Below are 144,179 nucleotides of genomic sequence, written 5' to 3'. Positions count from 1 at the left end.
CGCTCTTGACTTCCCACTTTTGCATTCCCGTCCCCTATAATGAAGAGGACATATATTTGGGTGTTAGTTCTAGAAGGTCTTGTAGGTCTTCATGGAACCAACCATTCAACTTCAGCTTCTTCAGCATTACTGGTCAGGGCATAGACTTAGATTACAGTGATATTGAATGATTTGCCTTGGCAAAAAACAGAGATCATTCTGTCATTTTTGAGATTTCATCCAAGTACTGAATTTTGGACTCTTTTGTTGACTATGATGGGAACTCCATTTCTTCTAAGTTATTCTTGCCCACAGTAGTAGATATAATGGTCATCTGAGTTAAATCCACCCATTTCAGTCCATTTTAGTTTGCTTATTCCTAAAATGTCAATGTTCACTCTTGCCATCTCCTGTCTGACCACTTCCAATTTGCCTTGATTCATGTTCCTATGCAATATTGCTCTTTACAGCATTGGACTTTACTTCCATCTCCAGTCAAATCCACAATTAGGTGTTGTTTTGCTTTGGCTCCATCTCTTCATTCTTTCTGGGATTATTTCTCCACTGATCTCCAGTAGCATATTGGGCACCTACTGACCAGGGGAGTTCATCTTTCAGTGTCATACCTTTTTGCCTTTTCATACTGTTCATGGGATTCTCAAGGCAAGAATACTGAAGTGGTTTTGTCAGAACTCTCTGTCATGACCTGTCTGTCTTGGGTGACCTGATGTGGCATGGCTCATAGTTTCATTGAGCTAGACAAGGCTGTGGTCCATATGATCAGTTTGGTTAGTTTTCTGTGATTGTGACTTTCATTCTGTCTGCCCTCTGATGGATAAGGATAAGAGGCTTATGGAAGCTTCCTGCTGGTAGAGACTGACTGAGGGGGAAACTGGGTCTTGTTCTGATGGGCGGGGCTAGGTTCAGTAAATCTTTAATCCAGTTTTCTGTTGATGGGTGGGGCTGTGTTCCCTCCTTGTTGCTTGACCTGAGGCCAAACTATCATGGAGGTAATGAAGATAATGGCGACCTCCTTCAAAAGGCCCCATGCAGGCCCTGCTGCACTCAGTGCCACCAACCCTGAAGCCAACTACCACAGACCCATGCCTCCACCAGAGACTCATGGACACTCATGGGCATGTATGGGTCAGTTTCTTGTGGGGTCACTGCTCCTTTCTCCTGGGTCATGGTGTGTACGACCTGAATAGTTTCTTTCCCCAGTTCTGTGTAAGTTCTGGTGGTTCTGTGGTGAGGTTAATGGCAACCTCCTCCAAGAGGGCTTATGCCATACTCAGGTCTGCTACACCCTGAGCCCCTGCAGCAGGCCACTGCTGACCCGTACCTCCACAGGAGACACTCAGACACAGTCCTGGTTCAGTCTCTGTGGGTTGGGCATGCGTTTTTCGCCCTTCCCTGGTGACCAGGTGTTTGGCAAGAGCACCATCTCAGGTGTGCCTTGTGTCTCCTCTGGAGAGCTGATCTCAGGCTGCAACCCTCCTGGTGTATGTCTACCATCCAGGATCTCAGGAAGATGTGGTTAGCAGCTGGGAACCTGCTCACAGTTTGGTGGAAGATGCCATCTCTGGGACTGAGATTATAGCCTGCCTCTCTGCCTCTGGGCAGGGAGGGGCCGGTATGCAGCTGGCTCTCCATTGGTATTCCCTCAATCCTTTATGTTATGGTCAGGCCAGGCTGTTGGTTGTTAGGCTAGAACCTTTCGCTGGAAAGTTCTCTTTTCTGCACTTGTGGTTAGGCACGTATTCTGTGTGTTGTTTTTTTCTCCCGGTTATGTTGCCTTCTGAGATTCCAAAACTCCCCACAGACCCACCTGTGAGAGGGTTTCCTACTGTGTGGAAACTTCTCCTCCTTCACGATTCCCTCCCTAGGACAAGTCTCCGTCCCTAACTCTTTTGCCTCTCTTTTTGTCTTTTATATTTTGCCCTACCTTCTTTCGAAGAGAATGGGCTGCCTTTGTGGTTGCCTGGTGTCCTCCGCCAGTGTTCAGAAGTTGTTTTGTGGAAGTTGCTTGGGGGGGTTAAAAATTGAAGTCTATTGTGGCATTTTCAACATTAACTATTTTTATTGGAGCTCTTTGGATATTTTGGTAGAAATAGGAGTGATACAATTAAAGCAATTAAGAAAAACTAGGTGCTCTCTCATTGCTTACGCTGGCATAGATTGAGACTCAGAGGGCAAGTACCGGGTGTGAGGAAATGGGGCAGGTGATGATCATTCATTGAGAAATATTTTCATTTTAAAAAATTACATTAATAGTAGCATCAAAAGGAGCAGCTGGGTAGTGTGACCGGCAGCACTGCATGTTTGATGGTTTGACTTAAACTCTGCCCGACAGGAAGAGGTGTGCAGAGAAAATGGCTGAAGATATTGGAAGAGGATGCATCCAGTGGAGAAGGTGAAGGGACTGAAGGCAGGAGCAGAAGTTTTGACCCTGGAGATAAGAGATACGCTTCTTTCTCTGTGTTCAGGAGCAAGGAGCAGCCCAGGAAGAGAGCTTGGGCTAGGGGCTGGGGACTCACTACAGGATGGGGATCTGTGCCCAACTGGTCACAGACCACCCACAGCTCACCTGAATTCCACCCCCTACACGTCTTCCCTTCTGAAGTCATGGGCCCTTTACATCCACTCACGCCACAGAGAGCTGATTGTAGGCTTTTCTCTTTAAGTATTGTTTTCAGTGTGCGTTCGTGAGTGCTAAGTCGCTTCAGTAGTGTCTGACTGTTTGCGATCCTTGGACTTTAGCACACCAGGCTTCTCTGTCAGTGGGATTCTCCAGGCAAGAATACTGGAGTGGGTTGCCAGTTCCTTCTCCAAGGGTTGTTCTCAACCCAGGGCTCGAACTTGGATCTCTTATATCTACCTGCATTAGCAGGCAGGGTCTTTACCACTCGTACCACCTGGGAAGCCCATTGTTATCATTGTTCTTTATGAAATCTGAATTCCTGAGCTAGCCTGTGAAGCCCAGGTCTCTTTTCCATGATTTCCTGCTCCCAACACGCCCATTCTGTTCTGCCCCCTTGCCCCAGTGCTCTCAGAGTGTGGTCCTGGATCAGCAACATGAGTACCACTTGGGAACTTTTAGACATGCAAGAGCTCAGGCTCTACCCTACTCTGAGAGAGGGTACCAGCAATCTGCAGTTTATCCGGGCTTCCAGGAGATCCTGATACAACCTCAAGTGTGAGAACCATTGTTCTAGTTTTACCAGCAGTTCCCCAGTGTGTGTGTTGGGCATCTCCCTGCCTTTACACACGCTGTTCTCTCTAGCCTTCAGAAGCCTCCTCTCCCCCCACTCCTCTTTTAAGAGTCATTTAAAGAATCACTCCCACCTCTGTATCTTGTTCCCTAACCAGCCCTCCCCACCTCTGCCCACGATGACTGCCTCTCTCCCCTGTGCCTCCCTGGAAACTGGTGACAACTTCTATCATTCAAGTGCTATGCTTTGTTGCAGCTCATGGTGGATGTGTCTGCATCACTAAAAGCCAGCAAGCTCCCCAAGGCTGTGACTGCTTGTGCTGGCACTCGGAAAATGCTCGTTGAGTCAGTGTTATTGATGAGCAAAGTATGAGAGAGGAGAAAAACAGGGAAAGTGAAGAGTGTGCACCCACACCCACAAAATGATACTAGCTGGCATCTGAGCTCCATCTGTGTGCTGGGTATGGTGCCACGTGCTTTGCAGGGGCTGTCATTTAATCCTCCCAACACCCTGCAGGTGTTATTGGGACTCACGTCACAGAGAAGGAGACTAAGGCACAGAGACCTTACATAATATGCCTCCAGCTGGGACCTGGTAGATTCGCACACAGGTGGTTCTACTCTTAACCCTATGATCTGTGAGAGGAGCTGGCTTGGCTGGGAGCCACTGTCAATGTTCACCAGTTCAACAAACATTTCCTCAGTGCCTGTGCCAGACTGAGACAGAAGTAGGAGGCGGACGAGGGCGCAGATGTGACAGCTGTTTCTATTTTGGCCCTGGAGAAGCTCACCTTTTGGCGGAGAAGGAGGGGTGAGCCAGGAATATATTTCACTTTCGGACGATGACCGTGGATTATTCCAAGTCCTGCACAGCTCCTGCGGCAGGCAGGATGGATTTGCTCTGCCAGGGGCTAAGAGCTAGGCATAAACTCACAGGCAGAAGAGTGAGCGAGGGGGAAAAGACAAGATTCAAGGCAGAAGGAAACGCAAAAATGACGTGAAGAAGGCAGGCAGGTCTTGGCAAGCCTGCTGCAGAAGAGCTGTCCCGTGGGGGCTGGGTGGAGGAGCATGTGCAGAAGAAATGGTCTGGACTCTCATTCCACATCCCTTCCCAGTGCACCTCCTGCTCCAGCGAACTGGAAATAAAGCCGTATTTCCAGAATGCCTTGAAGCTGTGGTTCTGGATGTGACTCTGCTTACCAGATGCACCTGTAAAACTCACCGCCTGCAGTCTGCAGTAGCAGAACACAGATACTTTTGTTTTCCTCCAGATTTATCTCTGTGGTCACTTAGAGAAAAGAAAGTATCTATGGAAACCCAAATATTGGAAGGCTAAGTGGCTACAGCAATAAACCTTTATGGCAAGAGAGAAGAATTTAGACACTGGGGAGTTGGCTGGCTTTTTGAGTCCCTCTGGAGCAAAAGAAAGAAAAAGACACTCATGGAGTTACCTACAGCATCCCCTATCGGGTTCTAGGTCAGTTAGGATTAGGTTCAGCAGAAAGAGACAATAACAATGGCTTAACCATGTTATAAGCTTATTTCTGGCAGAAAATTCCAGAGGCCAGTAGTCAGGGCTCTGGCAGTTCTGCTCCATGGCACCATCCAACTTGCTGTTCTTCCTCCCCTGAGGTATGCCCCTAGTCTTCATGGTCCAGGATGGAATCCATCACACCTGTGTTCCAGGCTGTAGGGTGGAGAGGGGTACAAAAGAAATGGGGCAAAGAATGCTCATCAGCGTCCTCCTGAAAAAGTTTTTGAAAATTCTCTCATGATACTTTGCTTTCATTCCACTTGTCACTGGGCCACATTTAACACAAAAGACTTGATAACGTAATCAACAATTGTTACTTTAATCAAGATGAAGGAGAGGACATAAATCAGAGGATTGTCTATCACCTTTCCAATGGGATGCATGGTGGAGGATGTCCCAGGAGGACATCAGGATGGATGGGTGTGAGATAGGAAAGGCCTGATGTGACACAGCTAGTACCTTGGGCTTTATCCTCTGACAACCAGGGTACCAGCTAGGTTTAAGCAGGAGAGAGATGGAAATGGAGCTGTCTTTTACAGAGATCTCAATGTGCGGATGGGTTCTTGCAAGGTGATACTGTGACCCAGAAGCCAGTTAGAAAGAAGCTGACCCGGTCCAGGTGAGGGGCAGGACAGGGAAATGGAGGAAAGAGGATGGAAGAGCCAGGGTAGGGTAGATGAGGACAGACCTTGGTGACCACTGGGAGATGGCAGTGAAGGAAAAGATGGGGCTTAGGATGACACCAGGGTTTATGGCTCCAGCAACTTGGTAAATGACAATGCAGCTAACCAAAGTAAAGAAAGGAGTACTGGGACTTCCTTAGTGGTCCAGTGGCTAAGACTTGCACTCCCAATGCAGGTGGCTGGGGTTCGATCCCTGGTCAGGAAAGTAGATCCTGCATGCTGCAACCAAGACCTGGTGCAGCCAAATAAATAAATACATCTTAAAAAAAAAAAAAGTACAGCAAATGAGGGAGGTGCTGCTTGTGGTGGGGAGAATGTGATCCAGTTGATGTTTTCATTAGGAATATGCTGAGTCTAAGGCACCTTTTGGATGAGAGGTGTTCAGCAAGCAGACAAAAATACATGTTTAGAGCTCTGGGGAGAAGACAGGACTGGAGTGTGTGTGTCTCAGTGACAGCTGCAAACACAAGTTTTGGATGGCTTGACCAGAAAAGAACAGGGGAACCAAGTCAAGGATGAAGCCTGAGGAAGTGCCAGTGTGGTATGAATTCTCTGCAGAGTCCATTCTGATGGAAGGTTCTTTGGGAATTGCAGCTCAAGAAATTGAAGGATGCAAATAAATTCTTTTTCCAGGCATTCAGAACCTAGAGCAAATCTCTGGATTTCAAAACAAGCTAAAATTGCTAAAGGCTTTTCATTTCCCTGGGTGACATACTTAAGTTAAAAAAAAAAAAAAGTCATTTTGAAAGTTAAGGTTTCCAATACTACTCTGCCTGTGCCCAGAAAACCTCCTACCCCATCATTATCCAGGGAGCCTCACTGTAATTATTCCGCCAGGCCCTGGGGTTAGACAATATCAGCAGGTTGAGTTCTGTGTTGTCAGCACTGACATCAGAGAACCCTCTCTGACAAACTGCTTTTCAGCTTCTGGATGATTAAATGCCTTTCTGATTGCTTTCAAGAGATAGGAGTTTGACTGTTGGTCCCAGTAACTGCTGCAGTTCTAGAATGGTTAAAAATCTGTACAGCACTCCTTTCATTTCAATTAATTTTTTTTTTGAGGGGGTGCATGTGGGGTCTTAGTTCTCTGACCAGGGATGGAACTTATGCAGTGGAAAGCACAGAGGCTTAACCACTGGGCCACCAGGGAAGCCTCTTAATTGATCCCTTGTTGTTCTTCCCCTTCTCCTCTGCCTCCATCCCTTTTTTCTTTCCTCGCCTCTTTTTCCTTCCTCCTTTCCTTTTTACTTTCATCTCCCTCCCTCCCACTGTCTTCTCCTCCATTTCATTTTAAGGGGTTGGCTAGTATAACTCACCTTTGAAGCACTGTTTTCTTGAAATTTAACAATTATACTTTGGAAAATACTTTAGGTCAAAGAATATGATATTAGAGTGCTCACTTCTTTGGGCAGTCACTAGCAGAGAATTCAACTTACAAGAATCCAAGTAAAAGGGCGTTCAATGTTGTTCAAAACAACAAACTTCATTGAAACAACTTTTGTTCTTTTAAGAGAAACAAGAGCAAACTAAAATTTCTTTAAATGGTATATCTGTCTAAACTGGAAAGCTTGGGAGTGGGATTAGTATAGAATCCTATGATTGGTATAAATTAGGGATTAGTCTAAATTCAGCCAAATAAATATCTAGGATTTCTCACCTCAGTGTACGTTGTTCACTAATAGTCATCACTATGGCCATAAAACAGTGGAAGAATAACCACCATCAAACAAATATTAAATTATAGTTCTCGTGTTCTTGGAACTAGACAGGAAAATGGGCCAAAAAAAAAAAAAATTAAAAGTTAAGGAAAATAAGGTAAAATATTTTATTATGCAAAATCAATTTTTAAAAGACATTCCTCTATTCTGAGATCATGTCCTTTTTGTTGCTGTCAATGTGTCCTTTCTTTTGTTAAAAAGAAAAAAAAAATGTAGTGCCCATAAATGACAGGTTCTTTTTGAATGACCATACTTGGCAAAATTAAATTTTGTCAGTGCAATGTAAAAGTCTAGGGATCCCTGGAGTAATGCATTTCCCAGAAGCGTGGAAACTGATGGATTTCTGTCAGTTCCCTGAGGGTTGAGTGGGTCTGGTTTCCTATCCTGTCTTTCCCTGCCCTGATCATATTGGCTAGAGGTGAGGCAGGTGCTTATTCAATAATAATTTATTGGAATTGATTGATATACAGGGACTCAAAGGCTTAAACAAGGCTTTTGCTTTCTCCATGTATTACCAAAACGTTTAACATTTTAATTTACTTTTGGAATTGTAATTTTTTTTAATACATGTATTTTTTATAACTCTGTTACACATACAAAGCCACCTGTGTGTGGCAACCCTGCAGGGGACACTCTCAGGCTTTGTCTCTGCCCTTCATGAATATCCCGGAAATGCATGTTAGGTGTGTGTTCAGGTCAGATCACCAAACCCTTCTCTGCTTTTCAAACCCTGGAAAGGAAAGGAGGAGACTTGTAATGGCTAAGCTACATAACTCCCAAAGACAATAAAGATCCAGGGTTGGTTAAAACAAACTTTTAAATAGGAACTTGAATTCTCTGGCCACCAAAAATCAAAGAAAATTTTCAAAACCACTTTTAAAGAATTATTAAAAAAAAAAAAAATACTTCTTTGTATAAGTTCCTAATCCACAGATAACAGTATCATTGGGATTCTGTTGTTACTTCCCAGAAGCCAGCAGAGAACATTTTCCGATTAATCTGCTCTTGAAACTGGTAAAAATGTAGACAGTAGCCAAGTCCATCAGAGTCATGAATCACTCAGACATAAGCCTCCAGTTGTGTTACCAGGAGACTCAAGCACTGCCTGGTGCAGCTGGGAGGTGTTGATGAGCCTCATCTCCGGAAACTCAGAGAAGCCACTGGGAGTTAGTCTATGTATTGTAGAGGCGAGGCAGCCTTAAGAGAGAAAATGGATTTTAAAATGGTAACGACTCACCTGCACCCTTATTTTCAAGGTAAAACATTCAGGAAATAAGAATCATTTTAATTCTACCACCTAAAAATTACCACCGTTAATATTTTGATGAATATTCTTCTAGGGATGGAGGGATGCATGCATGAAAGTGTGGATGGATGAACTGATGGTCTGATGGACAAATACACTAATATCCACAATAATATGCTTATATGTATACGAATGCATTTAAGAACTTATAACTTGTTTATGGAGAGGGGAGTTGGTAAGATGATGGTGAAGGGTGCCTGATTTTTTTAAAATATACACATAGGTTATTTGGATTTTTCACAACTACATATTACTATGTGTGTATTACTTCCCTATTTTTTTTTTTTAATTGTGAAAAATAATGCAGTCACATTTAGGGGAAGTGGGATCTTGTCATGTGCTCCCCTGGGTGTGCCCTGGTGCACAGAGGTGACCCAGGGTGGCCTCTGGGCAAGGCTGGAACGCCTGCGACGGGGATGGGTGGAAAGCAGCCCTGGCCAGAACCTACACGCAGGGCCATCCGCAGCTGCGAAGATCGCACCTAGGCCGGGAGAGGCTGCCCCCTGCACCCTCTGCGGGGAGGCGGCGGGACCGCGAGCCTCACCCAGCAGAAAAGAGCACCCGAAAGAGCGACAGGCGAGGACGCGGCGGCCCGACCCCAGGGCGCCCTCTGGCGGGGCGCAACGGAGGAGGAGCCTCAGACTCCCCAAGCCGGGATACCATGAGGAGCGAGCCTGAGTGGGCCTGCCCTGGTTTTCTGAGATTAGTATTTAGTTTGGGTCTTGGTTTTCATTTTCCACCTTCTTGCCTCTCCATACATATTTCCTTCCGCTCGTGTTGTTTGGGTTTTTGTTTTTTTTTTTTTGCAATCCCGATCAGTGTTTTCTCCTCTCCAAAGTCATGCCTAGTCATTGTAAAAAATTTTAGAAAACACCAAATATCGTAAAGATGAAAATAAATAAAACACCTTTAAACCCATAATTTAAGAGATAAGCATACGTTTAAAGTACTTCTCTTCTTCTAGTGTTTTTTTCTATACATGATATTAAGTATAAGATGGGCTTCCCAGGTGGCTCAATGGTAAAGAGTCTGCCTACCAATGCAGGAGATGCAGGTTCCATCCCTGGTTCAGGAAGATCCCCTGGAGAAGGGAATGGCAACCCACTCTAGTATTCTTGCCTGGAAAATTTCATGGACAGAGGAGCCTGGCGAGCTACAGTCCATGGGGTCTCCCAGAGTGGGAAGCGACTTAGTGACTAAACAACAAATGCATAAGATAAGCCAAGAGGCAGCCAAGCTGTGTTTCTAAGGGCTGGAGGCCTCTACCCTGCCGTTTGGCGTTTCTGTTTTCTCTTTCACCAGGCCATTTCAGCACCAGGGCTGACTCCAAATAGCCTTACCCAGTTTGTTTAAACTACCTGACCTCAGTTTGTTCATCTCCAGTAGGGAAGAGTATTATCTGCCATGGTTGCTATGGAACTCAAAGGAGTCTTGGAGCTGAATTTGCAAGTGTTCTAACCTTGGAAATGCTATACGTCATTGTGTTTGATCCTCCTACATCAGTACTGGTCTCCCAACTAGCAGAATGGCAGCTTGATGGGGGGACATGACTCAGCGTTGAACTTGTGTATGGCTGAACCACACTGACTCCATTTTGTCAGCTCTGTGTCAGGACCCCAGTCCTACCCACTTTGTGCCCTTTCTGAGCACTAAACTGTAGTCTGGTCACAAGGATTGTGCCTAAGTCAGATGAGTTCACTATCAACTTTTACGCTTGCCTTCATCTGATGTGAAAACTGGAAGAATGCCCTTTGCTAACACAGATGGTTAATGATCATAAGACTCCTGGGGGGGCAGGGGGACAGAGAAACGTCAGATGCGGTCAGTGCCAGCTGTGCTTCTCACTGGATAGTCAGACTCTATTTTTACCTTTGACCCCTCTAAGTTCCTCTGTACTCCTTTGGTGGTTCCCAGTGCAGCTGCTAATAAGCCAGCATCATCTGTCTACCCCATCCTTCCTGCCTGTTGTAAGTTACCCATAATAAGCTTCATATTGTGCTTAATGGAGTTGCGTGCTTGGTTTTTTCCATCTCAAAATTCTTTCTCAGTTCGGAGGTTATTGTTCAGTATCTTTATGGGCTACTCTGATGGCTCAGTGGGTAAAGAATCTGCTTACAATGCAGGAGACACAGGAGACATGGGTTCTATCTCTGGGTCAAGAAGATCCCCTGGGGAAGGAAATGGCAACCCACTCCAGTATTCCTGCCTAAGAATATCTTCACCTCCCAAAAATTAGACAATCTCTTCACCATGTAGTGGCAGAGGCTTGGAGGACCAAACAACGGGCTCAAAGGCACACAGCTTGGCTGTGACAGGACTGGACTATAGCCCATAAGGCTTCTGACCCCTCATCCATGCATCATTTCCAATAGAAGATGGGGAAGGAGCATTTCTTTGGAATTGTTCTAGGGCATGACTGTCCCTATGCAGAAAACACAGAGAAAGGAATAGAGGCCCTCAGATTCTGCTCAAAAAGTTCAGGAGTGGAAGAACAAGCCCATTATTCTTTATGCATTTAAAACCTTTTTCTTTTTAATAATGCTCTTCACATGCCATAACAGAGCTGAACATGAATTTAGAAGCTGTTTGAAAATTTTATACACTGGAATTTCAAAATAGACAACTTAATAGTCTGCTTGGATGTTAAATGAGTCACTTGAAATTAAGATTCTCTATTTTTCAGAACTGGTGGGATAATTGTCAGGCACTATTTGTGGGAATGCTCTGACCTGAGCCTTCATAAATATTGAATGGCCAGTTTAACGCTAAATACTTTCCAGTATACAGACTGCAGCTTTCTTGATCAATTTCAGAGACTAAGCCCTGAGCTGGGTTAGGACGTGGAACCAATCTGTAAGACCTGAATGTTTATACTCAATCCCACAGAAGAGATCATCCAATTTTGACCTGGCTGAGCAACCAGTAAGAACTTTTTTCATTAAATCACTGAATTTATGTCTTGCCCTATTCTTATTTATGTACATGGTAACTATTCTGGTATTATACACTCAAAGTTAAGAGAACCCCCTCCTTTCTGTTAGCATGACTGATCGTATTATCTTAGAAGGGCAGTCTGCCTGGTCCACCGGGGCACCTGGCCTCTGCTGCCTTCCCCCACACCCATGTTTCTCTTGGGATGCACATGAGCAGTGGGGAGATAGGTCCTCCAAACTTGAAAACAAGAACCTGAAACATTTCCAGATGACTGTTGGGGGACCCAACTGGTGAAAATGTAGTAAGTACCTAAGAGCAAAAAGAGACCCTGGACATGAGAGTTCTTTTGTAATCCTGTTGGGGATTTTATTTTTGCCTGTTTATTTCAATAAGTCAACTCAAGTGAGAGTTTTCACCTTAGGAGCTGTGTCTGTGAGACAGAACATGTCAGTTTGTTCCCAGGTGAAGGGGAGGATAAACAGCTTTCTTTCTCCCATCAAGGGGTGCATCATGCAGGCTATGGCTCCAGGACCAGGTGGGACACCCAGCCACCAGGAATGGAGATTAAGCCACCCTGCAGGGTCCTTGGGGACAGCCCTTTGGCTGCAGGCTTCTGGGAACACCCCTCTCCTGAGGACCCTCTCTAGGTATGGTCAGTGACAGTCGCGAGGGAGGACTCTGACAGCACAAAGACATCATGAAGTGATTACAACCTGCTCTTGGGGAAAGAGGTTTTCCCAGGTGGCTCAAATGGCAAAGAATCCACCTGCCAATGCAGGAGACTCAGGCGACTTGGTTTCGATCCCTGAGTCAGTAAGATCCACTGGAAGAGGTCATGGCAACCCACTCCCAATATTCTTGCCTGGAAAATTCCATGAACAGATGAGCCTGGCAGGCTACAATTCATGAGGTCACAAAGAGTCGGACATGACTGAGCACACACACACTTGGGGAAAGAAGAAAATGAGGTTTCTAGAATCAGCCCTACCAAACTGCGCCAATACTATTGATAGTTCCCTCTCTTTTCCAGGTGTTAAATGGAGCCAATTACATAATTCATCTTCTGAAAATTCACTTAGCTTTGGGGAGCTGGAGGGATGATTTTGCATATGAGATTGTTTGATGAGACAGCCCTCCTCTCCCTTCTGCCTCTGCATGTAGGCAGAGCAAAAGGTAGGGATTGAGGGCAGAGGTGCCAGGCTGTTTCTGTCACCCCTGCCATGGGTACCACCGCCCCCATTCTTGTCACTTTCCTCCACTGCAGTGCACTAGGAAGGTTCTCCCAGCAGGGCAACAAGCACAGGCAGCTTCCAGAAAGTGAATTCCAATCTCCTGGCTTCAGGGTCCTCATTTCTGACCACTTTCCAGGGTCAGGCAGCAACGAATCAGGCAGAACATTTTCTGAGGATTTGGACAACACCTTCCAAATCCCAAAGAAAAGGATACTTTGTAACCCAGAGGCAAAAGGGGTAAACTTCAACCAGTTGGTGGAGAGCCATCGAGTTCTGGAGCAAACCTGACCAATGTCAGCAACCCATTGGCAGCATGAGATCCAGGGCTTTGTGGGGGCCAGGGTTTCTTGCATCTTCGTCACCACAGCCTCTGCAAGGGTAGGCTCTGGTCTCCCATGGGATGGATTACCACAGCAGGTCTCCTCTTGGAAGCCATCTTGCTGCCCAGCAGGAATGGTGGTACCCTCGTGCCAGCAGTGAGCCTACACCCTTCAATTGCTTCCAAGAAACCTAATGAAATGCAAGTGTGTGGGAGTGACAGTAGGGATAAGCTTAAATTTGCTGTAAATAACATTTTTAAAAGGAATTCATTTGCAAGCATTTATACTTTACTGTAACTAATTTCTTGCTATATAGTTATGGATGAGAATCACCAGCCTATCCATAGGATTGGGGGGTTTCTACTCAAATGCCTTGGGGACTGGAGTCTGCCAATGGGTGTGGGATCCTGACCACCCACACAGGTCTTGCCAACTCCTTCTCCTAGTAGGGTTGACCTCTTGCTCTGTATTTCCAACTATAGGTTGACGTCCTATTCTGTTGGGGCACATTGGTAACACTTTTTCAGTGCTTACATGAGTTGCCAGATAGTTTTGCCTAGTCGCTTGCAGTTGGGTTTCCATCATTTATACACAGGATCAACATGACTTTGCCATGATGCTGCTGGTTACATCCCTTGAGGATAAGCCTAGGAGCTGGGATGGTGACCCCAAACCTGGTCAAGCCCCCACTGTGGTCTCCCTCAAAAGAATATTTTGAGGAATGTAAAAATTGACATGAAATTCAATATCAGTGACTGCAACCTAAGTTTTGCACTGACACCACCATTTTCACTCATTTATCCACCATCTGTGACTGCTTCCATGGCAACATGGCAGAATGGAGGAGTCGAAATGGGCAGTATATGATGCCTTTGTTGCTTTGCACAGCTGCTCAGTTATAACTGGGTGCTGCAAACTGCAGTCACACCTTGACAACATTTCAAGGGCCATGTAGTGACATTTCAAAATTCTTTTTATTACTTGCTTATACTCATCATAACAAATCAAGACAAGTGAACTCTGTTGTATTCTTAAGGTACAATAGAATTTTGCTATTAAATTAGATATCAAAGCATGGTTTTAGACTCACAGACATGGAGAACAGACCTGTGGTTGCCAAGGGGGAGGGGCTGGAGGAGGGATGGACTGGGAGTTTGGAGTTAGCAATGCAAACTATTATATGTAGAATGCATGAACAACAAGGTCCTACTGTATAGCACAGGGAATGATAGTCAATATCCTGGGATAAACCATCATCTAAAAGAATATTAAAAAGCATATATAACTGAAGCACTGCTGTACAGCAGAGATTAATACAACATTGTAAATCAACTATACTTCAATAAAGATATATTTTTTAAAAAGCATGGTTGTATTATGCAAGGACACGGGCTGTGCTGAAAGAATACAATGCATGTTGATATAATTAGATAAGCATTCATCACAGAAAAGCTGTGGTCAGAAAATTTTTTAATTTTAAAATGGAATATCCCCTCTAGCAGAATTTCTTTCCAAAAACAAAAAATGAAAATAAGTCTTCAAACTAAGTTTCCAAGGAGTTCATTTGTTATCCAAGCAAGGAAAACTGTTTACCAGTGGTGAATTAATCAAATAATATTTGATTATGCACTGAAGACATGTGTCCAGACAAAATGAATTTGATTATTCATTTTTAGAGGAAGTTACTCAAAGAATTAGGACTTCTCTGGTGGCTCAGTGGTAAAGAATCCACCTGCCAATGTAGGAGACATGAGTTTGATCCCTGGGGTGGGAAGATCCCCTGAGAAAGGAAATAGCAACCCACTCCAGTATTCTTGTCTGGAAAATTCCATGGAAGGAAGAGCCTGGCAGACTACAGTCTATGGGGTCACAAAGAGTGACATGATTGATCAACTGAACAACAACAGCTTAAAGAATTGAGGGCGTAGGGGCAACATCAATAGAACATTTTTAAAAACCAAAGCAAATGATTTTGAGTCATTTTCTTTGGCTCTCGATGAGTCAACAGATATTACTGATAATACCATTATTTGAGGCATCAACAGCAACTTTTTTAAAAAACTTTTATTTTGTATTGGAGTACAGTTGATTACCAATGCTGTGTTAATTTCAGGTGTACAGAAAAGTAACTCAGTTGTACATATACATGTAGCTGTTCTTTTTCAAATTCTTTTCCCATGTAGACTATTACAGAGTATTGAACAGAGTTCCCTGTGCCATACAGTAGGTTCTTGTTACTTATCTATTTTAAATATAGCAGTGTGTACATGTCAGTCCCAAATGCTCAAGCAAGTTTGCAGTGATGGAAGAATTAGCCTCTGAATAGTTGGCATGGAACAATTACAGGTGAGAATATTTTCAGAGACATTGAGAAAACACTAATTCAGGACAGTGTGAAATAGAATCTAAAAACACAAGTGATGGTAATGTGTGGAGCAGCAGCTATTTTGCAGAAGGATGTGAATCTATTTGAATTTATTATGCAATGACACTACAGCTGTGTATTATTGAACCAGTGGTCCCAGTGGTGAATTTCCTTCATTCACATGGTTGCCAATTCTGTGAATTTTTGTCAGCAATAGCAGTTGAATAGTTCAACTTTCCTGGCCACATAGCAGTCTGGTGGCTTAGCAAGGGTAAGTTTCATTGTGATTATTTGAGCACAGGATCAATATTGGAATTTTTCAAAGCACCTTCATCCACTGTTATTGAATACTGAACGGCTTTGTAAATTCCCTTTTGCTGCAGACGTTGATGTTTCTTAATGAATTCAACCTCCTTACCTGAACTTCCTTGAAACTCTCTCTTCCTAGGGACGGTTGATAACTTCTTGCTTTTACTCTCAAAATGCTAGCTCTAGTGCTTCCACACTTGCCTTTTAGATGCCAGTGATACCCCAGTCTTTACCTTCTGCCTGTCATTCTTTCTCCTCTTTGACTCCATCTACACCTACAGCTGGGCTTGCCCAGTGGCTCAGTGGTAAAGAACCCACCTGCAACGCAGGAGACACAGGAGACAAGAGTTAGGTTCCTGAGTCGGGAAGATTCCCTGGAGAAGGGAATGGCAACCCACTCCAGTATTCTTGCCTGGAGAATCCCATGGAATGAGGAACCTGGCGGGCCACAGTCCATAGGGTCACAAAGAATCAGACGTGACTAAAGCGACTGAGCACGCACGCACGCCTGTAGCTGCAGCAGTCCCATATGTGCCTGTTCTCAGAATTCAGTATCTAGCCCAGACCTCTGTTGATTTCCAAACCCATATTTCCAGTTGCCTCCTGGACACATTAACTTGAATATTTCAGACACCTTAAATTTAACATGTCCAGAGCAATTCAGGGATCCCCAAGACCATTCAGGGTTGATGATTCACTAGGACTTATAACCTAAGAAAAGCTGTTACCTTCATGGCTATGATTTATTACAGCTAAAGGATACAGACTGAAAGCAACAGAGTGGAAAACTATAAGAAACCAATGCAGGCAGGAGTACTAATGGTCAGACCAAATAAAGATAAGGGTCATCAAACCAGATGAAAAGCCAGGACCAGCCGAGGTTCTTGCTGAGGGTGAAGGGAATACAAATGGGAAATGAAGAGAAGGTAGCTAAAAATACCAGCGAGTAAAGGTGGCTGGCTTCAAAACATATATTTGGTTGTTAGGAGTATTTTTTTATTCTGTTTTGAATAAGTCAGTGCACATTTACTACATACATGTATGTGACTAGTGATATAGACAGAGCATAATCCAAATGTGGGGCCCTTTTGGTTGACTATCATTGCATTTAAACAATTAAAAGCCCAAAAAGGCAAAAAAAAAAACCAAAAACAACAAATGAGGATATTTTGTTCAGCATAGGGAAAGACAGCCCTTATTTTGTAATAACTTTAAATGGAGTATAATCTATAAAAATATTGAATCAAAAAATAAAGAAAATTTTTTAAAAAGTTAAATGTACATTATGTAAGGAATGTGAAACTCAAAGACCACGATTATAAATGTTCTGTAAAGTACTTCAATGCCATACTGTCAGTGCTCAAAAATAAATTTTAAATAGCAAAAAGTGAAGTTACCAAAAAAAAAATCAACAGAGCAATAAGACACATGGGCAAAACCCATGGCCCAGGAGAAACCAAGCTCAGGCTCCAGGCATCCTCTCCCAGGAGAGTCACAACAGTGTGTGACCACACCTGTGAAGTGTTGCCAACCAAGGAAGCTCACCCAGGCCTTGGCATCCTGGGCTTTTATTGAGAGTCAGTCGCGTAGGCCTGTGGCACCCATGTGAATGATCTCATCTATTCAGATGCCAGCAAAAGCAGGCATTCACCATGAGTCACATTGTGCCTGCTGTTGCTTCAGTCGGGCCTGACTCTGTGCAACCCTATGGACTGTAGCCTGCCAGGCTCCTCTATCCATGGGATTCTCCAGGCAAGAATACTGGAGTGGGTTGCCATGCCCTCCTCTAGTGAATCTTCCTGATCCAGGGATCGAACCCATGTCTCTCACATCTCCTGCAATGGCAGTCAGGTTCTTTACCACTAGCACCACCTGGGAAGCCCACAATAAACTTATGTGATAAACTTATGTGGTCACACTGGTACAGCATAGCCCAAGGCTTCATGCATATGTTGTTATTCAGTCACTCAGTTGTGTCCAACTCTTTGCAACCCCATGGACTGCAGCACACCAGGCTTCCCTGTTCTTCACTATCTCCCAGAGTTGGATCAAACTCATGTCCATTGAATTGATGATGCCATCCAACCATCTCATCCTCTGTCATCCCCTTCTCCTCATGCCCTCAATCTTTCCCAGCATCTGGGTCTTTTCCAATGAGTTGGCTCTTCAAATCAGGTGGTCAAAGCATTGGAGCTTCAGCTTCAGCATTAGTTCTTCCAATGAATATTCAAGGTTGATTTCTTTTAGGATTGACTGGTTTGATGTCCTTGCTGTCCAAGGGACTCTCAAGAATCTTCTCCAGTATATAAAAATATTCTTATCGGGCAGAATATTCCAAGAGCTCAGAGGTTATTTCTTAGGAGTCAGCTGAGGGCCAGTTCTGAAGGCAGAACTTTCTAGGAAGTAATGTGCAGGTAACCCAGGGCTACAGAGTTAACTCTTTTCTGCACAACTTCCCAGAGCTGTTCTTCCTTACACTGTATCATCTGCCGTTACCTGAGGAATCAGCCTAGAGTGCTTTGCTTGACCCCAGCATCCAATCAGATCTGCCTGTAAGTCCATTCCCTTTCTCAAATCACTTCTTGCACGGATTATGGCAAACTGGACTCATCTGCACTTTGCTTTCCTTCCAGCAGTTCTCCCCATTGCTTCTACCTGGAAACCAGGATCATGACAACTGCTGTGACAGAAGCATGCCCCATCTAGGCATTGGTAATCAGTGCTGTAGTAGAGGAGTGCTCGTGATGCTGTGACCAGGAAACAGAGGGAACGGTCTGCTTGTGTCATGCTCCTGCTCGACAGACAGCATCGCCAAGAGGATAAATTCAAAATCCCTTGTACCCAAGACCTCTTACCCTGGCCCCTGCCTATCTTCCCACTGGTTCCCTAGGCCCTTTACTCTACGCACAGAACCACTTAGAGTTTCAATAAAGTTCATGTGGTTTTGAAACCGTTCACCTCAGATTGGGACTTGAACCGGCCAAAACACAGTCTTCCAACTGAGGTCACACACACAGTTTCAGCACCTAATGAAACTCAGTTTCTTGATATCTCATCACAGAAAGAATTCCATGAGAGATAAAGTGACAGGTAAGAGGTGGATTTATTTAGAGGGAAACATTCCACAGAATGTGGGTCATCCCAGAAGGCAAAAGCAGCCTTGAAATGTGGTGTGGTTAACTTTTATGGGCTGGGCAATTTCATAGGTTAATGAGTAGAAGGATTATTCCAACTGTTTTGGGGAATGGGAGATTTTCAGGAATTGGGCCTCTGCCTACTTTCTGGTCTTTGAAGGTCAACTTTGGAACTGTCATAGCACCTGTGAGTGCATCATTGAACTTGCTGGTGTGGTACAATAAGCATATACTGAGGCCTAAGGTCTAGTGGAAGTTGACTTGTTCACCATCTTGGACCCATTTGGTTCTATCAGCTTGTCTTTCAAAAGCTGTGCTCTGCCCCTTTCCCTCCTGTTTCAATTTGATCTCGATTGTTCTGTTTCCTTTACCTGCAATGTCTACTCTTCAATATTTAGCTCAAACATCCTCTCTGATTTCCTACCTCCTAGTCGAAGATGCTGCCCTTCCTCCACCCTGCTTCTCTGATCCTCAGAGCATTCTGATACCTCTACTGTATTAATTTTACAACTGCCTTCAATGGTTCATTCATTTGTTTCCCCTTGGAAGATTGTTAGTTTCTGACAACAATCAAGTTATCTTCAAGGCCACAGCCCTTGCACCTCGCACTACAATCCTAATAGCTCAATAAACATTTGCTGAGAAAATAAAAGAAAGTTAAATTCCGAAAGAAGAGAGGTGACTGCCTGCTTATAGGAGGGGAAGTTGTGTAGACACAAGAACTTTTGAGTTACTATTAAAGGAAAATAGATGTTATCAGATTGAGAGAAAATGTCATAAAATAATTTTAATTCAACTCCTATGCTCTTATATATTAGCTGTGTGGCACTGGGCAAAATTCTCTCTCCTTAGTTCAGTTTCCTCATCTGTCAAGTGAGGATAACTATTGCTCCTACCTATAAAGTTGTTAGGAGAAGTAAGAGAAATTGCTTATTATGGCTTAGTGTCCTGTCTGGAACACAGCAAGGGCTATTTGAAATTAGGTAAGTTTCTATCCACAAAGATCAGTTTGTGTTACAGATGTGCAGATCAAGGGAAGCTGGCATGGAATTTTGAGAGGCTCCCCAGCAGCCTCAACTATAAATGGTTCACTAGAAGGTTGCTCTTTTCTATCAGATCTGCTCTCACACACCACACACACTCCTAAGGCCAACATCTGCAAAACTGCACAGTAATAAGCACAGGGTGTTTGGGGAAAAGAGGATTATGGGCACAACACTCAAAAAACTTCGTCAGTGACTCAAAAAGCAAAAGTCCTAATAAAATCAACAGCAGCGTTTTATACCGTTTAAGTGGTTAAGAAACACGTGAACACTACAATAAATATGGAAATGTCGTTATAGCTTGTGAGTTACTGTAAAGTGGTGGCAGAAGGTCGTCTGAAATGGAAGGGGAAATTATAATGCTAAATAGGAGCAGGCATTGCTGTAACACACATGATAAACTGAGGTTGCGGGTGGATATTTAAGGTGTCTGTGTTTTTTGCCTCCCTACCCAGATCAGTTTGGCTGGGTAGTTTTTTGCATTCATCTACAGTGTTTCTCGTACATAAGCAAATGCAGATTTTGCTCTGTGATTAAATCATTCCCAAATATATCAATCACACTGAGACAAATTTGGTTGTGTGTTGTTTGTAAACCAAGTATTTTAGGAGAACTGCTCAGTAAGATAGACTATAACTCAATTCTATCTTTTGGAAACCATATCTGAGGAATGAATTAAAGGGAGCAGTTTTGAAGGGATTAGGATTCAACAATCAAAACTCAAGTCAGAGTTCTGGTTACTTAAGAGGCGCCTGCAGCCACACGCAGAATGACCGTTCATCCCGGTTCACACCTCTGGTGTGGACCTCATGACAACCAGCTCCCTGTTCATTTCTGAAAATTCTCAGTTTGGACAGTAATTTATAGATTTTAAATTAAAAGCATGAATTGATTTCCTCAGATCTTTGCCTTTGATAAAAATGAGCAATCATGTGTCACAAAAGAATCAAAGCTGAACTAATTCCAATTAAAATTTTCCATGGTTTCTTTGAAATCAAAATAGTTTCTTAGAACTAACATATGCCACAGTTTTCTGTGACTAGTTGTTGATCTCTTTTTCTTTAGGGCATTAAGTCTAGAATAACTGGAAAAGTTTGATTTCATTAAATATAGAGATTTTCACTTTGTAATATTTTTCACTTAAAATTTAAGGAATGAAACTATCAAAAATAATCCATCAACTAGTTACTTTTCCAGGTAAAAGGAAAAAGGCTAAAAGAGTTTAAGCTGATACTTCACAAAGCATTACACTGCTGGGCAGCTCTGAAAGGGCTGTTTTATTGAACATTTTCGCTAATATAAAATTAGGAGGGGGAGGGGAAGGTTATTTTGAAAGTCAGAGTTACAGGTATTTGGGGTAAATTAATTATGACATTATAATCTGATAATAATCTCAGGGGCTGACAGGACGAGCAGCAGACACTTCTGAGTGTCTGCTGAGAACCAGCGGTGTCTTATCCCGCCCCTGGCTGGACAGTTTCCACCTCAGCTTAGACACCAGGTACATTAGAGAATTGGGTCCAGAGAACTGGAATGGAGGCAGGTTCTAGAAAGTCTGTGGACTTAGGGAACATGCAAAATCTGCTTTTTTTTTCTAATCAGTGCACTGGGTTGGGGCAAGGTTTGCTTTAATCGAGCACTGTAACCAGAAAACTGTCTTGACAGACAGAAACCAGAAAACTAAATATCTAAGCGCAGACACAGCAGGGGAACTCGAAAAGCTCCAGCTGCCCTGCAAGCAGCTGTTCTTTTTCAACTAAGTCAAATACTCATACACGTTACTTCATTCTACTACTGTAACACTCATTTTTCATGGCGACATCTGAGCACGGTTACTGGGCCGCTGGACAAAACAACCTTTTGGCCACTGTGCCTATAGTCACAGAGGGACATGGTGCACAAACTAAGAACAAAAAACCAGGCAGAAAGAGCAGGCTGGCTAGGTATGTCTTAGCATCACTCAGTGGCCTTTCGTTATACTATTTGCTATTAATTTAGCTACTTCAATTCGATCCTTAATGTCCTAAACTTAAAATGGTAGAGATTCAGCTCATGATCACCATTCACAGCAACAGGGGTGAGTCTCGTCTGCAGACCAAGTGATCAGTACCTTTGGTGTTGAAGATGATAGCATGGTGGATGATATGGGTTAAGAACTGTACAGTTTCATTTAAAAAGTCATATAGAAGGTACTATAGCAGTCTGGAATAAGCTGAAATTTAGGGATTGGAAGATCTGGGGCTTTAAGTTCTGATTTTGTCACTTGTTATGTGACCTTGCATTTGTCCCTTGACATCTGGGTCTGTTACCAAGTCTCTAAAAATAGGAAGGTTAATATTCTTTTTCACAGGGTTGTTGAATCAACAGAAAATACGTGTTATGTACACTATGTTTTAGTAAATGTGTAAAACTACCATTTAAACTTTTAAAAACGTCATATTATGGAAAGCTTAGAGACTTAAAATACATTCCTTCCATAAATTAAGACTATTTGAATCTTTAATAATTAATCAGCAATAAATGCTGTGCACAGAGAATTGTGTTTTACCGATTTTTTAAAAAATAATTTATGTGCTGGGTCTTGGTTGCCAAGTGGGCTTTTCTCTAGCTGTGGAGAGCAGGGGCTCCTTTTTGTCGTGGCCTCTTGTTGTGGAGCATGGTCTCTAAGGCACATGGCCTCAGTAGTTGCAGCTTCTTGACTCTACAGCACAGCCTCCACAGTTGTGGTGCACGGGCTTAGTTCCTCCATGGCGTGTGAGATCTTCCTGGATGAGGGATCAAACCCATGGCTGCTGCACTGGCAGGCAGATTCTTTGCCACTGAACCACCAGGGAAGTCCCTGGCTGTTTATTTTTTAAATAAGTTAACTCATCAAACATATTATGTAGCCAAGTAAGCTCTCAGTGCTCACCAAATAGCTACATTTCCTGTGTCTTCCAGTCTTGTTTGTTGTTAGGCTGGGGCTGTAGGCCTAGGTTCTGGATGAAGTAATGTGTAGAAAGCATGTCTCTTTCAGATCTGGTTCTTAATAGCCAACATCACCAACCGGTCTGCTTTTTCCCGGATTTGACAACACTGTGGGCCATGTGATCCAGACGGCATAAAGATGGGGGCAGACTGCCCGGTCCACATTGGGCATTTCACAAGCAAGAATTCAATCTTTGTACTTAGCCACACCAGTTTGGTATTTTTCATTGTAAAATGGCTTACTCTATTCCCTGTGTGAGGAATCAAACTACATCAGGTTGGAAATCAACCCAAAAGGTGCCTACCACTATCGAGAAAGAAGTTTTAGGATTCTGACCTGAAATTTAGTCCATTCATGCCAGTGAAGCAGTGTGTTTCATTATACACTACTACTTGTTTCATTAGTATTTCACATGTCTCATTAACAAATATCCCATGCTCACTGTGCATTAAGCATCTTACAAGGTACAATATTTCTGGATGTAAAACATGAGTATGGAAAAGGATCTCTACCAGGATCTTTATATATCACTGGCATTACAGCACCTTCTGAGACGTCTCAAATGAGGTATTTATAAATGTTAAAAAAAAAAAACCAAAACACTCAAGTAAAATATTTTTATATAAATCAAATAATTTAATTAGTTCCATTCCACCTTCATCTACATCCAACCTGAAAAAAATGCATATTTAGAGAAATGACCAGGATAATCTATCTCATTATCCTTATCTACATGGCCCAAATCTTTGCATATTCTTTCTCTATTAGATAATAATACATGTTCTGTGGGCAGTAATTCTTAATGCTGCTTTGCAGGTATTTTGATTGTGGAAAACAAAACCCAACACCCAACAAAAACAAAATAATATATTAGTTACATAGTTCTTCCCATAGGAAATAACCTAAAGACTCTAACTAGAAGCTTGCCACGGCATTGTTATGAGATGGATATACAGTCCTGGAATAGAACAATCAGTCCAGGGTTATCACCAGACTAAACATCTGAACAGCATTTCCCATAGTTTACGACAATTTAGGTTTTTATAGCTGGTCTTTCACTCAACCCAGAGAGTCTCAGTGGCAGAAAGCATTAGTTGTCTTTCTCTCCCTAGTGACTGACTGGAAGGTATTAATAAGGCCTGACACAGCAGGTACTTTATTTGTTTATAAAAAGACTTTTTAAAATTAAGGATAAACACAGGGAAAAAATATATTTACTAGACTTCCATGACTCACACATATATTTTAAATACAATCTAGAAATAAGAACATGATTTACATCAGGCAACAAGGCATTCAAGACTTTTAGAACAGGGAATCACACAGGGGCTTGCTAGCTCAGTCTGCAAAACCTCTCCCTGCATCCCAGGTGTTTTCAAATGCTCCATTAGGGTGAGTCAAGACTGGATTCCAGGGTGCTTTCCTTCTCACCATGCACCATGAAATATGTTTTCCCAGAAAACCTGTTACATCACAAGCCCAAGAACAAGCCTGGTCAGCAAAGGTAGAAAAATGGAACTTTTAAGTAACGATAGTATTTTAATTATACTATGAAGGGAACAATTTGCTGTGGACTGGTCTGTGAATCTAAACATTTAATGCATTGCTTCTATAAGAAAATACCTATTTATTATGTTTAATTTTTATCTTAATTTTCTGGTAGGATTATTCTTCTAGTAAGTTTCTCATCATATACTGAAGATATAAAATTTTAAGAGTAGGAAATAAAACTTTTCTCTATTTCCTTTGCCACTTTTATGCTTTGAAAATTCAAAACGGGTATGCCAGGTCAAAACAAATAAGGCACAAAATATTTCAGATGTGCATCCTGATAAACAAGACGACCTTTAAGATGGTCAGGAGGCCTTGCAAGCAAAAGTGAACATGGCGCTCTCACGCACCATCACGGCTAAACGCAAGACGGCCACGTGGCTCAGCTACCAGTACTCTGCAAATACCTGCAGAAGGGAGGGAGCAAGACCCAGGAGGGGCTGTGTGTGGAGTCAGGAGTTATCCAGCATGGAATCTTTTCAACCTTCTGGGAAGCTCTGTGTAACCAGGAACCACTGTTGGAGCTGGAACGTAAGGCAAACTGACACTGTTAGTAAAACACACAACTTCCAGCAGATCTAGGCACACTTTTATCAAAAGCACGAGGGCCCTGCCTTTCACTTTATTGTTTCTTTCACACCTGAGAGTTCAAAGTAAGTCTCTAGGGAATTTTTCTTTTCAATAAGAGAATTCAACCAACTCCAAAATGGAAAGAAAAAACATGCTGCTTTGTAGAAATTCATCACCATGGAATGCAACATTCCCTAAAATAAGATCTACTTTAAAAATTAGAACAAGTTTCTAGCCAAGTACATCATGGAAACCCCTGAAAAAAGCACCCAATTCTTGACAAATATATCACTATTTAGAAAATTTGACTGCTTTTCTTTGATATCATTATTGCTCAGTTCAGTTCAATTCAGTTGCTCAGTCATGTCTGACTCTTTGCGAGTAGCCAAAGAATTATACCACCAGCTGTGTCTTCCCTTGGAATATGGTACTATTTCTGAAATTCTGCATAATTTCTAATATTTTAAATGGTAAAGAAAGGGCATGCACCAAGCTGAATGTAGCGAGGGACTAATTTGCTTTTGCTCAAGAGCCAGCTTTTTGAGACTGTAACTGTGGTACTTCACTAATGCCTTATAAGATACTCAGTGGTATGCTATTAGCCCTGGAAAAGCTTTCTATACAATGAGTGGGTGATAAAGTACTATTTAACACGACAAATTTTAATGGGACAGCCACAACCAGGTGAGTGAATATAAATGGTTAAAACTGCTAGAAAATGGGAAGGCAGATGGGCCTCAACTACAACCTGCAGCAAGGACTGGAGATGTGTAGGTTTCTACATGCAGAGGTAAGCAAGGGTTAGGTACCTAAAGCTTTCGGATGAAAAGCCGGGAAAGGGCTTGGGCCCACACTTATGTTATTCTTACTATAAATAATAACAACAATAACAACCATGAAGAAACATGCAATTCGTCCGGAAAATAAAACAAGTCTGTCCAGAGTATTATAGTATCTGGACTATAAAGTCTGATGATTTATGTTGTCAGATTCCCTTATTACTAAATATCTCATTGAAAAATTATTAAAGAATTACTGGCAACTATACAAAGCCTTTGCTGGTACAGGCGTTACAGTATGGGTACCCATCTGGTAAAGAAAATATCACTATCCAAACATCTTAAATATCAGTATCTTCTAACATCGAAGTATCCTAAGCCAATACTCTTAAACTGTTTTATCCAAAGGTACTCTCATCATCAAAATCAACAGTCCTTTGAAAAATTGTAATATCCTTCATATTAAAAAAATCCAATGCTGTAGAAATCTCAAAAATGGAATGTTAGTAATGTTAATTATCTAAAGAACTTGGCTTCATGGAATAGCTTTTGAGTATTTATTGCTCAGATGGGTTCAAAAAATTCTTAAACATAATGTGGCAATGGCTTTCATACATCTGTAACAGAATATCACTAATAAAAATTTATTGGCATGAAATACTATAATTATGGATGTGTAAAATCTTTAAATCTTAAAGCCTCTTAACATAATCATGTATATCTATGTACAAAACATACATAAACTTCACTTTATTTAAAACATATGAAAGAGGGAATTTCAAATCACATTAAACATAATAAATATAGAACTTGCTTTGTTAAAAATCTACAGTATACATTCAAGGAAAGGCTAAACTTCCAATGCCAACTATGTATGAGACAAAATTAAACATTTACAATAATCAGTTTCCTAAAAGTGCTATTTTTAATACCTATAATAGGAAACTCATTCTAGTGCTTTGTTTCCATCCAAACATGTATACATTCCTTTATTCACAGAACCAGATGCTTCTGTTACTAAAAATACATATCCAAAGTTTTTATAGCCTTTCAAATAGATTTAACATTTTAGCTCTTTGGGGGAGGAACAGGGAAGTCCAAACAAACAACACAGACCATCTTAAATTATTAAGAGATCACTGACTTTATAACATGCCCTGTTTCAACTCAGATGTGAAATCTGATGACCATGTTAATGAAAAAAAACTCCCTGTTCATATATCTAAGGTAAGTCATCCTTCTCTACATGAGAATTTGTGTAGGCCAAGGAGCATCCACTGTAGCAACCTTCCTGTGACCCAGGCCTTGACGACATGCTCCACTTCTGATTTGTACATTCTCTTCCAACCTGATTTGGCTTAGTTTCTTCAGTGGTGATATTCAGAATGTTGATTGAACTGCTGGGGAAAGAAAGGCAGATCTTAAGCATTATCTCCTCCTCCCTTCATACCTTAGATGTGCCTGAATGTCTAAAATCTGATTTCTCCCTTGCCCCATGCTAAACAAAAGTTTTGAGGACACACTGGTCAAGAACATACCAGTGCTTTAACATGGTCTAGTCTAATTTATCACTTTGATCTATCCACCTATTTATTTATCTGTTCAGTCTACTCTGAAGGATGCTACCCAACCAGAGCCTAAGGTAGATAGATAACATGTGAGTTTTGAAAGCTAATGTCTCCCATACCACAATGCCCTAGTCTTTTTATGCTTTCTTTCTTCACTCATCGATTTGTTCATGCACGCTTTCATCCTCCATCCATTCAGCCATGCAGATATTTAATGAGCGCCTGCAAAGTAGTTAAGAGTCCAGACCCGAACAGATGGTTTAGGTTCACAGCCCAGCTGGACCACCTAGTACATCATTTCTGGCAGTTAAGCCCTGCTGTTCTTCAGCTTCCTCAGCTGTAAAGTGGAAGTAATAACAGAACCCGTAACTCATAGGCTTGAGGTGGAAACTAAATGAGTTAACACACACTAAGCACGTGTGATGATGCTCAACTAACTTTAAGTGTCAGACAACAACAATTTAAGTGTCTGAACCCTGAAACAGCCCCTAGCTTCAGAGATACTGTCTGAGGTATGCTCTGCAACCAGCCTCAAAGCAAGGAAATTTAGTTAAATGACTGCTTACAAATCATGGGGCTGAGCCAACGAACAATACATTATCATCAACTGAATAGCTTAATTTTTTCCATAAAACTTATTTTTCCTAAATATTCATTTTTTGGTGTGACTTTGGTTAATAACTCAACCTTATAATGTGGCAATCCTTAAAAAAATTAAGTTGCTTCAATTCTAAAACTGTAAACCAAAAACACTGTCAATTTTATACTTATTTGCTTTAAAAAAAAAAAAAAGGCACGTGCTTATAAATCAGATTCAGAATCCCTGCCATCTCAGATGAGATCAGATCAATGGTGAACTCAGTTTCCTACGTAACTTAGTACGTGAGTTACTTTGCCGTTACTTTGCTGTAACGTGAGTTACAGCTGACATGTAAAATTCCACTCTACAGTGGAGGAGGAATGAGGATGTGCTATAGAAATTAGGCATAAGTACTCCTAATTATTTTGCCAAAATCTGATTACAAACCCAGATCCAAAGTGCTTTAAGAGCAGGAATCAAATACACGAAATCATTAAAAATTTCAAGGCCAATGTCAAGGTGCACAGCTTCTTGCCTGATAACTAGTCACATGACTCATATTTTATTCTCAGAGGCCAGCAACTGGAAATAGCTTAACGAAATTTTCTTAAGCTCCAAAATTCTGTTTCTATGCCACTGATACTGTTCAGTGTAGCTCTTGGGATACAAGAAACAGAAAAGCTTTTTTATAATCCATTTATGCTTACATATATTTTTATTAGCTGTTACTGAAGGTTTACAAAGGACCAAGTACTGTTTTAAGTGCTTTACATATTTTACATTTACATACATGACTGACACTGAATCTCACATGGTACCCTTACTGTAGGTACTAAATGTTGGCCTTTTTATTAAACACAGAGTCTTCAAGGAGTTATAACTAAAAATAATTATGTAAAAAAGTACAAATTTTAAATATGTAAATATAATTGAGGCAACTAGGCTACATTCTCTTTTAGGTACAGAATGTATTATAAGCATACTTCATTTTATTGCATTTCAACTTACTGTACACTTTGTTGATATTGTGTTTTTTACAAACTGAGGGTTTATGGCAATCTCGGGTTGTTTTTTAGTGATGAGGTACTTTTAAATTATGGTAGGTACACTGTTCTTTAAACACACTGCTACTGCACACTCAGTAGATAACAATACAGTGTAAACATAACTTTCATATGCACCGGGAAGCCAACAAGTTTTGAGTAACACGCTTTGTTGTGATATTCACTTTTATCGCAATGGTCTGGAGCTGAGTCTGCAACATCTCTGAGGGATGCCTGCATTTGTAAATTGTGACTAGAATGTGTATCTAAATCTATACACAGAGTTCTGACTGGTCAATTTGGGGGTTTCAATAACATTCTACACATATACTCTGAGCTTACATTATCTTTTGATTGTAAATTAAACAAACTTTAACTTCCCACATTTAACCCATCAGTCAACCCACTGGCTCTAACTGCAGAACACAGCCTAAATCTAAGCATAGTCCTATCTTCAGGTTATGACCCTAGAGTCCAGATGACCACGTCTCTCATGTCCTCTCCACTGACGTCTTCTAACTGGGTCTCCTGGCTTATGCTACTGGCTCCTACGATCTGTTTATCACATAATAAAAGGAAGTAATCTTTTTAGAACTTAGATTGTTTAAAAATCATTCTCTCACTCATAAGGTCTCTAATTGTGTTCCAATGCCTTAGAACAATCCTACTTACAAGTACAGACTAACATAGTTTACAAATGAAATCTTAAGTGCATCATAGCGGGGGAGGTGTCAAGCACAGCAGGGTTGTATACAAACATATTAGTCATCAGTTGATAACTAATGAACCTGGGTGATGGGTACACAGGGGCCCTGACCGTATTCTCTTTATATCTGTATATATTTGAACTTTTACATAAAATATTCCCTCTCACCTTCACACCACTTGGTTTTGCTCGCACAAACACACCTGTGTCCTACCTCAGGGTCCCTACACTTGCCTGGAGGGCTCATCCCCCAGTCTTTTTTTGCCCCTCCATATTTTATACTTAGAGCCCTAATCCTTTTAACAGTCAATTATAAAACAGAGTGCCTTGTCCTTTTCTAAAACTTCACATTTTTGTTTAAAAATTCTTAAATTTTGTTTCAAAACTGGGCAATTATTGGTTCAAGGGCTCTCTGGCCTCTTTGGCGCTCAGCTGCACGCGTCTGTCACTGGACGGGCCGAGTGCGCCACAGCCCCAGCTCCTGCGCTCTAGATGCCTGGCCAAGTCCGAGCGCCACCATCTCCTCCTTTAACGAAGAGGAACGAGATCATGCCACACTTTGCAACATAGCCCTTTGCTCTTTTCTGTTCTTCTCTAACTCCCTAGGAATGTTCCATCTGCTTAGTTCAAAATTAATCTTGAAATAGGCTCTAAGGTAGTGCTGATATTATACCTTAGAAAATGATTTAACAACCTAAGACCAAGGAAAATACTGAAATGCAGCAGTTAAAAGCAGTTATCTGGCTTTCCTGGGGGTGTGGAGCAACTCTGCCTGTCCTGTCACCCTTGGACACACATCCTCGTCACCAGTCAAGGGAAGGCAGCTTTTCTCAGGTCTTTGTCCTTCCACATCCATAACATGGGCATACCCCATGAGACGCTTAAAGAGGTACTCTACAGAAACTATCAGTGCAATATCCTTCTATTCAATACAATTAAAATATTAAGTAACTCCTGAAATAAGATCGTACGTTAAGTTGTATTTTACCCATGAAATAAAAAGAATCACATATATATATGACTCCGCTCCCAGAAGACAGGGACCAGAGCTACCTTGCTCACTACTGTATTCCCCACACTAACAGGCATCTCTATGTAATGGATACCCAATAAGTACGTGTACAATGAATGAGTCAGTCTACTCGGTTCCTCTTCGGAGCCTTTACTATTGCTCATCCTAGACAGGCCAACTCTTCCTTCACAACGCCTCTCTAGCACTGTAACAAGTGTGCGAGGAGATCACCTACAGGCCCGTACCTATGTTCAGATGCACAAGAACGTGTCTGGCAAAAGTCTGAAGTAGAAGGAGAAGCAGGAAGAGACTTAGTCAGTTTAGACGTGCAAACTGGAGACCCGCTAGGCACACCGTGAGGCTTCTTTTGCCGTGACCTCGAGTGTAATGTAGGGGTGTCCCGATCAGAACCTGTTAAAAAAAAAAGACGAAAAAGAAGGAAGTAAAAAAGGCAGTACATATGAGGAAGCATTAGTAATAAATACAGTGAAGGTAATCAACTAGGATCCTAGACTAGGTTCATTTGCAGCTCGAAGGGAGGCGTGAGAACAAGTTAATCTGAGCATCTTCTGTACGTATGAGTGTAGTCTACCTAATCTGGTGATCTTTGCTATGTTCAATCCACAAACATTTAGGAGGATCTAGTTTAAAAAATATTTCTAGATTGTGGATTTTCAAAACTTGACATTACACTCACAAAAGTTGTTTTGGGTATGCAAAGTCCTCCTGTCATTTCTATTTTGGTTACAGTAAATTAAAATATCAAAGTTGACTTTTATTCCAATTAGAGAGTTCTTACTGGTGACTGCTGAAGTTATATATTAGTAACCTACAGTACTTTATTTACATGTATTTTCAGATTAAAAAGCTTACGAAGTACTCACTTCCTGAGAAGGCACTGAAAAGTTTCACATTTTCTGAGTTCTGGTGGTCAAACGTAGTCATATTTAAAAACTGTTGCTTTAACCAACTGGCTCTTTCTTCTTCAAATGCCTTTCTCTACCGTAACAAGCAAACCAAAGAAACACTGATCAATATTTCAACATTCACACAGTTGCCATTTCACACGGTTTCTTAGGTATTTGTGCTTGCTCTCTGACCATCTCTATATATTAAGTCAAAGGAATTAACCCGAGAAAACTAAATTTCATTTAAGAAAGCTGTTAAAAATAAAAATTCACCTGTTTCTCCTGACAAGTCAACTACTATTTTCACATCAATTCTGAATAAATTCAAGAGTATATAGCACAGAAAAATAAGCACATTAGCATAACTTTAAACATACAGAATATCAGCATAACTTGTGAACATACAAAATATGGTAAATATAAGATTACAAGCAACAGAAAAAAACCCCATTGTAAACGAATCACTTGGAAAAAAAAAAGGCTTCATTGAGCACCGCTCTCTTCAAGCCACGTCCCAGTGCCTAGCAGCCATCATCACTTGACCACAAGAGGGCGTATGTCAAACCTCCCCTTTCTGAATAGGGGATGGATCCTAAATTCTCCCTCACCTCTCAGGTCTCTGTTTCAGGTAGATGCTCAAGCAGAGAATGGGGAGTGGTATGCAAAGTAACAAGAGTATCTCTTGGACTGGCACGGACAGAGGTGAGGGATATGAGCTCAGAAACAGAGGTGATCCCATAAGACGGGAGAAAATGCTGGCACAAACTATTTCCTGAGGAAGATAACAGCTATAGATAACATAGAATTTCATAATAAGGAGGAAGGCCATGTCAGCTACTTAAGATAACATACAGTATTTCATTCATAAACATTAATACAAAATCATGGATCACCAAATATTTGAAGAAAAATAATAGCATAAAAGAAAAATGCCAGGAGAAATAAAGAGAACTGGCCATGGGTAAAGAAAGTTCAAGGCAAGTTTCTTTAAGATAACACAAATTATCAGACAGGTTTACAAACATCTGTAAAATATAATGCTAGACACAAAACAAAAAATACACTATAAAACTTAAAAGATAAATTGTGAAGCAAAAACTCAGTGGATGAAGTGAAAAATCAAACTGACCTTGCTGAATACCAGGTTGGTGATGCACAAGATAAAAAAAGAAAATATTCCCGAATTCGGAACATAAAGTCAATCTATAGATGTAGTCAGAAGGCCAAATGTTTGTCTAGCAGAAGTTCCAGAATGCAAGAGAAGTCAGAGAAGGAAAAAATACAGAATTGAAGAAAATATCCCTAAACTGAAGAAATATAGCATCTTCAAGTTAAAAGGAGCTACCCAGACCTACCCTGGTAAAATTTCAGAACTCTTAGTTTAAGAACATAAAATTCCAAAAGCTTCCAGAGGGGGAAAAACACAGCACAGCTGTCTAAAATTAACGCAGGGTATATTATAACCAGGCTGCTCATGAGCAAAATCAGACAATGGAAGAATCAGGATAACTCACAGTTTTGAAAGGAAAAGTTGGAAAACAATTCTATATCCAGGCAAACCAATCAAGTATGAATATATTTTTGGATAGTCCAGAATTCAGAGTATTTTTCACTCACACACACTTATGAAAAAATTACTCAAGAAGGTAACACAACAGATTGAAAAAGGAACCCAAGAAAGAGAATATGAGACAGAAGTTGAATCTCATTCAGAAATCATAAAGAAAGCGCACACAAAAAAGTCAAAGAATTTACTACAGATTCTCTTCTGTGTGACAGTCTTAACAACAAAGAATACTACACAGAAGTGTCCAAACATATTACCTGGCTATAGAATGAGTATTTATATAATCACAATGTTATAAATGTTCTTTCTGGTTTTCAATTCTTAAATCTCAATCTTGGACAAAGTACTTACACTTGAATTCGTATCAAAAATCAGAACATAAATGTGGGAACACCTGACAGTGAAAAATAGCATTACGGACAAAAACGGGAGTGGAGGGTAAGAGCAGTAAAACAAGGGTAACTACAAGGACGCCCTTATCTTCCATTTCAGGGATAAAGCTATCCTGTCTAACGGTGAGCAAACATGAAATGGAAGCATTAAACAAATTAAAGTAAAAAAATCAACCAGGACAACCAGTTCTTTAAAAATTAGCTTAAACAAGTAACAATATTATGAAGAAATCATATGTATATGAGAAATAGTTGTAGATGGGAGGTATGGTAAGGGTACTAAACTCCTTGTGTTTCATAGTGGGGAATCAATAGGCTGACTGTAAGAAAAAAGGCTGAATTTTATTCAAGGTAAAATAGTTTTTCCCAGAAGAATCATAAACCTTCAATAGTGGTACCTCTGAGGAATGAAATTGTGAGAAGAATGAAGGATACTTTCACACCTTGTAGCTTTTTGGAATGAGTTTCTTTTTTTAAATCATGTCCAGACATTACTTCTCTAATTTTTGATAGGGAAATAATGCATGTAATACACTACTAAATAAAAAAGCAAGCTGTTGAAGTGCACACACACACACACACACATAGTTCATCCCTGGGTAAGACAATGGCGAGAGAGACTTTCATGCATACTGTACTCTCCTTTCCCTTAAAAAAAAAAAACCCAAGACACTCTCTCGGTTGAACTCTCTTGACTTTACATGTACTAACAGCGGAGAGATGACAGATGCCCGAAAGAAATCTCTTGTGTGAAGCTAAACTTTTAACAGTAGAAAGCTACCCAAAAGGCATGACAAATGCCTAGTTTTTCCAATATAAAAATTTTTTTCGATTCCCAAATCTGAAGGCAAAATGATATACCTCTATGATAGCTTCCATTTCAAGCTATTTTGTGAAATCACTGGTAAAATACTTAAGGAAATGTACAGCAAAGAAACAAAAATCAGAAGTTCAATGCATTCTAGTGAGGCTTCTCCAGGACCTTCAAACATTCTACAAGGAAGGCCAATTGCTTAAAATACCTCCAATCCTAGGCGAATAGCTGCTTCTGTAAAGCTTCGTCTTTCCTTCTCGAAATTCTTTTTCTGCTCTTTAAACAGGGACCATTCTTCTTTGAGGCGCTCCTTTTCTTCCAACAAGTAACAGTCTCGTAGCAGCGAAGTGGTGTCGTCATCACATGCAGTAGCGAGCTGCTGCTATTAAAGTTTAAATCATAGTAAGTTCCAGAAGGTCCCTGCAACACTCCAACAAGTTGAAATGAAAGCAAGGGAAAAAAGCAGGCCAAACTTCAGGAGAAGGAGAGAGATGATAAAGAATCAGAAAGTCAATGGAAATGAGGAGCCTCATTTCCCAAATGCTTCTACTCTAAAAGGCAAAGCATCGACTTAACGATGCTTTGTGGTCTACCTGCTAGCAAGCAGAGAACTTAGGCTGTAAAACATATCTTACGAAATAAAGGAGTAAAAATCTAGTAAGATTCAATAAAATTCTGACCCTTCACAGGGGAGAACAACTTTAAAAGGTGTCTTGCATTTACCTGTAAAAGTTGCTGCTGAGTTTTAATCATCTCTTTACACTGCTGAATTTCTAATTCGAGTTTTTCAGTTTCTTGTTCATGGTCTTGTCGTGAGATTACATCTTCATCGTTAAAACCTTCTAAGTGTACCTTTGAAACTAACACAAAACCAATAATTTGACATAAACCTTACAGTCTCCATTTTAGTTTATGGCATTTGGGGACATATATTTAAAAATCAAGAAATAAATTTAAAAATCAGAAAGGTTTTCCCTTTCTGGAATCTCAAAGGTTTTCCAAAAGGTAGTTATTTCCTTTGTCCTTTAAAAATTCCACTAGCTATAATAAAATAGAATAAAAGGTATATTATTTTAACACTAAAAAATTTTTAAAAGTAAGCAGCTGTAATGAGTTCGTGGTAACTACAAATTCATGCTATTTCTGGACTAAATGATATCCTTACTTACAAAGTTCTATTTCCAACATTTAACTTGTAATTTGTATTTATTCAAGATCATGTCCTAATTAGAAATGTAAACCTATGTTCCCAGAAAAATTAACATTCATAAACTATACTCTTTTGACACTTCCTCAAAGATCAGTGCAAGATTACAAATCTTGCTGTTATTAAATTTGACAAATATCAGGTCCAAAAATACTTGCTATTTACTAATAGACAGTGATAACTGAAATCAACAAAATCTCATGTAAATTAATTTTGATATTCTAATTGTTCAGACTTCACTTTTTAAGACAATTAGCACTGAGATTGTCATTTCTGACCATTTAGAATAAATTTTCTTTAAGTAGATTGCATTTACTTAACAGAAGTCTTAATTTTCTTGATTTAAAAACATGCAAACTTGAACAAATATAAAATATTAAGGATATACTCATCAACATCAATCTACTATGTATCTATAATGACAGGAAGTGGTTATCTAAAAATAATACACTGTTGAGTGAAAAAAGAACAGTGTAGAAAAAAACAAGTAATATTCAATTTATGGTTTGTAGATATTTAAAATAAGTATTTTGCTAATGCAGAAAGGTCTAGAAAGGTATGCACAAAGCTGTTACGTGTTACACATAGGGAACAGAGACCTGACTATTCTCTTGGGTTAGCCAAAAAGTTTATTCGGATTTTTCCATAAGATCTTCAAAGCTGAATGAACTTTTTGGCCAACCCAATACCTTATATACTTCCTGATATTTTGCATCAAATGTCTATTATTTTGAAAACAATTTAAAAATGAATTATTCACAACCTAAGAATATGCAAGTATCTAGGAATAATAAGAAAAAGGTTTATATTTATACTATAAATTATGATTAATATTTCCTGATTACCAAGATACAGTAAGAGACTCAGTTTACTTTATTCAACTGTCTTCTGCACTCGGAATGGATGGACATAAGATGTCCTTTTTTGAGAGATTCTGAGAGCAAAGCATATTTTCTCAAACTGCACATCTGGAAGTAGCAGAATTTTGCTTTTCAAATTGCCAGGCTAAGCTAAGGACTTTAGTCTGAGCCCATAACATGACTTTCCAAGTCAGCTTCCTGAGCGTCACAGCTTACTCTATGTGCATTCAGGTGGTACTTACCTTGGTTATCAAGTTTTTCTACGTGACTTTTCAAAATTCTCCACTGTTTTCTGATGCTATTGGTAAGCTGCTCTCTGACAGTCTCACAGGAAAGGTCCCATATACTCTCTCTACTCAGTTCCCCAGCATCCTCTTCAACATCAGAAATAACCTACAAGTGGCCAGAGATGAGAGGAAAGACCAATATCTTAAAAATGATCTGAGACACTCAGACAAAAATCATCAGACTGACGGTCAGAGACGCGTATCAACACCATTTCTATGTTGTATGTGCAACATAAATGACGTAGTTCTTAACATAAATGTCTTGAGAAAAAATAATTAATACTGGAGATAGAAATTCCCCAATTCAGGTCTCTTTAAACCTGAATTTGAAGCCAAATATAGTTAGTGACAAAGGCATGCGGCTGTTTGAGGAAGAGCCTCAGAACCTATCTCATGTTGTGTGAGGTGTTTTCACATGTCAATTGGTCCTCAACTCATGTTAACATGTGAGGAAACTGAGGCTTAGAGAAGTAGACTGGCTATCCCGATGTCACACAGCTCTAATCCAACCTGCTTCCAATTTTGGCTGTTCAGACAACTAAAACTGTGAAAAAAATCTCCAAAGTAAAAGCAACTATTAATCCTATTTTTCTCAAATACTTTTAAAAATGAAATTGGAAATATTTTTCTCTGTATTCTACCAGGACATGATATCACTGTAAAATGCAGCAACCTTTACTGATATGATCAAATAGAATCAAAGCAGGAGAAAGAACACTGGGAAGCAATACTAAATGTATACATGTCATAATAACCTGCATCTACATAAAATGGTCCTAATTTGTTATTAACATTCAGGAAAGTAGATATATATACTTAACTAATTTGAACAATAAATATCTTGTTGGAGGAAAAAAGAAGAAAAGAGAAGATAAAAACAAAGAAGAGCTGATTAGACTGTTCCCACATGCAGACAGCAGAAGTGAGGTAATGACGGAGTCTAAAGAACCGTATCAATATCTGAAGTCAGCAATGGACTGACAGAGGTCAGGGTCTCCCAGGGGGCACAAATGAGGGGAAAGCCCAGGGTATGGCTCACTATGACTCTGGTTCTTGCCGATCAACACTCTGGAGCAAGCTGACAATAATTTTTCCAAGGAGCTACACCATCTCCGCTATACATTTCAAGGAATACCAGAACACTACAAATTCATTATTAAAATTAATAATTGCCAGATTGAGTGTAAAACCATTAAATGAAGATTAAAAACACGCTTAGCAAAAAAAAAAAAAAAAAAAAAAAAATCACCACACTTAACTTGAATTTTGGGTATATATTTTGGCTACAATTAAGTCAGCAAAATAAAAAAATGAAAACTTGGATGCTAACTAGGCATTTCAAAGTTAGATTTTACTAATGAACCAAAATCTTTCCTTACAAGTAAGAAATAGCTGAATTACTTTTAGGAGAAAGTGGATCTAGAGAAAGATCTTCTAAAAATAAGAAATACACTTCAGAGATTATTGTTTCTCCAAACTTCAGCATTTGAATTATGAAAAACTATACAGGATACTATCATTTGTATTAAAGTTTTAAATAAATTTAATTTAAAAGATACTTGCTCCTTGGAAGAAAAGCAATGACAAACCTAGACAGCGTATGAAAAAGCAGAGAGACATTACTTTGCTGACAAAGGTCCATCCAGTCAAAGCTATGGTCTGGTAGTCATGTATGGATGTGAGAGTTGGACCATAAAGGAGGCTGAACGACAAAGAATTGATGCAAAGAACTGCTGTGTGTTCGAGAAGACTCCTGAGAGTCCCTTGGACTACAAAGAGATCAAACCGGTCAATCCTAAAGAAAATCAATCCTGAATATTCATTGGAAGGACTGATGTTGAAACTGAAGCTTCAATACTTTGGCCACCTGATGGCAAGAACTGACTCATTAGAAAATACCCTGATGCTAGGAAAGATAGAAGGCCGGAGGAGACAGGAATGACAGAGGATGAGATGGTTGGATGGCATCACTGACTTGAGAGACCTGAGTTTGAGCAGGCTCTGAGAGATGGTGAAGGACAGGGAAGCCTTATATGCTGCAGTCCATGGGGTCACAAAGAGTCGGACACAACTGAGTGACTGAACAATAACAACAACTATAATTTCAGAAAGACCTCCTTCACTTACCACCTACTTTTGCTGACTAAAAGTTGGTAGAGAGGTGAGGAAAGGCTGGGCCCAAAACTGAAAAACTAGAGGAGTTATAGAAACGATGCCAACCCTGGCAAAGTGTTAGTGAGTTATGAACTGACCCAAAGTGATGGAAAACCTTTCATAGAAAAGGTTAATTAAGGGAATATAAGATGTCAACATCAAGCAGATCTCAAATTGCAGAGTCTAAAAGAACATTCGGGTTCTTCTTTAAAGAAGAAAAAAAAAAGGTAGAAATGAGCTTATCAGTTGGACTGATTTTTGATACTAAAAAATAACCCTCAGATACAGGATAAAAAGGGGCTTCTTAGGTGGTGCTAGTGGTAAAGAACCCGCCTGCCAATGCAGCAAATGTTAAGAGACATGGGTTTGATCCCTGGGTCAGGAAGATCCCCTGGAGGGAAAGCACAGCAACCCACTCCAGTATTCTTGCCTGGAAAACTCCATGGACAGGGGAGACTGGGGGGCTACAGTCCATGGGATCACAAAGAGTTGGACACAACTGAAGCAACTTAGCATGGCTCAGCACATGTTAAAAACAAGTTTGGTGACTTACTGGTAATTAGCACTTTCCATCAAAATCGTCATTTTCACATTTTAGTTACTAATGTGAACTTGCCTGAATTTAAATGTCTATGCAAAGAACTAAGTTTAAAAAACTTTTCACCAACATGTGACTTGTTTTTTTCAGACCTCTACACATTAGGCCCTTATCAAATGATTTCCCTAGGCATTCTATCTCAAAAATAGTGACTTTCAAACGTGACTTTCTGTGATGCCTTCCATAGTTGTTTGGTTTATACACTGTACCACCCTGCTGCTGCTGCTGCTGCTAAGTCGCTTCAGTCGTGTCTGACTCTGTGCGACCCCATAGACGGCAGCCCACCAGGCTCCCCCATCCCTGGGATTCTCCAGGCAAGAACACTGGAGTGGGTTGCCATTTCCTTCTCCAATGCATGAAAGTGAAAAGTGAAAGTGAAGTCGCTCAGTCGTGTCTGACTCTTAGCAACCCCATGGACCGCAGCCTACCAGGCTCCTCCGTCCATGGGATTCTCCAGGCAAGAGTACTGGAGTGGGTTGCCACTATGTACCTGTTAATGTGTATAATAATCACTTCTCTATACACCCATCTCTCTCAAAAAGAGCTTCTTGCAGGATGCAATGGTCTGAATACTTGTGTTCTCTCAAAACTCGTATGTTGAAATCCTAACCCCACAGCATTAACAAGTGGGTGATCTTAAGTGATTAGATCATGAAGGTATAGCCTTCATAAATGGGCCCCCCATGAGTTCTCTCACCTCTTCCCACCAGATGAAGACAAAAGTCAGCAATCCAACCAGGAAAAGGGCCCTCACGGACACCCACTCTGTGGGCATCCAGAAATTACATTTCCAGCCTCCAGAATTGTGAGAAAACTTTCTGTTGTTTATAGGCCAACCAGTCTATGGTACTTTGCTTTAGCAGCCTGAACTAAGACAAAGGAAACAGTCAAAATCTTCTAAGCTTTTTTCTTTCCAGGGATTAGAACACATAACGGACATTCAATAAATTCATGGACTAAGTGATCATTTGGTTCCCAAAGTTAATAAGAGTTTCACTCTCTGAAAAGTAAAGCCTGCTGAGGTTACTGAAAACCAAAGCTACTTAAAAGACACTTGGCACAATGCTTAGAAGCAGGAGCTGTGGAATGAGTGAGAAAGGCTTGGATTCAAATTCTAGTTTTATCATATGTTGACACTGAACTGGCTTTTGTGCCTCAGTTTCCTCACCTATAAAAACAGGGACAATTACAATACCAAAGCCATCAAATGACTGTAAGACACAAGTGAGACAATGCTTATGAAGTGCTTTTCAGGGTGCGTGGCACAGATTGAGTCCCCAGAAAATCATTTCCATCATTTCCCAGGGTGTGTCAGGAAACAGAGGGGACATTTTTGGGGGTTGTCAGAGTGACTGGGGGTAGCACAGCAGTCCAAAATATCAACAGTGACCTATGTACTGTTTTACTTGTTCTAATGAGCAATCTGAAGACTGTATTAAGAGAGGAAAGAGCCACTTACAGTTCCTGTACTATCATCTGCTCTTTCTCTAGGTTTCTGCTTTTGGGGAGAAAGAAGAGAAATCATTTCCTTTTTCATTTGCTGAAGAACCTTCTTAAGTTCAGCATTTTCCATTAGGATTTGTTTCTGACGATATTCATAATCATTCAAGAGAATTTTATACATTTCATCTTCATTCCTGAGAAAGAAACTGACAGTATGAAAACGCAGTAGAGAAAGGGAAGTCTGGTGAAACGTGTCAGTTTCGATCGTGCTTTACCTGGCTTCGGTTTTACCCGTCCTCCAGGAGCCTCTTTTCCCATCAGCTCTCCCCACGTAATTTAAAACTTCCATAGCTACAAACATGAACACAAAGAACAAAACCAATGCTTACATTACATGTTCAAGTGTTTAAAACCCTAACACTCTATATGCATGAGGGACATAAGTTAACCTGGTACACAGATTAGGATTTGGGCTCAAACAGCCCAGAGTTTAAGTTTCAATTCCATCACTCATAAACATCTTGGCAAGTTATTTAACTGCTAAGCCTGTTTCTTCATCAATGGGGTAGTAATAATGAAAGTACCTAAGAGCTGTTGTGAAGATTGAAAGATATGTTAAAATACTTAACACAGTAAGTACTTACTAAGCGTTATCATTATTAAATTTTATCATCAGGGTTGACAAACTATGGCCTGTAGGCAACTGCCTGATTTTTTTTAATTAAATTTTTATTAGAACATAGCCTCACCATTTGTTTATATATCTTCTATAGCTACTTTTGCACTACAATGGCAGAGTGACAAAAGACCACAGAACCCACAAACGTCAAAGTATTTACTATGTGGACCTCTACAGAAAAAGCCTGCCATGCCCTGTATCTTGACCACCACTGACATCATCATCAAAGGAGTCAAGGCTCCTAACAGTATTAATATGTCTTCTGTCCCAGGTGGAGATGAAAGCAGTTGATATAAAAAGGAGTAAGATGAGAGTAAGTATTGTAATTTTAGAGCTGATTAAGAAATCATTACAGAATGGTCACTTCCAGTTGGGCTTGGAACAAGAAAAGAACTAGATACCCATAATAAAATGGCTATCCTACAGAGTTAAATATTTAATAAACTTCTCTGTTACATTTTATACTTCTAGTATTTCATCCTGCTCTTTATTTCTTTCATGAATAAGAGGTTAACCGATCTTAAAAAGCATTAAGTGTCCAAACTGATGAGCTTAAGATTTATAATCTCAGAATACATAGGTTTCTAACCTTGTCTTAATTGCTAATTATTACACTTTCATTTTCAATTAATTTTAAACTAAAATGTTCAAATAACTGTAACACTGCTCCTGTACTGAATGACAGTCACACAGTCACCACTGAGCCGCTTGCTGGTAACAGGCTTAGCCACCATGTGACAGCTTGAAACATCTGCTCATCAGCTGTTGTATGCAAGTCCAAGTTCAGAATAATGTATAATGTGGGTTAGATGACAGTGTATAGTCCACTGGAAACCACTCTTCAATAAATCAATGCACAGATTTCCTGTTCCCTGAATCTTGGCAGGCCTGCATAACTTTATCTGTGTGGCTCTACTTTTGTGTGTCTGCAGTTCTATTTTTTTGAAGTATAGTTTATTTACAACGTCGTGCTAATTTCTGCTGTATAGCTAAGTGACTCAGTTATACACACATATACATTCTTTTCTGTATTCTTTTCCACTATGGTTTACCCCAGGAGATTGCATATAAACTGTGCTCTACAGTAGGATCTTCTTGTTTACCCATTCTAAATGTAATAGTTTGCATCTACTAACCCCACATTTCCAGTCCATCCCTCTCCTTCCCACCCTTCCCCTTGGCAACCAGAAGTCTGTTTTCTATGTCTGTGAGCCTGTTTCTGTTTTATAGATAGGTTCATTTGTCCCATATTTTAGATTCCACATATAAGTGATATCATATGGTATTTGTCTTCCTCTTTCTGACTTACTTCACTTAGAATGATAATCTTTAGTTGTATCCATGTTGCTGCAAATGGCATTCTTTTCTATGGCTGAGTAGTGCAGTTCTATTTTTTAATCTACACTATTTACCTTTTGAAAGCATGCATAAACAGATGAAGTGGTAAATTAGAGTTTCAAAAGAATAATAGAAAAAAGTATATTTTAACAAACTTTAATTTTCACTGTCAAACTGTACTTCAAAGATGCACAGGTAAAGTAACTGAAAAGAACTCCAAGTGACATGAATGATTTGGCCTGATGAACAATTTTATGAAATTAACCAAAAAAAATCACACTTTTGAGACTCAGGAACTGATCCTAATTTTAATATTATCACAGTTCTTTGCTACGAAAGATTAGTGTGTCCTCTGGCTTAGCTTTCTTCTGTGGATTAATCCTACATCTGTCATGTTAAAAAAAAATACATGCAATTCTTATATGCAACTAAAGTAGCAAAGCAAAATCACTATTTTTCAAGTAACCAGTTGTCTCAATTTCTAGTTCATATGGATATATACCATCTACAATGAATTATGTAAAGAATGAAAATGACACTTCAGGAATTACTGAGCTTAATCCCTCTACATTTCTTAGCATAATACTAATTTATTTCCCTTTGTTTTATCTTAGCCAGCTGCTTTTTACCAATTTTTTTATCCTTCTTGTTCATAACAAGTTGATGTAAACGTTCCTTTAGTTTATTATATTCACGCTCTTTTCTCTTCATATCATGATTATATTGAGTAGCTCGACTTGCAATGATATTTTGTAATTTCTGCACCTAAAAAAAAAAGCATTTCCTATTAAATGAATCCCTTTTGGATTGGTAAACTCGGTTAAAATTTACAAATTCAAGAGAGAGAAATCATCCTAGAATTCAGCTCCTCATAGAATAGTTTAAAAATTATAGGATTATTCTTCCTTCTCTATAACCACTGGAAACCACTCTTTAAAACATCATTAAATAAAGCATATAAAGTGTTTATTTTTTAATTCTGAAATTTCCAAAGCTTCTAACTCTCTAAATTATCTTCTACTCCTTTCACCCTAGATATATAGATTCTGATCATTTAGAAACCACAAACTTTTATGGAAGTATTAATGTGATTAAAGCTTCATTTGAAACAAGTAGATCATTTGTAAGGACTTCCTTTTACCACTGACTTGAATCATTTTATTCTTTCTCAATCTGTGACAAGCCCAATTAGTCATAGCATGTGGCAACAGATAAACAGGTTTGTTTTTCTCTGATCAAAAACAGTTCTGAAATTAGAGTGAGACAAACAGCAGACAGAATCTGGTTCAGACATTTGCTAAGTACATATTACATGCCAAGCACTACTGGTCAATGTTTGTATCTGCTATGACTGTTTAGGCAGCCCTGGATGGGAAGTAAGTTCTACAAAGACATTCGTTATCTCTGCTAGAGATGATCATGTTTAACTTAGTCTTTACTAAAGAAGAACAACAGTCAAACCATTTCAAGTATAATCAACAGATTAAGTCAAAATTTTCCATGAAATAACTCAAGGAAAAGTATACATAACCTTGTGGTTTAGGTAAGATACTTCATTACTCACTTACTAAATATACTACTACATAATCAAACACGGCAAAACAAACCTGTCTAAATCACTATAAGGTTCTTCAAGAAATATGCTCCCTTAAAAGTCTAATTATCATCAAAGCAACATATACAACACTGAAAATGGTCTGCTTTTACAGTGATCACGTGGTCAGAAATCAAACCACAGAGCAGTAAAAACCTAGTGATTTATTCTTATATAAATTCAGATAATTTCAAATGCATTATTAGTTCTATAGGTCCAAATACCAAGTAATCAATAAAGCAAAAATGAGATTAGAATTATAATGTCTTCAGCCTAGAAATCAGATTTTTAATGTGAATTGCTTTTTTCAAACAGTAACTCGTGTGTTCATTTAGACAAATAATTGTCTCATTAGATGGACAATGTCAATATTTCAGATAGTTCAGGAAGAAGCATTCAAGTAAAGGTATGACAGAGAATAAAAGATCTGCATTTAAAGCACGCTTGTGTCTGACAAAAAGTGGCTGTGCGTGTTGAGTCCAGGATGGACGGTATAGAACACTGGACGTCACGAGCTGTGCACTGACATACTAAGCCAGATAAACCCCTAAGGGAGAGGGAGCTGGAGAAGGTTCCTGACCTCTGAGTATGATACAACACTATATACACAGAGGTCTGCCATACCAATTTGACACAGGATGAATCAACGGTTCTTTCTTGTTATAAAGTTAAGTGACCGTTACGGTCACCTCAAATTACAAACAACAACAAAAAATTCACTTAAACTTTATCTGCAACAACTGACAACTCACCTCATCTTTCTCATTTTTCAGTAGCTGATGCAAATTCCTATTCTTGCATTGTAATTGTCTGTCTCTTTCCTGAAGACCAATCATTTCTCTCCTGGAGGTTTCCAGCTGTTCCTAAAACATTCGTATGCAATTTTGACTAAAATTAACATTGGATTCAGAGCAACTGAATCCTTAAAAGATTAGTAAAAACAAGTTACATGTACTAGGATTTGTTACCTAAAATTGAAGTTTAGCAGCACACAAAATATTTAAAACAATTATTATAAAGCTTGATACTATAGTTACAAATTTTAAATTTGGATAGCAAATTTTAATTTAAATACCAATTTTAATATACATGCAAAAGACCTTCAAAGTGGATCCTTCAAAAGGCCCTTCACCTATTCCAGTGATATTGCCACTGAACATTTTCATAATTTCCTTTTAATACTTTTTAACACTTCTATGGCACACTCTTAAGAAAGATCCAGAAATGATCTGGAGCTAAGTCTGACGACAGGTGACTAAGCAAATAAAACACTCTAGGTCAGAAAAGGTGGGACTGCAGCATACCAGTCCTGCCTTGCAAACAATAAACTCTCTCAAACTCTTTCCCCAAGGGATTGATTTCCCCAAGCATTGCCAGAATCAATATGGGATTAAAATGTGTGTGTGTTAGTCACAGAGTCATGTCTGACTCTTTGTGACCCCGTGGACTGTAGCCTGCCACGTTCCTCCATCCATTGGATTTTCCAGGCAAGAGTACTGAAGTGAGTTGCCATCTCCTTCTTCAGGGGATCTTCTCGACCCAGGGATTGAACCTGGGCCTCCCACATTGCAGGGGGATTCTTTACCATCTGAGCCACCAGTGAAGCCCTGGGATTAAGATGTTCACTTTCAATTCATTTCACACATTTCCAGAGGAACTGTGCCAAAGTATGCATGAAGCTGCTAGAGTATTTTTTAAATCCTCTAATCTTTATAAAATATAAAAGGCACTCAAGTGATATCACAACTAACCACAAACAACTTGCATGATCTCTGTAACAGTGGACTGCAAGAAAAATTTAGGAATATAACTTAGATAGCTACAAGGTTGCCAAAATTTCCTGTCATGCTTAAAACTTCCTATTATGCCAGACCATCTGGCACTGGGCCAGCTGACATGTCCCACACACATCAAATCAGATTCTCTCAGAGTCATCCACTTTACATGAACTCACCATCTTCTCTGCAAATCTATTTCTTATCCCAGTGAATCATACCATCATCATCAGTAAATTCAAATCAGAGACCTGACTCTCTTTTCCCCAAATTCAATTTTTCATAAAATTCTACTCATGCTACTTCTTGAGTTTTCCTCAGGTCTCACTCTTACTCTCTTCACTGGCACTTTCTCAGTTCAAGCCCCAAACACCCCTGGACTGAGCAATTGCTAAGGACTGCTAAGAGATGACCTTTTCACCAGGCTTTCTGAGCCCTTTTCCTCCATTTCTCTCTTCTATACCTCCTCCTCTAATCTCTTCAACCAACTCCAGATAGATAGTCACATGCTTCCTTGTGTTTACATTCCTTGGTGCCTCCAGGTTTCTGCACAATGCCTTTCATACCTGGAGACAGCGTCCCAGCCCCATGTCTTACTATTCTTCATCATATATCACATAGATCAGCCCCTACTGAGCTCTTTGATGTTCCCTGAAAGGAAAATACTCTTATCCCCATGCTTTTATATGGGTCATACGCTCTGCCTAGAATGGCTTTCCCAACATGAGTGAATTTTTATTAATTTATTTCTTTTAATTGGAGGCTAGTTACAATATTGTAGTGGTTTTTGCCATACATTGACATGAATCAGCTATGGGTGTACATGTGTTCCCCATCCTGAACCCCCCTCCCACCTCCCTCCCCATCCTATCCCTCAGGGTCATCCCAGTGCACCAGCCCTGAGCACCCTGTCTCACGCGTCAAACCTGGACTGGTGATCTATTTCATATATGGAAATATACATGTTTCAATGCTAGTATCTCAAATCATTCAACCCTCGCCTTCTCCCACAGAGTCCAAAAGTCTGTCCTTTACATCTGTGTCTCTTTTGCTGTCTTGCATATACGGTCATCATTACCATCTTTCTAAATTTCATATATATGCATTAATATATTGTATTGGTGCTTTTCTTTCTGACTTACTTCACTCTATATAATAGGCTCCAGTTTCATCCACCTCATTAGAACTGATTCAAATGCATTCTTTTTAATGGCTGAGTAATAGTCCATTGTGTATATGTACCACAGCTTTCTTATCCATTTGTCTGCTGATGGACATCTAGGTTGCTTCCATGTCCTGGCTATTGTAAACAATGCTGCAATGAGCATTGGGGTACACGTGTCTCTTTCAATTCTGGTTTCCTCAGTGTGTATGCGTAGCAGTGGGATTGCTGGGTCATATGGCAGTTCTGTTCCCAGTTTTCAAAGGAATCTCCACACTGTTCTCCATAGTGGCTGTACTAGTTTGAATTCCCACCAACAGTGTAAGAGGGTTCCCTTTTGTCCGCGCCCTCTCCAGCATTTATTGTTTGTAGAGTTTTTGATATTAGCCATTCTGACCAGAGTGAGATGGTACCTCATTGTGGTTTTGATTTGCATTTCTCTGATAATGAGTGATGTTGAGCATCTTTTCAAGTGTTTGTTAGCCGTCTGTATGTCTTCTTTGGAGAAATGTCTGTTTAGTTCTTTAGCTCATTTTTTGATTGGGTCATTTATTTTTCTGGAATTGAGCTGCAGGAGTTGCTTGTATATTTTTGAGATTAATTCTTTGTCAGTTGCTTCGTTTACTATTATTTTCTCCCATTTTGAAGGCTGTCTTTTCACCTTGCTTATTTATAGTTTCCCTCATTGTGCAAAAGCTTTTAGGTTTAATTAGGTCCATTTATTTTTGCTTTTATTTCCATTACTCTGGGAGGTAGATCATAGAGGATCCTGCTATGATTTATGTCAGAGTGTTTTGCCTATGTTCTCCTCTAGGAGTTTTATAGTTTCTGGTCTTAACGTTTAGATCTTTTATCCATTTTGAGTTATTTTTGTGTATAGTGTTATAAAGTATTCTGGTTTCATTCTTTTACAAGTGGTTGACCAGTTTTCCCAGCACCATTTATTAAAGAGATTGTCTTTTCTCTATTATATATTCATGCCTCCTTTGTCAAAGATAAGGTGTCTATAGATGCATAGACTTATCTCTAGGCTATTTTGTTCCACTGATCTATAATTTCTGTCTTTGTGCCAGTACCACACTGTCTTAATGATTATAGCTTCGTAGCACAGTCTGAAGTCAGGCAGGTTGATTCCTCCAGGTCCATTCTTTTTTCTCAAGAATGCTTTGGCTATTCAAGGTTTTTCGTATTTTCATACAAATTGTGAAATTATGTGTTCTCTGAAAAATACTGTTGGTAGCTTGATAGGGATTGCACTGAATCTATAGATTGCTTTGGGTAGTATACTCATTTTCACTATATTGACTGTTCCAATCCATGAACATGGTATATTTCTCCATCTATTTGTGTCATCTTTGATTTCTTTCATCAGTGTTTTATAGTTTTATATATATAGGTCTTTTGTTTCTTTAGGTAGATTTATTCCTAAGTATTTTATTCTTTTCACTGCAGTGGTGAATGGAATTGTTTCCTTAATTTCTCTGTTTTCTCACTGTTAGTCTATAGGAATGCAAGAGATTTTTGTGTGTTAATTTTATATCCTGCAACTTTACTATATTCATTGATTAGCGCTAGTAATGTTCTGGTGGAGTCTTTAGGGTTTTCTTTGTAGAGGATCATGTCATCTGCCAACAGTGAGTGTTTTCCTTCTTTTCCAATCTGGATTCCTTTTATTTATTTTCCTTTTCTGATTGCTGTGGCTAAAACTTCCAAAACTATGTTGAATAGTAGTGGTGAGAATGGGCACCCTTGTCTTATTCCTGACTTTAGGGGAAATGTTTTCAATTTTTCACCATTGAGGATAATGTTTGCTGTGGATTTATCATACATGGCTTTTATTATGTTGAGGTATGTTCCTTCTATACCTGCTTTCTGGAGGGTTTTTATCATGAACGGATGTTGAATTTTGTCAAAGGCTTTCTCTACATCTATTGAGATAATCATGTGGTTTTTATCTTTCAATTTGTTAATGTGGTGTATCATATTGATTGATTTGCAAATATTGAAGAATCCTTGCATCCCTAGGATAAAGCCCACTTGGTGATGATGCATGATCTGCTTAATAGATTGTTGGATTCTGTTTGCTAGAAATTTGTTAAGGATTTTTGCATCTATGTTCATCAGTAACACTGGCCTATAGTTTTCTCTTTTTGTGGCATCTTTGTCTAGTTCTGGTATTAGGGTGATGGTGGCCTCATAGAATGAGTTTGGAAGTTTACCTTCCTCTGCAATTTTCTGGAAGAGTTTGAGTAGGATAGGTGTTAGCTCTTCTCTAAATTTTTGGTAGAAATTCACCTGTGAAGCCATCTGATCCTGGGCTTTTGTTTGTTGGAAGATTTTTGATCACAGTTTTGATTTCCGTGCTTGTGATGGGTCTGTTAAGATTTTCTATTTCTTCCTGGTTCAGTTTTGGAAGGTTATACTTTTCTAAGAATTCGTCCATTTCTTCCAAGTTGTCCATTTTATTGGCATATAGTTGCTGATAGTAGTCTCTTATGATCCTTTGTATTTCTATGTTGTCTGTTGCGATTTCTCCATTTTCATTTCTAATTTTTTTGATTTGCTTCTTCTCCCTTTTTTTCTTGATGAGTCTGGTTAATGGTTTGTCTATATTATTTATCTTCTCAAAGAACCAGCTTTTAGTTTTGTTGATTTTTGCTATAGTCTCCTTTGTTTCCTTTTCATTTATTTTTGCCCTAATTTTTTATGATTTCTTTCCTTCTACTAACCCTGGGGTTCTTCATTTCTTCCTTTTCTAGTTGCTTTAGGTGTAAAGTTGGGTTATTTATTCAATTTTTCTCTTGTTCCTTGAGGTAAGCTACATAGAGTTACATAGAGAAGAGAAGAGGGAGGAGGGAGAGAGAGGTGACCAAGAGGAGAGAGGGGAAGTCAAAAGGGCAGACACCAATCTAGCCAGTAATCAGTTCCCTACGTGTTCCCCATAGCCCAGAACACCCAGAGAGATTCACAGAGTTAAGTAGAGAAGAGAAGGGGCAGGGAAGAGATAAGAGGTGACCTGGGGGAGAAAAGGGAGAGTTAAAAGGGGAAAGCAATCAAGCCAGTAATCACACCCGTAAGTAAAAACGGGTATTGAAGTTTAAGATTCGTAAAGATACAAAATTGATAATACCAAAAAGCAAAGATTAAAAATCTAGAGTAGATGTTAGACTCTCAAAACTACAATATTAAAAATACAAAACAAAATCAATCACAAAAATTATAAAAAATATATATATGAAATTTGCTTTAAAAACAGGGTCTTTTTTGCAAGATAATAGTAGGTTATAAAATTAAAGGAGTAATACAGAACTTAAAAATTAAAAAATTTGTTTTTAATTAAAAAATTATAATAGTAAAAATATATCTAGAAATTTCTCTGGAGCTGTTCAGGGCAGTGTGAGGTCAATTCAGTTTCAGATAGTTCTTCTTTCCAGCTTATACTTCTTCTTAAGGTCTATAGGCCCCTTCCAAGCTTTAGTCAATGCTAACTACAGGGTTTTAATCTGTTGCACCTGTCACTTCCAGAGCAGTTCCCTCTTCTTTGTTTATTTTGGTTTGCTGTTTGCAAGTCTCTTCAGTGTCTAATTTCCACCCTGACACAAGGGGGTGCAGGTGGTCACTTATTTAGGCCCACTTTGCTGTGGGAGGGAAGAACACTGCAAACAAATATCATTGGCATGTGTGGGGAGTGCTCGCAGTGTATGGATCACACTGGGTTTGCCCCAGCTCACAGCAGCATGTGCTTTCCTGGTCTACACTGCTCAGGCTCCAGGTTGCTCTGCAGGGGAACTGTCTAAACCAGGCCCTGCATTTCCTGCACTTCTCAGGTCTAAGCTGCTCAGGTTCATGTTCTCAGGTACTCCACAAAGTCACAGACTCGGTTGGGTATGCGTTTTGTGCCCTTCCCAGGTCCGAGCAGCTCAGGTAGCCAGATGCTTGGTGTGCACTGTCCCAGGTGGGCTGTGCGTCTTAATCACCTCCCAGGTCCCAGCAGCTCCGTTTCCTGGTTATGCCTCGAGAACACTGTCTCAGGTATGCTGTGTGTCTCCTCTGGGGAGCTGATCTCTGGCTGTGACCCTTCTGGCAGATGTCAACCGTCTAGGATCCCAGCAAGACTTGGGTTAGCAACTGAGAGCCTGCTCACTGGTGGAGGATGCTGGTCTCTGGGGCCAACACTGCCCTTCGTCTTCTGGCTCTGGCTGTCACCAGCCTGCCTCTCTGCCTCGGGTGGGTGGATGGGCCAATCTGCAGCTGGCTAGCTCGCCTTTGGTATTCGCTCAATCTTTTGTTATGTGAGCGGGCCAGGCTGCACCTCAGGTTAGAGCTTTTCGAAGGAAAGTTTTTTTTTTCCCCTCTTGCTGGCTATCCCACAGTTTGGGTTGCTATCTCACGAAAGCTCCCTCAGAGTGTCCTCAGGGCATTCAGGCCCGGTCCTTACCCTAAATGCAGCCTGTACCTCCCTGTCCAGCCCACGCTTGCTGGTGGCGGACACGAGCGTCTAGGCTAGTTCTATGCTGGGAGTTGTGGTTAGGCGCATGTTCTGTGGGGTTTTTTTTCTTCCCCTCCTAGTTATGTTGCCCTCTGAGATTCCAAAACTCCCCACAGACCCGCCAGAGAGGGTTTCCTGCTGTTTGGAAACCTTTTCCTCCTTCATGACTCCCTCCCCAGGACAGGTCTCCATCCCTAACTCTTTTGTCTCTCTTTTTGTCTTTTATATTTTGTTCTACCTACTTTTGAAGAGAACGGGCTGCCTTTCTGGGTGCCTCGTGTCCTCCGCCAGCATTCAGAAGTTGTCTTGTGCAAGTTGCTCAGCATTCACATGATCTTTTGATGAATTTGTGGGGGAGAAAGTGGTCTCCCCATCCTATTCCTCTGCCATCTTAGGACTGCCTCCACTATTGAATTTTTATTCATTCCTCAAATCTCAGATCAAGTGTTACTTCTCTCTGTAGCAGTCCTTACCTCCCACACCAAGAATGAGTAAAGCAAATAATTACAGATCAACTTGTCCCTTTACAATGACTACAATCTCCTTGCAAACAGGGACAGGGTTCTACTTATATTTGAAACCGACTGACTACCACAAAAATACTCCATAAATTCTGCTCAACAAATTGAGTGAAAAATAGTTAGATCTTGAAACTTTTCTAGGATAGATCAGCAACTTCTCCCATTGTACACACATTTCTGTCCACAGCTGATCCAAAATACCTGATTTTGGCCCAGATCAAATCCCAAATTAGAAGATTTCTTAGAAAACACTCTATGCTTGGGTCGTCCCAATGAATGATCATTTCTTAGAGGAAAGGTTCAACAGTCCCAGATTACCAATATTTTATGCAATTACTCACTAGCTATTTACAAGACAGTGAACCAAAGGCACCTAGAAAAAATTTTAATGCAGAATTACTCCCTTCTAGGACTCAAAACTTTGGGTCTGTCTAATTCATAAGATCTTCCATAAGTTTCTCTGATTAAAACTAAAATCCACAGCCTTTTAATAAGGTTGGAGGGTATCAACTATCCCCTCTATCACAGTTCCCCAATCGGCCACAGCATACAGAATGTACAAAAACCTAATATTATTATAATAGACAAAATATACTGTTATATATGTATATGAGCTAAGACGACAACATATAATAGTATTTGGCAATGACAGGCTGGTATGGGCGAGGGCTGCTGAGAAGCTAAAATGCTTCCCTATTAAATATATTTTATATTATATACTAGAGATTCTATTATTTTCCAATAGAGCTTAGAGATTCAAAATGCTGAGTAGGTTATTGTTGTTATCTGTTCTTGGAGTGGGGTAGGAGAAGATACAGAAGAAAAATAAAAAAGAAAACCATTATAGAACAGTATATCTTTAAAAAAATTTTGCTTTGAATTGACTATTACCTCCTTTATAATATACAATCATAAGTCCCTATCAGACTGTGATTTGAATACCTTCTTTCCTCTCAATAAATGAGAAATTCATTTCTTAAATAAATGAATAATACATTTTTTTTAAAAAAAAAGGAATACATTTGTTCCTTTAAAAGGAAAGAATGAAAACAAAATAGAGCCAGCAACAGATGTGCTATAGTTCAAGGTAGCAGGTCAATGTAAAAAATACTTCTTTTGTTCTGAGAAATAAGCAGGTCTCTGAAAGCATTCTTCTCTGGTCCTCTCTAGAGTCCCAGGGACCTCTAAGACTTAGTAGTTATCTGGTCTGCTTTCATTATTGAGCTTTAGCAACTGTGGCATAGATCACCTCAAGAATACTATTATTGAAATAAACTGATGCAGTATCTCACAGTAAGATTATTTTAAATTAAGCATCTACTTTATTAAGCAAGACTGGATAGGGTGGGGGGAGGTCCTCATTTTATTTTCCTCAGATGTAAGTATTTCCTGATCTAACTTTTCAAAGATTCAGCAAGACACCAAACAGTTCATAAAATCATCGCCTTCAACATGGATATCAGGCAGCAGCACAGTTGATTTGTACAAACTATGCTCACTTTCACTCAGCAATTTTAAAAAATCCTAAAACTTAAAAAAAAAAAAAAAACCACTAAAATTTGTTTGATATAGTCCAATGAAAATTTATAGTATCAAACTACATAACAATGGTATTGAAATACACACTGAAATGTAATTTCTACCTTAAGTTTTGCATAGCAGTTCTGCAGATGGTCCATGTCGCTTCCCAGTTTCAAATTCTGTGTTTCCACATTTTCCTGAGCTAGAAGGTTCTTCCGCTGAAGTACAAGTAGCTCATTCATGCAATTTAAAACAGCAACTATATTTAATCCTCTCTTTGTCTCTTTACCTTTGGATTCTTCATATAATGAAGGAAAACCGAAAGTAGTCAATTCCTAGTAGGAGAAAATGTTTTCCTAAAAGTTGGTTACTGACAACTTAGTAAATAAACAAAAGACAGAAATCTCTTCTAAGAAAGAAAACTATCCTGAGATACTTAAGAGAAGAGTACCTATGCCAAAGGACAAAGATTTAAGAGACCTGGGCTCTTTCAGCCTCTGCTCTACAATTACCTGTGATCTGGAATAGGCACTTAGGTTTCTACATGTAAAATAAGGGTAAAGCTCCCCCTGGCAGAGCTCCTGGAGTGATGAGGGAGCCGAATGGTTCCATCAAAAGCATTCAGCTGGTATCTAGACTATATGGTCACCAAGGTTCTCTGCAAATCTAATATAAGTTCTGGGCCAATATGTAACATATGTGTGCTTGACAAGTTTACCATTCTTATGTTCTGTTGTATAACATGATTTCTGTTATTTATTGTATCTTACAAAAAAGAGTTACCTGATCAAGATATGAGATACTTTGCTCAATATTCTCTTCTGTGCAGAAGGCACTAAAATAACTGTGCACATTTTTTGATAAAGGTATTGAAGAACATAGCACTTGCTGTGAGTATAAACTTGATGGAGACATCTTTGTTTCTGAGGTATATTGAGAGATAGTTTTGCTTTCTGAAAGAATCAATAAACATAAATAATTTTCAAAAATGCATGCAAAGCTAATAACATGATTTTCATTACCAAAGATTCTGAATTATAGAAATATTGTTTTTTCAAATTAGGGCAAAGCTGGTTTTTGTATGAAAACTATATAATATTTTCCAAAAAATATACAATAAAGTGGTGCTCTTAGAAGGCATGTTAAGTTCCAATATTCTATTTTAAAAATTAACAGTACTTTAGATTTATAAAACTGTTAGGCAAAACCTACTTGTCTATGCACTCAAACTTTATGTGATTAAAGGAATAAATCAGAGAAATATACTGAGGTAGCCAATGAATTTATTTCAAATGCAGAAAAATCTCCTCAAGTAATCAACTATCCAGTCAAAGCACTTAACCCTGCTGCTGCTGCTGCTAAGTCGCTTCAGTCGTGTCCGACTCTGTGCAACCCCATAGATAGTAGCCCACCAGGCTTCCCCATCCCTGGGATTCTCCAGGCAAGAACACTGGAGTGGGTTGCCATTTCCTTCTCCAATGCATAAAAGTGAAAAGTGAAACTGAAGTCACTCAGTCTTGTCCGACTCTTAGCGACCCCATGGACTGCAGCCTACCAGGCTCCTCCATCCATAGGCACAATCCTCAGCTCTCCCTGATGACTTTACTAAAGAAAGATGAAAATTATATATTTTACTCCTATTATGTCTCTCTCTAGGTACATCTTTAGTATTTATGGTAATTATAGTGTCACTGAAAATTAACATTTGCAATTACTGTTCTAGCTTACAAGTATTCTAAACTCCGTTACCTGAAGACAGACCTGGATCTGTAACAGTCATCCAATCTCCCATAGCAATCACCAGAGCCAGGATACCTGAGGAACCAATTCAGCAGTGACACATTCAGCCCAGCTGCTGTCACTCTTCTATGTAGGCATTTCCTTAGAAAACAAATCACAGAATAAGAGCATTGAATTAAACATATGAAGGCAAATATAAAGTCAATGCGTCAGAAAGTCATGCGTGCTTCAAACCAGAAGGATTCTGAATTACTCTCATGTACTATCACATAGAACATAGTAAAGCACAATAATAAAAACTCTGTGTTTCTGTGTGTGTGTGTGTGTGTGCGTGTGTGTTCAGTTCAGTTGCTCAGTCATGTCCACTCTTTGCGACCCCATAGCCTGCAGCACACCAGGGCTCCCTGTCCATTAGCAACTCCCGGATTTTACTCAAACTCATGTCCATTGAGTCGGTGATGCCATCCAACCACATCATCCTCTATCATCCCCTTCTCCTCCTGCCTTCAATCTTTCCCAGCATCAGGGTCTTTTCCAATGAGTCAGTTCTTCCCATCAGGTGGCCAAAGTACTGGAGTTTCAGCTTCAGCATCAGTCCTTCCAATGAATATTCAGGACTGATTTCCTTTAGGATGGACTGGTTGGATTTCCTTGAAGTCCAAGGGACTCTCAAGAGTCTTCTCCAATAGCACAGTTCAAGATTCTAGCTTGTGCTTCCTCCAGCCCAGCATTTCACATGATGTACTCTGCATATAAGTTAAATAAGCAGGGTGACAATATACAGCCTTGATGTACTTCTTTCCTGATTTGGAACCAGACTGTTGTTTCATGTCTAGTTCTAACTGTTGCTTCCTGACCTCCATACAGATTTCTCAAGAGGCAGGTCAGGCGGTCTGGTAGGAATGGCAAAGGTAAGGAAAGGTAAGTCACTTCAGTCGTGTCCAACTCTGTGCGACCCCATAGATGGCAGCCCACCAGGCTCCCCCGTCCCTGGGATTCTCCAGGCAAGAACACTGGAGTGGGTTGCCATTTCCTTCTCCAATGCATGAAAGTGAAAAGTGAAACTGAAGTCACTCAGTCGTGTCCGACTCTTCTCGACCCCATGGACTGCAGCCCACTAGGCTCCTCTGCCAATGGGATTTTCCAGGCAAGGGTACTGGAGTGGGGTGCCATTAACCACTTCAGTATTCTTGCCTTGAGAACCCCATGAACAGTACTAACAGTGTGTGTGTAAGGATCAAGGTTAAAAAGGCTTCTCAAGTTATAATAAGGTATTCGCATTACCTCACATATATAAAGTACATGATCTGACTCACAATATAAATCTAAGGTACAGAATTGTACTAGAATATTGGAGTGGGTTACCATTTCCTACTCCAGGGGAACTTCCCAACCTGGGGATCAAACCTGTGTCTCTTGCATCTCCTGCACTGGTAGGCGGATTCTTTACCACTGCTGCTGCTGCTCCTGCTGCTAAGTCGCTTCAGTCGTGTCCAACTCTGTGAGACCCCATAGACGGCAGCCCACCAGGCTCCCCCATTCCTGGGATTCTCCAGGCAAGAACACTGGAGTGGGTTGCCATTTCCTTCTCCAATGCATGAAAGTGAAGAGTGAAAGTGAAGTCGCTCAGTCGTGTCCGACTCTTAGCGACCCCATGGACTGCAGCCTACCAGGCTCCTCCGCCCATGGGATTTTCCAGGCAAGCATACTGGAGTGGGGTGCCATTGCCTTCTCCGTCTTTACCACTGAGCCACCTGGAAAGCCCTAATAAATATTTCCAAATTATATCCTTTAAAGTAAAATTCCTACTTTACTTTACTTTTTTGAAAAGAAAAAAATTTCTTGATCAGCATTCCCATTTTTTGTTTGCAGTTTTTACTAACTATATTAGCAAAACTTTTAATTAGTGTTGGCATGGATGCAGTGAAATGAATACTCCCATATACTGCTCTCAAGAAAGATTAGAACAATTTATACTACTACCAAGCAATTCGACAATATGTATCAAAGTCTTAATAATGAAAATATATTTTGATGCAGAAATTCCACTTTTAAAACTTAATCCTAATAAAATAACATTTTCCACAAAGATTCACCTACATATTGTTCCTTATAATATGAAAAAGACAGAAATCACTTATATGTTCTACAGTAGGAGATTGGTTACATAATACATTTATATACTGGAACACTGTGCATCCTTTTAACACAATCTTTCAGAATTAGAGTGGCTAACAAATACACAAAAGGCAAGAAATGAATATGAATCAAATAGACTAAGTATAAGAAACACACAAACTTTTTAGTCTACCATTCATACTTCTATTTTTCTATAGAGATAACAGGAGCAGTAAATATTTCTCCACCATGAAAAATTCAAGTGAAATTATAAATGGCAACTGGAAATTGATTTCAAGGTCAGGGACAGGAGGAGAGAGGTGAAGACGGGACGCAAGCTGGAGAACACATGTCAACACTTTGGACAGCTGCTTCCCAGCCACAATAAACTGTGGCCAAAAGAGAAAGCAACTCCTATGTTGGTACATCATTTCATTTTGAGAGATGCTGAGATGCTGGATTTCTCCGGAAAATCTCCAAATAATATTAGCAGCTAATTACAAACATGAGCTATGCCAGCTACCCTGTGCAAAGGCGGGATGGCTACAAGGGGGAGATGAGGGCACCACACATTTTGATCTGAGAGGTGGTTACTTAGGTACACATATCAGTACAATTCGTCAAGCTGTACACTTAAGACCTGTGCACTTGACTGAATAGAAGTTATACCTCAAACACCACCATTTTTTAATAAGCCAAATAAAATGTGTCTTTAGGCCAGATCTGGACTGTAGATGGAGAGTTTATCATACCACCTCTCTTTTGAATACTAAAGATATGGGAGAATATTCACAATATGATGTTAAAGTGAGACGAAATCTTTCATTCATTCAGTAAAATTTTAACCGTGCTACTACAACGCTAGCATGCCTTAGGCATAGGGAAGCCCCGCTCTCAGGAGTCCACATTCTGGTGGGGTGGAAATAGATCAGAAGCAAGCCATAAATTACAGTAACCTCACATTCATTGCGATGAGAATAAGGAAAATAAAACACTAATGAGAGAATGGGCGGGAGGGATCTGGATCAGTCAAGGAAGGCTGCACTGAGATGCTGATGTCTGAACTGAGACCTAAATGATACGGAATCATCAACCACAAAAAATAGCCAATGACCAGAGAAGCCCAGGTGGAGAAAACAGGGCATACAAAAACCCAAGATGGAAAGAACTTGGTACATATGAAAAACATAAAAACAGCCAGTACACCTGAAGCACAGTAACAGATGTACGAAGTTGGATTTCCTCTAAACTGCAATGAAAAGCTCTCAAAGCAGCTTAGGCAGGAAAGAAACGTGATCCCCTTTAGGCTTTAAAAAATATCTTTACAGCCATTCTGCCCTATGAGATTATAGGGGGCAACAGTGGGCACTGAAGAAATCAAGCTACTGCAATAATTCAGGCAAGAAGACCAGAGTTACAGTATGTCTCTTCAGTGAAAGCAGAGACACATGGATAAATTAAGCATGTGTCCTGGAGACAGAACCTTCAGGATTTATAGATGGATTGGAACAAGGGCAAAAGAGAGATGACAATTCCTAGATCACACAGCAACATAAAATATATACTCGTGCAAATCACTGTATGTGATTTGCATACATATTATGCAATTCACAATTACGTGATATCACATATCACAATTACGTGATAAAATGTCACATATTGTACACATATTATGATGTCACACACATACACACAGAAGGCTTTCTAGTCTGGCACTGATCTTTTGCTATTTTGCTACTCATGTGTTTTGGGAAGAACACCTTGAACTCTTGTACTTTCCACTGACCTTAAATGGGTGTTTTTAGCAACAGGAAGAACAGGATGAGAGCTGAATCTGCACTCAGAAAGGAAAATTATCTCACTTTTGGTTTTCAGAACTAGTAGCTATAAGCAAAACAGAATCCAAGGGACAATAAACCCAACGATTCTAACCTGGCTCTGGTTTGGGTAACTTACTTTAACTTCTCCAAGCCCTAGTTTCCTCACTGATAAACTGCCATTATCTTCTAAGGATTGAGATAATGTATATAAAATATTTATTTAGCAACTGCCTAGCATATGGGACACATGTAATTAATATCAGTTATTATCATCATCATCCCAACATGGATCTGATTGGTATAAATGACAGGATTCTAAAATCTGTAACAAAACGCATTGCTGCTCTCAGTTAAGACTTCAACATAAATCCTCAGAAGATCTGAGACACATCTTTAGAAAACATAACACTGGCTCTAAGTGCCTTTTCTCCTCATACAGAAAGATTATTAAACACCAAAATATGTCTAATACAATTCGTTGTTGTTCAGTCGCTAACTTGTGTCTGACTCTCTACAACCCCATGGACTACAGCGCACCAGGCTTAAACCTCCACCATCTCCCTGACTTTCCTCAAGTTCATGCCCATTGAGTCAATGATCTACTACATATCCACACTTTAAAACGGTATTTAAGTCAGTTACTCTTAACTGTGTGTTTAGCTCTCCAATGTCTACAGATTTCAACAGTAAATTGTTCCCTGTCCTGTTAAAAACAAAAACATAGTTGCAAAATATTCAGGTCTAGTTAAACATCCAAAGTGAAAACCAACTCTTCTGTTCAATGAGGCACCAAATCATACACACTGAGGCTTGCGATAAAATGTCAACTAGCCAGTCTTTTCAAGAACAGAGAATACACGTCAATATGCATCCCCAAAGAGAATAATTTACGCAAACTATTCTATACTTGTCTCCTGAGAAACCTGTATGAGGGTCAAAAAGCAATAGAATCAGACATGGAACAACTGACTGGTTCAAAATTGGGAAAGGAGTACATCAAGGCTGTATATTATCAACCTGCTTAGTTAAATTATATGCAGAGTGAGGTCAGTTCAGTCACTCAATCATGTGACTCTTTAGGACTCCATGGAATACAGCATGCCAGGCTGCCCTATCAATCACCAATTTCCAGAGTTTACTCAAACTCACGTCCATAGAGTCGGTGATGCCATCCAACTATCTCATCCTCTATTGCCCCCTTCTCCTCCCACCTTCAATCTTTCCCAACATCACAGTCTTTTCCAATGAGTCAGTTCTTTGCATCAGGTGGCCAAAGTATTGGAGTTTCAGCTTCAACATCAGTCTTTCCAATGAATATTCAGGACTGATTTCCCTTAGGATAGACTGGTTGGATCTCCTTACGGTCCAAGGGACTCTCAAGAGTCTTCTCCAACACCATAGTTCAAAAGCATCAATTCTTCAGTGCTCACCTTTCTTTATAGTCCAACTATCACATCCATACATAACTACTAGAAAAACCACAGCATTGACTAGATGGACCTTTATTGGCAAAGTAATGTCTCTGCTTTATAATATGCTCTCTAGGTTGATCATAGCTTTTCTTCCAAGGAGCAAGCGTCTTTTAATTTCACGGCTTCAGTCACCATCTGCAGTGATTTTGGAGCAAAAAATAAAATAAAATAAAGTCTGTTATGGTTTTCACTGTTTCCCCATCTATTTGCCGTGAAGTGATGGGACCGGATGCCATGATCTTAGTTTTCTGAATGTTGAGTTTTAAACCAACTTTTTCATTCTTCTCTTTCACTTTCATCAAGAGGCTCTTTAGTTCTTCTTTACTTTCTGCCATAAGGTTGGTGTCATCTGCCTATCTGAGGTTATTGATATTTTTCCCAGCAATCTTGATTTCAGCATGTGCTTCATCCAGCCCGGCATCTGGCATGATATACTCTGCTGCTGCTGCTACTGCTAAGTCGCTTCAGTCGTGTCCGACTCTGTGCGACCCCACAGGCGGCAGCCCACCAGGCTCCGCCATCCCTGGGATTCTCCAGGCAAGAACACTGGAGTGGGTTGCCATTTCCTTCTCCAATGCATGAAAGTGAAAAGTGAAAGTGAAGTCACTCAGTCGTGTCCGACTCTTCGCGATCCCATGGACTGCAGCCTACCAGCTCTCCATCCATGGGATTTTCCAGGCAAGAGTACTGGAGTGGGGTGCCATGATGTACTCCGCATGTAAGTTAAATAAGCAGGGTGTCAATATACAGCCTTGACGTACTCCTTTCCCAATTTGGAATCAGTCCATTGTTCCATGTACAGTTCTAACTGTTGCTTCTTGGCCTGACAGATTTCTCAGGAGACAGGGAAGGTGGTCTGGTATTCCCATCTCTTGAAGAATTTTCCAGTTTGTTGTGATCCACACAGTCAAAGGCTTTGGCATAGTCAATAAAGAAGATGTTTTTCTGGAACTCTCTTGCTTTTTCGATGAACCAGTAGATGTTAGTAATTTGATCTCTGGCCCCTCAGTCTTTTGTAAATCCAGCTTGAACATCTGGAAGTTCATGGTTCATGTACTGTTGAAGCCTGGCTTGGAGATTCTGAGCATTACTTCACTAACATGTGAGATGAGTGCAACTATGAGGTAGTTTGAACATTCTTCACCATTGCCTTTCTGTGGGATTGGAATGAAAACTGACCTTTTCCAGTCCTGTGGCCACTGCTGACTTTTCCATATTTGCTGGCATATTGGGTGCAGCACTTTCACAGCATCATCTTTTAGGATTTGAAATAGCTCAACTGGAATTCCATCACTTCCACTAGCTTTTGTTCGTAGTGATGCTTCCTAAGGCCCACTTGACTTCACATTCCAGGATGCCTGGCGCTGGGTGAGTGATCACACCACTGTGGTTATCTGGGTCATGAAGATCTTTTTTGTATAGTTTCTGTGTTTTCTTGCCACCTCTTAATATCTTCTGTTTCTGTTAGGTCCCTACCATTTCTGTCCTTTATTGTGCTCAACTTTGCATGAAATGTTTCCTTGGTATCTCTAATTTTCTTGGAGATCTCTAGTCTTTCCCATTCTATTGTTTTCCTCTATTTCTTTGCATGGATCACTGAGGAAGGCTTTCTTATCTCTCCTTGCTATTCTTTGGAATTCTGCATTCAAATGGATATATCTTTTCTTTTCTACTTTGCCTTTAGCTTCTCTTCTTTTCTAAGCTATTTATAAGGACTCCTCAGACAACCATTTGCCTTTTTGCATTTCTTTTTCTTGGGGATGGTCTTGATCACTGCCTCCTGTACAATGTCACAAACCTCCATTCATACAGTTCAGGCACTATATCAGACCTAACCCCTTGATTCTATTTCTCACTTCCACTGTATAATCATAAGGGATTTGATTTAGGTCATACCTGAATGGCCTAGTGGTTTTCCCCACTTTCTTCAATTTAAGTCTGAATTTGGCAATAAGGAGTTTATGATCTGAGCCACAGTCAGCTCCCGGTCTTGTTTTTGCTGACTCTATAGAGCTTCTCCATCTTTGGCTGCAAAGAATATAATAAATCTGATTTCAGTGTTGACCATCTGGTGATGTCCATGTGTACAGTCTTCTTTTGTGTTGTTGGAAGAGGGCGTTTGCTATGCCTACTGTGTTCTCTTGGCAAAACTCTGTTAGCCTTTGCCCTGCTTCATTCTGTACTCCAAGGCCAAATTTGCCTGTTCCTCCAGGTATCTCTTGACTTTCTACTTTTGCATTCCAGTCCCCTATAATGAAAAGGACATCTTTTTTGGGTGTTAGTTCTAGAAGGTCCTGTAGGTCTTCATAGAACCGTTCAACTTCAGCTTCTTTAGGATTACTGGTTGGGGGATAGACTTGAATTACTGTGATACTGAATGGTTTGCCTTGGAAATGAACAGAGATCATTCTGTCGTTTTTGAGATTGCACCCAAGTACTGCATTTTGGACTCTTCTGTTAACTATGATGGCTACTCCATTTCTTCTAAGGGATTCTTATCCACAGTAGTAGATATAATGGTCATCTGAGTTAAATTCACCCATTCCAGTCCATTTTAGTTCACTGATTCCTAAATTGATGTTAACTCTTGCCATCTCCTGTTTGACCACTTCCAATTTACCTTGATTCATGGACCTAACATTCCAGGTTCCTATACAATATTGCTCTTTACAGCATTGGACTTTACTTCCATCACCAGTCACAGCCACAACTGGGTGCTGTTTTTGCTTTGGCTCCATCTCTTCATTGTTTCTGGAGTCACTTCTCCACTGTTCTCCAGTAGCATACTGGGCACCTACCAACCTGTGGAGTTCATCTTTCAGTGTCCTATCTTTTTGCCTTTTCATACTGTTCAAGGGGTTCTCAAGACAAGAATACTGAAGTTGTTTGCCATTCCCTTCTCCAGTGGACCACATTTTGTCAGAACTCTCTACCATGACCCATCTATCTTGGGTGGCCCTACAAGGCATGGCTTATGGTTTTACTGAATTAGACAATGTTGTGGTGCATGTAATCAGTTTGATTATTTTTCTGTAATTGTGGTTTTCATTCTGTCTGATGGATAAGGATAAGAGGCTTATGAAAGTTTCCTGATGGGAGAGACTGACTGAGGGGGAAACTGCACCTTTTTCTGATGGACCGGGCCATGCTCAGTAAATCTTTAATCCAATTATATGCAGAGTATATGTGAAATGCCAGGATGGATGAAGCAAAGCTGGAATCAAGACTGCCAGCAGAAATATCAACAACCTCAAATATGCAGAAACCACCACCCTTATGGCAGAAAGTAAAGAGGAAGTAAAGAGCCTCCTGATGAAGGTGAAAGAAGAGAGTGAAAAAGTTGGCTTGGTATCCAGTCCCATCAGATCATGGCAAACAGATGGAGAAACAATGGAAACAAGTGACAGACTTTATTTTCTTGGGCTCCAAAATCACTGCAGATGGTGACTGCAGCCACGAAATTAAAAGACGGCTGCTCTTTGGAAGAAAAGCTATGACCAACCTAGACAGCATATTAAAAAGCAGAGCCATTACTTTGCCGACAAATGTCCATCTAGTCAAAGCTATGGTTTTTCCAGTGGTCATGTATGGATGTGAGAGTTGGACTATAAAGTTGAGCACCAAAGAACTGATGCTTTTGAACTGTGGTGTTGGAGAAGACTCTTGAGAGTCCCTTGGACTGCAAGGAGATCCAACCAGTCCATCCTAAAGGAAATCAGTCCTGAATATTCACTGGAAGGACTTTTGCTGAAGCTGAAACTCCAATACTCTGGCCACCTGATGTGAAGAATTGACTCACTAGAAAAGACCCTGACCCTGGGAAAGATTGAAGACAGCAGATGGAGACGACAGAGGATGAGATAGTTGGATGGCATCACTGACTCTATAGACATGAGTTTGAGCAATCTCCGGGAGTTGGCGTCAGACAGGTAAGCCTGGCATTCTGCAGTTCATGGGGTAGCAAAAAGTCTGACACGATTGAGCAACTGAACTGAACTGAATCTGTAACCCCCAATTCTCTTTATATAGCATGGTTTAGAGTAGCTGCCCAAATTCCCAAAATTATGAATGAATTTTATGAGCAAGACATAAGGATTAAGAATTCAATATCTTGTGAAAGATACTTCATTCATTTAAGATGGATGGGAACAATCATGAAATAAAGAAAAAAAAATCTATAAAGTAACCCATAAGAATTTTTTCTCCTACACATCAGAAAGACAGTTTTGTTCCTTCCGAGTGAATAACATATATATAGGCACATAATAAACTTTTACATTTCAAGTACTCCTCAATGTACATTCCAATAAATCTTCATAAGAGAAAACCTTACTAATTGCAGTAAAATTGCAAACTTCAGTAAAAATGTTATCTCACTATTTCTGAAGAACTACTTTGGCATCCATCTATATTGCTATGGGCCCCAAGTACAACATGATATACCTCAGTGTAAAATAAGAAAGGATAATCTGGTCTTTTCTGGGTGGATTATGCTGAAGTCAAGAATTATCAGGTAGCCATTTTTTAGGTTAGAATCCTGGTAGAAAATTGAGAAGCAGTGAGACAGCATATTAAAAAGCAGAGACATTACTTTGCCAACAAAGGTTCGTCTAGTCAAGGCTACGGTTTTTCAAGTAGTCATGAATGGATGTGAGAGTTGGACTATAAAGAAAGCTGAGAGCCGAAGAATTGATGCTTTTGAACTGTGGTGTTGGAGAAGACTCTTGAGAGTCCCTTGGACTGCAAGGAGATCCAATCGGTCCATCCAAAAGGAGATCAGTCCTGGATGTTCATTGGAAGGACTGATGTTGAAGCTGAAACTCCAATACTTTGGCCACCTGATGCGAAGAGCTGACTCACTGGAAAAGACTCTGATGCTGGGAAAGATTGAGGGCAGAAGGAAAAGGGGACGACAGAGGATGAGATGGCTGGATGGCATCACCGACTCAATGGACATGGGTTTGGGTAGACTCCGGCAGTTGGTGATGGGCAGGGATGCATGGCGTGCTGTGGTTCATGGGGTCGCAGAGTCAGACACGACTGAGCAACTGAACTGAACTGAACTGAACAGTTGAATGTAATGATTTACACTGTCTCTGAAAAAAAATGAGGATTTTAGTAAGTTTCCAAAAAGAAATCTATCACTCTTCATGTCAAATTATTTTCTTTCACATGTATTTATCTATATTACAGATAGGAAACTTGGGCTTAAGAAAGTCAACAGGACTGCCTGAGGTCACGCTTGTAATGGGTTGTGAAGTTCAGTTGCTCAGTCGTGTCTGACTCTTGAAGCCTAGACACAAATCTCCATCTTTAAACTAGTGCTCTTTTCACTCTACCATTCAATCTTTCAACACCGTACACACAAATCCATTGATTAATCTATCTACGTTAAAAGTAGAATATAATGAAAGATTTTCATCAATGTTCTTTAAAAGCCTGAGTACCTCTAATTCACTTTAAATGATTCCACTCAGATCACACAGTTCTTAAAGGATCTTGCCTACTATTTAAACTGAGATACGCCTCTAAACTTCTCCCGTGCTGTGCCACCGCCAATAGCTTTTTACTCATTTATAAACACTTTGCTTTAAAAAGGCATAAAGACAATGCCTAGCAATGAGATCAGTTCCACAGAAAGTTTAATGAGGGTAGAAATAAGTCATTTTACCCTTTATCCCTCAAATATTAAGACATCATCAAATACAAGTTTATGGATCTTTAGCAAGAATATTTGTGGTTCTAGGTTAATTACATGTGTTTTTTCCAATAGAAATGTTCCTTGCCTGGTTTTTCTTCCTTCTTCCCCAAAGACTCAGGGTTGCACAATATATATTAACCACTTATAGAATTTTGGGGTAGGCAGCCTGTAGGATACAGTCATTCCTGTATACACCTTTAGATTATTCTGTTCCTTCAGTGTGGGCTGTATTTAGTGACTAGCTTCTAACAAACAGAATAAAGCAGAAGTGATTGGATTTTACTTTCATTAGGTTATAAAAAAGGCCGTGCTTTACATTTGGGGTCATTCCTGGTGGCTCAGATGGTAAAGAATTTGCCTGCGGTACAAACTGGCTTTGATCCCTGGGTTGGGAAGATTCGCCTGGAGAAGAGAATGGCTACCCACTCCAGTGTTCTTGCCTGGGAAATTCGAAGGACAGAGGAACCTGGCACACTACAGTCCACAGGGTCTCAAAGAGTCAGACACAAGTGAGTGACTAACACTGGGACACTTTCACTCACTCAAGGTATCTTGGATCCCTCTTTTTGGGGAAAGCAAGCTGTCACAGCTGTCCTGTTGCAAGCAGCCCCGTGAAAGGCCAATGTGGCAATGAACCAATGTCTCCAGCCAACAGTCAGTGAGGGCTTGAGGCCAGCCAGGAGCCATGCGAGTGAGTCTGGAAGTAGATCCTCCCCACTCAAGCCTTGAGATGCCTGCAGCCTTGGCCAACACCTACAGCAGCCTAGTGAGAGACCCTGGGCCAGAGGCACCCAGCTAAGTGGCACCCAGATTCCCAATGGACAAAAACTTGGAGATAAATGACTTATTTTAAGCTGCTAAATTCTGGAGTAATGTGTTATGTATGCAGCAATAGATAACACAAGTTTATATACACATATATGTATTAAATTTGAGTCCCTTCCATAATTATGTTTCCTGCTGAAACATAACTAAAGTGATACCATGCACACTCATCAGGTTTATGACAACGATACCATGCAGTATTACAACGAATCATTTCATATACTTTTAGTTTACTAGTTTATGAACTTCTAAACTAGGGTGGGGTATTCACCTTTGTATCCAACAGTTCCTGAAACACAGCAGGTGCTCAAGCAGACATTTATAACATGAACCAAGTCCCACATCTGGCACACTCTCTTTGGCCTGTGTGCTCCACTTGTGCTTTATTCTTTCACCTGCCCCCAAACTAACATTTCTTCAAAGCCCAGATCACCCACCATCATCCTGTTCACATACTCCAAGGAACTCTATTCTCTGGGTCATTCTAGTTTATTTCACTTTTCCCATCTAGACTCCTGAGTCACATTCTCCACTTCTGTACCCACCTCCCATTTTAATAATCAATGAATACCCAAGTAAATAACTGATGATAAATTAGCACATTCATTCCAGCAAGCAAAAGTGGATAAACAAAAACAGCAATGGAAGAGAAGCACAAGATGTGAGTCCTTTAGAGAAAAGAACTACTCTTCATCATCTCCCAAATCTCTCCTAACACTTCTACCCACGGAAAGAGCGCTTGGCAGAAACCTAAGTGATGTTTTGATTACAAGATTTCCTTCACACAGTACACTATTTTAAGTGTTCTTTTCAAGTTCACTTGAAATTCAAACTTGAGAAGGCACGACTGCCTACCTAATCAGAGTTCTAAGACAAACTTCAATCAAGTGTCAGAAAATATTGCTTTTTTCATTATACAGGAAAGTAGTAACATGATACTATCTGGGCTTCTAAACATTACACAGGATTTTCCACAAATAACCAACTAAAGTCTTTGCTAAAATCTCACAAAATTAGAGTTATCCAACTTTGGGTTAAGAAAATTAAATTCTTAAAGTCTTTAAACGTTAGTCCTTACAAATTCAGCCATAAAACTTTAGAATTTAGTTATCTGCATATTTTAATAAATGCTATTACTCTCAAAAACCAAATACTTTATGATTACATGGAAAAAATACTATGTTCTACTATGATTTTATTCTAAAATAAACTATAGCTTTCAATTCAATTATTAATACCTGTTACCTTACATAAAACTATTCAGATATGCATATCAGTACAGATGAATACTAAATTCAACCTCTTAAAATCTACTTTTTACAAATTTAAGATCTAAATGATTTCATCTGAGTGGCATAATAGATTTTTCCATAGAAATAAATTCTTCTCCATAAATTAAATTTTAATATATATCTGAATGGCTGAAACTCAAAATCTGCTATCCCTTTAATCACCCGCCTTGTTGCTGAGTTTGTGGCTCTGAGGACCTGCAGTTGGGGACACAGTATGAGTACTGTGAGCCTCACAGGCCTGGGGCAGACAGGTCATATCCTGACCAAGTCTCTCAGCTGGCTTCCTCACCCATAAAACAGGGTGATACTACCTACTTTGTAGGGTGGTTATGGGTATTTAGTGACATAAGTGGTAAAAACTAAGTACCGAATACCTAGGGAACTGATCTAACAAACACGTCAGGTGCTGTTCTAAATGCTTTAAAACTTTATGAAGACAACCTTCACAACAACCCTAAGTCATCACATTATTTCCCTTTTCAGTGATAAGGGACATGAAGTACAGAAAAGCTAGGTAATTTACCCAAGGTCACACAGCTGGCAAGTGGCAGAATCGGAGGCCATTGCCCACTCTACACTCCAGAGCGCAGGTTGCTGCTTCATGGATGAGAGGCCCAAGAAGAGTATCTGCTACCACCACTCATTAGAGCATTTGGGCAAAACTGCACAAAATCGTGTACAGACACAAACTGCAGGAAAATTTTTCACGTGTATCCTTTTGAGTTGAGGGATACAATTGCTGTGAAGCGCCAAGTCAGAATCTTCCATTAGAAAGCTACCCTCTTAGCAGCTTAGGGAACAGGAAACTACATCAAATCCCTTATAAACACCTTGACCCAGATACTGCTGCAGTATGAGAAACAGTACTTAAAGCACAGGGTCCAAAGTCAGACCACCTGGTTTCAAACTCAGTTCCAGCACTTACAAGGTAAGTGGCTCTGAACAGAAATATCTGGACCTCATTTTCTTTATCTGCAAAAGGAGAGTAAAACCAGTCTTTACCTCGAAGGATTATGATAAAAAATCCAAATTAAATAATTATGGTTAAGTAATAAACTTAGCTTTAAATTTACTTGATAACTTTATTAAATAAGTATATTCATGCAAAGGACTTAAAACAGGGTCTTGGGTATATGGTATGCTCAATAAATGTTAGCTATTAGATATTTTACTAATTTGGAATATTTCCATGATATTTTATAAGTTAAAAAAAAAAAAGACTGCAGGACAATAACATGATCTTATTTGGTCTTTTAAAAAAATCTTAAGAATGTTCAAACTACCATATAATTGTGCTCATTTCACATGCCAGCAAGGTAATTCTCAAAATCCTTCAAGCTAGGCTTCAACAGTACGTGAACCGAGAACTTCTCAATGTATAAGCTGGATTTAGAAAAGGCAGAGAAACCAGAGATCAAAAAGCAAAATGTGTCAGATTAAAGAAAAAGCAAGAGAATTTAGGGAAAACATCTACTGCTTCATTGATGAGGCTAAAGCCTTTGACTATGTGGATCACAACTAACTGTGAAAAATTCTTAAAGAGATGGGAATACCAGACCTGGTATTCCTATCTTAAAGAGATGGGAATACCTTACCTGCCTCTTGAGAAACTTGTATGTGGGTCAGGAAGCAAGTTAGAGATGGACACGGAACAACAGACTGGTTCAAAATTGGGAAAGGAGTACACCAAGGCTGTATATTGTCACCCTGCTTACTTAACTTCTATGCAGAGTACATCATGAGAAACGCTGGGCTGGAAGAAGCACAAGCTGGAATCAAGATTGCCGGGAAAAATATCAACAACCTCAGATACTCAGATGATACCAACCTAATGTCAGAAAGTGAAGAACTAAAGAGCCTCTTGATGAAGGTGAAAGAAGAGAATGAAAAAGTTGGCTTAAAACTCAACACTCAAAAAACTAGAATCATGGCATCTGTTCCCGTCATTTCGTGGCAAACAGATGGGGTAAAAGTGGAAACAGTGGCAGATTTTATTTTCTTGGGCTCCAAAATCACTGCTGATGGTGACTGTAGCGACGAAATTTTAAAAAATGCTTCCTCCTTGGAAGAAAAGCCATGAAAAACCTAAATAGCACGTTAAAAAGCAGAGACATCACTTTGCCAACAAAGGTCCATACAGTTAAAGCAAGGTATTTCCAGTAGTCATGTATGGATGTTGAGAGTTGGACCATAAATAAGGTTGAGCACCAAAGAATTGATGCTTCTGAACTATGGTGTTGGAGAAGACTCTTGAGAGTCCCTTGGACTGCAAGGAGATCCAACCAGTCCATCCTAAAGGAGATCAGTCCTGGGTGTTCATTGGAAGGACTGATGTTGAAGCTGAAACTCCAATACTTTGGCCACCTGATGCGAAGAGCTGACTCATTGGAAAAGACCCTGATGCTGGGAAAGATTGAGGGCAGGAGGAGATGGGGACGACAGAGGATGAGATGGCTGGATGGCATCACCAACTCTATAGACATGGGATTGGGTGAACTCCTGGAGTTGATGATGGATAGGGAGGCCTGGCGTGCTGCGGTTCATGGGGTCGCAAGGAGTCGGATACGACTGAGCGACTGAACTGAACTGAACTGAGCTATGGTGTTGGAGAAGACTCATCTCGAGAGTCCCTTGGACTACAAGGAGATCAAACCAGTCAATCCTTAAGGAAATCAACCCTGAATATTCACTACGAGGACTGATACTGAAGCTCCAATACTTTGGCCATCTGATAACGAAGAGCTGACTCGTTGGAAAAGACCCTGAGGCTGGGAAAGACTGAAGGTAAAAGGAGAAGGGGATGACAGAGGATGAGATGGTTGGATGGACATGAGTTTGAGCAAACTCCGAGACAATAAAGGACAGGGAAGCCTGGCGCACTACAGTCCATGGGGTCACAATTGAAACAACAATAATATACGAATGTATGTACACATATAAGGTTTGCTCTGTAAAGTTTGTATAAGAACAGAAAAAATTAGAAGACAAGACCAAGACCAACCTGGGAGTAGAAAAGAAGGACAAGGGCAGGACATCCATCCCCTTCACAATGTATTTTCACACACAAAGGTATTATGAATAATCCCTTTTTTGCACCTTCCAAATTTTCTATAAGTGAATGCGTTTTTCATATGAGAAATAAAATCCACATTTTAAAAAGGCAATTACAAAGATAAGCAGAGAAAATGGGGGAGAGTAGCACCAAAACTCACCAAAACTAAAAGCAGAATGGCATGAGTGATAAAAAATATAGAACATTTATCTTCAGACTGATCAGTTAAGCTGCACTATCAACACACAAAGCCAAGTGGCCCTGAAGAGCAAAAATTGATTAGAAATATACAAATGTCCCAGAGTTATTCAGACAGTCAATTATGTAAGTGAAATAGAACTTTGCCAGAGGTCAGTAGTTTGCAGTTTTAGATGGCAACCCAGCAGTCCACAAAAATTTGAAATGCCTTTCTACTAATCAATTATGCTTCTAGGCATCTATTACCACATATTCAATCATGACAAGCATGACATATAAGAACCCTGTTGACTACAGCTTTATTTTTAATGGCAAGAAATTGGAGAAAATTTAAATATTAATAAGGAGGGAATTCCCTGGTGGTCCAGTGGTCAGGACTCCATGCCTCCACTGCAGGGGGTCCTGATCTGGGAATTAAGATCCCACAAGCCCCATGATGCAGCCAAATGAATGAATGAATGAATGAATGAATATCAATAGAGAAACAGTTAAAAATCAATATATATGGTATAGTCAGAAGAAGGGGTACTCTGGGATTAATAAAGTGAAGTAGATTTGCATGTATAGTATGAAAAAAAAGTGATGAAAACCAAAAATATTTTGACTACCATTTTTTGCTAAATTATCTAAATACATTTAGGAGAACAGTATGGAAAGGTTACGAACTGTTAGTAAGGACAGCCCCGGGGAATGGGATGCCTGGGTGTAGTGAGGGCTGGGCCAGTGTTTTCACTTCTACAGCACACCTTTATACAGCTGGATATTCTAGGGCATGTCCTGTTCTGCAACATTTTTAGAGGCAGTGGATTCATGCACGGTTAACGAGACGTTATAGATGTACTTTAATCCCAGACAGGAGCACCGCTGCCTTTTACTGGAAACATCAACGTAGACAAATGATAAATGCTCCCCATCAATCGATGACACTTCCAGAACCTACCCCCTCCTCATGATCACATATACAAGTGAGCAACAGTGCTGCACTCTTCACACTGACCCTGGCCATGTCAGAGCATGTCTGTGGGGAACCAGCCCACCAGGGACGAAGGTCTGCCTTGCACTGATGTGAAAAGCAAAAACACAAAGAGTACTGGCTGGCCTGGCAAAGATGGACTCTCCTCCAGATCAATTACAATCTAAACTCAGTAGGGAGAAAGAAGACGGAGGTTGACTTTGGTTTATAACTATTGATATTCTTCTCAAAACAAAATGCTCTTAATCTACCAACCTTCTAGGACTCAAGCAACTAGTACAGTGCATTTCTCTGCTTCAAGAGAGCAGCTGATGAAGTCAGACGGGTATGTCCTGAGAGTCTATGCCACACCATCAGGTATTTTATTATATAATGACTTCTTATTGCTCATGTTTTCATCTGTTTTGGTCTTAGCTCTTCAAATAAACTCATCTTTTTCAGGGCACTGTCCCCTCAGGGAAGCTGCACAAGGTACTGAAAGAGCACCCGACAGGAGTCAAGGGCCACAGTTCCCAGAGCCACTTCCACACTGTGCGACCCTGAGCAAGGGATCATTTCTTTGGTTTTCAGTTACCACATCTGTAAAATTAGGATTTTTAAAGACTTTTCAATTCTACTATCCATGATTTTTACATTTATCATGGGACCCATTACAGAATTGAGTACAGCTATTTATATCAAAATTTTCTCACATTTTTAAGCAGAATATGCACATGCTGTCTTCATAATCATCAAACAAGATTCTACCTAATTTTAAGAATAAAATAATTAAGTGTAAACCACTTATTTGAAACAAGTAAACTGAAATCATTTTACATGTATTAACTGCCTGAATTTCACAATAACCCAGTCAATTGCCCCTATCAGAGATGAGGAAACAGGTCCAGCAAGCTTTCTTACCCAAGGTCACATAGCTGGAATATGATGAAGTCAAGAAGCAAAGCGTAAGAGTCCAGCACATTTAACTATACACCCTCAGTTCAGTTCAGTCGCTTAGTCATGTCCAACCCTTTGCGACCCCATGAACTGCAGCACGCCAGGCCTCCCTGTCCATCACCAACTCCCAGAGTCCACCCAAACCCATGTCCATAGAGTCGGTGATGCTATCCAACCATCTCATCCTCTGTCGTCCCTTCTCCTCCTGCCCTCAATCTTTCCCAGCATCAGGGTCTTTTCAATGAGTCAGCTCTTTGCATCAGGCGGCCAAAGTACTGGAGTTTCAGCTTCAACATCAGTCCTTCCAATGAACACCCAGGACTGATCTCCTCTAGGATGGACTGGTTGGATCTCCTTGCAGTCCAAGGGACTCTCAAGAGTCTTCTCCAACACCATAGTTCAAAAGCATCAATTCTTGGGCGCTCAGCTTTCTTTATAGTCCAACTCTCACATCCACACATGACCACCGGAAGAACCATAGCCTTGACTAGAGGCACCTTTGTTGGCAAAGTAATGTCTCTGCTTTTTAATATGCTGTCCAGGTTGGTCAGAACTCTCCTTCCAAGGAGTAAGCGTCTTTTAATTTCATGGGTGCAATCACCATCTGCAGTCATTCTGGAGCCCAAAAAAATAAAGTCAGCCACTGTTTCCACTGTTTTCCCATCTATTTGCCATGAAGTGATGGGACCGGGTGCCATGATCTTAGTTTTCTGAATGTTGAGCTTTAAGCCAACTTTTTCACTCTCTTTCACTTTCATCAACTACACATCCTACACCCTACTATATTGTAGGAGAGGAAGGAATACACAATTTATGAGTTGCTTTCTCAAATCTGACACATAGAGAGGTTCTTGCTTTCTACCACCTCTCCTTGAGACTAAATTATAATCCAATAGTATTATTCCAATTGAATAACCATATAGATGCACACAAAATATTAAATAGCAATACAAAAAAAATTCTGAAAAAAAATCTAGTGAATATACAGTCCTTCTCCAGGCTTTCTCTGAATGGCTTTCCAGAACACTTTGCATTAACTCTGCAGTACAGAACCAACTGTAATAACACTTTTTCTCCCACCACCTAAGCTGCATTCCTGGCCAGCAGGCCTGTCAGCATATTGCCTGTACCCTTGCTTTGGTATGGCAAATAGATGGGGAAACAACGGAAACAGTGAGAGACTTTTATTTTGGGGGGCTCCAAAAATCACTGTAGATAGTGACTGCAGTCATGAAAGTAAAAGACACTTGCTCCTTGGAAGAAAAGCTATGACCAACCTAGACAGCTTATTAAAAAGCAGAGACATTACTCTGCCAACAAAGGTCCATCAAGGCTATGGTTTTTCTAGTGGTTATGTATGGATATGAGAGTTGGACTATAAAGAAAGCTTAGCACCAAAGAATTGATGCTTTTGAACTGTGGTGTTGGAGAAGACTCTTGAGAGTCCCTTGGACTGCAAGGAGATCCAACCAGTCCATCCTAAAGGAAATCAGTCCTGAATTTCTGAATTGGAAGGACTGATGCTACAAGTTTAAGCTCCAATTCTTTGGCTACCTGATGCAAAGAACTAACTTACTGGAAAAGACCCTGATGCTGGGAAAGACTGAAGGCAGGAGGAGAAGGGACAACAGAGGATAAGGTGGTTGGATGGCATCACCGACTCAATGGACATGAGTTTGAGTAAGCTCCCGGAGTTGGTCATGGACAGGGAGGCCTGGCATTCTGCAGTTCATGGAGTCAAAAAGAGTCAGACACGACCGAGTGACTGAACTGAACTGTTCTTGCTTTGGTATGAGGTATCATAACTGACCCTCAGTCAATATGGAATCCAATAAAGTTTGCTGAATGAATGTCAACTAAGTTTGATGATATATTAATGAGATGTATGCTATTTTAATACTGTGACAGACCAGGATCAACACTTCAGTCATGCTGCAACTTAGTAAGGCTTTCAATGGAGTCTTGATTCTCTAAGTCTCTAAGTCTTCCAGCTTAGAGAAGCAGGAAGGTGATTAGATATTTGAACCAAGAGCACTTAAGAGACAGCATGAAAGTGAAAGTCGCTCAGTCATATCTCACTCTTTGCGACCCCAAGGACTGTACAGTCCATGGAATTCTCCAGGCCAGAATACTGGAGTGGGTAACCTTTCCCTTCTCCAGGGGATCTTCCCAACACAGGGACTGAACCCAGGTCTCCCACATTCTTCCAGGGCAGAGGTAGGAATAGCAGCAATCATTCTTAAGAGAGGATTAAGGGGAAAAAAAAAAACCCACATTGATCTAACTTTGTAAACCAGAAAGTGAGCTAAGTGAGAATGAAACACCAATAAATGGCAATTATTTTTTAAATCTTATTTGGACTTCTTAGCCAACAAGCCTCCCACTTAAAAGTAGAAAAACAGGCAGTTTTGGCCACAGTTTCAGAGGATCCATGAGGACATCCAGAGATTTGCCAAGGATCATGGACAGGGACTGAAGAACTCTGTTTCAGATAACTATGTGAAGCTGGTAGGTGTGAAGAACTACTGCTCTTAGCTTTTACTACCTGCCAAACGTGTTCACCAGCCATGTCACTCAGCCTTACCATGGCCCTAGGAAGGAGTAAATACGCTACTTTCTTGATGGAAGAATATGAAACTCAGGAGGTAAGATAACTTAGCCAGTTGCACACCTGAAAGACAGAAAGGAAAACTTAGCTCTTTAACCTGGAAGGTAAGAATAAGACTAGCTTATAGCCTTACCTTGGAGATACTGTGGTTTGCTTCCCGATTACTGCAATAAAGCAAGTCACATGAATTTTTTGGTTTCCCACTGCATCTAATAGTTATGTTTACATTACAAACGTAGTCTATTACATGTGCAATAACAGCATTATGTCTGAAAAAACAATGAACATGCCTTAATTAAAAAATACTTTACTGCTAAAAAATGTTAATCACCTGACAATGCAGGGTTGCCCAAAACCTTCAATTTATTAAAACACACAATAATGTGAAGCAAAATAAAGAGGTATGTCTGTATCTGATTCCAAAGCCTCACAAACCTTGGCCTCCTTTTGACATTCAACAAGTATCTGGAGCAAATGATATAAATTTTTTGAGACCATCTCCTCATAAACTAACACAGCTGGTGATAGACTGTATTAAATGATGATTTCTAAAAGGTCTTTTCCTTCATTTTTAAAATTACATTTATTTAGTATAGGTACACCTAAAAGAACTCACCCTCTGTTCCCACCCAGCAGAAAGCATGCGCAACCTAAGGTGAGCATGAAGGGAAAGGGCCCTGGCCCCAAGTTTGTGGTTGGGAAGGTGCAATCCTCTGAGTCCTGAGCCTCAGGAGAGGGTTGGACTGAAATCCCGGGCAGCCTGTACTCCCGCTGCGGCCCTAAGAGAAGCATGCACCATAGCCAAAGGTCTGTTTGATGCCCTCAATGTAGTACCGCTGCCAACCCTGCCGCATTCTCTCCTCCTCATGGGCAGGAATGCCTCAGCCTTCCAAACACAGCCCATTCTCTCCATTCTTGTCAATGAAGGTCAAGGTGATGGTGGCAAAGCCACCTTCTGGCCAAGATTTAAACCTCCACTTCATCGCAATATGTTTCTCAGGGACCAGTTCAATGAATTCTCCAGACACTGACACCAATCAGCTGAAACTTGCCACCTTTCTCTGCTTCTAACATTGCAGGAGGGCTTTCCAGGTGAAGTGGAAATGTAGGGAATGCAAATTTAATCCCTGGGTTGGAAAGATCCCCCGGAGTAGGAAATGGTAACCCACTTACTCCCATATTCTTGCCTAGGGAATTCCACGGACGAGGAGCCTGTCAGGCTACATACAGTTCATGGGGTCGAAAAGAGTAGGACACAACTGATTAACTCCACACAAACACATAACATTACAGGAGCATGGGTATAGGCCTGAACAAGCTCTTGGGTAGTTTAAAAAAAAAAAAAAAAAGGCAAAACAACTCTGTAGAGCTCTGATCTGGGTTTTTGAAGGGGCAGATTTGGCCTTGCGCTCCTCAGTTTTCAGTTCTGGCTGCCCGGCTGGGTCTACTGACTCTCCATGATTATTGGCAGTATCGTACCCCGTGTGAACTCTGTTTTGAGGATGCTGCTGATTCTTTAAGGCCACGAGATTTGTGTCTGGCTCATTTCTGGCAAAGCTCACACAAATCTCCATTTCATCCACACTATTTTCATCAGACAAATTGAGGATCTCCACACGGCCCTTGTACTGTACTCCAGAGGTACCTGTCCAGTTTAGTTTGATGCTCCACTCATAAAAGAAGGTAAATTTGCCTTTGTGATGGTTAATGGATGCCTTCCCATCAAGTTTATTTACTTCTGACACCTGAACTTCTCATTTAGCACACACATAGGAACAGTGTTTTGAGTTTATCTGTGGACGTATTCCGGAGAAGACTCGGCACCCCACTCCAGTACTCTTGCCTGGAAAATCCCATGGACTGAGGAGCCTGGTGGGCTGCAGTCCATGGGGACGTGAAGAGTCGGACACGACTAAGCAACTTCACTTTCACTTTTCACCTTCATGCATTGGAGAAGGAAATGACAACCCACTCCAGTGTTCTTGCCTGGAGAATCCCAGGGACGGGGGAGCCTGGTGGGCTGCAGTCTATGGGGTTGCACAGTCGGACACAACTGAAGTGACTTAGCAGCAGCAGCAGTGGACGTATTCAAAGCATCCCTCTCAATGCCAGCTGTTGACACTGGTGGTGTCTGCCTATCCCTCCATGGTCCAGCATGGATCACCCTCACCCCACTGGCCATCGGCTCTCCTCATACATTGCCACCAGCTCCCGAGCAGCCACAGTCTCAGGACCATTCAGTCCCTGCCTCCCAGCAGTGCCTGGAAACTACTAGAAGCCAAAATGTCTTCTTGCCATTACATGCTTGATCCTCTGTAGAAGGACATTTCTAGAGCTTGGATACAGAATACAGGCATACCTCACTTTACCATTATTGTGCAGATATTTGCAGATATTGTGTTTACAAAATGAAGGTTTATGGCAACTCTTCATCAAGAAAGTCAACTGGCACCATTTTTCATTATAGTATTTGCTCACTTCATGTCTCTGTCCACATTTTGTTAATTCCTACCATATTTCAAACTTTTTCATTGTTACTGTGTTTATTATGGTGACTGCGGTCAGTGATCCTTGACACTACTACCACCACAGAAAGATTAGGATTCGCTGATAATGGTTAGTATTTTTTAGCAAAAAAGTATTTTTTACTTAAGGCATGCACATTGTTTTTCAGGCATAATGCTATTGCATACTTAAAAGACTATACTACAGTGAAAACATAACTTTTATACGCACTGGGAAACCAAAAATCCATGTGACTCACTTTATTGCAATATTCACAAAACTGGAACCAAATCCATTATATTTCTGAGGGTGGCTGTGAAAAGAATAATATTGAAAGTTCCATCTTTTCAAAAGGAAGCACAATCATATTAAAATCAACTAGCAAAAGACTGACAAACTCAAGACTCTATCCTTTATAACCTAAACTATTAACTATTGGGCAAAAAGTACAGTTGTCCTTCAGGATCCAAAAGGGGTTGGTCCCAGGGCCCCCCGCAGATACCAAGCTCTGAGGATGTTCAAGTCCCTTATAGTACAGTACAGTGAACACAGTCGGCCCTCCTTATCCACAGGATTCACAGTCACAGATTCAACCAACCTGGGTTCAATTCAGTGGATTCAATTCAATCTGTGGTTGGTTGAATTCGTGGATAAAGAGGGCCGATTATATATATGCAATGGCTGGTATCCACCTTGGATTACAAGTATCTACTGGCCACTCATGAAACTGAATTTTTTTAGAATAATATTATTCTAGAAATCTCCTCCCACATTATGCTTACAAAATAGGTCCCATTTTTAGTCGCCCTGGCACAAAAATATTATAGCAAACAGAGCAATTAATGGTCGGGGCTGGCTGGCCAAATTAGCCAGTGACAATGAAGACAATGAAGGAAAGGTAAGAAAAGCTTCAGAAGCTGGGCTGACAAACATGGTGACAAATATACAAAAGGGAGGCATGTATTCTCTCATGTAAAAATCTGGTTTTGGTACTAGACAGACAATAGTGTCACATAGATAGAACACAGGAGTAAGGTTGCCAGCAGGTGTGGTTAAGTGTGTGAAGATAAAGAGCTCAGTGTAGAAAGTTAGTTAAGTCGCTCAGTCGTGTCTGACTCTCTGCGACCCCGTGGACTGTAGCCCATCAGGCTCCTCCGTCCATGGGATTCTCCAGGCAAGAATACTGGAGTGGGTTGCCATTTCCTTCTCCAGGAGGTCTTCCCGACCCAGGGATCGAACCCAGGTCTCCTGCATTGCAGGCAGATGCTTCAACCTCTGAGCCACCTGTGTAGGACTCACCGGGTTTATACAGGTCCTCATGAGACATTCAAATGAGGATAAACTCCAGGGCCTGGAGATTAAGATATCAGGGCAGATTTAGGAGTCATCGGCATACATGTGGTAGTTCAATCTATACAGAAAAAAAGGGGCGAGGCAGAAAGAGCCTTCAACAACATCAACATGGAAGAGGTGAGGGCAAGTGACCTAGATCTAGGAGATGAAAATACAGGGGTGAGGGTATGTTTTAGGAAAAACAAGGAAAACGAGTTTTAAAGAGGAGGAAATGAGGAACAGCAGCAAATGCCACAGAAAGGGCAGAGCTAAATAGAATATTATGTTCAGTCTGGTAATTAAGGACTTTATGACAAAGCTGAGGAGTAAAATTAGAAATCAGATTTCAGAAAAATGATCAGTAAATAAAAGGAGATAATAAACAAAGGTCACTCGTTCAAGAAGTTTAGTTTAACAATATATTTACCCTCTCTGAATGTAGAGGGTTTAGCTGATACTCACAAATAGAACAAAAAAAAGAAAAATTTCTGCCTTTAAGTTAGTTCTTATTCAATTACAGCATTTTTATGTCAAATAGTTAAGTATTCAAAAGATGCAAAGTGTTTTTCCAGGCACCATTCTGGATACTGCTACTGCTGCTAAGTTGCTTCAGTCGTGTCCGACTCTGTGCGACCCCATAGACGGCAGCCCACCAGGCTCCGCCATCCCTTGGATTCTCCAGGCAAGAACACTGGAGTGGGTTGCCATTTCCTTCTCCAATGCATGAAAGTGAAAAGTGAAAGTGAAGTCATTCAGTCGTGTCAGACTGGTAGCGACCCCATGGACTGCAGCCCACCAGGCTTCTCCATCCATGGGATTTTCCAAGCAAGAGTACTGGACTGGGGTGCCACTGCCTTCTCCATTTTGGATACTAACATATCATTTAATCATCACAAACCTATGAAGTAGGTTTTACTATTCCTAATTTACAAAGGAGACAACTAAGGCACACAGAAGATACACTACTTTCTGAGGTCCCATAGCTAGTAGTATGGTAGTCAAATCTGAAATTTCACTCAAAAAAAATTAAGAAGTGGGGAGGGCAACGTGGAAGTGAGGGTTAACAGACGAAAACTGTAAATGTTATAGTAAGACTGCACTGACTGTTTAACTGGACACATTTTAACATCTATTCAAGAACTTATTTTTAATTTGAAAGAATCTGTGTCTTCTCTCATCTCAGAATCCTACATTGCTGAGACCTGACATATTCATGCCTCTTATGACACTCAGATTCAGCACTGTATTATAACTGTCATTTCTCTTACTGAATCACAAGTTGATTGAAAACGGATGTGTATATTATTTATCTTGGTGTATTTATTCCTCTAATCCTAAAGTAGAAGATTCTAGACTTACTATGGTAACCATTTCACAGATGTACAAATATCAAATTATGTTGTCACCTGAAACTAATACTGTTATATGTCAATTATACCACAATTTAAAAAAGAAAGATGCTCAGTAAAGGCTGGTTGTATGAATGATCATTTTTACTTTTCAGAACATCCTGGGGGCTTCAATAACTTATTTTTAAAGTCTTAAACTGCTATGCACTATTCTGACTCAGACATTATTTAAATTGTCTATGGACCACTCAAATTACTGATTTTGCTGGAAATACCATTCTGAAGTAAAAATCAAATATAATTCCCCTGGATAAAACTTTTTAAGGATTCCCTATCACCTACTAGTCAAAGGTCATAGCCCTGTTTTCCAACCTTACCTCTAATCCTAGTTACCTGCTTCCAACTACCAAACTGGGATTCCCTGGTGGCTCAGTGGTAAAGAATCTGCCTGTCAGTGCAGGAGACGTGGGTTTGATCCCTGGGTCAGGAAGATCCCCTGGAGGAGGAAATGGCAACCCACTCCAGTATTCTTGCCTGGAAAATTCCATGGACACAGGAGCCTGGCAGGCTCTAGTCCCTGGACTCACAAGAGTCGGACACAACTTAGTGACTAAACCACCACAGCAACAAACAAGTAGGTGTAAGTCACTAGCCTTGTGGGACTGACTTACATTTTAGTGGGGGGAGATAAAAAATAAGGCTGACATTTTATTAGATTTTTGTTAATTGCTCTGTTTAATCTGTCTTTTGGTCATTGTAGTTTATCCTTTTTAAATTTAAAAATCCAACCACACACATACAAAGCTCTGGAAGTGCTCCGACTTAAGTGTGTAAAATGAATTAAAACGACACAATTCTGGGGCAGTGTCTTTTTTATATTTTATTTCTAGATGCATACCACAATGAAGGCACTCAACATCTTTTATAAAACCTGAGTCATAGCTAGTTTGGTCAAAAGAAGCTATATGAGGTTTTCAGACAACCCCAAAATATAACGTGTCAGCCTTGAGGCCTTAGGCACATCATCTTAACAGTTAATGTTTTTTCTCTTACATACTGCCTCAGCATGTTTCAAACACAAAGTGCTTTAACAAGCCCTGTCACAAGGCGCAATGTGTTAGGAGGAGATCTTCACATTTCATCCTAGAATAACTAAGTCTTTGCAGTTATCTTCAAGCTGCTTCACCCATGTTACTAAATCCTGGGCCATGATTATCTTCATTGTACAGACGGGGGAAGGAAGGATATAAAATGACTTGACTGAAGAGTCCCAGCAAGTCACTGAAAGAGCCTTCATTTTAACTATCCATTCCTGTTCCTCTCTTCAAACAATCATTCTGAGAAACTCTCACTGCCAGCAGGCAGAAAAGAGCATCAAACTAGTTATTAGCTTTTACTTGTTTAACTTCAATGAATAACAGAAGCTTCCTAGACCTGCAGGTTATGATAGCTGTAGGATAGGAGATTTGATAGATTAAGTTTTGCTGACTGAATCCGAATTCATAAATCTACCTCTAACTTTTAAATTTCAAAAGAGCATGAAGCAAACTTTAAAGGCATTTTTTTCCCTCTCTCTCCTGATCTCTAATTCTATTGAAGTTTGTTCAGTCCCCTAAATGTGTCAAGTCATACTTACCTTTTCAGTTCAGGATTCAGGCTGCCAGAATTTTCTCCTACTTAAACTGTAAACCAATCCCTCCTGAGCCAAGACACCTATCATTCCTAGCCAACTCTAGATCTAGACACTAATCAGAACTGTTAGAGGAGTCCAGCAATTTTAAATTCCAGGCAGCCCCCCTCTTACACCTCCAAACCATTCTGGGAGGAGTGCCTCTTCTCATCGTCGCCCCATTATGGGGTCCAGAAAAGGGAAATGTCAAGTGTCTCAGATTCAATAAAAACTATTATCCACGTTGCCATTAATGGTAATTTGGAGATCACAACTACTAATGGAAGTAATAACCTAAGAAGATTCCCACGTTATACGTGCTGAGAACAAATTACTTAGCAGATGACATTTCCTAGCCCAAGTGACTTGCATAACTGGGCGATTAGCACAGGCTCGAAAAAGAGCAGGAAGCTCACACTTCAGTTTATTGTACTTTACTACAGAATTCTACACCAAAACATCCTCACACACGCCTGCCTTGAGATGATGTAAGTTGTTGCCCTAGTCTTTTAACCAGAACGGTAGGGGGGTTCTCTTCCCCTGCAGCGGCCACCCCTCCTTCTAACGACTGGCCCCTGCAGCTCGACCTAACAACCTCGAAGCCCGCGAGCCCCGCAGCTTCTGCTCGGCGGACACCGCAGCCCCAAACTGGCCATCCCCTCCTCCCCCACGTCCCCGCGTCGCTCGTCATCCCGCGCCAGGCGCCACCCTCTCTCCATCCCGGAGAGGGTTTGGGGCTCCGCTCTGCGACGATCAGCGGGAGCGGTCCCCGAGTCGGCACCTACCTCCCACCTCCTCCTCCAGGCGCCGCCGGGGGGCAACGCTCGCCCGCCTCCTCCAACTGCCCCAACGGCCGCGCCGAGACTCCCGCAGAGAAGCGGGGCGCCGCTCCAGGTGCCGGCGCTCACCTCCGCGCCCGCCCTCCCGACCCCGGCCGGCGCCCTCCCCCCGCCCGCCAGCCTGCCCCAGTCCCCGCAGGCGCCGTCGCCCCTCCCCAGGCGGGCGCGTCACAATCTCGGCGCCGGGTGAGGCTCTCACCTTCACGGCCCCCGGCTGTGGCGGGGAAACACCGCTCGGAGTCCTAGACCTGCTCGCGCAGCCCCGAGGGCCCGCACAGGCGCGGCTGCACGCTGAGCCCGGGCCGACGGCCCCGCCTCCACCTCCGGCTCCGGCTCCCGCCTTCCCCGCCCCCGGCCGGGCTCCGCCCCACCCCTCGCGGCCACCTCCCCTGCGAGCAGGTTCGCAAGGCCTAGCCGCTTCCCATTGGCTCCGCCAGTTGCTAGGCGATGAACAACAGCGGCCTGCATTGGTCCGGTGGCACCTCCAAAAAAACCCGGAGAAAAAGAAAACCTCATCCCTAGAGCCCGAGCGGGATGCGGTCGCAGCTGCGGCTCTCGGCACCTGTTACGCCCTGTGATTCACCCTGCTGGGTCCTGCTCTCCACCCCCTCCTCACGCCCGCGGAGCTCGGGGCCCCGGGCTTCATGGGGCTAGGAGCGGGTGGCGGGGTCGTGGCTGCTTCAAAGCACACGTCCCGAGCCCCTGTGAACCCCAGCACCCACCCGAGCAAAAGTGAAGCGCCCAGTAAAGCTCTGTGGGGTTGAAAAAGTGGGGAAATAAACCAAACAACAGCCGGCACCCAGAATTAGGTCAGGCCCAGGGGAAGGGAGGTTCAAGCGCTGGGAGTCGAGGATGCCAAGGAGAAAAGTTCATGTAAATTTAGGGCAAGAATTGGACCTAGGCGAAAGGCAGCGGGAAGTCTAAGAAAAGGCACTCGTGAATTAGAAGTCTATGCAAAACTGCCCCACACCCACTGATCAAAATATGTGCAAAAAAATGTATGCCCGCTACTCCATTAGCCAGGGTCATGGCGGCTCCTCTCGTGTTCCATGGCCTCCTAAAATTCTCCAGCGAAGATGAGAGGCCAGAAAAAGGAAGGAGATCAGATGGAGAAATCGCAGGCATATGAGTTGAGTTATAAAACAAAGACGTACTTGGATAGATTTTTTTTAAGTGAAGCCAAGAAATTTACTCAGAGTAAAAACAGGTTTGGTATTTTAAGGAGGATCCTGAGAGCACTTTGAAACCAAAATACTATGAGAGAAGGACAAGAATTGTTTAAACTGAAGAACAAGGGAGAAAGGAGTGCTTCTTCCAGTTCACACACGTATATCCAGTCCCAATCCTAGATGAAAGATCAAGACAAGAACATGAACATGCCATGGCGACAACTTCAGAATCCAAGGTAACCCTCCGGTTGCTTTTGGCCTAAGCTATCGGGAGGCCAGGACTGATGCAGGTAAGCATAGGTGAATGACAGGCCCTCCTTATAAAGACAGACGCCGCAGTGCAGGCTGGTGGTAAGGTAGGCCAGTTATTACCAATAACTAATCGCTAACCCAGACAACTGATGATACTAAAGTGGGGTTACCCCTGCTCCCTAGAAGAGTTCTGAAATTTCAACTGTCCACCCCTCAAAACCCCGCACCCCTTCCCATATTAAGAAGCAAGTTCGTGTGACGTTTGTCTTTGAAGTAACAGTTCCAGTTCCAGTAACACTTCATTTTGACCATTTAACTGCCTCACTGTCAAAAAACCAAGAGCTTACTCTCCGATTAGCTAGAAGCATGGAGATCGGTTAATTCAATAAGCTGCGTCTGCACTTCCTGTTGTGGAATTTACAGAGTAGGATTTTAAGAAGGCTTGGGTCAAGAGGAGGTGAGTTAGGAAAAGTTCCGGCTCTGCCCGCGGCAGCAAGGGTGAATCAGACCTGTCAAATTAAACCAGCGCTTTACTGTCTTTAGAGACCCACTTTCCACTCCTAAAAATTATTGAGGGCCCCCAAAAGCTTTTGTTTATGTGGGTTATATGTATTAATATTTACTATACTAAAATTAAAACTGAGAAATCTAAAAATATTTATCTAAAAAATAATTACATCTTATCATAAATAGCACATTTTAATGGAAAATAACCATGTTTCCCCCCTAAAATAGTAGCAAGAATGGTGTTACTTTAAAAATTTGCAAATATCTGTAATATCCAGCCTAATGGAAGAAAACTGGATTTTCAAATCTGCATTCAATCTGTTGCACTATTTCAGGTGGCCCTTGGAAAAAAACTCCATTGTACCCTCAGAATGGGAGTTTAAAACAAAAAAGGCAAATAACATTTTAGTATTATAACAAAATAGTTTTGACCTTGCAGACTCCCTGAAATGGTCTTAGGGATCAGCTCTTAACACCCTCTCCCCTTCCTCAGATTAATACTCTGAAAGCCACCAGTCTAGACAGCTCTTGCTTCTCTGTCCCCCTTTGTCAGTGACTGTTTTAGGAACTAAGTGTGTGGTGTGAACGTAATGGGAAGGTGGGGAAAAGGGACTCCATGGGGAGGGTTTTATTTCTGAGAGCCCCTAAGTATTTTTTTCCTTACTTCTTGCCTTGGCCATCTTCCAGTTACCAAGATATGTTTCAACCTATGGTGGCACATCCTGGAACAATGAGCAAAGAAAATATAGGACTGGTAACCTAGAACCAAAAGGTCACTAAGTGGCTAAGTTAACATACCCTGGCTCTGCATACCTCATGACTACTCACATATGACATAGTAAGTGGCCTGATGCCTAAGCCATTTTGGGTCAGGTATGCAGTTCCTTGGGGCTTCTCCGGTGGCTCAGAGGTAAAGAATGTCTACAAAGCAGGAGACGCAGGAAATACAAGTTCAATCCTTGGATTGGGAAGATCTGGAGGAAGCCATGGCAACCCCCTCCAGTATTCTTGCCTGGAGAATCCCATGGACAGAGGAGCCTGGTGGGTTACAGTCCATAGGGTCACAAAGAATCAGACACGACTGAAGCTATTGAGCGATCATGGGATGCAGTTTATTGCAGCCAAGAAGATCCTGGCTAATGTACAGGATAAAGATTAAAGAGCTTGGCTGCAGCCTGAAAATGATCTAAGGACACTTTGGACCCAGGGACAAAGGAATTGGGCCTAATAGGACTTTGCTCTAAAGGAAACAAAGGGGAAAGATATGATCTGGAATGTTTCTTAATGTTTAACTGTGGTTACTTTCCCCTTTCCTGGTAAAATTAGGAGATTGATTATCAAGTGGTGTTGTTTTCCAAAAAACATGAAAACTTCCATCCTTGCTCCTCTGTAGTCTGTATCACAGCGGTCAGAATAATATGTCATGCCACTTTTCTGCTTTGTTTCCCTTCAGTCAGTGTTAAAGTAAAATTTCTTTCCATGGCCACAAGTTTCTTATCACTTGCCCTCCATCTCCTTATCTCTCTGACCTTGTAGCCTACAACTCTCTCCCTTACTCAACCATTAGCCCCGCCAGTGGTCCTCATCCTTACCGGGACTTTCCTACCTCAGAACCTTTGCACTGTTAAGTCAGTTTGAAGTTTCTTCTCCTTAACATCTATATTAGTTGTCTCTGCCCTTTCAAATCTAACCAAAGTCACCTTCTTTGTGAGGCCCAACCTAACAACATTATTCAAAATTGGAACCCCACCCCTCCAGCTTCCTAAAGCTCTCTTACCTTCCTAAAGCTCTCTTACCTTTCTCTTATATAATCTTCAACCATAATACAGAGTTCACTTAGTTTTATTTGTTGTTTGTTTGGTACATCTCCCTTTACTAGAATATAAGCCCAGCAGGGACAGATTTTGTCTCATTGTTCACTGCTGTGTGTGTGCTCAGTCGTGTCCAACTCTTTGTGACCCCATGAACTGTAGCCCACCAGGTTCCTCTGTCCCTGGAATTTTCCAGGCAAGACTACTGGAGTGGGTTGCCATTTCCTTTTCCCGAGGATCTTCCCGACCCAGGGATCAAACCTGAGTCTCACCTCCTGCATTGGCAGGAGGATTCTTTACTACCACTGAATTACCTGGGAAGCCTTCACTGATGTATGCCCAGTGCCTAAAATAGTGCCTGGAACTTAGTGATTCAGATCAGATCAGTCGCTCAGCCGTGTCCGACTCTTTGCAGCCCCATGAATCGCAGCACACCAGGCCTCCCTGTCCATCACCAACTCCCGGAGTTCACTCAGACTCAAGTCCATCGAGTCAGTGATGCCATCCAGCCATCTCATCTGTTGTCCCCTTCTCCTCTTGCCCCCAATCCCTCCCAGCATCAGAGTCTTTTCCAATGAGTCAACTCTTCGCATGAGGTGGCCAAAGTGCTCAATAATTATCGGTGAATAAATATAACTAAATGGATGTTTTTCATTTCAAATAAACCACCTTGGCCAAGTATATACATGTTCCTATGATGCTGCTTAAAAGTATCACATTTGTAGACACGGAATTTTTGAAAAGAATTATTTCTTTGAGAATACATCTGATTTTTGGAATGGTCCAAAAGTTATTCAGAGCCAAATCTGATGAACACATTCTGGAGTCATGTTAAAAATGCCAAAACCTGTGTTTTCCAACTAAGTTACTGCATTTGGGTGGATAGGGAAAGGTCAAAAAACAAAATGTGTTTGATTTTCTAAGACAGTAAAGTGACTGTGAACATAATTTCAAAGAGGAGTTCTAAAAATAACACTAGTAGCAAGTTGCAGGAAGAGTGTACATATATTTTAAGCTCTATATGTTTCAGTGTATGTGTGAGTGAATCTCTTCCAACATGTCTGGTCTGCAGATTTCCATTCTTGCCCTTACTTTTTTTTTCAAAACTGAAGATCAGATTCTCTCTGCTGCCCTCCCCTTCAATTAAGAATCTTTCATGGCCTTTCATAGTGTTTAGATAAAATTGACCTTCCTACCCAGATCTTGCATGATCTGACCCCTACACTCCTCTTGTAATGCCCACTTTGATTTACTAAAGTGATATACCATATGTAGCGGCCCCCTTTTTTCTTGTCTGGCCCTTTGAACCTGCAGTTCAGTCTGCCAGAAGGTTGTTCCAACAAGAGTTCAACACTGTGACCTTTTTTTCCATCATTGAGATCCCACTTCCATACATCCCATGTCTGGTTTGTCTCCTTATTTGCTTGCTGATTGTCTGTTTCCGCCCACTAGAATGTAAACCCCATGAAGGCAGGGAGCTTGTTGATCATATTTACCTCTGTAGCCCCAACCTCTTCAGGCCTTCACTGGACGGTTGCTAACCATAGTGTTAAAAGTGAAATTGCTTTACATTGTATTAACTCCTGTGATATATGAATTTTTATAAGTATGTACTATTACAATTTTAAAATATTTTAATTTTGCTGAAATAAACAGGGTCTGATTTTTAACACATGTAATAAATTAATAATCCACTCCATATTTACTTATTTTTGTTCTTCAGAAACCAGTTTTTCAAATACCCCAGCAAGCATTCAGGTCACCTTGCTTCTAATAACATGTATCTTCAAATCTGAATAATGGGCCAACTTATAAAGGCTTTCTGGTGTAATTCATACCATCTGGATTATTTCAATAGCAGCAACAGTTTTTGGATCTAGTGAGGAACATTGCTTGTCAGGGCCTGTGTACTATAACAGATGAGAAGAAGGGCTGAGTCACCTCTCCTTAATGCCCCCACTTTCATTATTTCTGTGCCCTGGCCAGAGCTGTCTTTCGAGGGGTGACAGAGTGGAAAAACAAAGTCTCGCTGGATTCTGTACTAGGAACTTTCATATCTATAACCTCATTTTATTCACAAGATCAACTTAAGCTGTTTGTAATTAACTACAAAATATAGGACAAATTCCAAAGGTCCTGAGACTTCAGAGTCCTCACTGTGGGCTGGAGTGGCCAGGGAGTTCTCCATGGAGGAGAAGGAAAGGGACTAGGGCCTTGGGACAATCTGACTCTGCAAGCCTGACAGTAGACAGAGACCAGACCATTTTTAGGTCTGCTTCCTGGTCTAAAAGGTGGCCTTACTCTTAGCTGTGCTTGGCTACTCTAGCCCCTGAGTGAGTCTCTGCATCATGCTGCATTTCCAAAGATGATTCATTTCTGGCCAATCCCATTGGATTTAAGCCAGTAATAGTTTAGCTTGAAACGAGTCCTATGCCATTTATAAAGTGCTGGCTGAGTTTGCAGAGAAAGCAGACCACTATAGTTCCCTCTTCTTCTCATCTCTACCCATGTGAAGATTCTCAGAAAACTATTCATTACCCATCCTGCTGCTTGTCACTACCCTACCCCCATCCGGCCCCCCCACCACAGACAAACAGAACAGCAGACAAAATGCTTGATCATCTTCTAGGAATTTCACTCTTAGTGCTTTAGATTTTTGTCTGGTGTGCTGAATGTTTTGCTCTATCATTTCTTTTGACAGTGGATTTTTTTTTCCCATTTGTTAAGGGTTTTGTTGTTGCTGTTGTTCATTTGTTTGTTTTTGAGCCTAGTGATTTTTACCAAGCTCTAACTCCGATTTTCAACTTTCTATTTGTCCTAAAATTGATTTATTAAGTTTAAAATATGTCATGTAAAATTCGATTTTGCATAAATCACTCCACCAGTTAATAAGGTGCTATCATAGAAAACTAATCAGGTACCAACCAGAGTAGTTCTCAAACACTGTATTTCCAAAAGAGAAGTATTTCCCTTAGGCAATGCAGTGGGTGCACATGCAAAACATACAAGCACAGAAACACTACACGCAGCATACCTCGCTGACTACAGTGACCTCCAAACCTTCCTCATACAGAGCAATTTGACTCAGTCTACATTGCTATACTTGCAAATTTTAAACACTGAGCATTGAGAGGACAACAAAAGAGACTCCAAGGAAGTAGGAAGACTATAAATGACCCAAAATGTTTTTTAGTTATACTGAAATCTATTTAAAAACCACATAGCACAAAGATCCAGCCTTCACTTGAATAGTTGTGACATCATTCAACACCAAAGCACCCTTTTATTTCACAGAGTCTTAGTTTTCCTGCTTTTATTTTAAAATTTCCTTAACTGTTTAATGAATACTTATTAAATGATTACCATGTGAGAGACTGAGAGATTTTAAGTCCCTGCTCACTACAAGAGGGCTTCCCTGGTGGCTCAGATGGTGAAGAATCTGCCTGCAATGCAGGAGACCCATGTTTGATCCCTGGATCAGGAAGACCCCCTGGAAGAGGAAATGGCAACCCACTTCAGTATTCTTGCCTGGAGAATCCCATGGACAGAGGAGCCTGGTGGTCTACAGTCCATGGTGTTGCAAACAGTCGTACACGACTGAGCAACTAACAACTGCCTTCTTCTTCTTTCACTACATGAACTCAGAGTTTCCCAGGAAGACAGAATGATCCATTGACACTTGAGTCTGACTGCCTGGACTGGAATACTGTCTAACCCACTTGGGTCCATGTTGACATCACTGAGCTCCCAAGTCCACCTGGGGTTTTCTTCCTCTGGGCATTCTGTTTAGTAAACAATAAATGCTTCATGGTCTACATCACTTCTAGTTAGGTTGTTTGATAATTGCAGCCAAATACAATACATTGAAAAAAGAACTTTCATGAAATGATCTGAGGGTGTGATATTTCATTTTATTGGTACAAATATATTCAACTGCCACATGTGGAAATAGTCAAGTGAGCAAAAACATCAATGAAAAATGAAATATAGGAGTTATTTACAGAGGGCTGAATGAAATGAGGAAGTAGGAACATGTGGGACTGTGTCTTTGCTTTGAACTATAACTATGTATCTTGGATATTAGCATTTTTCTAAATTTTATTTTTTTCTTTACTGATTTAACTAGGTCAGAAAAATTAAGACACATTGATAAATCCAACTTTTCATGAAATAATTTGCTATTCTGAAAAGTTTAGGCTTCAGCTCAATGTCTTCTGGCTAGTCTTTATGTTATATATATATTCCAACAAAAGTCATATGTAAATAATGTATTTAGAAATCAAGTCATAATCTAGATGTACTAGTGAGGCTAGATATTTAAAATTAAAATAAATCTATTTGCATAATGAATGACACTTTTGTAGGAAAAATAATCTCCTTATTATTCATCCAGTCTATAAGATTATATTTTAATATGTTGGATTTTCTTAAGAGAGTTCTACTTATCCTTACTTCCTAAGCTCAGTTCATTAGGTGGTTTTTTTTTTTTTTCTTTTTTCTCTATTTTTTGGCCACAGCATTTGGCAAGGGGAATCTTAGTTCCCCAACAGAAATCAAACCCATGCACTCACTGTGTAATTAAAGTATGGCGTCTTAACCACTGGACCATCAGGGAAGTCCCTTCACTTAACCTTATTTAAAATCCAGACTTTTGTGTACTACTTTAATGAAGAGTTTCTGTGATATGAATCTCAGTACAGAAAACAGAGATGTTGCAATGAACAAAACAATTTTTAGCTTTTTATTCTGCAACTGGCAATGCAATTTTGTCTTAGTAATAAATTTCCATTTGATTTCATTATTTCTATTCACTAGGTAAAGTTTTGTTTTGTTTCTACATTCTCAGTGAAGAAGAAATCAGAAATCTTGATCCCTGGTGGATTTTATTTTCTGTTTTGTAAAGCTCTATCAATGATGTCATCAAATAATTGTTCAAATTGAAATACAGTGGAAGAGAATCCCCTGTATATGGAATAAAACACCCCATAAAAATTCAGAGTTGAAAAACTTAGATATCAATTAAAATATAGTATTGATTTAAAGTAACTGCTTAAGGTTTACATTAGTGAGTGAATCTGCCTGTCCCTTTAAAAAGAAAAGCTATTGCGTTCTGGTTGCTGAGCTCTCTTGGATTTATTTTATCTTAGCAGCTGTTCCTGAAGTCACTGTTATTCAAATGAGGGCTTTCAAGCTCTTTGTTGTGCTTTTTCATAACTTATGGTATATGCTATCAAACATGAAACTCAAATTTAGAATGGGGTGGAGGTGAGGACAATTAGAAATCCAGGAGAAATAAAGTAATACTGAAAAAAATCTCTAATTTCCATTTAACAAAGACTGTTGAGTATGATCTCCTGAAGCCCCAGTGATAGTAGCAAGGCAAAACCCCTGAACCTCTAAGCCCCAGAAGTTTGGATGGTATATTTAGTAATAGTGTATGTGTGGGGGAAGATATTCTAAATGGAAATAATGGGACTTTCTGTGGTTAAAAAAGATGGGGAAAGAGCACATCAAACACTTTTCTTGCCACTTCAAAATAAGCAAATCATAAAGTTTACCTAACATAGGCTATGCTTTGATCTAGAAAGAATAACTTTATACCTCATATACCTTTTGTTTCTTTTATTTTTGTTGTTGTTTTCTCAAGAGGTAGCATAAGCCTGCAAACTCTGAGCAAGGGACCTGGCTTTGCCTCATACTTGTACTTTTCATTTAATTTACAAATTAAATGATTAGTTTTGCTAAGAGCAAAGCATATATGGAATTTTAATTTATTTAGGTCTCAGTCATATGAAACTCATTTCTAGTCATGTATAATCATTTCCTAGTATGAATGTCAATGATTTATTGAGTAATTATTATTTGTCAAACAGTATTCTAAGTGCTTACATATTAATTCTTCAAATTTTCAATACAACCCTATGAGGTAGGTATCATTATTGCCTTTATTTCTAAATTAGTAAATAAGAAAGCAGAGGTTAATTTGCTCAAGAATGCCCTGCTAGGAAGTTTCAGAGTTAGTGTTTACAGAGCTCTTGTGTTAACCACCATGTCATACCCAGTATTTAGGACTGCCTTAACCTCTCGTTCACCAGTCATTTTTGTTCAAATGCCTGCTGCCTAGTGAATAGAAATCTTCAAACCAGGATAACCATATCCGCCCATGTGTATGAAGACTCTCCAGTAGTACAGAGCATGGATAGTTTTAAGGGACTCAATTCCACATTCTTAACTTTCATTTCTTTTGTAAAAAATATTTATTTATCTGGTGCTCCAGGTCTGTGGGATGCGGATTCTAGTTCCCTGACCAGGAACTGAAGCCGGGACCCCTGCTTGGGAGCACAGAGTCTTAGCCACTGGACCACCAGGGAAGTCCCTCAGCTTTCATTCTTATACGTTCCTAAAATTTATGTGCTGAAAGTATGCTTTCAATTGCTTTTCCATACCCCCCCCCCTTTTTTTTAACAATTTCCATTTTCCCATTTAACGTAAGAAAGTCTGTCTTCTCACAAATTCCACGTCATACTGTGGTGCGTTGACTTCAGTTGCACAAAACATGGAAAATTAGAAGCCTGTGTGAGTGCTGAGAAAGGAAATGACCATGATGACTGGAGAACAAAAGTGCCACCTGCTAGAGCACTAACAGTAATTTAAATGGCTTTAGTTCAGATTTCAGCTGGAAGGAGGCCGAGGTGCAGTTTTCTTCAGTCCTCTGCAATCCAGGTTTATCTGACACCAGCTGCCTCACCATGTCGCCTAAGTTAGACACTAAGGAGACAAAGTTATATACCTGAGGGGCACCCGTGGGGAAGTCTGTGCCACGTCTGTCCTGGCCCCCAAGCTTGGCCCCCTGGGTCTGTCTCCAAAAGAGGTTGGTGATAACATTGCAAAGGCAGCTGGTGATTGGAAGGGTCTGAGGACTACAGTGAAACCGATCGTTCAGAACAGACAGGCCCAGATTGAGGTGGTACTTTCTGTGTCTATCCTGATCATCAAAGCCTTTAAGGAGCAACCAAAAGACAGAAAGAAGCAGAAAAATATTAAGCACAGTGGAAACATCACTTTTGATGAGGTCATCCACATAGCCCAGCAGATGCAACACCAATCTTTAGCTACAGAATACTCTGGAACCATTAAAGAGATCCTGGGGACTGCCAAGTCTGTGGGGTCTGATGTGGATGGCAGTCATCCTCATGACATCATAGATGAATGACAGGAGTGGTGTGGTGGAATGCCCGGCTAGTCAAGAGCTGCAAAGGAACAGAATTCAATAAAGGGTTATTTGACAACCAGTAGGAAGAAAAAATACTTTAAGGAACAGATCATCACATGGTTTTTGGCATATAGTTGAAAGTAGTTCAAGGAACTGAGTAACAGGGCTACAGCAAATCCCTTCAGCTCCCATCTACTTACTTCTGTGAACAAACTGCTTCAGCAATTTTATCTATAAGAACAGTATCAAACTCATGATTAGGGTTGGGGCGAAACTCAATATTACCCTATAATACTCATTCCCAAATCCACTGGGGAAAAAAGCCCCTTCCATTTTGCTAACAGATATGTTTTATTTTTATGCTTAAAAATAGTTAACAATTTGTAATATAGCCATGTTTGATCAGTTGTGTACTGCTAACAATTTTAGTGACAACTCCATCCAGAGACAAAACTAGGACCTTAAAGTTAGCAGAAAGCAAAATTATGTAAATATATAGTTGTAAAAAATGATGCAGTCATCAATACAAATTTTTCAAGTATGAAAATATGCAATAAAATAGCAGTCTGTGGGAGCAATGAAAATATGGAAATGAAAACATGAGTTCAAGAAGAAGGAACAATGTAAATTTTCTGGCTGTTAAAGAATAGCTAGGTCACATATTTTAAATGAATAATGTTGGGTAAAAAAAGTACTATGGGATTTAGACTCTTTGGGGTAACTTTAAAAGAGTGAGCTAACAGCTTTATTTTAAAATATCATGAATTGCATGCAATATGCTGGAAATGATGCTCTGCAAATGTACATTGAAAAATTACAGGTGGCAACATAAAAATACAGGAAAGATGCAAATTTTTAAAAATTATTTCAGGGAGGTATGTGAGCAGAAAGTTTAAAGCCCACTAATCTTGAAGCCACAAAAGATCTCCCCCTGGGTACTTAAAATTTGGTCCAAGTAATCATTAACAGTACCATTTTACATATTAAAAACATGGTTGCTGTGTAAAATAAAATGCCCTTAGTCACTGCTCTTTGCCCTGGATTTTCAGCAAATGCTAGCAAATGAGAACTGAATATACCACTTTGAGTTGTCATGGGTACTTTTCCTGTGCTAGTCTAGCATCTCTAAAGAGGGCTACTGTGTGTAACTATGTCCACCATACTGCGTATGTTTTAGGAAAACAATAAAACAAAACATAACTTTTAAGATAAATGTGCCAGAAGATTTTCCTGTGATTTTTCTATCAATATAAGCCTAGTCTATGAGCTCCTTAGGCTAAATATTTTCCAAACCCAAATTTAGGACCCATGATCTGATATGTGAGTGTCCTTTAAACAGGCAGCTTACTGGAAATCAGAAATTTCCTGAAAATACAGGGACTCGGGTCGAAATAAGTAGGTATGATCCACAGCACATCTACTATCTCAAATTGAAAGTCATAACTTTTTCTAGTACCAACCTTGGATTCTAGAAAGCATGGATTCTCATTTTATTCTGCTGCTGATCCTCAATAAATCTTCTCCGAGCTTCATTTTCTTCATGTGTAAAAGAAGTGGGATTGCTTACTTATTTTTTGTTCCTTTTCTGTGCAGATTTTTTTCATTCATTAATTCAACAAGCTTTTACCGAGCACCTGCCATGTACTTGATTCAAAGGTGAATGAGATAAAGTAAGTCCCTTCCCTCAAGGTGCTTCCAGGCTATAAGAACATTGAGACTGTTAATTTGTTTACAGATAATTACAACACAGACTGATAAATGCTGTAACAGAGGAATGTGGAAAGGCATAGATAGCTGTGGCTCAGTGGAGGGAAGTGTCAAGTTAATGAAGACTTCATGCAGAACCAAACTCTGAAATGTATCTCTTTTTTTGGTCCATCTCATGCTTTAAATTTTTTAAAATTTTCATTCCTTTTAGTTATTTTTCTTCTTTTAATTTATTTTTAATTGGAGGATAATTACAAAGTTGTGTTGGTTTCTGCCATACTACTAGAATTACCCAGAAGTATACATATGTCCCCTCTCCCTTGAGCCTCCCTCCCACCCCCTCATAAATTTCCTTTACTTTTGAAGATGTAGCAATACATCCATATAATATAAAATTCAAAATGTATAAAAAGGCATGCTATGAAAAGTTTCCCTGTATCTTCCCTTCACCAGCTTAGTTTCTCTCCTCCAACACAATCAGGACTGCCAATTTCTTGTATATTCTTCCAAAGATTTTAATCATGTCTTAAAAGAATGGGTGTAAGATAATCAAGTAAAAAAGAGATGGAGGGAGCATTGAGACAAAGGGAACAAGCAGAGCTTGTGGGGCAGCTGGGCCTTTGGGGCTGCAGAGCAGTGCTTTGAGGGCTCTTTCTATGCTAAGTTTGGATCTGATCATGAAGCATTAGGACAGCCACCCATGCTGAGCAGAGATGGTGCCTGATTAAAATAATGATTTAGAAAGAGCATTCTGGCAGAAACGAGAACAGATTGGAGAGAGGTGAGATGAATGAGGGAGACCAGTTAGGAGGCAATCGTAATAATCCAAGGAAGTACTGATGAGAAACTAAGGCAGGACAGAATCAGTCAGCATTGGAAAGGGGGCCAACATGGAGTCATTAAGGAAGAAGGGTGAACAGCATTACTGGATCAATTGGATTCTGATGGATTTAATTCCTGTCTGTTGTCACCTAAGAATTGCCTGAGTCAAGTTCTAAGAATAATTAGACATAATTATACACACACGGAGAAGGCACTGGCGACCCACTCCTGTACTCTTGCCTGGAAAACCCCATGGGCGGAGGAGCCTGGTAGGCTGCAGTCCATGAGGTCACGAATAGTCGGACACGACTGAGCGACTTCACTTTCACTTTTCAGTTTCATGCATTGGAGAAGGAAATGGCAACCCACTCCAGTGTTCTTGCCTGGAGAATCCCAGGGATGGGGGAGCCTGGTGGGCTGCCGTCTATGGGGTTGCACAGAGTAGGACATGACTGAAGCGACTTAGCAGCAGCACACACACACACACACGCAAACCCCCCACTGAAGCAGTCACCAGGGTACTCCATATTGTCTTAGATGTTAATCTCAGTGAGGTGGAGATGTCCAAGCTTCCCAGGTCAAATTTCATCACTTAAATTCTTATCCCTGGGCTTCCCTGGTGGCTCACTGGTAAAGAATTCGCTTACCAATGCTGGTAGCCAGGAGTTTGATCCTTGGTCATGGGAAGACCCCACGTGCTACGAGGCAACTAAGCCCATGTGCCAAAACTATTGAGCCTGTACTCTAGAGCCTGAGAACTGCAACTACTGAGCCCACGTGCCATAGAGCCTGTGCTCTGCAACAAGAAAAGCCACTGCAATGAGAAGACCGAGCACTGCAACTAGAGAGTAGCCCCTGCTCACCGCAACTAGAGAAAAAACGAAAAATCCTTGCAGCAACAAAGACCCAACACAGGCAAAAATTAAATAATTTATTTAAAAAAAAATTAGTATACTACTCTGTCATCAGAAAAATCCTTTGTAAACACACTCGTCTCTGAACAGCCCCTTCACTTTCTGTTAATAGTTCTGAGGGAAACCTGGTGTTCCCTGAGGATACTGCGTTCCCTGCAGCCCTCGTGAGTGGTGGCCAGTTTTCTTTGACCTCGTGCACCACTGGGTGAGAAGGTGATCCAGGTGTTCCAAGTCATTGTCTCTTTCTTGCCCTCCCCCAACAGCGTCGCTGGAGCTCAGCCTCTGAAGCTCGCCTCCAGACCTCTTGCTGTGGTCTCCTCCTGTCCTCCTGGTCTTTCCCACACGTTCTTCAGAGATTTCAGCACCAGGATTACTATCTGTCTCTCCCATTCTCCTGTCATTATTCTTGGTGATTTCAATATCCACACGGCTGGTACATCCAATCTCATGGACTCTATTCCTCAACCTCTTTACTTCCAGTGATCTTTTCTTCTGCCACTCCACTCCACCCAACAACCCCCACAGTTATGCTTGTCATTTTTAATAACTGCCTCCTCTCAACTGTCTCAGTGTCGAGCATTTTACTTCTACATCCAGCTCATGCCCTCAGCTCAAAAAATTCTTTCACTCTACCAGGCGCTTTGTTCATCTGACCCTATTGCCTTTTCGCTGTTTATTTCCATCCCTCAGGCCCTCATTCTCTCCTTACCTAGCTTAAATTCTATGGTCCTGCATTATAATTACTCCTTTAAATCCGCTGTTACCTCTTTCAACCTTTTATTGCTTCCATTATATCATCCTTAAAAAAATCCCGACTCTAGGCATAGTCCTGTCTCTACCTTCTCTGTTTCTGCTCTTAAGAATCTAAATATACCTCAAGAAAAGAATTGATTATGCTGACATCAGACCTTAAGTTGACTCTTACTGCTGATTGTCGATTCTTCTGTATTTCCATAGTCTATTTATTTGACTCTCCCAGGGCTATTTCTTTCATGAAACCTCATCACCTTCCCCCTATTTCATTGACCATTACTCTCAGACAAATATAAGCAGCGGCAGGAACTGTCACCATCCAACGCCCCTCCTTCTTGCATCTGTCCCCGTATGCCATCTTTTCCTTCTATTGCAATGAGTGAGCTGTTCAGTCTCTGCCTACCGTCCCCTTCACTGGTGCACTGGATTCCAGCCCCCGCTACTCCCACGGTTACCTCACTGTCTTCCTATACGTTCAATTTTTTTTCCTCTCTGTTGAGTCATTCTCATTAATGAACAAACAACACTTTTAAAAACATTACCCCCTTGACTTCATATTTCCTCCAACTACCACCTCATTCTTTTGCTTCCCTTTACAGAAAAAATTCCTTAAAATAATTGTCTGTGCCCAGCATCTCCACATCTTTACCTCCCTCTTGAATCAACCTTTAATCGGGCTTACATTCAGTCATGGGTGCAGGTAGCGCCTGAGTTACTTATTATGGCTTTTCACCAAAGACAGATGAGAGTTGGATGTATTCCAGAAAATTCTGAGAAGAGACTTTGTTTCAGCTTGGTTGATGTGCCTACTCCTTGAACCAATCACTGTGTTATAAGAAATGTGGTCACATAGCTTAGTCTAGATCATAGACTAACATCTTCTGCCAGAGGCAGAGTTACCATGATTGGCAGTTCCAGTGGAACCACACTGAGTAAATGAGAAGCAGTTAGGGAGTGGTGCTCTTACCAAAGAGAAAGGGACACAGGATAAACGTCAAAAACAGATACCCTAATAAAGTTCCAATGGTGGAATAGGAGCCTGGAACTGGGTGGCAGACAAATCCTAGAAGGATGACTGCAATATGATTTAGATCACAGTTTATTCCATAACAAAGCAGAGTGGGTGAAATAAATTTCAATGCCTTATCTGATTATTTGAGCTTCCCTGCTGGCTCAGTGGTAAAGAATCTGCCTGCCGGTGCAGGAGATGAGGGTTTCATCCCCAAATAGGGAACATCCCCTGGAGTAGGAAACGGCAGCCCATTCCAGGATTCTTGTCTGGAAAATCCCATGGACAGAGGAGCTGGTGGGCTACAGTCCGCAGGGTCACAAAAGAGTCCAACACAAGTTAAAGATTAAACAACAATCCAATCATCTATAAAATATAAATAATAAAAATAATTTAAAAATTACTTTTCTAAAATAATATTAGGCAAAGTCTCTATAAAGTAAAACTTAGAAAAAGAATCTAGCTTGTGTTGCAAACTGGCAACACATCCAAATCAGAGCAAGACAATAAGTTCTACTGATCATTGTCATAAGAAATAAAGTTTTAAGTTCAGCACACTTTAAATTTAGCACACTTCTTGCAAACCCAGAGTAGGAAATAAAAAACATGAACACATTCTAAAATATTCAAACAAAAATAGCCTTAAGAAACAAAAATAAGCATTTGAAGTTATATGTGTACAGAAAGTTTTTCTATCTCATTTGTTTAGTGTAATAATTGTTGACAAAATGCCTTTTGTCTCAACTATATAAAACAAAACAAAACAAATGAAATAAAATAGGAAAAAAAAAACCTGCTGGAGATTTTGAGACACTAAAGTTCTCAGAACTGCTGTTCGCATTTATGTAATATGATGAACTATTTATAATCCCAGCATTTTCAGAATTCAACATATTTAAATGTTGCTACCTGATTTTACAAGCCAAGAGATTTAAAGCTAGAACTGCAAGCAATATGGATAGAATAGTCAAACCCAGACCAGATGGCTCTTTAATGCTTTTTAAGTAGGCTGGTGGTAACATCGTGTTATCTGAGGACCCAAAATAGCTCTTCAAAAATCTCTCTCTTATCTAAGAGACTTGGTGCCTGAAACACCACCTTTAGCAATTGGGGAAGGTTAGAGGATATATCCTAGAGGAGGGCATGGCAACCCATTCCAGTGTTCTTGCCTGGAGAATCCCCATGGACAGAGGAGACTGGCAGACTGCAAGTCCATGGGGTCACAAAGAGTCGGACACAACTGAGTGACTAAGCTCACACACACCCTCCTGTACTTAGTTGCTCAGTCATGTCTGACTCTTTGTGACCCCATGGACTGTCTCCCACCAGTCAACTCTGTCCATGGGGATTCTCCAGCCAAGAATACTGGAGTGGGTTGCCGTGCCCTCCCCCAGGGGATCTTCCCGAAGCCAGTTCTCCCGCATTGCAGGTGGATTCTTTACCATCTGAGCCACCAGGGAAGCCCTAAAGTTATATTATTATGCCCCTCCTCCCAAGCTTTCTGATCCAATCTTTAAAGGCATGGGGGCATGCTGATTTTCAATTGTAGAGCAAATTTCATCATCTTTTCACAAGGGTTTTAGACTGAGTGATAACCTTCTGATGTCCCTGTGGGTCTAGCAATATTCACCAATTTCTATTTCTGATTACATCAATATTTTCCTTCCAAAAGCTGACATTCAAACCCAAAATGTGCTCCAGTAATATGGTTCTGGGTTTTTACTTCTTCAAGCTTCTTTCTGCTTGCAAATTTATTTTGTTAGAAACTAGAACTTAGATGCAATAAAAATAACTGTACTCTCCAGAAAGATAAAATAGATCTGAAGCTACATGCAACAGGGAAGTATTTATAACAAAGTCAGTTTACAGGAATTATTCATAACAAAGATAGTTTAAAGATATATTTAGCCGAGTAGCATATATCTGCCTTAGGTAATCGTTTGGAGAGGCTTTTAAGTTCTTTAAAGAGTTTTGAAGCCAAATGAGTGGTAGAAGTCAACGCTACTATCACCCAAAAGGCCAAAGCTAAAAAAACAATCATGGTACCATTGAGCATTCACGAACAGGAGCTTCCAATTTATCAGGTGATGGATGGTTTATCTGATTAATATACTCCAACAACCTGCTCTGAATACAGCACCACACCCTCCCTCTTTGTTTGCAAGAGTTCTTAGCTGTGAGTGTATCAAATGCTGGCTAGAATCAGGCCCACCTTCTCCCAGGGGAGAGTCCACTGTCTGTCTTCTCTACAGAGGCCTGAATAGAAATAAATCAGCCGTTCAATATGCCTACTCTGTTGAAAGCCTATTCCCTGAGGGCTGACCTCAATCCCACAGTGAATGGGGAACCGATTAGCATATCAGGGATCCCAGAGTACCAGGCATTGTCTGGTAAACAAAAAGAAATTAGAAACACAGGAGTGAGACACAAAAGCAGAGACAAATTAATGCTCTATGTGTGTTAACGTTTATCTTTGCTTAAATAAAGATTTTTGAGACAAGTGGTCAGTCATCTGTAAATAAATGTCTAGTTAGATGGTGGGGTGGAGGTAGTATTGTTCATTCAATAGAAGACTCAAGATTTAGATTCCACAGGTGAGCTTTAGAATCATTAAAAATAAAGATGACTTCCTCCTGCCATTAAACTCTTATTACCTATTGGTTTTGCTTTTAGTTAGGGCTCTATTAAATTGTATTTATATGTTTAGCTGTTTACTCTGTTAAACAGACAAAAAAATGAGATGGCAGGAATCAACAGTGGTTAGCGGAACAAGCTAAATGATTAGATGAAGGTCAGCAAAGCTCAGAATGTGGAAAAGTCTACAGGATAGATGACATGTATTTTCCAATAAATAAAATACAAGAAAAATGAAAAAAAGAGGAAAGAGAAATCTATAAAAGAGACATAAGAGACATATTGACCTCATGCAATGTGTGGACCTTGTTTGGGTCTTGCCGTAAATACATAAATGTTTAAAACATTATGAGACAATTGAGGATGTTTGAATACTGGACATTTGATTAAATAAAGCCTTTATACTGAATATACATAGTTATACTGAATATATATAGTTAAAATGATATGATGTCTAGGATTTGTTTCAAAATATGCAAGGTTATTGATTGTCCATGGTTAATAATTATTAAGGTTGAGAGATAGATACATGGAGATTCTTTATATTGCCGTCTCTTCTTTTATGTTTGAAATTATCCATAATAAAACTTTTTTTTCATCAGCAAGATATGAATAATAAAACAGAAACTATTCTTGTTAGAAATACACTACAGTACTTCTACATGTTCTTATTTAAGGACACTGTAAAAGTCCAATCAAAGTTCATAAACATATAAGCTCTTTTGTGAATGAATAAGCATAAAGCACTTGAAATGCTGCTATATACACTACATGATAAGTGTTCAATAATTGTGTTAAAGGCAGTAGGTCTAAATCTTGGCTAGTAAATGCAAGCATTTAAGAAAGAACGTATTTTTCTATAGCAGAATACAATCTCTTTTTCAATTCCACTTTCTACTAGGGTGGTAGGAAAACAAATTATCAGTCAACTGTAAGATCTGCCCAAATTTTCACCTGTATTTTACCTAAATTGCAGAGGCATCTATAGAACCAGGTGCTGGAGTCGGGGGCATGGGGTGGGGGTAGGGTGAGTCTATCTGAACCTTTACATCTTCTGTTCACACTTAGCATTTTCTGAGACATCCACCATTGCACAGGACTCTCCATCCTTGGGCTGGGTGGATCTCTAATCTTCTTCCAGGCGATTCTAAGTTCTTGGAACTCATACTGCTGCTCACCACAGTGGGCCGTCCTTGAGACTCTCCAAGGCCATTTTGCTTGGGGTTTTCCTACTTTCTGAGGCTCTACCTGGGAGACTAGACACCGATCTCTTCTTTTGAACCTCACAAACCTAGTTGGGGTCTTGCCCAGCTTCATTCTCCTCTACCGTACCCCAGTCCAGACGGAGCCTAGGGAGCTGGTGCAGGGCCCCCTTTTCTCAGGACCCATTAAAATAATTTCTCTATCATTTCCATTCAACACAGCCTTCGTCTGCAGCCTGGGAAGCACTTGCTTTTTATCAGCTATATTCCCTTACATAATTTTTTGGGCTCAAGTGCTGGAAAGGTGTGTTTTTCCTACTTTCTCCTATCATATTCCCTCTCTGAGGCAATGCTTGGAGAGAGAGTAACTGATTACATAGAGAAAGGAAATAGTGATGGGGGAATGTGTCCATAAGTATTTCAATTATTTTTTCTTCCCTTCCAACAATGCATGAATGGAAAAAGTACACAGCTGAGTTCCTTAACCTTTTCAAAGTCCCATAATGAGTTAAGACAGCCTTGGCTATGATTCAGAACATCCAGAATGAGGATCAGATTGGGTGGGCGCCCTTGACTCAGTCCCCAAAAGAACAAATGAACTCTCCAAAGTGGGCTTACAGGTTCAAAAGAGATTCACCCCTTCAATGTTTTCCAAAAATCTATCCCAAGAGAACTAGTGAAAGCTAACAAGCTCAGACCCAGAGAAATGTGGCCAGATAGCATCCACCACTTGTTGCACTTCAAATCTAGGATGAAGGTTCAAGTTTGCAGGAAAATCTTTTTTTTTTGCAAACAAAAGAGAAGCTAGGAAAAGTAAAATTTGTGTTTTTAGTCCTGAGTCGTCCCCTCCCACTGTACATTTGGAAATCATGCCAGGCTGGTGGTTTCACTTATTCATCTAACTGTTCAGGCATTCAGTAAACATGTGTATCGTTGTGCCAGGCACTGTGCTAGGAACCCATTCGCAACTAAGACTGAGGCCATTGGAAGATCACGTATCTTCAATATGTATTGGGTTTTGTTTCCTGATCCAAATTGACCAATCTGTGGAAATGAATTTGAATAAAACATTAAGCCAATGTTCTGGCCACAAACATCAGTTATTATGGGCTAAGGAAGGTGTAGTTAGGAGATGTGTGACTAAGAAAGAAAAACACTAACAGTGGCTTTCAGCTGAACGGAAGGGACTAGAATGAAAAGGCCCTTTATTAGCAGCGTGATGGGAGTGCATTGTGCATCTGACTGTCAGGTTAAATGCCGCTGCGTTATTACTGGTCTAATGAATTTTAAAAGTATCATTCTAACGCAAATCCGGTGAGCAACAAAGATAAAGAAATTCTGCAACCACAGCTGAAAACATTGCCACCTCCAGGGAAGTTTATAAACCAGCCTACACTCAGGCTGGATTATGCTTGGGCCCATTAACCACTCACTCCTCAAAACAAACATCTCTTTGAACCCAAGTTAAGGGCCAAGAGAAAAAGCACTAATTGTAATCTAACAGTTGAGGGACCAGAAGGTCATGTATTCATTCCCCTTACTTCACAGCCTCACATATTCCCAGAATTTCCAGCTCACTGAAAGAAATTAATCACTTTGCCATTATATGCTATGCATTTTCTCTTCCAATATGATAAGCTGATACTTGCTTTGTTCAGTTTCTATTAATTAGTGATAATGATGGGGCTTATAGCCAGTTGAATTAGGTCACTGGTTAAAAAGAAAGGTCTTTATAGAAATTACTGGGTTTGTTTTTTTTTTTTTTTTTGCTATGGCATAATGCTATTATTTTTTAAACAGTTAAGAGGTCAAAGCTATTTCCATAAGACATTTAAACAAAGTGGCGGTTCAGGTGGGCTTTCATCTGAGGATTGGTGACTTTGAAAAATTCAGTACGTAAAAGAAAAACAAGAAATGCCCTTCCTCAAATACTTAAACTGTAGCAGAAGGATCACCCCTATTTTACAGACACACTTTGCTTCAAACCTCACTTTTGAAATGAAAACCATGTCTATGCAAGTTTACATAGAGAAAAGTATGCGTGAAGAAAGAAACAGCTTCTTTGACTATGAGCCATAAAATCCCTCTGTATGGTGTGTGTGAGTAGTGGGGACCCATGTCCCCGGATGCACCAGTGGAACCACAGATGCCTGATGACAGGGAGAGGGTTTGCTGACTCAGGGTCTTCCTCTCTCCCCAACATTAGGCACCTGCCACAGTCCCAGAGCTTCACTTCAGGTCCAGCTGGGTAATTTTTAGGTAACTCTATACATAGCATTAGCAATAAACACTATAATCATAGCCTTCAATCCAATGACTAAATGCAATACATTATTTTGTTTTCCATTTTTCCAATTAGCTCAGCTTTATGGCTGTCTTCCATTTTTGCACTTGGCTATTCTTTCCTTGTAAAAGCAGCAAATCTGCCTCCAGCTTCATCATCTCCGTATTTTTGACTAGTAATTACAAACGTCTAATGAAAGTGGTCTTATAGTGTCTTAAACACTTTAAAAAAAAAAAGTATTTCCAGGTTTAACTGGAGGAAGATTAGACTCGGTGACTTTCTTCTTTCTCCCAAATCTATTTGTAGTGTCGGAAAAGGGTTAACATTCTGGTTTTCCAACATATGCACTATGTACCTCTTCCCCGTCTTTCTAAATCTTTGTAAACTGAGGGAGCACCAAAACCCACATTTATATTATATCTGATGATGAGTAAGGCCTTACTTGGTTGTGTCTTCATCACCTGCAGTTCCTAGATCTTCTCAGTGTAGTTGGCTGGTAGTTTTCTCGTACTGCTTTAGGGTTGGTGATGCATAGGAACCTTTATTCCAATGGCTGGAATAGGAATTCTGGCTACCTGAAGGTTAACGCTAAACTCCTTTCTCATCATCCGTATGGAAGTAATCAGATACCCCTATCTTCCACAAACTCCAGCATGCCACAGTATGCCACCTGGTCTCTTTTTTATGAGTTAGTTTGAACAACCTGGGTTAAAAGAGATTAAGTCAGCCCATGGATCCATTGCTGAGGGTGGTATAATTATTTCTCCCTACTTCCCCACATCTGTCATTGCATCTGGCCCTGTCAAGTTTCAAGTGAATAAAGAAATGAGATACAGGAGACACAAAAATGGCTTTGAATTTGTGGTAAAGCAGACTTGCCAAAATCCTCTCTTTACTAAAAGATTTATCTACCAAGTTACGAACATAGATGTGCAACCTTAGTCTCTGTGATAGGAACAAGCCCTGTCCCTAACTTATAACACAGAGGAAGCCTGACGGGCACACCCTTTGGAGGGTGGCAGCTCAAAGAAAAGATAGAGAAAGACACTGAGTCAGGTATGCTTAGTTACATCACCTCATTCACTGATCAGGAGGAAGCTTATTGAGTTCTTTTCTTCTGGATGGTGAAATGGAGATTCTTTTCTCTTTATGGTCACGTGAACAGAGGCAACAAAGCATGCACCCCTAGCACAGTCATAAATGGTGCAAGAGTCCAGGGAAAGGAGTGTTTGGTTGAGTTGCCTAGGCTTCCTTGCCAAGATGGGTTTGTCTGGGCCCCATGGGTAAGAAGGGGGCAGAGCCACAAATGGATCGTCTCTGGCTGTTCTCCTGGCCAATGTGTCTTGCCAGTGCCTAGATGTTGTTCCTTCTCTCTCTTTCTCCCAAGCTAAGCTTGTAGAACTCACGGAGGCCTCGGCCAAGATGATTCTTTCTCAGGGAATAATCTCAAACTTTCAAGGATAGTTTTAACCATCTCAGTTCTCACTCTCCCACCCCCATCCCACCCCAATTCAAAGACTGAACCAAGAATTTCTGGAGCAGATCCTGCATCCCTGAGCCAAACCTGATGGATAGGCTATGGCCAAGATGCCAGACAGAGGTAGGCGGTCTAAACTCCTGTCCTGACCCTGCTCCTTCCAGATGTTGCTAGAAGTAGCCTAAACTGAAGTTGATGATGATGATGATGATAATAAGCTTCTTAACCTGTACAGTACTGTACTTCTCCTTATTACCCAAACATCATTCACGTTTTCTTGATAGTTTTAGAAGTCAACTATCATTGGAACCAGAAATTGTTTCTCTTTCCAAAAGAAAGGCAAATTGAAAACTGAGAGGAACATATTTTCAGAGAAGTAAATCATGCTTGTAATCTCAAGATTTTCTTTTTAACCTATTTAGTTATAAAGTTGGCTGTATGTGTATTTATAGATATATAATATTTACATTGAATTAGACAGGGTTCTTCGTAAAAGCAACAGAATGCATTCTGGCTAGTTTAAGTAGAAATATCCCTTTAAAAAGGATATCAAAGGATGCTGAGGGGCTCGTTGGGTACCAGAAGCTAGGCCATCAAGAATAAGACTCAAACCACACTCCAGGGGATTCTTCAGTGAAGACACCAGAGCTCACACCGTAAGGGATATATAAGATGTGAGGAACGCAGCCATGACTGCCCTTTTAGTGCGAGATGTTTCCAAAACCACCCTCACCAATAGCTCCATTCTTTACTATTGAATTTCAGTTTCCTCATTTCTAAATAAAAGATTTGCATGAATAAGACTGAGTCAATATCACATGTCTGAACCCTAGCTGCAAGGAAGGCTAGAAGAGTAACTTGCGGAAGAGAGGCTTACAATGTGGAAATTTTCCAAGCCAAGAAAGAGTGGTTCAGATGCTGTGTGACCACAAGCATAAATAGTGTTGACTTCTTCCACCCCTTGATTGTTCAACAGTGATCATATACCCCTCCTTTCTAAACTTACATTTCCCAACTCTTCATTTGAAGCGCCAGACATGCTCCTCTTCTTCATACCATTGTTGTTGTTATTTAGTTGCCAAGTCATGTTGAACTCTTTGCAATCCCATGGACTGTAGCCCACCAGGATCCTTCATCCATGGGATTTCCCAAGCAAGAATAGTGGAGTGAGTTGCCAATTCCTTCTCCAGAGGATCTTCCAGACTCAAGGATTGAACCTGCGTCTCCTGCATTGGCAGGCAGATTCTTTATCACTGAGCCACCAAGAAAGCTCTTCATGCCATACCCTTCCTCTAATAAGCAGGGTTTGTCTGCAACTGACCCCAAAACTATACTCAAGAATCCTCTCCCCTCTTCCCTTTCCTCCCCTGAATGACTACATATTTCCCTGCTTTAGTGAGCTTGTTAATGCAAAAGACTGTTAATTTTTTCTACTGTTATTACCTTGAGATTTGAGAGAAGTGGAATTAATTCTGGAATTCAATAACAATAAAGTCAGAGGTAAGATTAGCACACAAAATTGTATGCACATGTTTTTATATATTTACTAGAGATGGGTCACAGACTTGGCTCTAATATTTCTAGTAGTCAAAAGAAAGTGAGAAATCTAATTGGTTATGAGATTTAGAGTGCCCTCTAAGATAAAGCAAAAGGAAAACTATATGTTCCACAGAAGACTAGTTTGCCTTGATTTTGAGTCTCCTACAGACAAAATGTCTTCATAATATTCCTATTGAAATATTTACATATAAGATTTTCACATCACTGTTCATGATAGGGTATCTTAAAATCTAGTTTTTGTGGGGAAAAACTACAACAAAGTAAAATAACCCAGTATCAGTATGTCATTCTCAAAACTTAATCTAAGGGCAAGATCTGAACTCTAAATAGATGTGTTTAACATGGTATCCTGGAAATTCTTGAATTTCAGGGAGGTACTTTCAGAGCTGCCCTGTTTAGGGGAGCAGGATTAAGTTAGAAGGATCTTGAATTTTGTTATCATCTGTTATCCTTTTAATGTATTTTGGGTTTAACTTGCTAATGTTTTTGTTGAGGATTTTTGTAAAAAAAAGATAAACAATTAGTAATATTTTAATACAATTTTGGCTCAAATATTGCATGGGACAAACATATTTTAAAACTATTTTTCATTTAGGTAACATTCAAATTTAAGCTAGAATTCTGTATTTTTACTGTCAACCTTACCCAAATGAGGCTTGGCCAAAGAAGTGAGAAGTATAAGGCAGTGACATCAGTGTATTCTATCAGATACTTAAGGAAGAACAATACTAACTTTACACAATGTCTACCAGAAAATAAAAGAGAAGGTAATACAACCCAACCCACTTTATAAGGCCAGCATCATTCAGACAAAGCTATTACAATGAACAAATATTCCTCATCAGCATAGATGCTAAAATCCTCAACAAAAACATTAGCAAGTTGAACCCAAAATACGTTAAAAAGATAACAGATGATAACAAAAGACTGTATATTATATGATTTATATGAAATATCCAGAACAGGGAAACCCATGAAGACAGAAGAAAAAAATTAGTATTGCTGGGGTTCAGAGAAAAAGGAGAATGGAGAATGATTGCTAGTGGGTACGAGGTTTTTTGGGGGGGGTGATGACTCATTGGAAAAGACTCTGATGCTGGGAGGGATTGGGGGCAGGAGGAGAAGGGGATGACAGAGGATGAGATGGCTGGATGGCATCACCAACTCGATGGACATGGGTTTGGGTGAACTCCAGGAGTTGGTGATGGACAGGGAGGCCTGGCATGCTGCGATTCATGGAGTCGCAAAGAGTCGGACATGACTGAGAGACTGAAATGAATTGTTCATCTGAAATTAGAACTTAAGAGAATTGAAAACATGTACTGGTACATGGATGTTCAAAGTAGCATTATGATTAATAGCTAAACTGTGGAAACAATTCAGATGTCTATCAACTGACAAATGATAAGCAAAACGTGTATTCATACAATGCAATATTATCAGTCATAAAAAGGAAGGAAAGTACTGATTCATACCATCACATAAAAGAAACTTAAAAACATTGCACTAAGGTAAAATAAATCAGACACAAAGGACTGTATATTATATGATTTATATGAAATATCCAGAACAGGGAAACCCATGAAGACAGAAGAAAAAAATTAGTACTGCTGGGATCCAGAGAAAAAGGAGAATGGAGAATGATTGCTAGTGGATATGAGGTTTCTTTGGCGGGGTGATGAAAATATTCTGGAATTCAATAGTGGTGATGGTTCCACTTTGTAAATATACTGAAAACTATTGCACTGCACACTTAAAAAGTATAAATTTTATCTCAATAAAATACATAATAAGAATCTTAACTGGGCATCATCCTGTATTATTTGTTTAATCTGGATGCATTTAATGGGTGAAACAACTTACATACTTCTGTATTCTAGCTGGAAGGGGCTCTGGGAAATATTGCTTTGAGGCCCATAATGTGAAAAAATATCAAAATGTAGAGAGGATGTTTGAAACATGTTGAAGAGTCTCAAATGACAGATGTTTACTACAGATGCTGAAGTAAAATTGCCTGCATTGGAATGTCATTTCTGCCACATACAGGCTGTGAGATGAGAGAAGATTATATAGCCATCTGTGTTAGTCTCTCCTGCATACAATTTGTCAGTTCTGGCACTGCAGTTGTTTACTAACAGGTCTTCCTGTTGGCTTCTCTGGTGGCTCAGATGCTAAAGAATCTGCCTGCCATGCAGGAGACCTGAGTTCAATCCCTAGGTTGGGAAGATCCCCTAGAGAAGGAAATGGCTACCCACTCCAGTATTTTTGCCTGGAGAATACCATGGACAGAGCAGTCCATGGGATGGCAAAGAGTCAGACATGACAGAGCAACTAACACTTTCACCTCTCGTTTACTCTGGTGTTCTTCCCTGCCATCTTTGTTCAACAGAACAACCAGAGGGATCCTTTTAAAACATGTTAGATTGTGTCACTTCTTTGCTCAAAACTCTTCAAGAGTATCCCCAGATTACTGAGAGTAAAAAGACTGGAAGACAGGGACTCATATGAGGTAGAACTTTTGGGAATGGAATCAAAGTTGAGCAGAACAAGGACAAGAGAGATTAAAGGAAAGAGAAGTACAGATAAAAGTGGTGGAGGGGAAGAAGCCAGGAGATCTCAGAAAACAAACTGTGATATTTCCTAAACTCTGTATGAAAAATAAGTAAACAAATGGAATAGGGAGTTTCATGATGTTAGAAAGGCTATCTCAAACTAATATTAAATAAAACTGAGCCACAGAAAGGACTTGCAATCATATTCTAAGCAAAGCTATTACAAGTACAAAAAGTCTAAGGAATAGGAAAAATTTTTGCAGTCAAGAAATTTAGTGATTTTTTTAAAAAAAAAATTAAAGCTGTAACCTATTTTTTAAAAGCAGGCTAAAATACATAAAGAACAGAACAGAATATAAGACATGAAATAACAACACAAATTAGAATTAGCAAAACACAAAAATGATATGAAAGAATTCAATATGAAGAATGAAAGAAAAAATTTAGACATGAAGTCTAAACTAGAAAGAATATAGAAGCAAATGAATACAATCAATGATGTCGTTAGAAGTTGAAGGCGAAAAAGAGAAAAAAGGTTAAAAATAGATGAAGAAGAAAAAGTGCAAATGCTTGAAACAGGCAAAAAAGATCTGTAATAATAACAGATCTTAGACTGTGGTCTTGAAATATTATTTCAAGAAACCAGGGCTTCTTGGTCTTGTAGATCAGGCTGATTTCAGGTGTGAGGAAGGAAATCTATAAAAAGAGCCTGGACCAGCTTGTCATTCCAGAAAACAAGGATGCTGGTTATCAAAGACTACAGGATCATATAAAAAAGACTTGGAGCCAACTCAAAGAGGTCCCTACTAGCCAAAAATGGAATGATTTAAGCTTCAGTAATGATAATAATGTCTATAAATTGCAGCACATTAAATATATATGAATTGTAGAACAGTATGAGGTTTAAAAAAAAAATGGAGCTGTCATGTGTGTGTGCTAAGTCACTTCAGTCATGTCTGACTCTTTGCAACCCTATAAACTATGGCCTGCAAGGCTCCTCTATCCATGGGAATTTTCCAGGCAAGAATACTGGAGTGGGTTACCATGCCCTTCTCCAGGGGATCCTCCTGACCCAGGGATTGAACCTGTGTTTCCTGCACTGCACATGGATTCTTTACCACTGAGCCACCAGGGAAGCTTGGAACTGCCATATGACCCAGCAATTCCACTCCTAGGTTCGGTTCAGTTTAGTTGCTGAGTCATGTCCGACTCGGAGACTCCATGGACTGCAGCATGCCAGGCTTCCCTGTCTATCACCAACTCCTGGAGTTTGGTCAAACTCATGTCCATCAAGTCGGTGATGCCATCCAACCGTTTCATCCTCTGTCATCCCCTTCTCCTCCTGCCTTCAATCTTTCCCAACATCAGGGTCGTTTCCAATTAGGCAGTTCTTCACATCAGGTGGCCAAAGTATTAGAGTTTCAGCTTCAGCATCAGTCCTTCCAATGAATATTCAGGACTGATTTCCTTTAGGATTGACTGGTTTGATCTCCTTGCAGTCCAAGGGGACTTTCAAGAGTCTTCTCCAACACCACAGTTCAAAAGTATTAATTCCTGTAGCGGATTCATTTCAATAAAAAAAAAATTTTTTTTTAAATAAAAGAAAGAAAGAAAATGTTCCTGACCTGGAAAAAAAAAGTATTAATTCTTCAGCACTCAGCTTTCTTTATAGTCCAGTTCTCACATCCATACATGACTGCTGGAAAAATCATAGCTTTGACTAGACAGACCTTTGTCGGCACACACATACACACACACATATATAATGGAATGCTACTTAATCATAAAAAAGAATTAAATTTTACCATTTGCAACAATATGGATAAACCTGGAGGCTATTATGCTAAGTGAAATATGTCAGACAGGCAAAGATAAATACTGTATGATATCACTTACATGTAGAATCTGAAAAATACAACAAACTAATGAATATAATAAAAAAGAAGTAGACTCACAGGTATAGAGAACTAGTGGTTAACAGTAGAGCAGAAGAGGAAGAAACAATATATAGGCAGGGAATTAAGAGATACAAAGTACTATATATAAAATAAATTATAAAGATACATTGTACAATACAGAGAATATAGCCAATATTTTATAATAACTATAAATGGAGTATGGACTTCCCTGGTGGCTCAGATGGTTAAGAATCTGCCTGTAATGCATGAGGTCTGGGTTCTTTCCCTGGGTTGGGAAGAACCCCTGGAAAAGGAAATGGCAACCTACTCCAGTATTTCTGCCTGGAGAATTCCATGAACAGAGGAGCCTGGTGGGCTACAGTCCATGGGGTCATGAAGTATGGGGCACAACTAAGTGACTAACACTTCATAAGTGGAGTATAACCTTTAAAAATTGTGAATCACTATAGTGTACACCTATAACTTATATAACATTGTACAAAACAGTACTTCAATAAAAGATAAATTTGACAAATTTTTAAATATACATTTGAATTGATGAGTTCATAATGATTTATTTTATTTTATTTTATTTTTAAGCTTTACATAACTGTATTAGTTTTGCCAAATATCAAAATGAATCTGCCACAGGTATACATGTGTTCCCCATCCTGAACCCTCCTCCCTCCTCCCTCCCCATTCCATCCCTCTGGGTCGTCCCAGTGCACCAGCCCCAAGCATCCAGTATCGTGCATCGAACCTGGACTGGCAACTCGTTTCATACATGATATTTTACATGTTTCAATGCCATTCTCCCAAATCTTCCCGCCCTCTCCCTCTCCAACAGAGTCCATAAGACTGTTCTATACATCAGTGTCTCTTTTGCTGTCTCGTACACAGGGTTATTGTTACCATCTTTCTAAATTCCATATATATGCGCTAGTATACTGTATTGGTGTTTTTCTTTCTGGCTTACTTCACTCTGTATAATAGGCTCCAGTTTCATCCACCTCATTAGAACTGATTCAAATGTATTCGTTTTAATGGCTGAATAATACTCCATTGTGTATATGTATCACTGCTTTCTTATCCATTCATCTGCTGATGGACATCTAGGTTGCTTCCATGTCCTGGCTATTATAAACAGTGCTGCGATGAACATTGGGGTACACGTGTCTCTTTCCCTTCTGGTTTCCTCAGTGTGTATGCCCAGCAGTGGGATTGCTGGATCATAAGGCAGGTCTATTTCCAGTTTTTTAAGGAATCTCCACACTGTTCTCCATAGTGGCTGTACTAGTTTGCATTCCCACCAACAGTGTAAGAGGGTTCCCTTTTCTCCACACCCTCTCCAGCATTTATTACTTGTAGACTTTTGGATCGCAGCCATTCTGACTGGTGTGAAATGGTACCTCATAGTGGTTTTGATTTGCATTTCTCTGATAATGAGTGAGGTTGAGCATCTTTTCATGTGTTTGTTAGCCATCTGTATGTCTTCTTTGGAGAAATGTCTATTTAGTTCTTTGGCCCATTTTTTGATTGGGTCATTTATTTTTCTGGAGTTGAGCTGTAGGAGTTGCTTGTATATTCTCGGGATTAGTTGTTTGTCAGTTGCTTCATTTGCTATTATCTTCTCCCATTCTGAAGGCTGTCTTTTCACCTTGCTTATAGTTTCCTTTGATGTGCAGAAGCTTTTAAGGTTAATTAGGTCCCATTTGTTTATTTTTGCTTTTATTTCCAATATTCTGGGAAGTGGGTCATAGAGGATCCTGCTGTGATGTATGTCAGAGAGTGTTTTGCCTATGTTCTCCTCTAGGAGTTTTATAGTTTCTGGTCTTATGTTGAGATCTTTAATCCATTTTGAGTTTATTTTTGTGTATGGTGTTAGAAAGTGTTCTAGTTTCATTCTTTTACAAGTGGTTGACCAGTTTTCCCAGCACCACTTGTTAAAGAGATTGTCTTTATCCATTGTATATTCTTGCCTCCTTTGTCAAAGATAAGGTGTCCATAGGTGCGTGGATTTATCTCTGGGCTTTCTATTTTGTTCCATTGATCTATATTTCTGTCTTTGTGCCAGTACCATACTGTCTTGATAACTGTGGCTTTGTAGTAGAGCCTGAAGTCAGGTAGGTTGATTCCTCCAGTTCCATTCTTCTTTCTCAAGATCGCTTTGGCTATTCGAGGTTTTTTGTATTTCCATACAAATTGTGAAATTATTTGTTCTAGCTCTGTGAAGAATGCTGTTGGTAGCTTAATAGGGATTGCATTGAATCTATAGATTGCTTTGGGTAGTATACTCATTTTCACTATATTGATTCTTCCAATCCATGAACATGGTATATTTCTCCATCTGTTAGTGTCCTCTTTGATTTCTTTCACCAGTGTTTTATAGTTTTCTATATATAGGTCTTTAGTTTCTTTAGGTAGATATATTCCTAAGTATTTTATTCTTTCCGTTGCAATGGTGAATGGAATTTTTTCCTTAATTTCTCTTTCTGTTTTCTCATTATTAGTGTATAGGAATGCAAGGGATTTCTGGGTGTTGATTTTATATCCTGCAACTTTACTATAGTCATTGATTAGTTCTAGTAATTTTCTGGTGGAGTCTTTAGGGTTTTCTATGTAGAGGATCATGTCATCTGCGAACAGTGAGAGCTTTACTTCTTCTTTTCCAATTTGGATTCCTTTTATTTCTTTTTCTGTTCTGATTGCTGTGGCCAAAACTTCTAAAACTATGTTGAATAGTAATGGTGAAAGTGGGCACCCTTGTCTTGTTCCTGACTTTAGAGGAAATGCTTTCAATTTTTCACCATTGAGGATAATGTTTGCTGTGGGTTTGTCATATATAGCTTTTATTATGTTGAGGTATGTTCCTTCTAATCCTGCTTTCTGGAGAGTTTTGATCATAAATGGATGTTGAATTTTGTCAAAGGCTTTCTCTGCATCTATTGAGATAATCATATGGTTTTTATTTTTCAATTTGTTAATGTGGTGTATTACATTGATTGATTTGCGGATATTGAAGAATCCTTGCATCCCTGGGATAAAGCCCACTTGGTCATGGTGTATGATCTTTTTAATGTGTTGTTGGATTCTGATTGCTAGAATTTTGTTAAGGATTTTTGCATCTATGTTCATCAGTGATATTGGCCTGTAGTTTTCTTTTTTTGTGGGATCTTTGTCAGGTTTTGGTATTAGGGTGATGGTGGCCTCATAGAATGAGTTTGGAAGTTTACCATCCTCTGCAATTTTCTGGAAGAGTTTGAGCAGGATAGGTGTTAGCTCTTCTCTAAATTTTTGGTAGAATTCAGCTGTGAAGCCGTCTGGACCTGGGCTTTTGTTTGCTGGAAGATTTTTGATTACAGTTTCAATTTCCGTGCTTGTGATGGGTCTGTTAAGATTTTCTATTTCTTCCTGGTCGAGTTTTGGAAAGTTGTACTTTTCTAAGAATTTGTCCATTTCTTCCTCGTTGTCCATTTTATTGGCATATAATTGTTGATAGTAGTCTCTTATGATCCTTTGTATTTCTGTGTTGTCTGTTGTGATCTCTCCATTTTCATTTCTAATTTTATTGATTTGATTTTTCTCCCTTTGTTTCTTGATGAGTCTGGCTAATGGTTTGTCAATTTTATTTATCCTTTCAAAGAACCAGCTTTTGGTTTTGTTGGTTTTTGCTATTGTCTCTTTTGTTTCTTTTGCATTTATTTCTGCTCTAATTTTTAAGATTTCTTTCCTTCTACTAACCCTGGGGTTCTTCATTTCTTCCTTTTCTAGTTGCTTTAGGTGTAGAGTTAGGTTATTTATTTGACTTTTTTCTTGTTTCTTGAGGTGTGCCTGTATTGCTATGAACTTTCCCCTTAGGACTGCTTTTACTGTGTCCCACAGGTTTTGGGTTGTTGTGTTTTCATTTTCATTCATTTCCATGCAAATTTTGATTTCTTTTTTGATTTCTTCTGTGATTTGTTGGTTATTCAGCAGCGTGTTGTTCAGCCTCCATATGTTGGATTTTTTAATAGTTTTTCTCCTGTAATTGAGATCTAATCTTACTGCATTGTGGTCAGAAAAGATGCTTGGAATGATTTCTATTTTTTTGAATTTACCAAGGCTAGCTTTATGGCCCAGGATGTGATCTATCCTGGAGAAGGTTCCATGTGCGCTTGAGAAGAAGGTGAAATTCATTGTTTTGGGATGAAATGTCCTATAGATATCAATTAGGTCTAACTGGTCTATTGTATCGTTTAAAGTTTGTGTTTCCTTGTTAATTTTCTGTTTAGTTGATCTATCCATAGGTGTGAGTGGGGTATTAAAGTCTCCCACTATTATTGTGTTATTGTTAATTTCTTCTTTCATACTTGTTAGCATTTGTCTTACATACTGCGGTGCTCCCGTGTTGGGTGCATATATATTTATAATTGTTATATCTTCTTCTTGGATTGATCCTTTGATCATTATGTAGTGACCATCTTTGTCTCTTTTCACAGTCTTTGTTTTAAAGTCTATTTTATCTGATATGAGTATTGCTACTCCTGCTTTCTTTTGGTCCCTATTTGCATGGAAAATCTTTTTCCAGCCCTTCACTTTCAGTCTGTATGTGTCCCCTGTTTTGAGGTGGGTCTCTTGTAGACAACATATGTAGGGGTCTTGTTTTTGTATCCATTCAGCCAGTCTTTGTCTTTTGGTTGGGGCATTCAACCCATTTACGTTTAAGGTAATTACTGATAAGTATGACCCCGTTGCCATTTACTTTATTGTTTTGGGTTCGAATTTATACACCGTTTTTGTGTTTCCTGTCTAGAGAATATCCTTTAGTATTTGTTGGAGAGCTGGTTTGGTGGTGCAGAATTCTCTCAGCTTTTGCTTGTCTGAAAAGCTTTTGATTTCTCCTTCATACTTGAATGAGATCCTTGCTGGGTACAATAGTCTGGGCTGTAGGTTATTTTCTTTCATCATTTTAAGTATGTCTTGCCATTCCCTCCTGGCTTGAAGAGTTTCTATTGAAAGATCAGCTGTTATCCTTATGGGTATTCCCTTGTGTGTTATTTGTTGTTTTTCCCTTGCTGCTTTTAATATTTGTTCTTTGTGTTTGATCTTTGTAAATTTGATTAATATGTGTCTTGGGGTGTTTTGCCTTGGGTTTATCCTGTTTGGGACTCTCTGGGTTTCTTGGACTTGGGTGATTATTTCCTTCCCCATTTTAGGGAAGTTTTCAACTATTATCTCCTCAAGTATTTTCTCATGGTCTTTCTTTTTGTCTTCTTCTTCTGGGACCCCTATGATTCGAATGTTGTAGCATTTAATATTGTCCTGGAGGTCTCTGAGATTGTCCTCATTTCTTTTAATTCGTTTTTCTTTTGTCCTCTCTGATTCATTTATTTCTACCATTCTATCTTCTAATTCACTAATCCTATCTTCTGCCTCTGTTATTCTACTATTTGTTGCCTCCAGAGTGTTTTTAATTTCACTTATTGCATTATTCATTATATATTGACTCTTTTTTATTTCTTCTAAGTTCTTGTTAAACCTTTCTTGCATCTTCTCAATCCTTGCCTCCAGGCTATTTATCTGTGATTCCATTTTAATTTCAAGATTTTGGATCAATTTCACTATCATTATTCGGAATTCTTTATCAGGTAGATTCCCTATCTCTTCCTCTTTTGTTTGGTTTGGTGGACATTTATCCTGTTCCTTTATCTGCTGGCTATTTTTCTGTCTCTTCATCTTGTTTAAATTGCTGAGTTTGGGGTGTCCTTTCTGTATTCTGGCAGTTTGTGGAGTTCTCTTTATTGTGGCATTTCCTCACTGTGTGTGGGTTTGTACAGGTGGCTTGTCAAGGTTTCCTGGTTAGGGAAGCTTGTGTCGATGTTCTGGTGGATGGAGCTGTATTTCTTCTCTCTGGAGTGTAATGAAATGTCCAGTAATGAGTTATGAGATATCTATGGTTTTGGGGTGACTTTGGGTAGCCTGTATCTTGAAGCTCAGGGCTGTGTTCCTTTGTTGCTGGAGAATTTGCTTGTTATGTCTTTCCCTGGAACTTGTTGGCCCTTGTGTGCTGCTTGGTTTCAGTGTCGGTATGGAGGTGTTTGATGAGCTCCTGTCAATTAATGTTCCTTGGAGTCAGGAGTTCCCTGGAGTCAGGGTTTGGACTTAAGCCTCCTACTTCCAGTTTTCGGTCTTATTTTTACAGTAGTTTCAAAACTTCTCCTTCTATACAGCACCATTGATAAAACATCTATGTTAAAGATGAAGTTTCTCTACTGTGAGGGTCACTCAGAGAGGTTCACAGCGTTACATGGAGAAGAGAAGAGGGAGGAGGGAGTTAGAGGTGACCCAAATGAGATGAGGTGGAATCAATAGTGGAGAGAGTGGGCTAGCCAGTAGTCACTTCCTTATGTGTACTCCACAACTGGACCGCTCAGAGATGTTCACGGAGTTATACAGAGAAGAGAAGAAGGAGGCAGGAGACAGAGGTGGCCAGAAGGATAAAAGGGGGAAATGAAAAGGAGGGAGACAGATCCAGCCAGTAATCAGTTCCCTAAGGGTTCTCCACCGTCTGGAACACACAGAAATTCACAGAGTTGGGTAGAGTAGAGAGGGGTTAGGGAGGAGATACAGGTGACCTGGTGGAGAAAATGGAGAGTCCAAAGGGAGAGAGAGCAGTCAAGCCAGTAATCTCATACCCTAGTGAAAAATGGGTCCTGAAGATTGGGTTCTTAAAGGTACAAAATTGGTAACAAATACATAAAAGCAAAAATTAAAAATCTAGAGTAGAGTTTGGAATTTCAAAAATGCGATGTTAATGAAAAGAAGAAGGAAAAGAAAGAGAGAAAAAACAAACAAAGAAAAACAAACAAGGTTGCGAAAATTATAAAGAAACTACAGGTACAAAATTGATAACTAATACCAAAAAGCAAAAATTAAAAATCTAGAGTAGAGTTTGGAATTTCAAAAATACAACGTTAAAAAAAAAAAGAAGAAGAAAAATAAAGAGAGAAAACAAACACACCAACACAAACAATGTCGCAAAAATTATAAAGAAAATACAGGTACAAAATTGATATCAAATACCAAAAAGCATAAATTAAAAATCTTGAGTAGAGTTTGGAATTGCAGATATACGATGTTATATAAAAGAAGAAGAGAAAGAAACAGAGGGGGGATAAAAGAAAAAAAAACTCAGAAATTATAAAAAAACTATAGGTACAAAATTGATAACATATACCAAAAGGCTAAAATTAAAAATCTAGAGTAGAGTTTGGAATTTAAAAAATACATTGTTAAAAAAAAGAAGAAGAAGAAAAATAGAGAAAACAAACAAACCAACAAAAACAATGTTGCAAAAATTATAAAGAAAATACAGGTACAAAATTGATATCAAATACCAAAAAGCATAAATTAAAAATCTTGAGAGAGTTTGGAATTGCAGATATATGATATTTTATAAAAGAAGAAGAGAAAGAAACAGAGGAAAAAAAAAGTCACAGAAATTATGAAAAAAACTATAGGTACAAAATTGATAACATATACCAAAAGGCTAAAATTAAAAATCTAGAGTAGAGTTTGGAATTTCAAAAATACAATGTTAAAGAAAAGAAGAAAAAGAAAGAAAGAAAAAAAAAAAAACACGGTCAAAAAATTATAAAATATATATATGAAGTTTGCTGAAGAAGAAAAAAAATAGGGTCTTTTTTTTTTTTTTTTGCAGAGTAATAGTTATAAAAGTGAAAATTAAAGGACAATAGAGGACTTAAAATTTTTTTTAAAAAAAATTTAAAAAAGAAAGAAAGAAAGATTGATCGTAAAAATAGTAAAAATATATCTAGGTCTTTCTCTGGTTTTGTTGTGAGTATTGTGGGTTCAGTTCATTTTTGGCTAGTTCCTTAGTCCGACTTATATTTCTCAAGATCTATAGGCCCCTTCCTATGTAATCCGTAGTAACCACAGGGTTTTAATCTATGGCCTGTAGCTTCCAAGGCATTTCCCTCTGTTATAGCTTCTTCTGTTTGCTGGTCTCTTCAGTGTCTGGTTCCCGCCCTGGCACAAAGGGGATGGTTGAGGACACTATTTTTTTTTATTATTATTATTTTTAGGCTCACTTGTTCAGCCGCGCTGTGGGGAGGGAGGGAGGGATGCTGCAAACAGATAACACTGGCGTGCGCTCGCAGTGCCTCAGCCACACTGGGTCTGCCCCCTCTCACGGTGCGTGTAGCCTCCCTGCCCACACTGCTCGGGCTCTAGGTTGTTCCGCCCGGGAACAATCAGAGGCCGGCCCTGGGCTGAGCTCCCAGGTCCAAGCCGCTCAGGTTCAGGCACTCGGGTAGTCCTCAGAGGCGCAGACTCGGTTGGGCCTGCGTTTTGTGCTCTTCCCAGATCCGAGCAGCTCAGGTGATGTGTTTGGCGGGCACCAATGCTGCGACTTATCGCCTCCCCGCCACTCGGTTATCTGGGTGTAAAACCGGCGCACCTTCTCAGGCAGATGTTGACCGTCCAGACCCCCAAGAAGTTTTAGTTAGCAAAGAAGCCTGCTTACAGTTTTATAGATAGTGTCTCTCTGGGGCTGCGATTGTCCCCTTCCGGCTCTGGCTGCCTCTCACCGGAGGGGGAAGGTCTGCAGCCAGCTATCTCTGTTCAGTCCTTTGTTCTGTACGCGGGCCTGGCGGTGTCTTAGGTTAGGGCTGGCTTTTCGCGTGGTAGATATCCCACAGTCTGGTTTGCTAGCCCAAATTATTTCGCTCAGATAGCGCTCAGGACATTCGGCCCGATTCTTACTCTAAGGGACACAGCCCACGCCGCACTTCCCTGCCCAGCCCTCGCTTGCTAATGCCGTGTGCAGGTGTCTGCGCTGCTTCTCCGCTGGGGGAGTTACCGTAGGGCTCACAATCTGCGATTTTTAATTGTTTATTATTTTTTTTTCCTCCCTTTTATGTTGCCCTCTGTGCTTCCAAAGCTCGGCACAGATTCGGCAGTGAGAAGGTTTCCTGGTGTTTGGAAACTTCTCTCTTTTTAAGACTCCCTTCCCGGGACGGAACTCCGTCCCTCCCTCTTTTGTCTCTTTTTTTGTCTTTTATATTTTTTCCTACCTCCTTTCGAAGAGTTGGGCTGCTTTTCTGGGTGCCTGATGTCCTCTGCCGGCATTCAGAAGTTGTTTTGTGGAATTTACTCGACGTTTAAATGCTCTTTTGATGAATTTGTGGGGGAAAAAGTGTTCTCCCCGTCCTACTCCTCCGCCATCTTGGCTCCTCCCCCCCATAATGATATTTTTAAATGTAAAAATAATTGATCATCTTTGAAGGATAATAGGGAAGCAATATATTACTATCTTGAATGCTATAAATAAATGGAAAAAAGCAAACATTTATCCTTTCTTTTCTATATGAATATTACTATTGTGTAACCAAATATTAGAGAAAGAAATCATCTCTTTACAAAATTACTCCAGCTAATAAATGAAAACTAAATTATAACATTTGAATATTACTAATTTGAAACTACCAATGAATAATAAATCTAAGAAATGAACATCAATGGCTGCTAGCATCATTAAAAAAAAGGCCATCCAGGCAATTATGTGCCTCCCAAGAAAGAACATACAACCTATCTTCTTGCCAAAGGAATAGAACCTGCATCTGGTCAAGTCCCTAGATTCTGCATCCAATCTGCCAGAAACACAGAGGACAGTGGAACATATTGAATGCACCAAAAGAATGCAATCAATTAGATTATAATAGTGAAAACATTCACATGTCAGTAATTCTTAGAGTGTGGTCCCAGACCAGCCACACCTGAATTATCTGGGAACTTGCTAGGCAAGTAAATTTTGGGGCCCCATTCCTACCTACTGAATCAGAAACTCTTGAAACGAAGTCCAGCAGTCTGTATTTGGATGAGCTTTCCAGGTGATTGTGATGCAGGCTTATGTTTGAGAACCACTGCTATAGGTCAGATGTCCATGGTTCTTCAATAAAAGTGTAAGCAAAAGAAAAGATGGAATAGAAACCTATAGATTAAAAGAAATATATCAAAAAAGTTTTAAATGGGCTAGAGTCAACCACAGGGTCTCAGGAACTGCATGTGGGTGAATAACCACAAGGATATTACTAGAACAAGTCAACACAGTGCAGTTATTTTTGGAGAAACACAGGAGATTATGACTTTGCTAATGTCAGAGCACATGGAAGGCTCTCTGAAGTGCTGGCAAAGCTGTGTATCTTCACCTGGGTAGCGATTACAAGGGTGTTTAATAGATCATACTTTACTAAGCTATATATTAGTTTTGTGGCCTTTTCTGTTTTTTTGTTTTATTTCACAATAATAAGTTATAAAACATTACTGTTGATTGAATGACATTATTTAAACATCTTGGGCCTTAGCTTCTCTGCCTGAGTTATGAAGATACAGCTTCACGCTCACTCTGAAATTTTATTTTACAACCCCAATAATGTTGACCTTATCGTAGTTATTTGTCATGGTTATGGGAAATGATTGCTTATGTTACAATCCTCCAAGCCAGTGCTTAAATCATGTCTGAGGAGTGGAAGGAGTAGAGAGGACTGGGTTAATTTTGACAATAATTGCCTCTACACTCCCATTTTCTCTTTACCATGCCTGAGAAATACACTGTTTCACCAGGAGCCCATCAAGGAAGGGGAGAAAGCCACAAAGTGTGATACTCTTAGGCAGTGAAACCTCCTGTTGTTTCTTTCTCTTGGGAGGATGTACATTTATAATCATGAATCACTAACCTGCTTGGGACTGGGGTTGTAACCCAGTCAAAATCTGCTGAGAAATATCATGGGATTTAAGGTTTGACAATTTCTTTCAGCCCCAGTAAAGGGGAGCCCTGGCCAGGAAGTTTTGCGTGATATTACATCACAAGGTCCAATCCTACTGATGACTGAGGCAAAAACTGAGGTGTTGATGTGGAGAGCTCGGCAGAAGGGCTAACCCAGGGTGGGAGGTGGCAAGGGCCATAGTGGACTGGCTCCTCATGACTGACAATGATCCAGCCATACCTCTGTGACTGCCGGGCAAAGAGAGTCTGTGCCCATGGGTCTGGGTGTTTGGGTAATCATAAAGTAAGTCTGAGGGAGCATGAAAACACTCACTTGGTTTGGGAACATTTACCTTCCTTGGTCTTTCTTTCTTTTTAAGATGAACATTTATTCCTCTTGTAAATAAATACTTTAATGGCTTTGCTTTCTGTTTAATTTTTTATTAGTTGTTTTTAATTGTATTTCTCAGAAATATGTCTATGACAGGCTGGAAATTAAAAACTGGAAAAAAAAAAAAGGTGCCACAGATAGTCTGAGAAGCACTAAAATAGACTACACTAGAATCAAGAAATTCAGTTCATTAAAAGACATCATAAAGAGTGAAAGAACAAGCCACGAATTAATGAACTAATTAGAAAAAATGGGCAAAAAACTTGAATAGTCACTTCATATGAGAAGAAATCCTGATGGCCAATATGCATACAAAAAAAAGATGAATTCATTTGGAAAATGAACATTAAAACCACAGTAAAAAGCACATATTCACCAGACTGGCAAAAATTTAACTCTCCTAATTCTAAATATTGGTGGAAGGTACAGAAGGCTTCATAAATTGCTCATGAAAGTACAAAATTGGTGAAATCACTTTGAAAACCTTGACAGTAAGAATCTACCAGAGCTTAATATGCACATGTCCTGAGCCAGCAACTCCACTCCCAGACATACCAGAGATATTCAGCACAAGTGAGTCAAACAGAAGGTTCAAAGATTCTCAGAGCAGTACTATTTGTATTAACTCCAAACTGAAATAACTAAAATATACACATCCCTCATCTGAAGAACAGATGCATTCAGGTGTGGTCACACTGGAACACTAAACAGGAAAGAAAATGAACAATCCACAGCTTCACACAACAACATGGATGAATCTCTGAGACATAAGCAGTTGTCATAAGGTTTCACCATGATCCCTGTTAGGGACACAGGATGTGTCAGAAGTCTCAACCAGTTTAGATACAATGTTCCTGCTGCTGGAACATTCTCCACTAGAAACTCAGCTCCACTTTGGAGCTGGGGAGTCATACAGGAGGTAGATGTTGAAGTCACTGATGGAGTCTGGAACGAGGAGAAATTTCAGATTTTGACTTATGCCACTACTCACCAAAGGCTTCTGTGAGTGGTCCCTGCTACATAAAGAAAACCTTTCAGTTTTGCTTACAAACAAAGGGTTGTATTTGCCAACCATATAAAAAAAAAAAAAGGAAGATATTATTCTTAACTACAGGAGTGAGAATTAATTTTGGTTTGTCTCCCCTGTGTGTTTTGGGGTCTACAGATTGCAGATTTTTGGAGCCAATGTCTCTGAGTTGACTGTCTGTTGAGAAGAAATTTCTCTCTAACTCAGGAAAAGAATGAAGATGAATAGTATGCTGTAAATCCTGTTGGTTCACAGTTTGAAAGCTTGTTTGCACAGATGTTAATACTGATGTGTGGCTTTAAAGCGCTTCTTCCATTATTCCAATCGTTCCTTTCTAACATCCCCTGAGGAAGGTTACTGTCTATTGTATTACTCAACTCCTTTAACACCAATCCTCTCCTGACAGCAAGAAACACAGTCCACCTTCTCACGTGCAACTTCCCTTCTGAGTTAGAAAAAGAGAACTATATTTGTGAAGGGGTTTTCCCAGGCTTCTCTGGTAGCTCAGACAGTAAAGAATCCGCCGGCAATGCAGGAGACCTGGGTTCAGTTCCTGGGTTGGGAAGATCCCCTGGAGGAGGGCATGGCAACCCACTCTAGTATTCTTGCCTGGAGAATCCCCACAGACAGAGGAGCCTGGCGGGCTATAGTCCATGGGGTCGCAAAGAGTCGGACAAGACAAAGAATCGGAGATCTATATGTCAGTATTTATAAATAATAGATTTTTACTGTATTAATTATATCCATCAAAATGTATTAAGGATGTGGAATTCTATACTAGAATCATGGGGATGTGACATTCAATAAGATACATTCTCCAACCTTACAGTCTGACAATCTAGTGAGGGATAGTACTTAACTACTTATGGAGGGATGTGACTTATACTTTTTTTTTTTTTACTAATCTTTAAATATTCCACACTTCTACTTCAAGTCATCACTCATTAGTTTCTTCCTTTTGATTATGAGAAGGGAAAGCACCAACTTCAGTTTCTGTTCTTTTGCCCCAGTCAGCAATAACTATGGAGACCCATTCCTGAGATCTCTTCATCTAAAGAAGAGCAATCGCACAAACGTGGCACTGAATTCGTGTACTGGCACCATGTCTGTGGAGAAGTCAACATGCCGTCACGTGACTACATTGCAAACCCTTACAACCGTAAGCACATTCTAAGGAGGGTAGCTCCTGTTAGATGAAAGCTGAGGGGTTTTTCGTTTTTGTTTTTCAGCTGAGCCCTTCCATGGGAGCTGAGTTTGGAAGCCAAGGCTGTAGCAGTTTTCATTGTTTTGCGTAACAGGACGAGAAGAATTGGGTGTTCTCACTGCCAATCCCCGGGTTGTGGGGGATGGGTAGGGAAGAAAGTGGGGGAGGGAAGGAGAGCGGAATGGGAGTGTGGCAAGGAGTAGAATGAGGCTAGGGTGCCATGTGGGGTGGAATGGCAAGAGAAGCCCCTACCCAGCGGTGGGACGGCGAGAAGGATGATGTCTGAGCGTCTACCGGAAGTCGTCAGCAGGGCTGTAGTGGAGCATCCTTCCACCCCTTCTCTCTTCCCTATCCCTCAGTGAAGTCTGCTACTTGTGTGAAAGGGTATTGTGTGTGCGGTGGGCAGAATAATGGCCCCCAAAGTTGTCCTAATTGCTGGAGCCTGTGAGTCTGTTAGGTGACTCTATGGAAGTGATGAAATTAAGGATACTGAAGTGGGGAGATTATCCTGGATTTTCTGAGTGAGCCTGATGTAATCACAAAAAGTGACTTGGGAGGCAGAAGAGGCCAGTCAAAGGGAAATGGAACTACAGAAGAACTGCACAGAGAGAAGCAATGTTGCTGGCTTCGAAGAGGAAGGAAGGGGGCTGACTCTAGGAGCTGGAAAAGGCCAGGAAACAGATTGTCCCCTGGAGCCTCCGGGGAACACAGCCCTTTTCAACACCTACATTTTAGCCCCAGGAGACCAGCATTGGACTTCTGACCTCGAAAACTGTAAGATAATAAATTTATATTGTTAATCCACTAAGTTTATGATAATTTGTTACAGCACCAGTAGAAAACTAATACTGGGTATAAATCAGGGAGAGGAGTTGAGTGCAAAGACAGAAAAATGTGAGCATGATTTAGGGGCAGTCATTAGACCCAAGGGTTGCTATAGTGAGTAGGACAGAATTTAAAGCCAGAAGGTCAGTTTTAGTCAGGGTGGGGGGCCCCTTAAATGAGAGATTAATGAGTTTAGACAGGACCTCTGGGCCACTGGAAAGCCACTGACAGGTTCCAGCATGGAGACTTAATGAGCAGAATTTCAGAGGCAGCGATGCGAGACCACTGAGGGCCTCTTGGAGCAAACTCTATAAAGATGTGAAGGCTACCCTGGGGCTTGGCTGAGTTGGGGCAAGTGAACAGGCCCTGGGTCTCCCACCCCACTTCTTCAGAGTGCTTTGCCTTGTTCCCTGATTCCTTTTCTTGGCTTCCACTTCAGAGCTCAGTTGAAGAAGGGATTTGCATCTAAAATAATAAAAAGGAAACAGAAAGTGAGCAGAATTTACTGCACAGAGAAGTTAAGTGTATTGCCCCAGGTCATGCAGCTGGAAGGTGGGAAGGCAGGGACTTAACCTCCAGGAATCCTGACTCCCAGTCCTGGGCTGGGCTGGTGGTGGGCTGGAGGAATTGGAAAGAGAAGCTGGTGAGGCCTTCTGTTGGATGATGCTGAGTCATGGACAGTAGACGCTTTGAGTATGAAAGGTCTGGTCATAAAAGACAAGCCCCAAGAATCAACGTGTCTGGGAGACTTGTTGGACCCAGAGGTAGCAGATGCCAGTGAGAAACCCCTTCCCAAGTCCAGAAATCCATGGACAGGAGGACTGGATGTTTAGAGCTCCAGCGTGATGGAGAGGCACACTGGCAGACTTCAAGAGGATGCACAAATGAAGCAGAAATGCTTTCCCAAGGAGGGTCCAGTCTCTGGTTAACAAAGCCAGAAAACGAATGAAATGATAGAGCAGGAAGCAGAGACCTGGACTCCAGCTTCTGCCAAAGATCCCAGATAAATTACAGGCTGGTCTGTTAACCTCCTCCTGACCCCGCTTCCAGGAAACTTGTAAAATCATAAACCAAACAGCTCTGTGAAGGTTCAAAATGAATGTTTAGGGTTTTGTGGTTCTCTAAGTACGCCTTTTGATTGTCAGGGTGTTATTACTTAAACAGGAACATGGTAATTACTTTTGCATTATTACAATACACAAAGTGATTTAAGCAGTAAAAAGGCTTTGATGAATTAGTAGTTTTTTTAATTCCTGCAGTTTTGTGGCTCATGGTCAAAGACGTCTGTTAAAAGTTTTCAGATCCATGGAAAAGCGGCTCTAGCTCCTACCCAGACTTTCTTTTCTCTGACTCCAAGCCTGTGTATTTTTCTGCTTTTTGGGCACTCCACCCAGATGTTCCACCCTCATCCCCAACTCAACTTTGCAAAATTAAAATTTACTTCCTTTCACTCCAGACTCACTTCTCCTCCTGTATTTTCTTTCTGGGAGAATGGCTCTTCCACCCACTTGGTTGTCCCAGTCACATATTTGAGGAGTCATCTTTATTCTCTTTTTCGTCCTGTTTTCTGCCATCATCCTTTACAGTCATCAATTACCAGCATAACAATAATATGGGCCACCATTTTTGAGTGTCTGTTATACTTCGGGCACCTAGGATACTTTATTGTTAATCCTCACAAATTCTGCAAAATTTATATTGTCATCATTTAAAAGTCAAAGATCCTCAGATTCAGAGACATTATTTCAGCAAAGGCATTATACCAGCAACTGCTAGTAGAGGGTAGGATTTGAACTCACATCCATCTGATTCTAAGACATATACATTTTCCAGTACCCAGGGCTGCATTCAATAGATCACTGAGAGTTCTGCCAAATTTTCCTGTTAATTATTGCTAAAATCCTCCCACTTGGCTTCATTTGCAGTGCTGTTCCCTACCTTAGTATACACATTCATTAGTTATCACCAGGACTCTGCACTGGTCTCCCTACCTCCCAATCTTGCTAGATTTTCAACCAACTTGTCTAGTGGTGTATTGGTAACCTGACTGGCCACAAACATGTTCCTGGACCTACTAAATCAGAATCTCCAAGCCTTCAGGTCTGTCTTAGTAACATATACCACCCCCACAACCCTGCTCCAACACATGTTGATTCTTAAGCTCAGCCAGTAAAGCCAAGGAGATCTCTAAGAGGGAAAACCTTTGCTTAAAACCTTCAGTGAGTCTTTTTTTTTTTTTTTTTTTAATTTGAAGATAGGGCCTTTGGGGGGGCTGTGATGTCTCTTCATTGTGACTGCAGGCTTTCTCTAGTTGTGGTGAGCGGGGGCTACTCTTCCTTGCGGTGCGTAGGCACTAGAGCACCGGTCCAGTAGTTGGGGTGCAGGGCCTTAGTTGCCCAGAGGCATGTGGAATCTTCCCAGACCAGGGGTTGAACCTATGCCTGCTACATTGGCAGGCAGATTCTTAACCACTGGGCCACCAGGGAAGTCCCTTCAGTGACTCTTGATCCCCTACAGGATAGATTGAATAATCTTTAACTTGACATATAAGGGCCTTTTATGATTTGGCTTCAAGTATACTTTCTAATCATGCTGGCCCATAGAAGTCCCTCAGTAAACTGATGCACAGTGTGGTAAGCAGAATAATAAACCCCCAAAGATGTGCATACCCTAGTCCACAGAACATCTGAATATGTTACCTTACATGGCAAAGGAAATTTCAGAAGTGTGATTGAGGTTATGGACCTTGAGATGGGATGATTAGCCTCAATTACTGCGATGCCTCTTGAGAAACCTATATGCAGGTCAGGAAGCAACAGTTAGAACTGGACATGGAACAACAGACTGGTTCCAAATAGGAAAAGGAGTACATCAAGGCTGTATATTGTCACCCTGCTTATTTAACTTATATGCAGAGCACATCATGAGAAACGCTGGGCTGGAGGAAGCACAAGCTGGAATCAAGATTGCTGGGAGAAATATCAATAACCTCAGATATGCAGATGAACACCACCCTTATGGCACAAAGCAAAGCAGAACTAAAGAGCCTCTTGATGAAAGAGAAAGAGGAGAGTGAAAAAGTTGGCTCAAAGCTCAACTTCAGAAAACTAAGATCATGGCATCTGGTCCCATCACTTCATGGCAAATAGATGGGGAAACAGTGGAAACAGTGGCTGACTTTATTTTTCTGGGCTCCAAAATCACTGCAGATGGTGATTGTGGCCATGAAATTAAAAGACACTTACTCCTTGGAAGGAAAGTTATGACCAACCTAGACAGCATATTAAAAAGCAGAGACATTACTTTGTCAACAAAGGTCCATCTAGTCAAGGCTAAGGGTTTTCCAGTGGTCATGTATGGATGTAAGATTTGGACTATAAAGAAAGGTGAGCACCGAAGAACTGATGCTTTTGAACTGTGGTATTGGAAAAGACTCTTTGAGAGTCCCTTGAACCGTAAGGAGATCCAACCAGTCTATCCTAAAGGAGATCAGTCCTGGGTGTTCATTGGAAGGACTGATGTGGAAGCTGAAACTCCAATACTTTGGCCACCTCATGCGAAGAGCTGACTCATTTGAAAAGACCCTGATGTTGGGAAAGACCAATGGCAGGAGGAGAAGGGGATGACAGAGGATGAGATAGTTGGATGGCATCACTGACTCAATGGACATGGGTTTGGGTAGACTCTGGAAGTTGGTGATGGCCAGGGAGGCCTGGCATGCTGCAGTTCATGGGGTCACAAGGAGTCGGACACGACTGAGTGACTGAACTGAACTGAACTGATTGCAGTGAGCCCAACCTAATCACATAAGTCATTAAACCCAGAGACCCTTTTTTTCAGCTGCAGTCAGAGAGAGATATGATGATGGGGAAGGATCAGAAAGGAGTGATGTAAGAAGGACTTGACCAGCCATTACAGATGGAGGAGGAGGCCATGAGCTAAGGAATATGGTAGTATCCAAAAATGAAAAGATTCTCCCTTTGGGCTTCCAGAAAGGAATGTACACACCTTGATTTTAGTGCATGTTGGACTTCTGACCTCCAGCACTGTGAAACAATTGACCTGTTATATTTTATGTTGCTAGGTTTATAGTTATTTTTTATAGCAGGAATAGAAAACAAATGTATATAGTTTTCCAAAGATGATCTGCTCATCCATACTTCTTGCACGTACCACTTTCTCTGTCTTAAGTGCGCTGTTAGGTATTCTTGGAAAACTCCTACTCATCCTTCAAAATCCAGCTCAAATTAGCTAATTCAGACAGGCATTCGCCTACAGTTCCTTCAACTTCAGTAGCATCCGATATTTTATTCATAAGTGCTAACATCACCTTGCTTCATATTTATTTACAGTTCCCATTCTCCCCATTCTCCTTAGGATTGAGATATTATCATGCTTATTTTATATTCCTAGCCTGGCACAGTGCTTGGCATTAAGTTAGTGCTCAACAAGTATTTTCTGGGTAATCGCTATGAGGATACTGAAGGAACTGTATTATAGAAGCAACTCACGCAAGCCAATCAATGTTGGATTCTGTGAATTCTTAATAGAATATCAGGGTTTTAAATGTCAAAGGTAATGATTCCAAAGATGAGTCTCTTTGGGATTGACACTTGATGTTTACCACTTACACCTACTTTTGAAATCAGATCATTTTTATTTTCCTTATATGGAAAACATTGATTTCTGATATTTAACTCAGGCAGGCAAGACAGAAGAAAAAAAATTGCTTGGGTTAATGCAAGTTCTGCATCCCTATGTGATTATTTAAAACTGAGTTTACACATTTTCCAGGAACTTGAACTCCACTGATTCCCTTGTTCTACAGCTGTGTGAAGAAGTTAGGAGCCTTGCCACATTTTCTCCACCATGTGAGAAAGCCCTTGGTAGCTGGGAAAGCCCTTCCTGGATCCCAGGGAAGAAACCAGATCTTCCAGAAGAAACCCAGTCATTTTGTCCCGCCACCCCAGGCTTGGCCCCACTTTGTGTCACAAGGAGCCCAGGGTTCTGTCCCAAACCTGCTTCAGGGCCCAGGTAAGAAAAGAGGACAGGGATTGGGAGTGTCACTCATGCTTACTCCTCTAAGGCAGGGTCCCCAACCTTCAGGATCTAATGTCTGCTGATCTGAGGTGGAGCAGATATAATAATAATAGAAATAAAGTGCACAATAAATGTGATGCACTCGCATGCATGCTAAGTCGCTTCAGTTGTGTCTGACTCTGCAACCCCATGGACTGTAGCCTGCCAGGCTCCTCTGACCATGGGATTCTCCAGACAAGAATACTGGAGTGGGTTGTCATGTCCTCCTCCAGGGGATCATAGGATTGAGCCTATGTCTCTTTTGTCTCGTGTATTGGTAGGCAGGTTCTTTACCACTAGCACCACGTGGGAAGCCTAATGCACTTGAATCTTCCCCCAAGCCACCCCCCCTCCACTTCCTGGTTTGTCCCTGGAGCCCAAATTTTGGGGATCCCTGGAGAACTCTTACAGTTTGCTATCATGAATTGCTCCATTTTCAACCCTGGTGAAAAACTAGAATCACCTGGAGGAGGCTTATTATCAAATTTCTGGGGAATTTTTATCAATCAGTCTGTAATAGGACCTGTGTACCAATATTTTTCTAAGCTCCTCAGATGATTTTGACGTGAAGCCAGGCTTGGGTTCCCTTCAGGCAGTAGTTTTCAAATTTCAACTGGAATGAGAATCAGTTGTGAGGCTCCTTAGGTGAAAAGAGCAATGGCCTCCAGGGCCAGCAGGTCTGGGAAGAGCCTGGGAACCTGCTGGCTTGACCTGTGAGAGATTCAATTCCTAGGCAGGTTGATAAGAAGTCCAGGGTCCCCAAGGAGGAGAAAGAGGTCTGGGGCTCTCAAGGAGGAGAAAGGGGTCTGGAGAATTCTCAAGGAAGAGGAAAGGACAAATGTCTTTTTTTTTTTTTCTTCTCTACATTCCTTAGTCTTCCTCACATAAAGCATTTTTTTCTTTAAGCTCGTAATTGATGATTATACAACAAACTCAGTTTAAACTTGGTACTAAGGATTATAAAACAACAATGTATCCTGCTTGAGGACAGTTTCTCCTTCCTGAAAACCATCTGGCTAATCCTGTTATCTTAAAATGTAAATTATGGGAGTGAGTCTAGTAAGATCTTTACAACCTTGAGACATTGTTGATTTATTCTAATAACTAATTAAAGTATATAATTCCCTTGCTAAGACTAGGGATGGGGTCACTCTCTTTTCCCCCTTCTGATGTCTATGTCAGAAGCTTTCTCTGTCCTTTTTTATACTTTAATAAAACCCTGCTATACCAAAGCTCTTGAAAGATCAAGCCTGGTCCCTGGTCCTGAAGCTAAATCTTCAGAGATCAGGAATCCCTCACCATTCACCGTAAGCTATCACCTGCAGTTCTAGCCTGGCAGCCCCTCTGGGGTGTGGACACTGTCAGCAGCTGCCATCTGGAGGCACCCAGCCCCACCTGTTGTCCAGGCCAGGACACTGTCCTAAGTAGCAGATACACTAGGAAGGTTCAGTTCAGTTCAGTTGCTCAGTCGTGTCCGACTCTTTGCAACCCCATGAATCGCAGCACGCCAGGCCTCCCTGTCCATCACCAACACCCAGAGTTCACTCAGACTCACGTCCATCGAGTCAGTGATGCCATCCAGCCATCTCATCCTCTGTCGTCCCCTTCTCCTCCTGCCCCCAATCCCTCCCAGCATCGGAGTCTTTTCCAATGAGTCAACTCTGCATGAGGTAGCCAAAGTACTGGAGTTTCAGCTTTAGCACCAGTCCTTCCAAAGAAATCCCAGGGCTGATCTCCTTCAGAATGGACTGGTTGGATCTCCTTGCAGTCCAAGGGACTCTCAAGAGTCTTCTCCAACACCACAGTTCAAAAGCATTAATTCTTTGGCGCTCAGCTTTCTTCACAGTCTAACTCTCACATCCATACATGACCACTGGAAAAACCATAGCCTTGACTAGATGAACCTTTGTTGGCAAAGTAATGTCTCTGCTTTTCAATGTGCTATCTAGGTTGGTCATAACTTTCCTTCCAAGGAGTAAGCATCTTTTAATTTCTTGGCTGCAGTCACCATCTGCAATGATTTTGGAGCCCAGAAAAATAAAGTCTGACACTGTTTCCACTGTTTCCCCATCTATTTCCCATGAAGTGATGGGACCAGAGGTACAGGGTCCCAAAAACAAAGGCTGCAGTTGTTCACAAGCACTGATTTTTCCGTGCAAAGCTGACACCACCAAGGGGAGAGGAAAAAGTATGGTGTAGATTAATGACAACATAGCATACAGAACATACCCCTCCTTTACCAGCAAGTGATAAAGTGAATTGAGTGAACTGGGCCTTTATGAGTTCCTTCTTTCCCACAGTCACATCCTGAGATAACATATTAACCTATGGACTGAAGCCTACCAGGCTCCTCCGTCCACAGGATTTTCTAGGCAAGAGTAGTGGAGTGGGTTGCTGTTTCCTTCTCCAGGGTATGTTCCTGACCTAGGGATTGAACCCAGGTCTCCCATATTGTAGGCAAACACTTTACTGTCTGAGCCACCAGAGAAGTCTATTAACCCATTAGTGAAGTGAGTGAAAGTTGCTCAGTCATGTCCGACTCTTTGTGACCCCATAGACTATACAGTCCATGGAGTTCTCCAGGTCAGAATACTGGAGTGGGTAGCCTTTCCCTTCTCCAGGGGATCTTCCCAACCCAGGCATCGAACAGGGTATCCTGTATTGAAGGCAGATTCTTTACCAACTGAGTTATGAGGGAAGCCATTAACCCATTAACATCTGGCAAATGTCAAAGAAGCGTTCAGTACAAATCCACAAATCCGCATGTGAACTCTCACAACACACTGCAGACATCCAGTTCATTTAGGTCCATCCAGCCTCTGTTCATCCGGTTCTTATTCACTCAGCTTAACTTTGTAACAAAAACATTTTGTCTTTACTGACATAAGTATACTGGAATCTGTGTTTGTCACGGTCAGGGACAAACCTGTCAAGCAGGCCAGCTTCGCTCACTTATCTGTGGCTTTGGTTCCAAAATTTTACATACATGATCCTACTCCTCAAGGATGAACAAATATTTCCTTACAGGGTGTGTGAGAATACAGACTCCCTCGCTGCTCACATTCACCCTCCCCAGCTTCTTGGATACGAGATAGTGTAGAATGAATGAGTCAGGTTGCCTTCTCTGCTGCAACCAGGGGTGTCTAACACATCCTGTGGACAGATCCAGATGCAGACTTGAGGCAATGGCACAAGAATGGCCATCTCTAGGTCAGCTCTGCCCAGAGAAGTTTGGCCATGTTGAGCCGACAACAGTTAGGCTGCACACACTTGCTGGAGGCTCACCTGCCTTTCAAATTCTCCTATGGAGTTTTACATATAGTATACCAGATCACTTGAGCTGCCTCTTGAGAAATCTGTATGCAGGTCAGGAAGAAACAGTTAGAATTGGACACGGAACAACAGACTGGTTCCAAATAGGGAAAGGAGTACATCAAGGCTGTATATTGTCACCCTGCTTATTTAACTTATATGCAGAGTACATCATGAGAAATGCTGGGCTGGAAGAAGCACAAGCTGGAATCAAGATTGCTGGGAGAAATATCAATAACCTCAGATATGCAGATGAACACCACCCTTATGGCAGAAAGCAAAGAACTGAAGAGCCTCTTGATGAAAGTGAAAGAGGAGAGTGAAAAAGTTGGTTTAAAGTTCAACATTCAGAAAACAAAGATCATGGCATGCGGTCCCATCACTTCATGGCAAAAAGATGGGGAAACAATGGAAACAGTGAGAGACTTTATTTTTTTGGGCTCCAAAATCACTGCAGATGGGACAGCAGCCATGAAATTAAAAGACACTTACTCCTTGGAAGGAAAGTTATGACCAACCTAGATAGCATATTCAAAAGCAAGACATTACTTTGCCAACAAAGGTCCGTCTAGTCAAGGCTATGGTTTTTCCAGTAGTCATGTATGGATGTGACAGTTGGACTATAAAGAAAGCTAAACACCAAAGAATTGATGATTTTGCACTGTGGTGTTGGAGAAGACTCTTGAGAGTCCCTTGGACTGCAAGGAGATCCAACCAGTCCATCCTAAAGGAAATCAGTCCTGAATATTCCTTGGAAGGACTGATGTTGAAGCTGAGTTCTTCATTTGGCCACCTGATGAAGAACTGACTCATTGCAAAAGACCCTGATGCTAGGAAAAATTGAAGGTGGGAAGAGAAAGGGACGACAGAGGATGAGATGGTTGGATGGCATCACCGACTCAATGGACATGAGTCTGAGTAAACTCCAGGAGTTGGTGATGGACAGGGAGGCCTGGCGTGCTGCAGTCCATGGGGGTCACAAAAAGTCGGACACAACTGAGCGACTGAGCTGAACTGATACTTATATATAACATACACTTCATATGATGTACTTTTGCTTGTTAATTCTTGAGGTTAGTTTGGATCTTATATAAAGGAGGGGCAGCCACGTGGTATCACCTGCACTGCTGAGTGTAGTGAAGAGTGTACCCTATCATTCAAATGCCCTCATTGGTTTAGGAAGGGATATGGTTCACTCTTTGTTCCAAATGTATTATTCTCCATAATTACAGCCTGAAAAGGGAAAGTGTCACACTGACTTGCTGAATTCTCAGCGTGACTTGAGATCACTGATGGCAGTGACCATGCCTGTCTCTCATGCAGGCATGAGAATGCTTTGCCCTTACTGAGCCCTGGTAACTGATCACTGTATCAAAGAATTAAATAACTAATAACATGCCGTGCATTACTTGGTTCTACCCAAGTTTAGCTGTGCTTCCATGGTTTCCCAACTTGTGTTTGAAGGCTTCTGTGAAACATTGAGGAAGTAGAAAACAGTAGTTTATGGAAACTGACTAAAATCTGCTGTTGGCAGAAATCACATATTTGCAAACAATTCTGACAAAATGGAGGTGTGTTAAGAGGCTCCAGGGCTTTGTGAGGCTTTGGTTGACTCCCTGCCTTGAACATTTTGTGGTCCTTTGACTTGTGTCTTCCTGCCCGATGAGGCATGGTGTTCAGAGTGCTGACACAGAGTTTCTCTGGCCAATAATGGGAGGTTGCGTGCTCACACACATGAGATGCAGAATTGAGAACATTTTAGTGGAGCTCCAAAAAAAGATTTCTGTTTTCAAAAAATGTTTATGCTAGCATAGAAGTGCTTTCTGATTCCACTAAATTATGGCATGAATTTACATATTTGTGAGCCCCTGGAGAGATCTAAGTTTACATCAGAGGCTCTCTCCTGGTTCTGTGAAAGATGGAATCTTCATTCCCTGAGAGCTCAGTTGGTAAAGAATCCACCTGCAATGCAGGATACCCCAGTCTGATTCCTGGGTTGGGAAGATCCACTAGAGAAGGGATAGGCTATCCACTCCAGTATTCTTGGGCTTCCCTTGTGGCTCAGCTGGTAAAGAATCTGCCTGCAATGTGAGAGACCTGGGTTCAATTCCTGGGTTGGGAAGATCCCCTGGAGAAGGGAAAGGCTACCCACTCCAGTATTCTGGCCTGGAGAATTCCATGGACTGTATAGTCCATGGGGTCACAAAGAGTCGGACATGACTGAGCGGCTTTCACTTTCGCTTTCATGCAAATAGGGTACCAATACTCTTTCAAGGAAGTTTGTCCCCTAGAGTCTTTAAGAAAAGGATCACCTGGAGGGATGGCCACCATGCACACATTACGTTTAACTGAAAAAAGTTTTCACAAAATGAAGGGTTCAGTTGTGTCTGACTCTTTTCTGCCCCATGAACTGTAGCCTCTCAGGCTCCTCTGCCCATGGAATTTTCCAGGCAAGAATACTGGAGTGGGGTACCAGTATTCTTACTCCATGGGATCTTCCCAACCCAGGGATTGAATCTATATCTCTTGAGTCTTCTGCATTGGTAGGCAGAGTCCTTACCACTGAGCCACCTGGGATACTTTCCTTACTATGCAATGCCTTTTAATAGTTTCCATTCTAAGCTATTACATCTTTCAAAATGCTGGTCACATTCACCATATTGATTACCTGACACGCTAACGGACTGTGATCTGCCATTGGAAAATACACAGTATAAACACAAAGAGTGTGCCCAAACTAAAGACTACCAGGAAGTCACAGACACTGCTTGGAAGGTTTGGAAAGGTTGTGATCCAGAACATCCACCTTCCGGAGCACACTCATCATTAGTGACCTATAGCTCATGATATGGCAAGATGGGCTGTCTGGATCCACTTGGGTGACAGCACCCTGGGCTCTGGGAAGAGTAGGGATGCTGGAAGGCTTTGCATCCTTCCCCTTTAGCACAGCATGGTCAGGAATAAGCCAGCTCTCCTAGATCTTGGCACAGGCTTACAGAGCTGTCACCCCAGAAGGAAACCTCTCATCCTTTGAGATGAAACTCAAATGTCACTTTCATGAAACTTCCCTTTAATGCCTACAATTCAAAGTCTTCTTTCTGTCTTCTCAACATCTGCAGCCCTTAATCTACACTTCACCTTGTGTACATAACACTTTCAAAACTGTGTATTGATTGTGCTTTGACCTTACCTCCTTTACTCACTGTAAGTTGCTTGAGGACTGTGATGATGCCTTACTTATTTTGTGTCCCAGACTTTCACTTTTCACTTTCATGCACTGGAGAAGGAAATGGCAACCCACTCCAGTGTTCTTGCCTGGAGAATCCCAGGGACGGGGGAGCCTGGTGGGCTGCCATCTATGGGGTCACACAGAGTCCGACACGACTGAAGTGACTTAGCAGCAGATCTAGTACTGTGCCTTGCAGACAATAGGTGCTCAATTAATATTTGGCATACACACAAGCAGGCCAGAGAAATGATTTGCCTTACACTTGTAAGTTGAAAATGACTTATCTTTGGGAAAGAGTCACTAAATTCTGTAAAGACTCACTTACTCAGCATTGGTTTTTACACATCTCTTATCCTCTGCCTTTCCATCCATCCATCCATCACTCTGTCCAACACTTACTGAGATTCTACCATGTTCCTATATTAATCATTATGGTTACTACAATGGATAAAACAGTCCCTGCCTCTGAATCCCAGAGTCTTGTGGGCAGAAGACAGTGTAGAGAGTAAGGACAACACAGGATGAGAAGGGGCAGGAAGGGACAGCTAAGACAGTTTGCTGACTCTCACCACAGATTCTGTTTACTTCTCTCAAACTTCTTAAACTCTGCCCCACTAGCAGAGATTTTAAGTTTTATATACCTATAGTTCGTATTATGAAAATCATAGCTGTGTGAAAATGTAAAATTATTATAACACTGAATACAGTTTTTCAAAGTGTTTATATATATCTAAAGTAAAGATAAAACAAATTACAATGCAGTGTGAAAAGCAGACTATTTAACTGGAATAATCTCACTTTACCGCTGAAACTCTTCAAAGCCTTCCCTTTGCTCTAAGAAGGAAATGTGAACTCAGGTCTTCCCACGACGAAGCGTCTCTGCCTGGTCTGACCTCTTCACACTCTGCTTTTCCTTGTGTTCCAACCAGTGTGGCCCTTACTGTCCCTCTGTTTGGCACACACCTCCACCCCTTGGTGGAATTAGGGGTGGGGTGTGCAGCCTAAAACCTCATCAGAAAGGTTTTCCCTGACCATATTTTTTATTTACTTGGCTGCTTTGGGCCTTAGTTACCTCATGTCATGTGGGATCACGGACTCTTTAAATGTGACACATGGGTTCCAGAGTGTGTGGGCTCTAGAGCTCACAGGCTCAGTAGCTCTGCACCATGTGGGATCTTAGATCCTGACCAGGGATCAAACCTCCAACCTTGCACTGCAAGGCTGATTCTCAACCACTGGACCACCAGGGAAGTCCCTCTGACCACCTTGTATAAGGACAGTTGCCCACCATTATTTCTATCACTGCCGCCGCCGCCAAGTCTCTTCAGTCGTGTCCAACTCTGTGCAATCCCATGGACTGCAGCCTACCAGGCTCCTCCGTCCATGGGATTCTCCAGGCAAGAACACTGGAGTGGGTTGCCATTTCCTTCTCCAATGCGTGAAAGTGAAGTCACTCAGTCGTGTCTGACTCTTAGCGACCCCATGGACTGCAGCCTACCAGACTCCTCCATCCATGGGATTTTCCGGGCAACAGTACTGGAGTGGGGTGCCATTGCCTTCTCCATTTCTATCACAAGAGCCCATTTTTTCCCTTCACAGACCTAATCACAATGGGTCATTATTTCACTTGATTACTCCTTTTTTGGGCTTCCCAGGTGGCGCTAGTGGTAAAGAATCCGCCTGTCAATGCATGAGACATAAAAGATGTGGGTTCAATCCCAGGGTCTGGAAGATACCCTGGAGAAGGAAATGGCAACCTACTCCAGTATTCTTGTATGGGAAATCCCATGGACAGTGGAGCCTGGTGGCTACAGTCCATAGGGTCACAAAGAGTTGGACACGACTGAAGTGACTGAGCGCGCGCATGCACGCACACACACACACACACACACACACACACTTCTTTTGTTAGGCTGTGAGCTCAAGTGTTAACCAGCCTATCTGCAGAGTCCCACATGGCTTTCAGCACATGGTAGATACTTAATATACTTTCTGAATAAATATGTTTTTTAAACGTTAGAGCGGCTCAGAGAAAGAGCACCGACGGGCTTGCAAAGGGAGGACGTCTTCCACCAGAGGGAAAAGCCACTGCAGAACACAGCAGTGGAGCAACAGCGCCACCAAGCGAACAGCCACCATTTCTCAAGGCATCTGCTTTTCAGAAATCTTCGCATTACGGGGCTATTTCTGGAATTTAAAGGTGAATCACAATCCATAAGGCTTCTTCCTTCCTTCCTTTCTTTTTTTTTTTTTTTTTCTTTCCCCTTTTAAAAAAAGTCCAAAAACTACCCTCAAATTCCCTCCACCTCTGCTCCTCCGCAGAGCGGGATAACTGAAGACATGTGGAGGCCAGCGAGCTAGGGCGGCTTTGGGTGTTGCTAGGAAACTTTCCCCTTTATTGATAATCTTGTGGAAACCTTACATTTTAAAATCTGCACTCTTTGAAAATGTCTGCTTGCTGTTACTTTGTTGTTCAAGTTTTGCTTTGCTTTACCGTATTTAATTTGTTTCACCTTCTGATTTGTTTAATGACATGTTATTAAAATTCCCGAGGAGTCCGCAGGAATCTGCGCTGCTGAGAGGCAGAACTGCATTCTGGAAGCTTCGGTGATTCCTATCCGAGCACCCCTTGCTGCTGCTGCTGCTGCTGCTAAGTCGCTTCAGTCGTGTCCGACTCTGTGAGACCCCACAGACGGCAGCCCACCAGGCTCCCCCGTCCCTGGGATTCTCCAGGCAAGAACACTGGAGTGGGTTGCCATTTCCTTCTCCAATGCGTGAAAACAAGGTTTTAAAACCCATTAGGGTATCACTGCTGAGCCGCTGAGGACAGACCTGTGTTGGCCTGGAAGCTGCAGCAGGCAGCTCAACGTCTTAAGGCGATGCTGGAAAAGCCGGCTTTGTCTTTTCATCCCTGCCCCTCGTCTCCGTTGCTGCCGGCCCTGGGTGTGAGAAAAGTGACCCTGATTGCCCATCGCGCTTGCTTGTTTTCTCTCATTAACCAACCCTACCAGACAGGAGAACAATGTTCTGTGCTCAATTAGAATGACGCTAACATGCCTCCGGGAGGTCTGTCTAGCGCGGAGAGGACAGGCAACAGTGGAACAGGCCATTAGGCGGTAATGGCAGGGCCCCGCCTCCTTCTCCGGCCCTGGAAAGGGGGATGTTTCAGGGAGGATGCGCAGTGCAGGTCTGCACGGCCACCGCAGCCAAATGGAAGCGTCAAGTAAAGGAAATGCAGGCAAAACGCAAAGGTTGCCAAGACTTACGGAGCTGCCAGAGCTCCCGGGAAGAAGGTGCGGGTACAATTTATTTGCGTTGTGAGAAAAATAGATCCCAGCACCCTCTTAAACGTTATTACACAGCCTTGAGGTCCATGTTGTTCTTCAAATATGAAGGGAAGCAATTTCTCCTGGCGAAGACCAAAGCCGCCCCCACCCCCACCCAAGCCTGTACTGTTTCTGGAAAGTAGTACATGCTTCCACCCTCTCCCATTTAATTTTTTTAAATGGTAAATATGTGGTAGTTGTTTTACATGTTTCAGGTAAAACATGAATAAGCAGGTCCCTTATTAAAGGGAAGAAAATCAAGTAGAGAAACACTACAGAGAAAAAATACAACGTTCTCTCATCTCTCTTACCCCCTTTCTACTCACCTCTCTCTCTAGGAGCAGTTTAGTGTCTAGTTTCCCCGGGGGTGTGTGTATGTACAACTGAGGGGAAAGATTCAACTTTCAGACTCCATGATCCTGTTATGCTGTTTCCAGAGTACAATCTAATTTTTTTAAGTGGATTTTAAAACTTTATTAATTCGCTTTTAAATTTACTTACTTATTTATCTACTTATTTATTTTTGGGTGTGCTGGGTCTTCCCTTGCTGTGCTCTGGCTTTCCTTAGTTGGGGGTGAGGCGGGGGCAGCTCCTCTCTAGTTGCAGCGCTCAGGCTTCTCATTCCAGTGGCTACTCTAGTTGTGGGCTCTAGGGCTCCGTAGTTGTGGCTCGTGGGCACTAGAGTGCAAGTTTATTATTGTGATGCATGAGCCTAGTCCCTCCTCGGCCTGTGAAATCTTCCTGGAGCAGGAATAGAGCCGAGTCCCCTGCATTGTGGGCATTTCTTAACCACTGGACCACCAGGGAAATCCTCCCAAGTGCAGTCTTTTTTGTTTTAATTTGGTCTCATGCAAAGCCTCCTTGGGCTGGTACTGCTTTGGTTGCCCCCAGAATCCTCCTCCCCAACCCTCATGACTTCCTGCTGACCTCCCTGCAAACCATGTCCCTGCTCCTTGACAGCGTGTCAGTTTCAT

At 40.7% G+C, this 144,179-nt stretch overlaps 1 protein-coding gene and 2 pseudogenes across 12 annotated transcripts; 1 reads left to right on the top strand and 2 right to left on the bottom strand.

Annotated features, from left to right (window-relative positions):
* Positions 1 to 26,371: 26,371 nt before the first annotated feature.
* SSX2IP (SSX family member 2 interacting protein) lies at positions 26,372 to 84,632 on the bottom strand. 12 transcript variants are annotated; one of them, XM_055585336.1, is made up of 15 exons: positions 84,483 to 84,630; positions 76,566 to 76,652; positions 55,616 to 55,735; positions 54,638 to 54,807; positions 53,977 to 54,189; positions 45,139 to 45,249; positions 43,422 to 43,557; positions 41,051 to 41,126; positions 40,792 to 40,969; positions 36,536 to 36,686; positions 34,950 to 35,086; positions 34,435 to 34,608; positions 31,430 to 31,544; positions 30,791 to 30,956; positions 26,372 to 27,036 (listed from the first exon to the last, which is right to left on the bottom strand). In XM_055585336.1, exons 3-15 carry the CDS (start codon positions 55,644 to 55,646, stop codon positions 26,859 to 26,861), a joined length of 1,836 nt encoding a protein of 611 aa, XP_055441311.1. In that variant the 5' UTR covers positions 55,647 to 55,735; positions 76,566 to 76,652; positions 84,483 to 84,630; the 3' UTR covers positions 26,372 to 26,858. The 12 variants fall into 12 exon arrangements, with proteins under 12 accessions (XP_055441311.1, XP_055441309.1, XP_055441313.1 ...); XM_055585334.1 differs by having other exon boundaries at positions 76,596 to 76,652; XM_055585338.1 differs by having other exon boundaries at positions 53,977 to 54,152; positions 76,596 to 76,652.
* On the bottom strand, positions 77,369 to 78,784 carry LOC129656446 (activator of 90 kDa heat shock protein ATPase homolog 1-like; annotated as a pseudogene).
* Positions 84,633 to 94,756: 10,124 nt separating the features above from the next.
* Positions 94,757 to 95,296, top strand: LOC129656445 (60S ribosomal protein L12-like; annotated as a pseudogene).
* Positions 95,297 to 144,179: the final 48,883 nt, after the last annotated feature.

The sequence above is a fragment of the Bubalus kerabau genome, chromosome 6 (genome assembly GCF_029407905.1).
Source record: "Bubalus kerabau isolate K-KA32 ecotype Philippines breed swamp buffalo chromosome 6, PCC_UOA_SB_1v2, whole genome shotgun sequence".
In the NCBI taxonomy this organism is placed as follows: Eukaryota; Metazoa; Chordata; class Mammalia; order Artiodactyla; family Bovidae; genus Bubalus; species Bubalus kerabau.
This window is presented reverse-complemented; position numbering and strand designations above follow the sequence as displayed.

Bases quoted from the DNA above. Each gene is read 5' to 3' on its own strand.
- SSX2IP (XM_055585328.1), bottom strand. From the start codon at position 55,646: ATGGGAGATTGGATGACTGTTACAGATCCAGGTCTGTCTTCAG. The intron at 54,808-55,603 runs GTAACGGAGTTT...TGATTCTTTCAG, and splicing joins AGATCCAGGTCTGTCTTCAG to AAAGCAAAACTATCTCTCAA. The intron at 40,970-41,050 runs GTAAAGCACGAT...TTTCTTTCTCAG, and splicing joins ACGGGTAAAACCGAAGCCAG to GAATGAAGATGAAATGTATA.